Source organism: Symphodus melops (assembly GCF_947650265.1).
Source record: "Symphodus melops genome assembly, chromosome: 3".
In the NCBI taxonomy this organism is placed as follows: Eukaryota; Metazoa; Chordata; class Actinopteri; order Labriformes; family Labridae; genus Symphodus; species Symphodus melops.
In genome coordinates, this window is record NC_136693.1 from 27539782 (window position 1) to 27661677 (window position 121896).

At 42.3% G+C, this 121896-nt stretch overlaps 3 protein-coding genes across 11 annotated transcripts; 1 reads left to right on the forward strand and 2 right to left on the reverse strand.

Moving 5' to 3' along the window:
* Nucleotides 1-26191: 26191 nt before the first annotated feature.
* Nucleotides 26192-40272, reverse strand: immp1l (inner mitochondrial membrane peptidase subunit 1). Of its 2 annotated transcripts, XM_079339318.1 has the most exons (7): nucleotides 40183-40247; nucleotides 34418-34629; nucleotides 32465-32575; nucleotides 32289-32377; nucleotides 31945-32071; nucleotides 26963-27073; nucleotides 26192-26364 (listed from the first exon to the last, which is right to left on the reverse strand). In XM_079339318.1, the coding sequence occupies exons 3-7, from the start codon at nucleotides 32567-32569 to the stop codon at nucleotides 26278-26280; spliced, it is 519 nt and encodes a 172-aa protein (XP_079195444.1). In that variant the 5' UTR covers nucleotides 32570-32575; nucleotides 34418-34629; nucleotides 40183-40247; the 3' UTR covers nucleotides 26192-26277. The 2 variants fall into 2 exon arrangements, with proteins under 2 accessions (XP_079195444.1, XP_079195443.1); XM_079339317.1 differs by lacking the exon at nucleotides 34418-34629 and having other exon boundaries at nucleotides 40183-40272.
* A 41-nt stretch (nucleotides 40273-40313) lies between these two features.
* On the forward strand, nucleotides 40314-98007 carry elp4 (elongator acetyltransferase complex subunit 4). The gene is made up of 10 exons (XM_079339315.1): nucleotides 40314-40498; nucleotides 41534-41569; nucleotides 47709-47830; nucleotides 49161-49295; nucleotides 50669-50805; nucleotides 53750-53834; nucleotides 56041-56229; nucleotides 62951-63059; nucleotides 64977-65083; nucleotides 97268-98007. Exons 1-10 carry the CDS (start codon nucleotides 40342-40344, stop codon nucleotides 97394-97396), a joined length of 1206 nt encoding a protein of 401 aa, XP_079195441.1. The 5' UTR covers nucleotides 40314-40341; the 3' UTR covers nucleotides 97397-98007.
* Nucleotides 98008-101838: 3831 nt separating this feature from the next.
* Nucleotides 101839-121641, reverse strand: pax6b (paired box 6b). Of its 8 annotated transcripts, XM_079339312.1 has the most exons (15): nucleotides 118463-118900; nucleotides 115645-115854; nucleotides 112903-112976; nucleotides 112638-112691; nucleotides 111797-111820; nucleotides 109262-109392; nucleotides 108869-108904; nucleotides 108568-108783; nucleotides 108104-108269; nucleotides 104855-105013; nucleotides 104541-104623; nucleotides 104278-104428; nucleotides 103636-103748; nucleotides 103196-103337; nucleotides 101839-102527 (listed from the first exon to the last, which is right to left on the reverse strand). In XM_079339312.1, the coding sequence occupies exons 4-15, from the start codon at nucleotides 112648-112650 to the stop codon at nucleotides 102442-102444; spliced, it is 1320 nt and encodes a 439-aa protein (XP_079195438.1). In that variant the 5' UTR covers nucleotides 112651-112691; nucleotides 112903-112976; nucleotides 115645-115854; nucleotides 118463-118900; the 3' UTR covers nucleotides 101839-102441. The 8 variants fall into 8 exon arrangements, with proteins under 8 accessions (XP_079195438.1, XP_079195434.1, XP_079195433.1 ...); XM_079339308.1 differs by lacking the exons at nucleotides 112903-112976; nucleotides 118463-118900 and adding an exon at nucleotides 121481-121641; XM_079339307.1 differs by lacking the exon at nucleotides 112903-112976 and having other exon boundaries at nucleotides 118463-118901.
* Between the last annotated feature and the right edge of the window lie 255 nt (nucleotides 121642-121896).

Consider the following 121896-nt stretch of genomic DNA (forward strand, 5'->3'; position numbering starts at 1 on the left):
ATCACACCGCATTTTCTGTGCGACTTCACATCCTTACCCTGTGGATGAGCTCCACTCTGCTCCCCTGTCCATCTGGATATCCCAGCTCACCCCGCAAAGTCCACTACTGCCAAACATGACAAACTCCCTCAACTAGATTGGATTAGAGCACTAGAGAGAGCGTGCAGCGGCGGCCTCCGACTTAAATACTCTCCGGGCTTAAAAGAGAGTGATAGAGTTAGTTCCAAGGAAGCATAATTAATGTTCTTAATTGGGCCTTTGCTTACAGTGGAGACTAATAGTCCACTCATAGCCCGCCGTGGCTCCGGGGCCACTGCCATGCGCTGTTAATGACATGTGTCCTGTGCTTGTCTCATCTCATGCAGTGGCTGTTCTCTTCTTCGCAAAGAAGTGTCTCATACAACACTTAGCTGTGGTCAGAAGAATAAATGGACTCTGAAAGCATGACTGAGCTGCAGAGAAGAAACTCCTTCCACTTCCTTTTTTTGAAACTCCATCATGTTATTGTAGGGTGATCTACTCCTGCTGTTCGAGATAAATTCAGGAAAAAGTGCCCTCTGTTTCTTCTCTGATTGAGCTTTTGTCCACTTCAAGATGGATTTAACCTCCTGAACCTGCTCTCCCCCAGAGGTCTCACTTACAAGCTCTCTCCTCCTGCCTCTGACCCCGGGCTTAGTGACATCAGATGGGCAGCGAGGTGTAAATCCGCTGCTCCCGCAGACCCCTGCCCATGTTAAGTCAGGTGTGACACATACGCATGTCTGGTTGGGAAAATGTACAGTTTGTCCCCTTCTGCTGGAAGAATGCAGGTAACAAGATCTGTTCAGGTGTGACATGTGCTGTAACAGGTTTAAAAGAATACAACGCAAATCTTAGGTCATCTTTGTTAAAGCTTTATTCATTTTATTTGAAGAGCACATTTCATACAAATGTCAACCCAATGTTCTTTACATAAGACAAAGATAAAGAAACACAATAACAACTCATTTAAAATGATAAACAAACCAATTTATAACCTTTACCAATATAATGCCACATAAGCCTACATGCTGGTAACTACTTAAACACGATGTCAAAATGCACTGCATTTTTATATTGTTAAATCAAGAGGAACAAATATGATAAAATATGAAAAAAAAACCTGAAAAAAATTTACAAATAAAACAAAGGACAAGAATACATTCATGTAAAAAAAACTGATTTACATCTCACCAATTAATAAAACATTTTTAGCTTAAAAATGATACATATATAAATAAATACATAACTTAAAACGGCTTTCCCTCCTGTTGTTCTACAATTCACTTAGAAGACGCTTTGATTTAAAGCAACGTACATCAGAGAGGAAACACAGCATGAGCAAGGATCTTGAATAAAAGGAAAAAATGTCAGTCAGTGCAAACGAACACACACAGGTGCTGACAGGAAATGCACAGAGGCGAGGCCCAACATTGACGGCAGCACTTGAGCGCTCTGACCAGTATAGAAACCATCTTAAAGCCATCATCATCATCATCATCATTATTATTAAGGTTACTCTCTCTCTCTTTCAGGTGCTTCACTTTAAATAAGCAAACCTTCCTCATCCAACAACAACAGTCATGTGATAAAGATAGATTATTTAATATTTTATTTTAATTAACAAGTTAAACTTGAAATGCCCGTCTATGTGTAAATCCTTTCAGCACTCTAAGAGTATGGATTTATTAAACTTTAAGATTATTTATGTTGTTGGTGTGGTAATGACTAGAAAGTGGTTTTACTGAGAAGATTTTTGAAGACTTTATAATTTACTGGTCTGGGTTTTTTTTCTGCATCCAACCAGCAGGGGTCAGTAGTGCTCTTCTATCAGAAATCCTCATCACCATCTGAGAGGACTTTCATGAACCAGCTGCTCCGTCCTTTCACATGTGCTACACTGAGTATTTAAAATCTCAAAAAAACATTGTACAACCAATCCTAATTGTCTTTATTATAATAAATTATGTTATATTAAATTATATATAGATGTTGTCAACTGAGCATCCTGTAGATATTCTTTCAATCTGCCTAACAAACGAGCAGTAAATGAAATAGATATGAGGGATGATTATTTTTTCATGCTTAGGCTTCATTTTAAAAATGTGGTTGAGGGTCAGTAACTCATGGACAAACAAGAAGCGGAGAGCGCTCATTTTTAAGTCCTAATGAACTTAGGTTATAGGAATAGGACGCTAGGTAGATACAGATATTACCTTGTAATTGTTCAATTTAATCAGCATTTATAATATTCACCTCAGTGAATTCAGATATATCATGACATTCTGGCCTAAATTCAAATTCACTTTATTTGTATGTCTAATTACAAACCATCAGAGTTCATGTCTAACTATGTCTCTGTGCTGTCTCTGCGTGAGACTGTCACTGTTGATTCTGCAGCATTTGCAATGAGTGACTATTAAAAAATGACGGTGAAGGGATGAGAATGAGGAAAGGAAGGCTGGTTTTAAAACAATCATTATATTAAAAAACAAAAAAAGTAAATACAGCTCCATCTGCACATGAGAAAGGATGCTGATGTGTTGTTCTTGCTCTGTGGTCAGAGGGACGGGGTGGCAACTTCGAGTCCAACGCAGGGAGAGACTGACACACTTTCTTTGTGTTTCCTCCCTCAGGCAAAGAGCTAATTAAGAAAGGACTGTGGTTTTATTTACTGTCAGCTCCTGGCCCTTGGGTGCGTGTGTGTGTGTGTGTGTGTGTGTGTGTGTGTGTGTGTGTGTGTGTGTGTGTGTGTTGGTGTGTGTGTGTGTGTGTGTGTGTGTGTGTGTGTGTGTGTGTGTGTGTGTGTGTGTGAGCAGGACTGATTGTGCTCTGTCTGAGACTGTTGTCAGTCACACCAGTTTCGTCGGGCCTTGCCATTTTGCCCACATTCAGCCAGCGGCGCAGTGATAGAAGGAATGCTGACCATTATCCACGAGCTGCAGCTTCACTGAGGAGGGCTTCTGCTCGGAGATGTAGGGAGGTGCACGGCAGCCAGTGCTGCGGGGAGAAATGTAATTACTATGCCCTCAATAAGATACAGATATCACAGATACATCAAAGATGAGATGTGGACGTTCAGTGAGCGAGGGAATGTGCTGCAAAAGGTTTTCTTATTGGACTCCATATATCATCTTTGTCTCATAATTACAGATCACAACACATTCCTGATAGTTGATCCAAGTTCAGATCTGCCTCATCACTGAACTTCTTCCAGCATGCCCAATATATTTACAGTCACTGCATGGATATTTTCAGATACCGGTGTTTCAGATTCTGATTCAGTTCTGTGATCATTCTGTTTTGATATTTAATGTCTTTATTCAGTTTTTCATTTTCCGTTTATGACGAGACAAAGGGAAGCAACAACTAAAATAAAACATCAAACCGCTCAGCATAGACAATACAGAGAGAAAACAATTAAATAAAAAATAAACTAAGCAGGTGCATTTATTGAACATTTGTCATTCTTTAAACTTACTTAACAGAGTTTTACAACAATAATCACCACCGTTGAGTCCTACCATCTCGCATGCTTTAAATAAGACCTCTATATAAAGGTCGACATGTTCACAATTACTTATTAAGAAGGCCCCACATTTTGATGAAGTCAGCTTTTTTAGAGGTCCAGTGTAACATGCTCCATGGTTTTCTTATTCCAGTCAGAGAGTGTGCACAGCTTGCAGTAGTATATTGTTTGTTGCAATGACAGTCAGCACGTTCATCAGTTCTCTGCGATGCACATCAGAAAGACTGATTACAGTTTAAAATGAGTTCCAAACATTTTCAGCTTTTCATGATATGATGTGATTTTGTTGTCAGGCCTGAAGATGGTGCATTACAGTAGGTTACGTTTTTCTCTGCTCACTTTAAATCTGGGGATATTGGATATGACCAATAGTCTGTCCAAAGATGCAACTCCAATCATGTTGATGTGAAAATGGAACAATCAAGCACACATTATCTGATGATGTACTATATGATGATATTAGGTATTTATAGACTTTACTCGACTTGTGATATTTAAATTTTTTGCGTGAAATGTTGTCGCTTTGTGGTCATCTGTATTCTTTGGTGTTATTTCAATTGCCTTAACAGATTTAAGTTAAAATGGAAAAAAAGTGTAGTTTTTAACTTGAGCTGATTGACAAAGATGGTTATAAAGGAGTCTCTAATGTCTCCATACGGAAACGTTGGGGATAGTTAAGTAAACAAAACATCGTGGAGGTTAAATTTGTCTCAAATTGAGGCCTTGTTTGCCATGCTTTTCTCTTCAAACTGGCTTACCACTTACGCTAAATCCCCACTGTCTGTGTTGACTGTGGATGGTCATTTGTACTTAAGCTGACAGTGGACATCCTCCCAACATCCGCTGATGTTGATCAAACAGAACCTGCAGTCCCCCACTGGCCCCAAGCTGATTCAAACAGTACCTCAGCAGGACGCTCTTTACAGGGTTCCTCCACGGCTCCATTTGTTGGTGACAGCGCTGCGGCAGAGGTGACACACCGCAGTGACAGGGGCAGCCCCCCCTCCTCCACCCTCTCCACCAACATCCACTCACCCAGCAGTGGTGCCCCTGTGAGCCCTGCACCTCAGCCATGTCAGTCAATATACCCCAGGCAGCACACACTCACATAACACACACACACACACACACACACATACACACACACACACGCAACAACAACCTGGACGAAGAGAGGGAGAGTAGGTGAAAGAAAGGAAGTGGTGATGGATGGAAGAGTGTTTCAGACTCTCATTAAATTCTGTTGTGTCTGACAGCGACGGTGCTGTAGCTGTTACGGAGAGTTGATGACCCAAGTGACCCGGAAAGCGAGGCGTGGCCCACACAGCTGTGGTCACCGTGGTGATCTCACACAGTGTAATTATTGCACACAATCAGAGGTGTCTGCTAAGTGTGTGTGTGCGTGTGTGTGTGTGCGCACACAGGATCACGCGTGCAGGGGTTTCGCCTGCTTATTACAACCAAACAGTGAGTTACAATCTGACAACAGAGAGCTCTGGGTAATTTCCCATCATGCCTCATCAGGAACAGCAGGGGGGCCAAGAGCCTCGCCACATCAGCTCACACTCGGACCTGGGTAGAAAATTACCATCATTAAACAGTGATGTGAGAGAGAGAGAGAGAGAGAGAACGAGGGAGCCAAAAAAAGGAGAGCCTGCGACAGACAATGGGAGAGTGGGAGACAGGAGGATGGAGAGAATCAAATGAAAGGAAAGATGGAGTCAGACTACAGCAAAGGCCAAAATCAGGATGTAGTATTGATCAAGGTAAATCGAGTATCTGTGGGCCTCAAAAGACAAAGTCTATGACACTGTCCCACTCTGAAGAAAACACACACAGAGCAGATCTTTCTGTCTTTCCTCTGTGTGCCTGTTTCACACTCTCATTAGTGACTGGCTGTGATTGTATTGGATTGAACGGCTACTCGGTATCGATCTTGTCAGCTCTCTGAGGACTAATGTAATCAGTGCTCTCTTCCTCTGCAGGCTCAGAGCCAGGTGGTGGTGGTGTGTATGTGTGTGGAGGGGGGGGGGAGACAGGTGGTAGAACAAACTGGAGTTAAGTATTGACAACCAGTATTAGACTGAGTTGGTATATTTATTATTTACATGTTCATGTTGTGATTTACGAAGTCTTGCACAGGGAGACACAGACGCATGACAGGTGAGTAAGACCTTTAACCTAGGTCAAAGACGTCAGCGTTATGCCAACAATATTAGCTTTAAATAAAAAAAACAAACAGTGAATAAAATATTAGAAGTAGGAATTGTGCATATTGCTTTTTTCAGAACACGTTTTGTTTTGTTTTTTGGGTTATATTTTTATATTTATAATGCGACTCTGAGAAGTACATTGCAACATAATATTTTTCCAGGGGTGAGGCATAAAATGTAAATACTCAATAAATTACAGTACATATGGGGTATGGGGGGTTTACACAGAGTGAAAGCATCGCTTAAAGCAAACACAGACAGGCTCTTTCTGGTCAAATATTAATCTCCGCTTCATAACAGAAATGCACACATGAAAGTTCTCCAGCCGAGCTCCGAGCTCTCCTGTCTCATCTCAAGCCTGTTCGACTTAAAAAAGACATGTTAATATCTGACTGGACTGTATGAGGAGACGTTGAAAAAAGTGTTCTGTATCTGTAAAATCACAGCGAGAGGAGACGAGTTCTGGTTGTTCTTGGAGGGACGGGATGTTTCCTGACAGTCTGTAGTCCCGCAGCTCCCTGGTTGTCTTGACAGCTCTACGAGGCCCATGGCTCTTCCTAACTCCTTCTGTCTTCATGTCTTTTTCCTCAGCCTAGTGCTGAAAGTGTTTACCCTCCCATCTTCTAACATTAACTTCTGTGTCCCTGCACATATGTCTGCAGATTGCTCACAAACACCTGGACTCCCTCTTGCTTTTACCCTTTTTCCTAATCCCACAACTCGTTCTTTTTCTCCTCTGTCTGTCTGTCTGTCTGTCTGTCTGTCTCCCTTCCTACTGTTCATTGCAAAAACAGCATCGCTTGATCACTTGACTGAGTGTTCACCTGGCTGCGCTTCTGGCTCAGGATGAAAGGGAAAGGAAAGAGATATGGAAAAAAAAAATGAGATGGAAAATAAACACAGAGAAAAGAGAGGGAGAAAGAGAGAGATAGAGTTAGAGACCCAAGAGGAGGGATGGACATGTGCAGGTTTTGTGGAGGAGCAGCATCCCCAAGCCTTTCTATAACACATACTATATATTTACAATAGGCACACACACACACACACACACACACACACACACACACACACACACACACACACACATTTCCCATGTAAAGGCCTACACAGATGCGCTCTTGGTGTGGAGGAGTGATAGAGAGCGAGTCTTTGCATGGATGACCCAGTTGGGCTTGTGCCAGTTCTGGAAGAGCCTGAAGCCAAAGTGCAGACCTGGAGAAACACACACACACACACACACACACACACACACACACACTCACTCACAAGCGCACACACACACACACACACATGCACACACACACACCATCTGGTCCTGTGCCTTTTAATAACTGAAACAAGGCACAAGATGTAGGCAGCATGGTGCATGGTTTCCCATCAGCCTGGCAGCGAGAGAGCGGTAAGTAACAATAGCAACAATCGCCGTGAGAGCAGTAAACACACAAAGCATTACAGGTGTAGATGGTGACACAAGACAGAGCGTGAGGCCTTTGTATGCAGAAAATTTGTTGCAGGGGAGTGTATGATGCTTTTATGGGTTTTCACACATGGTGTGTTCAAAAAGATGCAGCCCCGCTTTCTGGCCATACAGCCCGCATAAATTCCTTCCCTTCCTTTGCTTTCTGCCTCCCTTTTCTTCCTCTCGGTCTTCCTCCCCCGCTGCGTACAGGAGTCAGTCTGACTTTTGATCCTGACATCTGCGTCTTGCAGGAATGTCTGTGTGCTCTCTCTGCCCTCTGATGTAGCTCCAGGAACTAATGGAATGTGAAAGAGACAGACGGGCTTCTCGTCTGAAAAACACTGCCCTCTCTCCGCACACGTGTGTTCATGTGTGTATGCATGTCTCTATGCATGTGTGTGTGTGTGTGTGTGTGTGTGTGTGTTGAGAGGGCATCTCTTGCTCACACACATCTACTGTCTGCTTCCATAGCATGCAGAAAATAAAATGAAAAATGTAGTGAGAGAGGAAGGAGAAATAATAAACATGAACACCTCACTTTTTGATTTTTGCAGATGGCTTTATGCAGTGTGGATTAATGTCGGCTAACCTTTGAGCTGTAGTGTATGGGGTTAATCCCGCTACTCTTTCACTTTCTCTCCCTCTCTCACTCTCCCTCTTTCTGCAGAGAGAGAGTCTGAAGGTCTAAAAGGGTGTTTACAATTCACTAATCTGACTTCAAAACCAGCTTAACTCTGAGAGACATCAAAGGTGCGCGCGTGATGGCCCCACTGATCCCAGTAAGGGGGGGATGTATGATAGACTGGAAACATAGTGAAAGGGGGGCAGAATGAGAGAAAACCAGATATTTCTGAGATCTTGTGATGACTGTCTCACTTGATTAAAAAAAAAAAAAAAAAAAAAAACTGCTCCAGACTTATGATAAGGCTTAAAAATGAAAAGCACTTCATGAGGATGCCAAATACACACAATGTCATATCGATTGGTTCTGGATCAATTATTTCACTGAAACAATCAAAAGATCCGCATTAGCTAAAGACTGCTCTGGTTAGATTGGTGATACACATCTCAAAATCTATCTTTACATAAATTGCTCGTAGCCATATTTTAAATGAGTGCCTCATGTTTTTGGTATCTTTATCAAAACCCTTCCTGATAACAAGCACAGTTGATATATCTGTCTCTCTTTTCCATAAACATATTCATTAAGAATGTATTGCTGGATTTTTCAAACAGTATTCCTAGAGGTGGACAGGGGGGACGTCTTTGTCCTGGCGAGGGCTAACTAATGACAAAGAGCTCATTTAGACGGGACTTGCATGAATATCTGCACAGGAGAAAAATGCATGCAGGCAAGGTAAAATTAGCCAGTAATAAATGAAGACTGTGGAAATACATCGGGCATTAATTGTCATCCAAAAGGTCACGGTTCATTAAATTACCATTAAAGAGTTTGACAAAATATATTTGGTGCTCACTGAGGTATGCCAGCTTTGTGAAGTAAAACATATAAATAACTGTAATAACTGTAGCTGTGTTTCTAAGGCCTATTAATATCACACAGGAGAGGACTATTCTGCAGGGACGTTGTCAAGGGATTTGCACTATTAACGGATGTATTTTTCCTCCTCCTTGAACACATAGAAATAATTCAAATTATAATAGATTGTCGTCTAATGAATAGTCAGGTCACAAAAAAATGAGGACAGTATGATTAGATGGAGATGAAGTGATGGCAGCGGTATTAGTTATTCCATATGTGTGCCGGTTACGTCTCCCTGCAAAGTTCTTTTGTGATTTCAAGTTTGTCCCACATTTCTATTGAGCTATCAGGGACAGACACACGAGACTGCCCCGAGCAAACATCTGCTCACACATGTACACATATGTATAAACAGACACAGGCTGACATACGTGCCCACGCTCGAGCCCAACAATTAGAACAAACAAAAATGAAAAAATGAAAAAAGAGAGTGTACAATAGTGAATATTTGATTAAAGGAAGAAGAAAAAATGAAGAGAGAAAAGAAAGTGTGTGTGTGTGTGTGTGTGTGTGCGTGTGTGTGTGTGTGTGTGTGTGTGTGTGCGTGTGTGTGTGTGTGTGTGTGTGTGTGTGTGTGTGTGCGCGCGTGCGCGTGTGCGTGTGCGTTGGAGAGAAGCAGAGCAACATGAGACAGAGAGACTCGGGTGGACAGACACTGATTCCCCCAGGTGCATGTTGGGTAAGTCTTCAATAATATGGAGTGACAAGGAACAGAAGGAGCCGATTTCTCCTCATGTCATATCCTCTTTCTCTTCTCGCTTCCTGCTTCTTGTCAACAGGACTTTAAACTGGTGTTTGTTAAATTGGATGTCAGGGTCAACAGAGGACTTTGTTCCATCGAATGCTTGTCTGTTTGTGTGCATGTGTGTTAGCCTGCGTGTGCATAAACGTCTGCGTTTGCGCTCGATGTCGTCGTTTAAAAGTGGCAACGTGTTGTCACTTGGTATTAAAGGGTCTGGATAAGAGAATAAAACACGGCAGAATAGCTTAACTTAATGCTCCTGTGAAGAACTTTGTGAATGTATCAATTAAGATGCCTCCTGTGGTTAAGGTGGTACACGTGCTGATTTTGTCCTGTACATCTGTAAATAGTGTTGTTGTTTTTTTTTGATGACAACAAAAACACATCCTTCTGATTTAAAAATCTCTACTATTCAACCTACAGTTTGGCATGGAAAAATTAAAGAAGGCTAACCCTACCCTATGCTGTTTAATCACGTGTCTGACACCTAGCCAGCAGCAGTGTGACGTTGATGGAAATGAACATCATAGAAAGCATCAGTCTTCTCACTGATTGTCCGGCTTGCTTTAGTAGATCGTTAAGTAGCAGCCGTTTGAATTTCATGTGTTTTATAACCAGCTGAAATACTCCTCACAGGAGCTTTAAGTAGAAACAGGACCACTTAAACCCATCTCAATATTAAAACATAACGCAATTTACACACAAAAATCTCCATGACACTGATTCAGAATCCCCACTGCATTGGTTAGCAAAGCCCCTGGAGCCTCCAGTGTTCAGCCGTGCCTCTGCAGCAGGTCTCCTTTGCCTTTCCAGGAAGCATCCGATGAGTACGAAGCCCCTGGACATCTCTGTTAATCACTCATCCCTAAACAAGCACTTCTACATGACCTCGGAGAGAAAGAAACAAGAGACAGGCAAAACCACACAGCCAAACGAGGCCCCCCCAGGCCTTTAACCAATTCAAATCCCAATTAGATATTCAGATGCTCTCCAGAGGTGGAGTGTGTCGTCTGTATATGTCTGTGCTTGTGTATGCGTGGGTACTTGCATGTGGATCTTTAACCAGCTCTTCAGTACGAACAACAAAGGTCATTCCCTGTCTGAGTCGTTGGATGTTATTGTCCCGATTAGTGTGTGTGATTTTGTTTTGACTGTTATTGTTACGATCGTAGAAGCAACTGACCTTTGACTGTAAAATATAGAGAATCACATTATTGTCATTGTCAAAGGATTTTTATTTTATTTTATTTTATTTTTACATGTAATAGCAAGTCAATATTTTAATAAAATGTGTGCTGGAAATAGAAGCAAGAACTTGACTCAAAATGTACAGAAAACAAACGGTCAAGGGCTAAGCTTACACAAACACACACACACACACACACACACACACACACACACATCAAGTTTTTACAGAGTTTATATTGTTAGCCAACATCTGCATTGCCTAAGTGCAGAATAAAAAATACAGAACCAAAAATAAAACAGAGGTAAACAGAGGTTTCCTTTCTGTCTGTGCCTCCTTACTTTTATTCTGCCTGCTGAATAATTTTATGGCCTTCAGATCCCATCACACAAGAAAGATTGAACTGGCTTGAGTTTTCTCTATCTAAATATGCAGAATAAAAGGATAAAAGAGGTATTATGTGTTAAAATAGCTCAGTTTCAAAAGCTCTTAAGTTAGTCTTACAACCTGCATATCCTGTTAATACGGGATTTGCATTTGCAAACATGTTCCAAATGAGGATTACTCTCATAAGCAGAAGGTTGTGTGGTGTTTATTATTATTATCATATTTGATGTTTGTTTTGTTTTTTTGCAAGAGCTGCTGCATAGAATCCATCAACCTATCAATGCCTTTACATGGCTACATAAACAAAGGCTAACAAACTGACAAACACACGACAGATGGCCACTCTCCCCCACCCCCCCACCTCTTACATTAGGGTCCCCGTGGCAACAGGTCAAAACAGGTCCCACCTGAATGGGGCATTTGTGGTTCACAGGTGAGCCCTCTCTCTTCCTCTTTTTCTCCTCTTCTTTACAGCCACATCCACGCGTCCTGCAAATGAGAGCAGGTCAGCATGTGCCGGGTTACTTCTGCAGGCCAGATGGGATTCAACAGAGATGACACTCGGTGGATGACCCACCTGATGTTACCATAATGCAGCAAGAAAGGCCATTTCCTATCCTTTTGATAAGCACAACAGAGAGGTGGAGACATGCATGTGCACATTATTGCACACATGCACAGACATGCTACAGTTTAAAGTGTGATATAGTGTTAATACTGTACAAATGAAAGTCACTTATATGTAATTGTGCACTGGCCTTTTTCATTAACTCTGGGTGAGGTTGTTAGTCAGTTCTCGTTCCTCTCTGTGCCTCTAGGTGGCAGTATTGTCATATCAACCCCCTGCACTGGCTTCCCTGTGCTTCAGCTTGTAAAACTCTACAGAAGATCTCAGTATTCTTCATCAACAGAAGAATTAAGTGGCTGCTTTTAAAAGCTGATTATCTATCTCGCACTCTATTTAGAAGCAAGACAAAATATACAGGGCTTCATAAATGTTCTATGTCCCAGGAATTTGCACAAGACCATTTTTGCGTGACAATGCATAAAAGCATCTATGAGATTTATATTTATACAAAGAAAAAAACAGAAGTTAACATCCATGGGTCTGTATGTTTACCAAAAAATTATTATTCACCATTATCATGAATATGATTTGAGCACAGTTTTCCAACTGAGTGTGGCGTTTTAAAAAGTAAATATTGTACCAAAATGACATTCAGGTGTTCTGGAGGATGTCTCAGTTTCTGTACATGATGCAAAGGTGCTGTCACCCTAATGCTGAGGGCAGTAAAAGCAGCATCATCACAACAACCATGAATCTACCGCCTGAATCCAAGTCTTTTTTGTTCAGCTCTGGCGTGTGTGTGACATACTTATGTTATATGTAGGAGTGTTTTGGGGTTTTTTTCTCGATCAGAGGCTGGTGGAAGCTTTGCGTGCAGAGCAGCTCTTCCAGCGCTAAGAAAGAGGGGCAATAACAGCTCCGCAATGTGTACAAGTGCAAACACACAATTAGACTCATTAGTGTATCCTGTAGGAGAGAGAAGTGCAACGCAGGCACTCCCCTGCTGTGGCTTGGCACCCTTTGGAGACAGTGAATCATGTACACATGTACACGTGTACACAACAATACAGCAGAGGCACTTCAAACAGTCAGCTCCATTCATGGACTGCTCAGCCAGCCAAGCACACAATTTACATTTGTCATATATTGGTGAATGGTATTTAGGTATCCTGCCAACTTACCTCATCACCTTTCTCGACTGCAGGACTGTTTTCCATCCTAGGAACAGTGTGACATAAGCATTGTATCCTTCAAGATCTGTCTCCATATTTACCAGCCTAAACACATGTGCGCTCTACACAGTGAGGTAGATTCGACGACACCTTTAATGCTGTTGTTTTGGTATTTATACACACAGGCTGAGAGATGCCTCCTTGCACACTTGCTTTTCCCTCCTACCTCGACTGCAGGATCGTGGGCTGCACCTGGCCTCTGCAGCAGAACACCGGTCTGACAGCTAACACTACACTGTGTCATGGTGTGCACTGATTGTCTTATCTGCCCATTTATCACAGTTGAATTGGAACCAGCCTTGCCTGAAACCTGCTTTCAGACTTTGTTCGGGTGACTTGGGATGCATGATGCTGCAATTGTTGCGCTTTTGGAAAGAGGGGTTCCATTGCAAATGTATTCAGGGTTATTTTTAACATACAAAGATACTCAACGCACTTCATACTGCATTTCACCAGCCTGAGATAACATCAGCTACATCTAAGGCTGCTGCAAAACCATGCATGTGGAACTGTTAGGTACAAGCATTACATGTCCTGGGCTAATGCTGCTGTTGCAAAAAAAAAAAAAACCAAAAAAACATTAAATGACTTCCTGTTGAGTGGAAGTTTGTCCTGCATCAAACATCCTTAAATGGGATCTTGCATGATTGTATTTTGCTGAAAAATGCATCGGTGTGAGTGGCTCCATGAAGCCGTCCACACAGGCTGTTTGCACACAAACCAGCACTGATGTCTTCTGTCAGCCCTCATTTTGGTAAACACTGATGTGTATGTGAGGAAACGGAGTGACAGGTGCATGATTGAGGTACTTAAAAGCAGACACTCTCAGCGACTCTCCTCCTCTCTGCTGATCTCCCAGGGTCGCTGTGATTCTCCTCGTGCATTCTCATCCTGACATTACATGCATCAGCTCTCTTTCATCTCCTGCAACATTTTATTTTGAGTCTTGTTTAATTGATGTAACGCAAGCTTTAGTGCTAATTGTAAGTTAGTATAATCACCTCATTATCGTTCACATAGGCAGATGCCTGGTTTCTTGATTTAAAAGAATAGTATCACTTCTTTGAGATCCAGGCTGAACTTGTTTGAACGCGTCAGGCGGGCGCCAACTTCACATGGACTTTGCCACCCTTTCAAAGACTTTGCTTTAAGAACAGGTCCGTTTAAAAGAGATCTGTAAAAGATAAACATTAAATATGCATCCAGATCTTCTGCTTGGGCGAGTGGACTGAATCTGTACGAATGGGTAATGTGTTGCTGTGACGGCAAGCAACTAGATTGATCACTCATTACGATATCTGCTCCATTGGCCATTAACACCCGCAAGGAGCCTAACCATGGGCCCCATCACACACACCAGGGTTAAATTGAGAGTGAAGAAGTGAAGTGTGTGTGTTTGTGTGAAGGAGGGGGTGTAAGGTAGAAGTGTTTCTGCACGATCCAAAGCTGGTCGTCTATAGGCTGCTGTAGACTTTGACAGTGGAGGTGAGTGGGTTCAGGTGTCCTGGTGTACATAAAGTGTGCAATGCATCTCTATAGTTTCTCACCAGGGATACTGTCCTCTGTATTTATCACACTCACTAAACACATTAGGCCACAATGCTGCAGATAAAAGCCGAACCCATTTACCCAGATGGCTCTTCAATAGATGAAAATCACATGTGTGATAATATTAGACATGGACTTCAAACTGAAGCTGTCTGCGCTCACGTGTCCTTCCTGAGACTTCCCCTCCTGGTGGCCTATTCATCACTGATCCAAGAAAAGAAAAAAAAGATGTAACTTTTAAGAGTCTCTCCACACCCACCGCTGTAGGGGTGTTTTCAGAAGAACAAAATTTAATAAACCTGGCTGTCCATGACACCTGCACTGCCTTTCTCCCGGTGCCTCTTGTGTTTTTCTCTTTCTCTCAATCACACAAACACACACACACACACACACACACACACACAAACACACCTGCCTAAGTGAGGGATTTACTTGTGTTACACACAGCACATTGAACCTGCCAATCACCGCACAGTGCAGCTGTCTGTGCGTTGTCTGTGAGCTGTCTGCATTCCTTTAGAAATTAACTGCGCACCTCAAATTCTCAGACACGCAGCTTTAAAATGCTAAAGAGGGGACAAATGTCGTGACAAGCTGTTCCTTCACATACATGTCAAAATCATTCAGATAGTTTCTAATTATCATAACTGAATGACTAATGCTGAATACTTTCGAAAAGACATTAAATTAGCGGCTGAAATGATTCACTCAGCACGCAAATGAAGGTGAGATCTGCTCTGCTGCTGTTGGCTTCACAGCAGCTCCCCTGCTTTAATCCAAGATTAATTTCAAGACGACACTCTGTTTAGGACTAGCTGAGCATTACAGTGACAGACAATAGTTATAATTTGTGTGTCTAAACACAAAACTGTCGTTGTGCACAGGTGGGTAAACTTGAAACACTAGTGTGAAGTCAAAAACTACGGAAGCCCTGAGCAGACAGACATCCGTACTGTCTATTTAACTCTGTTTTGACAAGATGATGACTAATTGCCTGTTGTTTTCTCGAGACCATGAAGTTATCTCCAGAAAACAACACCGGTTTTGCCGGTTTCTATAGACCCAGTGAAAACAGAGAGTGACACAGAAACAGAGTTAAATAAAACGTATGAAAGTATGTCCTCTTAGGGCTGCCGTGAATATCTAAAGTCGTAGATTTTTGCATATCTAACATCGCACAAATCAGAATTTCTTTAAAGTAGTTTGTATAAAAGGGAAATAATAATGATGCACTCTTCGTCCAAAGCATCATGACAGAAATCCCAAAAGGATGAGTTTGAAACCCATCTATTGGAGGGTCAGTAGTTGCTATGAGGCGGGGAGATTTCCACAGACATGTTGGAGATGCTGCTGTTGACATAAAGCCTGTTTATTCCACTGTGCTCCCTCTGTAAAGATTCTGTCCACACAGACCTCATACGGGGCAAGGGGACCCCTATTCATCTCCTCCCAAATGGGATAGCATCCTCCAGGGGAGAGGGGTGACATGGTCCCTGCCAAGGCGACGGGGAAGTCCTTCAGCTGATAATAGCAGTCGACGGGGGGAACAACCTCAGCAGGCACCAGGCCAGACAACTGTCAATCAAAGTACCTCTCCTCTTTTTTCCACTTCTGGTTGCTTCTCTCACTCCTCTCTATTCCTCCCGTTGTCTCTCTCTTCCATCTCGGCTCCTCTTCCTCACAGTGTGCGCTCTCCAGAAAAACTCTGGTTCCCATCTCCAGCCTGGACATCCTCATGGTGAACATAATGAACATGGTGATCTGACAAGACTCAGCCCGGGCGCAGATGAAGACAAACATCAATTACAGATGTGTAACTGTGAATTATAAGGCATTTTAATGGGTCATCTAATTGAGCATCAGAAAGCAGCAACACAAAAGTAGAAAATGAACATCAGAGCATTCTGTCAAACTATTTACCTCATCTTCTTTAGCTCATTATAATTACAACAAACAACAATTGAGGTTCCTTTTTATCTAATTAGTAATTACCACAATGATAATTACATGACTGTGCAATGGCATGAAACGAATTGTTATGAGAATAAAGTGCATTCCCCTCTCAATTACTTACTTATAGTCTACAACATCCATTCATCAATGAAAACAAAGCAAAACAAGATGAACAGACAACTCTGACTGAGGTTTTGAGAATTAGAATAACAACCAGCGTTATTGGCCAGGTATGTTTAACACACAAGGAACTAAACTTCGGTAGACTGTGCTCTCTACGTAGACTTTGAATATTAACAATTACCTAAAACATATAAACAAGTTATTAGAGACTAATGTGTGCAAGACTAATAAGATTATAGTGCAGCGGTAGAGTAGTTGATAGTACGAATTTCTGTGAATACGTTCAGTTTGGTTACACTTTGTAGAGATGACTTTACTGTTAGCAGACTATGTTCTATTCTGAGAAGCTATGACCATATTTGAAGATAGATAGATAGATAGATAGATAGATAGATAGATAGATAGATAGATAGATAGATAGATAGATAGATAGATAGATAGATAGATAGATAGATAGATAGATAGATAGATAGATAGATAGATAGATAGATAGATAGATAGATAGATAGATAGATAGATAGATAGATAGATAGATAGATCGATAGATAGATACTTTATTGATCCCGAGGGAAATTCAAGGCATCCAGTAGCAGTATACAGACAGGCAGGACACAAGACATTAGTTACAATACACACCCGCTGTCCCCCCTCCCCTCAGTATACAATAATCCCCAAACAAGATTTAGCAGCCTCTATGTGACTAAGAGTAAACATAATTACAGGTTAAACCTGTGCAGTTAGCATTAGCATTAGACTTAAAACTTATATATGTCTAATGTACATAACCTGTGAAGGAGAGAAAAACATGTGCTGATTAAAAGAGACCTGTAAACAGTTAAAAGACCTGTAAACAGTTAAGAGAAGAGAAGAATGTCATTAGAGGTATTCCAAAAGTATAAATCTCAGTTGACAGTGGAATGAGGAATTGTTCTTCAAATAGAGGTTTGACATTGAAAGAGTAAAGGTGATGTGATTCTCTAGACCATGTATAGAAATATCCAAAGTGGGAAGGAATTTATGACATCTGTTGAACTGTATATAATGGCTCCACACTGAACATTAAATTGTCTATCTTTCAGCCTGCACAGAGTCTCAGTGTTGTCTGTTAGATTAGAACCACGGCCGTGATATGCTGCGTTAATATTATCTAGTCTGTTGATAGATTCAGTTTTAGGGACATTTATATTATTCAACCCATCAGTAGAGCAAAAGAATGATGAAGTAAACATTAAGTAGTTATCTTTACAGTATTTACATTACAGACTAAAATGCAATAAAATGGAGGTAACCAGGTAAAATGATTAATGTAACGTGTGTACGTATGAAATCCTCTTCTTTAGAAAAACAGTCAGCTAACAGATTAAAGGTTTATTAAATGATGTGCGACACGTCCAACTTTACTTTTATTTGCCCTGCAGCGCCTCTGATCTTCTTTGTTGTTGTTAATGTGCTCTGCCAAGTGTCAATGATAAATGATCTTCAATCTTTGTAAACACAGACAGTCTGTATACAAGTTGCTTCAAGGTGATTTTTGGTCATTATGTTAAATATTGAATTCAGTGAAGCACATCATCAGTACGAGTTTGGCAGTGCGTGATTTTTATCGTCAAACCTAAAAAGAATCTTAACATGAAGCGTGTTACAAAAAGAAGCTCTGGAATAAACGTGTGTTTGGTTGAAATGTAACAGATTCTAGGAATGTGTGTGCGCACTGAACCAGTGAAGAGGACACTTGTTCGTAGATAAGAGCAGTTCTGTCACCATGGCCCGGGAAATGTGGGCGAGGTAACGCCGTTCTTTGGCTGCGAGCTGTCCATTAATGAGACATCAGTCTATCAGGGTGGTCCGTTATGACAACCACCAGAGGCATTTTTTTGTGTTTGTGTCCATTTGTATGGAGCATGCTTGCATGTGTGTCAACATTTGGACATTCGTGACCCAAAGCAAACACTGAATAATGCAAATTTCTAGGATTTAAAAAAAGAAAAGAAAAAGCATGTGCATTTGTCATCACGGTGAACACGAAAACAGCTTTGCAAATAGAAAGAGAGGAATAATCATCCCTGTCTTTTTGTGACATTTGGGATAGAATGTTAATTGTGTACAATATTATCATGAAAAGTATTCATTTGAAAATAAAGCTAAGTAGAAACATGACGGTCTTGTTTATTGTGATCCAAAATAAGCTTTGTGATCACTTACAGACAATATCTGATCTTTCAATCGTCTACGTTCAACAACTACTGTACATGCGTCTACTATGGTGTTGCGTGAGTGTCTGTAACCCAGCAGTGCATCATGGGACAAATCAGTCTTATGGAGGTGGACCAGCCACTTCCTTTTTTTAAAACAAGCTTTTTACATTTCCCAGTAACCGTGTGTGCGTGTGTGTGTCCTCACCAGCTGTATGTATAGCAGGTATTTGCGTGTCTAAGAGTGGTATGGTATAAAAAGAAACCCCAAGACTCATCCAATATTAATCACAGCCCATCTTGCAGATTTTCCGATTGGAAACATTGACACACACACATACATCATACACCCACACACCGGTAGGATATCACATGTGTACGCAACCTGGCTCAGTTGACCTGTTATTACCCATTATTTAGACTATGACTTACGTACATGTGATCAAGGACCTCGTAGAGATGAGGGTTGATGCATTTACAAAGCTTCTTTTTTTTTTTACTTCTTTTCGAGCTCAGTGAAATCAGCTCTGTTGTTCATGTTTTTCATTTAAAGGTGAACTTACTTGACTAAGAAAAAATAAGTGGAATAAAATGTGTTTGTTTGTTTTGTGCATGTGTGTAATTTATCCCACAGTTGATGGACGGACTAAATGTGTCAAAATGTATCTTTTGCTTTGTAAAACAGAGACTTGCTCAGTTAATCACAGTGTAAGGACAGACAACGGTAGAAACAGATTTTACAACACTGAATCAAATGTATGAATACAATTCCACATAAATACACATTTTCAACAATCTAATCTTATGACCCTGTTACACACTTTCAGAAATAAAGTGCTAAATGTGAACCTATAGGGGTACAACAGCTCGTCACTGGGGCAGTGCCATGTACCCCTTAACAAGGATATATATTAGTACCCTTACAGTGTTTACCTTATGGGGACCTTTACATACCTCTGGGGGACAATAATGACTTCATGATGGGGACAAAAATGTATCCTTGGAAATGGGGTTAGTAGTTATCATAGTTATCTATGTTTATATCAAAGTCACCAAAGGAAAAATGTAGATCATAGATTACACTACTGAAGCTCCTTTGCTTCATCCTTTTTCTATACATGACCTTTGCAGAATAACTCAGAGACGGACACTCCTTCACTTTTATCTCTTCAGCTCAGGACCTTCTCGGATCCGTGGTCTGTTTGCACTCACACAGAATCTCAGCAGACATTGCCAAGAACTTCTTTAAGTACTCTACCAAAGTGTCTGGCATCAACACACTGTCTTACACAATGGATCCCCCCCCTCCCCCCAAACTCCCCACACAACAACAATGACCAAGTCTCTCCATCCATGGCAGTGGCTGATGTTTGCCTTGCACTTTTGCTGATATTGCCCTCTTCTCCTGCTCTCTCCTTTCAAACCCACCGATTTGACAAAGTGAAAACAGCAAGAAAAACACAAACAAAAACCTCCCCCAAGCTCAAGCACGCACAGCTAAAACCTGACATTCTAATTAGTTTTAAAAGTAATTGCTCGAAATGATTAGTTGAGTTGGGCCACTTTCCCCTGTTACCTCTGAATTAGAAATATAATTGCGGCGGACAGTAATTGGCCAGCCATAGACTGTTGGTTATTGTAGTCTGTGGTGGCCGGCTGCATCATTACCAAGGCTTGGATGCGGTTCAGCTTTTGAACTACAGTGACCGAAGAGGAACACAAACACACACGCACGCAATGCTCTGCTTCCCCATGCCAGCGCTCCATCGCCCCTCAGACCCAGGCCCTGCTCGAAGGATCTAAGTTGTTTTCCATCCTGACCTCCCTTCTTCTTCTCTTTCTGTTCCTCTACCTCAGGGGCAAATGAACTGCTAGTCAAGAGGCAGGGAAAGCTACAAGCTCTAATCTACAGAGGAGGATCTTAAGCTTGTAAAACGAAAACGAGAAAAGGGGGAGAAATAAGCGACCGGACTGGATCGGACAGTGAAGCGTCATCAGGATAGAAGGAGACTAAGATTGCTTCATGCCTGCAGCTTTTTGATAGCAATCAATTTCTGAATCATCATAGAGGTATGTGCTCATCCGTGCTCTTCATGGTCCTTTTTTTATTTATTCTTGTTGCATATCTACACATGTGTCATGGGGTTTGTTTGTTTCTTTGTGTTTTTTTCTTCCTCTGTGTTATTGCCTGCATCAGTCTGTTGTGTCTGTTTATGTTTTGTTGTGCAGAGTTTCCTTTGCTAAATTGTCTGGAAGCCGAACAGCCCCCATCAGTAAACCAGGCAGAAAGGGTCGTGTATCCCTGTACAGGATCCAGGACATGCCAGTGGGACTACAAAGATGCACACGCACACACACACACACACACACACGTACACACACGTACACACACACACACACACACACACACACACACATACACACACGTACACACACACACACACACACACACACACACACACATCAACTGAATGACAATCAGAGAGATGCACAGTTTTTTTAGCGACAAACCGGGACAAATGTGAGAAACATCCAGGCCTTTTAAATATGGTCTTTGTTCTAAAGTTGACTGACAGATTGTCTAGAAGAGTATGAAGTAAGCTCACTGCTTTGTATCAACCGCAGAATCAAGAGAAGCGCTCATATCTACAAATCGGTATCTGCCAATTACTCTTTCTCCCTCTCTCTATTAAGCAAAGGGGAGATATAGGTCAGGCCTGTCAGACTCAGGCTTCTGTCAACCCCCCCTCATCCTCCCCTCTATGCATCACTCCTTGCCTGAGGATAGAGGTCCCATAGCTTTCCATTAGGACCCTGTGAGTGTACTGTACATACAGCAGAGGCCCCCCACGCACATAATCCCACCCACACCCGCACCATTAGAGGGACGATGCATTAATAGTGTTGACTGCCTTTAGGCAGGAAAATCACTGAGGCCAACGGCAGCAAGTTACAACTACTTCTGGTGTTAAAAGTTCACTATCTCTTCGCTGCCTTAATTTAATTAAAGTTAAGTTCGCCTTCTACATTGTCTTTGTGCTTTCTTTTTTTTCACTCTTTGATTTGTGGACTGTGATTATTGACAGCCTGGTGTGTGTGATCATCACAACAAACTGACAGTAGGGAGCTCAATAGCCTCCAATACCATCTGTCTAGTATGGATCTCTGGAGGTTGACGCCTGTTGGCTTTGGGAGACGCACACAGCACAAGCCTCAAGAGCTGGCAGAGTTTGGAGGAGGTGTGTGCGCGCTCAATTGAAGCTGTTCAGTCATCTTCACACGCACAGAATAAAGTCTGGGTAGAGAGCATCTCCCAGTCTTTTCCCTCCTCTCCTTCTTTTCCCCCCGCACACAGAAGAAGAGCAAGAGTGATCAAACGTGCCTGTGATGTCTTTAATTAAGAAGTACTAACAGGCTTGATTAAAAGAGAGAATGAAAGGATCCGCCAATGAAAGGAGCAATTCCCTGATCAGCTAACAGCAACACAAGTGGATGGGAGAGCAGGGAAGAAAACAGGATGCATCAACAGAGGAGAAATATGCAAAGAGAGGAGGAGGGGAACTGATTGAATTTAAGCAGCAGCGTGATTTATACAGCTACAACTTATCCAACTAAAGTTCTCTTTGATATCGGCTACGTAAACCTCTTGCTGCTGCTGTATGTTTGTGTATGTGATGGAGGTATTCTTGTTGACAGCCCTGAGAGAGACTGTCAGAGTAATGCCGCAGCGTTACTTTTGGGTCACGTTCTCCACCATGGATATGAAAACAAACAAACCAGGCCATTACCAGTGGCTGACGGTTCTCTTACTCTCTCTACCCGTACCTCCCGCTCTCCTCTTTCACGTGTCTCTGCACTTTTAAAGGATTCAATTAACCTGAAATGAACCAAAAGGACCGAGCGTACAGATGCTGTCTGTCTTCCCGTCTCTGCCCCAAATTCATCCATCCTCCACTCCAGAGCGCTCGTGTCTATTCTGCCCTCCGCAGTTATCTTCCTCCTGCTTAACTCCTTTATTCTGTGTTGTGCTGCAGCTCTGGGCAATACAACAGCAAGTAAGAGTTTCCTGTGAGGAGTTAAATGATATAAAAGAATGATTGTCATCCTTTAGAAGCAATACGATGAAGATGTTTTGTTTTTTTAAACTAGAGAGGACCGTGTGGACCGAGTGTTGTAGTTGAAAACTTAGAGGGAAAAAAAAACGTTTTAAGATCTTTAATGAATATTCAATTTAGTTAGAAAATATTTGATCATGTATTTAAAAAAACAACAACAACATGATCACATCGCTCTCTCGACTTACTGCTCTGGCTCAAAGCAAAGTATTATGAGATTAAATTTAGATTAAATAAACTTTCAGGAAATATAAACCCTAAGGTTTAAAGGAGTGTCTGACAAAAAATAAGTGACAAAAAGCTGTAGGCCTATGTGGCTGTTGGGGTAGCTGTCTGACATCTGATAAACTTCCTGAATTGACGTATTGATCATGAGGGCACAAGTTTGAAAAGTAAAATAAAAAAAGCTTTCTGACTTTAAAAGACGTGCACACTTCATCTCTTCCTGACTGGATGCTACATTAACCACTGTAACACCTCCAACCTTGAACTCTGATTAGCTGCAGCTGGATTGAATTGTGGGTAATCTCGGACCCTGGTTTCAATCAAGTGGCAACATCTGGTGTTTAAAAATGAAGCTAATGTTGAAATGTGCAAAATAGTGCCCACTTGAGCCTGGCTGCAAAAGCCACATACGCAAAATGACTTTCACAGCAGAAATAAATGTTTACAGCCTAGTTGAGAAAATAAAATTCCTCTGAAAAGTTAATTTCTTTAGCAACACATACTCTTCTGTTTTGATGATATAAATACGAAGAATTATTCATATCAGGCCTGACTGAACTGTGTAGCTGTTTGCTAACCCTGCCTACTTCAACTCTTTGCCTCTTACTAAACTGACTGGATGTTGTAGTTTGAGAAAGAAATTCCAATATACAGTAGCTGTGTAGTCCACTATGCAGAGTCTATGAATACCAAAAGGTAGAAATAGCTAACAACAATATCAATATCTCTGGTTCTGCTGCAACAAGTTGGTGAAAATGTTCAAAGAGTTTCCTTACATCAAATGAACTGAACTGAGTAATCTTAACATCAGATACAGAACTACATCCTGCACTTCAGCTCCGTCCCACTCTTCTAGCAGACACACCTCAGGCTCTCTGACAGCCCACAGCCTGACTGTGCTGCTGCAGAGCTCAGCACAGCTGTCCGTTGTCCGTTTCCTCTGATCTCCATCTCTCCCTGCTTTGTGCCCACTCAGCATGACAATGATCTACACCTCTGCCCCGTCATCTCTTTAAAACTCCTGACACAACTCAAAGGATGACAGCAAAAGCAGCACAAAGAATATATCTCTATATGTCATGCATGGAGCTCAAATGACTTGGCAACATGAGGAGAGTGCTGCCCAGTATAATTGTCATAAATGTTAATAATTATACAGCACCTTAGGTCGTTTGAACCCAAAATCTGCAGCTTTAACCTTGTTAAAATGACATAAATCATGGACTGTTTCCACCCACCAGGGCTTGAGCATCATTAGTAAACAGTCAGAGCTCCCTCTATGGGGCAGTGTCTTGAAAGAAACATGCTAAGATTACTTGTGTCAGCATTTCAGCTGAACACAGACACCGTGTTGACACGCAGCAGATGAATATTAAACCTTGAGAAACAAAGATGTGCTGGAAGCAAAAGCCTGCATAAATATTTTTCATATGCACACGTACACACGCTCACACACACACAATCTTGAGCGTCCCTCCCAGCAGGCACAATCACACTCAGGCAGATAATTCAGTGTCACAGGGAGCCTTGTCTCTGACCCTCTGGCCCCCTCCAGACAGGGAAGCAGCTGGACAGGGACCCACGGCTGCCTCGAACTCACTTCCCCTGGGGAGCTCCAAGGAGAAGAGTCCCTCTCTGCCTCGGAGAACGACCAGCTGAGCTTCCTCGGCTCAGTCTGTGAATGTGCTGTTATGTCTCTGAGTCCAGGAAGGTCTGAGCAAGAGGAAAACGCCCTCAGAAATGTGCAAACAGCAATGTTAGGCTTTTTCTGGGCGTCAGCAGGCTGATGAAAAATATAGCATCAGGGTTGCTTTGGTTTGTTCCTTCTTGTACAGTTTCTGTGAAGGTGCTGCTGTCAGTGTCACTCAATCTGCTTTACCTTCTGAAGTGACAGAAGTGTGTGTGTGTGTGTGTGTGTGTGTGTGTGTGTGTGTGTGTGTGTGTGTGTCGTTGCTTGTGCTTAAATTTCACCTGAGGTTGACGATGTACTCATTTGAAGTGTTATTTAGCTTTGGTTTGTTTTTGTTTTGTTTTTTTTACAATTTTGGATTTCATGTTTTTGGATGCAAATCAAAAATGTGTGGGTAATTTCATGGGACTTCTTGTTGTTGCACAAACATTAGGAAAATGCAAAAAAAATAAAACCTGCTTTGAGTAATTATGATGAATATTCAATTTAAAATTAAAACAAAGAGCTTTATTGAGTTGTATTTATTGTGGGTCAAATATTTCTATCGTGTAATTTTCTTGCTGCCTTTTGTCTCAAATTTGAGTTTGTGTCTTCTTTTGAGTGAACTATTCATCGTTTATATAAATTGATGAAATTAAAATGTTCAAAAGAGTTTAATGATATTAAAAAAAACAGTCACATAAAGTAGGACTTAAAAAGACAGCTGACAATAAAGCTGTGGCCTGTGTGCATGTAACACACACACACACACACACACACACACACACACACACACACACACACACACACACACACACACACACACACACACACACACACACACACACACACACACACACACACACACACACACACACACACACACACGTTCAGTGGTGAGGCAGGCCCTTACTAAGTGCTTATTAATATTGTATGGTTAAATGGGAAATGTTAACATTGTTTCAATTGGCCTGGCAGCCTAATGAAATATTCAACAATAAGAGAGCTTTTGTTTTACCATAATACTAAGAAGGGTAAACATGAAACTAATAAAATCATTTTTAAGGGAATGAGACATTGCCGAGGTAAGTTTGCATATTTAAATATTCCAGTTTTAACCAGTTACATAACAAAGTTCATTTAAACACGTGTAATGTGCGGTATGATTTTGTCTTCAATATTTGTGACTTTTGTTATTGGCTATTTTTCATCAGTAATGAGCAAGATCCAGATGTAAACCTTGAGCCTCTACTCTATGCCTCTGCCTTTCCATTAGCAGCTCCACAGAGACGCAGCTTTTCTGTGCTGCTCACGCAACGCTGCTCCTCCAGCACAGCCACAGCCAACACAACACACGAGCACATGACGAAGCCTCGTCAGTCATTAGAAGGAGGCAACATTTCACCTTAAGACAAATTATTTGGTGGGTTTTGAACAAAAAATACCTTCAATAATAACTTGTTAAATGACATGATTGAATCAAAGACACTTAAAGGGATAAATAAAAATCTGATTTATTCAAAAGAAAAAAAAAAAGAAAAAAGATTGTCACATTGTATAAACAAAGTAAACGGATCAATCTGAGTCTGAGTCACTCTGAGCTTTAATGATCTGTCTGCTTGGGCTTTCACTGAGGGTCCCAAAACTATGAGGTGGCCAGAGCTGTGTGGGAGACAAAGGACAGAGACAGAAACAATGGGTTAAAACAGAGAGAAGACTTAATTACTAATACAAATGAACGACCTGAAACTATGATGCAGGACTCTCTATCACACTTCTTGGACACATTTGCTAACGTGTCTTTTAAGCATGTGTCTGAGGATCTTGTTATTTCATCAGCTGTGGTTCTAGGGCCTCCAGTGGAGTGCCGCTGTCCAATCAGATGGACAGAAGGTTGCCTGACCTGTTTTCCAGGGTCATGGTTGCTATGACATCCAGTGACGTGACAACACGGCAGAATGGAAAGCTACACAATATGTTGTCCAGGCTTTGGTCAATCAGACACACTCGCTTTGAACTTCCAACTGACTCACGTCTCTGAATTGTGCTTCAAATGGCCATAAGGGACGAATCAAAAACCAAATGGAAAAAAACAAAACAAAAAAAAAACACAAATCAGCACAGACTGATGGTGCTGAAGCTGCACATTTAACACGATTAGAATCCACAAATGAGGGATTTAATCAGAAAATCGCTTCTTGATTTTGCAAATAAATACTTTTATAATACTAAAAAGAATACAGTGTGCCTCCTCTTTTACCTTAAAGCAAACCCGCCCTCGGATGAGGGCATAAGGAATTGGGCCGAAGCTTCTTGAGTCAGTGGAATTCCTAAGGTTATCCCCTTCTAGCCATACATAGCCTTTTGGAACCTGAAAATATCAGCACACACACACAGACACACACACACACACACACACACACACACACACACACACACACACACACACACACACACACACACACAAACACACACAAAGAGAGAGGGCAGAAAATGATTACAATGCATCAATTTTATCCCACAACAAGCAATTTAAGAGAGAGGGAATCAAGAAGCACGGCCTGACTTTAGCATGTAAAATGTATTTGACCTATTATGTTGTCCCAATCTACCTTAACCCCACCCCCTACCCTCAATGAGTGGCTTAAGCCAGTCCTCCCTCCTCACTCTGTCTTAACGTCAACCTGCCTGTCCCTCTTTAACCCCGAACCGTCTTAGGAGAGGGGTCATGGGTAACGGGCAGGGTCGGGGGGGATTTAGAGGAACTTCAAACGGGGTCATTAGGCTGTTGGCTGAGATCTGCGCCCCTTTTACCCAGGGAGGGCAAAGCAAGAGAGGGGCCTGAGATAGCAGGGCAGAGAGAGAGAGGGAGAGAGAGGGGAAAAGAGGGAGCTGGAGAGGGCTAAGCTGCGGCTAGCAGCAGTGTCCAAGGGTCTCCACCGCGGTCCGACCTGCCAGTGGGGCGGTCATCCGAGCGGGCTCTAATTCACAGTGACACCAATTATGATTAATCTCATCACTTTAGGAGAGTAGGCTTGTCAAGGCCCTAATTAAGTGCGCTGTCCCCCTATATGTGCAGACAGGATCAACAACACATTATATTGTCATAATGGGCATCACAATCCACGAGTCTATTTTTGTGTTGCCTAACTTTTTAACGGCAAAAGTCCTGTGGAAGAAAGAGAATAACATGAATAAAGAAGCCGAGTCCTGACGTCACGTCTTCGCCTCGGCTCGTTCTCCTTATTCCCGTCACCCTGCTCTCTGATTGGACTCTTCGGTCCAACTGTGAGATGCTGCGTTTTGTTTTATAGCGGATAATTGAGACAGATGATGTGACATAATCACGAGCCAGTGACATGTTGACCTAACACGAGGTAAACAACTCGGTGAATAACGACGACACAAATGAATATCATTAAAGGAGTCATCTGAGAACCATATGTCAGCATGCTGGATTCCCACCATTACACCTCATTAACATGGTAACATATGCTGGCTCCCAAGCACAGGAAGAAGAAACACCATCGTTTGTCATCTGCCAAGCCACAACCCCATGTTTCTCCTCATCCACTGTTAAAAACACATCATCTTGTTGTGCTCATCCTGCACACACAAAGATGTGCTCACAACACTTCAAGCACCTGTCCAGAGTTTGGTGACTGCACTGCACTGACACGCTTTATCGCAGAGGAAGAAGCTTTACATCGCTGCTCTTGACATCACTTCAGCTCCATTTATAATCCAGAATGGAAACATCAATCCCTAATAATTCTGATTTACAGCAGCAAAAAGAATGAGATGTTTTTCTTTCCTCAAATATATGGGGGAAAAAAACAAAACAGATTTTCTGAGCTTGTTGAAACGAGTGGCCTCACACCAAAACCCGAGCAAAGACAAAACGTTATTTGAGGGTCTAACAGGCAGTTTTTGTGAAAGTGAAAGAGGAAAGCTAATTAAAAACTTGACCTGGTGTACGGTGGCCAGACAGAGGATAAAAGCTTTCGCCTATCAGCTTGCAAGTTGCAGGTGCATGTGTGAATAACTCAGAAAACCCATCAAAGGCGAACCTGGGAATCACAACTCTGTTGATGCAAAGCAGAGGTGTGGCCAGGCGATGCAGCATCCTTCGCTCTGCGTTTGAAAGACAACTGCAGATTCAAGCACCCCAAGAAAGCCATAAAAATGGGAGGAAGTCACTAACTCGATTTGTTGAATGCACATAAATGTTGTTGTTTTAGAAGTCTCTTCAGACAAACACTGAAGAAACTATTTGTCATTTTACCACCTCAACAGCACAAGCATGTGATTTGGACATGACTGTCACCAACAGATGTTTTTTTTTTATATAACCGCACGGATTTCCAAGGATCTATGAAGGCCCAACACTGAGCTGTAGTCTTTCAATGTGGAGTCACTTTGATGGATGGCAGCGATTGTTCCAGGCCTGTGCTGCGAGGCTGTGTAGACATCAGGCCTTGTGTACCTGTCAGAGACGTCTCGAGTAGCACTGACACTCCAGCTCTCCTCACCGTGGAGGTGTGCTGTTTAACAGCCGTGCCATTACAGTGCTCATTAAGTTAACATGATTATGGTGGAGAATTAAATTCAGCTTGAAATACATACAGGAGAGTTCACCTTTCACCGCAGAGCTCTTTGTGTGTTACTGCAAAGAACAGAACGCATGAGGACATTTCATCTCTCTCTCTCTGCCTGTCTGTCTGTCTGTCACCCTCTCCCGCTCTCTTTGCGATAATATTAGGGATCAAGTGTCATTGTTTTGACACAATAGCTCAGACACAGAAATGATTCCTAAAAGGTGACAGGGCAATTAGGCTGCTGTTAGAGCTCGGAGGGTGGAGAGAACCTGCCTGTCTGTCAGAGCAAAAAAAACCACAGAGGCGATGACAGGGTCTAACACCACCTTCTAAAATTCGTCTTTACAGGTCCACCCATAATGCCTCACACCGTTCTAACAGTCCCACACAAACACATACAGCCTGTGGGGAAAGAAAACTCCCAGAGGGAGGCCAAACAGTTAAGTGAACAGCGGGTATTTTATCAGCTAGTCAGTCATTTTGCTCCTGGGAGTTAAAAACATTACCATGGGAAAGCAATTATTAGAATTGGACATTAACATGAATCCGCATTGAACCAGCTTTGCACAGTTGTTATTAAAAGGTTCTTACCAGTCTGAAGCTGTAAATAATAACAAATAAACCTGCTTAATTTCTTTCTTTTTTTTAACGATGTAGCAGGCCCGGTTTAACAACGGTGCAAAAGCATGCACGGCACCCACATTTTACATTTCTGCACCCTCAATCAAACGGATGCAAAACATCTTTTTTTAAATACGTATCTGACAACAGTGACTCACATCATGTTTATGTCATCCATGATCTGATGGTCATGACAGGTGCACGTGACACACCAGGGAACACGTTCAGGACACATAACACCCCATGTTTCATTGCTGTTGCCGGTCAGTGCAGCTTTTATTTTGTTTTTTTAAATGAGTATCTTTTTCAAGATGTCAGCATCTCAAACAAAAGGAAACAGGTTCCTTTGCAAATAAAAGTGCAGTCAGAAATAATCTCTTCTGTCTCCTCCTCGGAGTCTGAAACCTGTCTGCTACAGGACACAAAATAAAAACAGCAAAACCTCTGATCAAGTGATTAAAGAGTTTCAACTCTTCATAATGACAAAGTACCTTTGTCATTATGTAAGTAATGACATATATATGTAGTATAGTAAAAAAAGTATATATTTTCTGTTTTTTTAACCCTGTTGAATATTTGATGACTGGATCAGATGAAATGAGTGAACTTGACAGCTCAGTAAAATAAAACAGTAATAAATATGATTGAGCAGACTTTATAAGACTAAACTAAAGCAGTGGATCAATAAGAACACACTGGGAAGTCATTTTCAGCTTTTACAACCAAAGAAATCCCTTAAACAACTGGACATGTTGATATAAAACCTGCTATGACGGGGTACCGGTTGTACGGCAGTGAGTGAGAACGCTTCGTTCCCCGCTGCCTCTCTGCCGGATTTCCAACTCGAGCCACTTTTCTATCTCTACTATAAAGGCACAAAAGTATTAGCTTGTATCAACTTGTGTCAAACAATGACTGATGTGATGTCTTACATCTGTGAATTGCATTGGTGTGTGTGTGTGTGTGTGTGTGTGTGTGTGTGTGTGTGGGGGGGGGGGCTATGGTTTTAGTCAGAAATCAGAGAGTCGGCAAAGGAGCCACAGGTCGGACAGGAACACTGGCTGCTCGCCTCGAGGACTACAGCTGCTGAACATGTTGAAAAGGAGATCCTTCTCTTCTGTGAGAGAAACATTCTAACATCCAAAAAAGGGAGTCAATAAACTTATGAGGATCAACTTTCACAAGCCAATGATGTCATCCATCACAAAGTCGTTCCTGTGTATGTCGAGGTGAAGCTAGCCGAAGAGGAACCCTTTTTATTTCCCATTTGATTTGTTGAATGACACTTAGAGGCTCGGCCTTATGCTATGTTTGGCTGAACTCATTCAACAGTCTGCCCGTAGTCTACAGAAAACAGCAAAAATTCAAAAACATGCAACATAAATACAACCTTTGGTTTGCAGACATACACACACGCACACACACACACACACACACACACACACACACACACACACACACACACACACACACACACACACACACCTCCGCCCACCCATCAGTGTGTCCACTCGGCTGGCACTAACTCTAACAGGCTTCAGAGAGATTGCAGGCCTGAGCTGTGGGCGTTGGGGAGAGTAGTAATAGAAAAGCAATGACAGTGGTTTCAGCAGCAGAACCCCTGCTCACTCTCTGGTTTTATCACTGTTCTGAGGAAATATAGGTGTTGTCAAAGCTGATATTTTGACCAATGACACAAAATGGATGTGTGCGGTCTAAAATGTAAACAACTATAATAGTGTATGGACAGCGGCACAAACACAAAGTAAAACAAAAAGAAACCCAGAGACAGTTTTGCATTATGCACAGAATCACTCAACTATCAAGTGTTTTGTAGGAAATGCATTTCTCATTTATTCTCCATTTCAAACCTCTTTTTTCCTCCAGATGGACTCGGAGTTGTGTTTTTTGCGAGCGAAACAGGAAAACTGGCACCTGGATCTTTTTAGTTTAGCTGAAAATCACAAGATGTGTAAGAGAAACCTTTGAGCTCTATTTGCATGAGAAAAGAAAACATACTCACATATCGGTGGGTCCTGAATACATCTAAAGGAGCACTTGTGCAGACCTTGTCGCCTTCCAGCGCCATCACTCTTTTACATATGTTCATCTTTGGGTTAGATGGACTCTTTGCAATGATTATATCACCCCTGTACCAGAACATAAACACAGTGACAATTATTCACATGAAAAATATCACATTCATTTATGTCGTATCTTTGGAGGAAATTGCTGCCCTTTTTAAAATTAACTTCTTTAAAAAATATATCTGATGTAAAATTGCAATCAGTTTTCAAGAGTAAAAAAGTTTTTCAATACATGTCAGATTTTTTTTTCCTTTAAATGACTCCGACATCTCGAACCTACTTTTCTATTTTGCAAAGATGACGACTTATCCGCTCCGAGAAGACAATATCATGGTTGACGATGGTCGGCTCCATGGATGGACCTGAACACTGAACAGAACGACAACGAGAAGATGAATCTCTTAAAAACAAGATGCAGAGAGTGGTTCAGTCTGTGATAATCATAAGAATACAGACCACAACAACTTCTCCGATGTATTCGAAGGCACAGTGTGCAATGCAGCCACACTGGACGGTGAAGCCCACAAAGCCCAGCGTGTTCCCCAGCGCACGGCGGAACATCTCCACCTGCAACAACAATACAGAAATATGACCTATGATTGATCCAGTGCTCTCTGCATACAGCACAGTGCTGGTGCATGACTAAGTGTGTGATCCGTTTATGGTAGGCTTAAGTCCCTCAGAGGATTTCTAAAAACAAAAGCTGCTTGGGGTTTAATTTTTAGAGGTGTTGACAAGATTGTCACAGTTGGCCTACTGCTAAGATGGCACTTTTCCTGGTGTTTCATTCTCAGGGGCTGAGCGGCCAGTTCACAGCTGAAAACTGCCCTGACCTTTGACCTCACGTAGGATGGACCAATCAACACCTCGCGCTCAGGTGATGGACAAACACAGAAACTGTGACACGTCCAGCCGAGCATCTCTGCACTTTCTGCGGCGTGTCCCTGACACGGCTCTGCCTCCACCACCACCACCACCACAATCATTAGAGCGCTTATCAACTTCTGTCAGCACCATAGAAACACAAAGACACCCCCAGCTACCCACCCACCTGCCCTGCAAACACACAAGGACTACGTGTTTGTCCTCTGAGCAAACATCCCAGCCACACTCAGGTTATTGACTTTTACTCAAGCTGCAACCTGTTGGATGGACAGAAGAAAGTGAGTCAATCTTTACCAAGTGTTCTGCGCTGTGTGCGCGTGCTCACCTACACAAACACACACACACACACACACACACACACGTAACAGATAAAAACTGTGAGATAAAGAGAAGAAAAGATACAACTTGAGTTGTGCTGTCACCTGGACCATTGTTAAAAAATGCTTCTAACGCTGCTCATTATTAGCCCCTCCCCCAAATGCCCCCTTGTTAAAACCATCAATCGATTCTCCTCCTCTTCTGAAAAAAAAAAACATATCACACTAAATGAATGAAATATGGCTGCGATCGGCGACTCCAGTGATAGAGCAGTGAAAGATAAGTGATGATATCAAACAGCAGTGTTGTGCTGGTGGAGTGTCGGCTGATATCGGCCCTGATGACAGACATCTGTGGCCTCTGCATGTCTGTTGTTCACATGAATTTGCGACACAAAGCTGCTGATTCTGAGAAGAGACCTTGAAGGGGCAGAAGAAATCACCTGGTGTAAAACATCTGATTTGTTTTCATGGTGAAGCGTAATAGAATAATTGGCAGTGTGAGAGTCTTTTTTTTAAAGACCAGTGATATGTCTTTTGTACAATCTGGTCTCGTGACATTAGGAGAGGAAGGACGACTAAAACAATCTAAATACATCAAATCTTATGGCTGGTTTGAAATAAACAGGAAGAAAACATTAGTATGAGAACCTGTCTGGATACAGCTTATGTTAGAGGTTAGTCTGCAGTTGAAACATTTTTTTATCTCAGGCTGCTGTCCTGCCAGTCCACCACAGGCTAAAGAAATCTTTTCCTCCGTCCCCCCTGGTTCCTTCTGTCTTTTCCCCTCTCTCTCTCTCCATGTCTCCTCTCCCTCCCAGGGTATTATTAACCAAAGCAAGCAGAGCGGAAACCAAAGCCCCAAATCCTCAGAGCTCTGGGAATGACTTCCCAAAGATGGACACGGATTAGACCCCCAATTTCTCCCTTTGCCCCGACACCACCACTGCTCCCCCTCATCTCCCCAGGTCCCCAACAGACCGGGTGTCAGGTGGCTCTCCCAGCTCTGCCAAAGGTGTTACCCCTAATCCCATTACCCCCCTCCGACGTTCTCACAGACACATACAAACACACACTCAATACTCTCTCCTCCAAGCCAACCATATTCCACTATTAAAGCCTCTACATCTTCTTTCATCCTTAGTTTGCCTCTTTGGCCCATTCGCCATCATCTCTGATCCAAATAAGTCAGACTCCATCCTTTTACCTCCTCATGTGCCGCTACTCCGCTCCTTCCTCTGTTTTCTGGTCACCCCTGGCAACCCTGTGCTTTCTGCTGCCTCTGTGAGCAGGTGAGGGTGGATGGATGGGAGCTCAGCACAGGGCCCAGTCGCACTCCGCTCTGTTTCTCATGTTCAGGAACTATAAACTCAGTCCTCCCACAGCTGCTGCAACAACACCTCTGGCCCTATAATTCCTCTGTTGGGAAGCAAAGGGTATGAAGGTTAATGTGACTCTCAGGTCTGCACTAAGGTGACATGTTCGGCTCTATTTGTCTTCCACCAGAGTCTGTGTTTATCCTTGCTCTACTGTAATTCACTCTCAGAAGTGGTCTCACATTTTCTCTTCCTTCAGCCAGGCTGGGGGGAATCAAGAATCTTTTCTAGCACTTATTCACAGAGCACAGTGGACAGCCTCCCTTACAGCTGCCCTCATATCTCTGTTTCAGCCCCCCCCCCCTCCATTCCAGTGCGCATTCATCATAGGTAGGGATTAAGGGACTTTGCATAACAAGATCACACAGCCAGTGACTGATATCAAGAGAGTCCATATGCAGCCGCCTGGTTTTCTAAGGCACCCTCTGTCATTGATAGTGTGTGTGCACATGTGGTGTGAATGTGCACACACAATAGCATCACCTATGTGTTTCATATAAAGTGTATATATAAGCTGCAGTGACTCCTCTGGGATTCAGAAGGAGGTGGACATCCACAGAGACCTCTGATTGGATCTCTATTACCTCCAATTCCCCTGAGCAAGAGTCAAGCAACACACACACACACACACACACACACACACACACGCTATCTCATTCCCTCTAATACCCAGGGCATGTGTGTATCAACATTAATTGAATGCTTTATTACAGCTGTAAATTAACACAAAGTCTCTCTGTTAATCCAGGATTACACGCCAAACATGTTCATGGGAAAACAAAGAAAGTCAGCGCAGGCCTCTCTGCAGAACCATCTGTGGTCACCGGCCTCCCGCGGTCACAGCTCAGCGCTACAGTGAGGAAAAGAGGGGGATCACAAATGAATAGCAGCCGACGGTAACGCAGCATTGTGTGTTTAACTTTGTGATCCTCTTACTGAAGGGAGCGTCATTCACGTGAAGCAGCGCGATCTCAAGAGAAAGAGAAAAAAAGGGAACTTGTTTTTTGTATTTTTTTCCCCCCAATGCATGACAATAAAAAGCAGCAGTATAGTGAGGAGCCTTTCACTCTGTTCTCCAAGCTGACAAAAGCACTTTTGTGTGTTCACTTTAAGACACAGGTGCAATAAAAATGTGATGATGTGTATTTCACCAGCGAATAAAGCGGCTTCATGAAGGATGTTTTGACAGGCAGATTGCCTTCAAACTGAGGAGGTTGTTGTTGCTCTTTCAGATCATCAAATGGGAAGCTTTATCTGGATGAAAACAATATCATCACCTCGGAAACAAATCACATCTGAGGAAATTCAAATGATTTAAACTCTTGGCCAACACATGCGATTCTTTTTGATTTAAAGGAAACTTGTATGGATGCAGTTTCTTTATTTATAAGAGTCACTCAATCGTTTTTAACTTGTATATGCATCACATTGTTATAGTAACAACTTATTGGAGTTATCCCACTACTTCTTTTGATTATCACAAAAAAAAAAAGAATAATGATGATGGATACTGAGCTTATGTAGAAACAGCAAGTGGAAATGAAAAGCCGCTCAAACATAGAGAAGTCTGTACAACTATATCGGCGCTGACACTGAATTAAAGGCGTATTATTGGAGCCATAAGGAAGTGTTCAAAAAGGAGTTACCGCAGTGCGTCTCAAGAGACTTGAGTCTGCCATTGGCTGAGTCGTGTTAATTGATATACATGTCCAGCCTATTAGAAGTACAAAGAGAGTCTCAATCCAAACGGCGCATAAGGGCCTTGCAGTGGATTCCTTACACAACTAAATTAGGAAAACATGGGCTGAGAGAGAGCTGGGCAACAGGGGGGCTAAGAGGCTTACAAGCCCCTTGTCAGATATTCGTCTTCTCCCTGAGGATCCCAGATGGAAGGGAGTCTGGAGGAGCGGGGACCAATCCCACCTCTGATGTCTTCCTCTGGGCAGCAGAAGGCAGAGGAAGGTGGGGCATTAGTCCTGTTGCGAAGAGTTTGATTTGATCTTAATGTGAGCCATAAAAGAGGAGGAGGTTCAGCTAGCAGGGGGGTCTGCTTCAACTATCAGTCCAATCGGAGATAATCCTGCTGATTTAGACACAGACACCTGGCCGGATGGAGAGTGACAGATGTACAAGTCCTGCTCATAGAGTATATGTCTCGCCCCCATCTTTTCCAGGTCTGCCTTCTATCACAGGCTTAATTGAGGCGACCCGATCTCCATATTGCTCTTTTCATTGTTGCTAACGGCAACACAGCCGTGAAACAGCTGAGCGAGGTTACTATTTGAGGAGCTGAGGGTTTAAACCTGCAATCAATGGGTCAGCCAGAGCAAATAATAGCCAAGTGATATGAATACAACTGCTATGAATTGAAAGGAAGTGTGGGCTGACAGAGTCCCCAGCCAATTATATAGAATGGAAAAATCAGCCGCTAAGCCTTATTGTATTGACCACAAGCGAATGCCTGGTGCGGGGCTGGTGCTGAGAGAATAGAGAGATCTTATCTGGTGTTGTATCAGATTCACAAAGGAGGTTGTGTTCTGCAGTGACCCGCTCATGACAAAGCATGTTACACTTTAACACTATAGCCAATGACAGACTCAACCTAAGCAGAACGTGTCTGTGTCTATCGTTTCTTACCCTGAAGGTCAAGCTTAATATGGCTCGCTATATTTCACAACTCCTAGCTATTCCATGTACAGATGCTCAATGAATGGAAAAGTCCGTTAACAAACATTTTTTTTGTGTACAAACCCATCCTTTGCTTGTACTCCTGCCCTTACACTATCACTCTATACTTTCAACGCTGACAAAACAAATACAGTGCATGTTGATGATAATCTTGCGACACCCAGACGCAAAACGTCTACCGCTTCCCGCAGCTTTACAGCAACTGCAGAATTCGACTAAAGAAACCAAAACAGTCTGACCAGGAAAGGTCTGACATGTTATGACTGCTGCCATTATATAGCTCAATCAGATAGAGAGGCTGATACAACTGACAAAACAACTACACAAACACATGCATATATGGCACATAAAAAAAGGTGGCAAACGGTGTTATTTTTGCAGAATCAGGCTGCGATGTTTACACTTCTACATACTGAATTGTGCTCAGAGCCCAGGGGTTAAGTCAGGATTTAAAAAAGAATGGAAACAAGGTGACGGGCACTGTGCAGAGCATGTGGAGAAAGTTTCCACAGCTCCTTCAGCGTGCACATGCACTGCTGAAGCAAAGATGCAGGTCAGTCAGCGCATCGTATTTGTCTGGTATAGGCTTTCCACAATGCCCAGTGTTGTCAGTCATGATATATTTCCTTTGGTCTCCTGTCAGCACGTATAAATCTCAACAGTGCTGTCAAAACAGCAGGACTGCCTCTGCTGAGAGCATTTGTAAAGTGAGCAGTTGGGCTGTTGCTTCCTCTGGAGCCTTACAGTATCCTGTGATCTTGTGCTGCCTCTGGCCTCCCTCTGTCTCGCAAAGCTTTTTACAGCTGTCTTAAGGATTACACCGACCACTCATCAGTCAGCTGCTATTAAGAGTGGACATTACACAGTCCAAAAGAAAGCAACCTATCCCCTGTGAGCAGATTACCATTCTTCTCACTGCAGATTTCTTCATACTCCAGAGTCAGACAAGGCAGAATCATTATAAATTGGCTTGACTCTATACAAGTGTCCCATAGTGTGATAGCAAATCACGCTAATTGCCATATTATCAAAATGTCTCCAGTGAAGAAGGTATACTGAATGTTGCATTACATCGAGCATTTCATAACTTCTAAAAATCTTTTTTTTGTGGCTAATCAGTCACTCCATGCTAAGCGCTAAGGCTAACTCTTTAACTGAACGCCAAATGGGGAAGCAAGACATTCAGCCAGTCTCAGATGACTGGAAAAGATCCTTAAATATGAACTAATTCACAAATAATCTTTGAATCATGAATCCAGAATCGTTTTGACAAAAAAATCTAAATCAAATTGTGAGACACTCAAAGATTCTCAGTTGAACCTTCAAGGTTGTCATAACTTCTGTGAGTTCTTAACAGCACAAAGAATTATATATGCATGATCGAGGTCATCTATTTAGAATTCAGGGTCTGATGTTGGGAGTTTCCCTCGCAGGTCACTTTAACAGTTCTACCAGACACTCAATATTTCTGTCTGACACTTCTTCAATCTTGGTTCAACAATGTTAAAGTGTAACTGAGTAATGGGGTAGCTGTCTGTTAGAAAAATAATTTGAAGTCATTAAGCGATTAAAAAAACAAAACAAACAAAACAAACAAACATCACTTTGGTGGAAGATATCCGATAACCTTATGAAGATTTTTATTGATTGTGTTGATTCAGCTTATTTCCATCCCTGGTTTAAATTCTTCATTTCATGATGTAAAAAAATGTTTAAATGCCAATTTGTTTTGGCGTTATCAATGTAAAGCCATTGGTCTATGGTAGATTTGAAGCTGTGAAAGAGGCTCAGGAGATGCTGGAGAGAGCTCTGTAAACTCACAGTTGGCTTCTTTCACCTGATGAGCCCGCTGACCTGAATGTAACCGCTGAAGTGACTCACACAAACACACATCAAGAAATGTGCACAGTGATGCTGCACATGAACATGTGACGCTACTCTGTGTTATGATGCTCTTGTACATCTACAATCAATTACCCATTTATTTTTTATTTTTTACATTAAATCAAATTACATATGAGTCACCAGAACCTAAGTTTGCAGTTTATCAGATTGTCAGATGTACCTATTCTGTTTGACAGACTCCACGCTTTTAAAAGTAAAATATTTGACCGAATAGAAAACAATAGAAGAAGGATACATGAAGAGAAGCTACTGTTATGTTACGTCTCACAGCTAAATATTTATGCATTGATAAACTGCAGCCAACAACACATTTTACTGTTTTGCCTTTTTTATGGATGCACTTTAAAATAAAATAAACTTTCTTAACATCTAGGAATTTAAAAGTAAAATGTACTTGATGTAATTGATGGTTTAGCCTATTATAGTATTTATTAAATATCCTAAAAGTTACAAGTTAAATACGTAAAACTATTGCAAATGTTTTATTCATATACTACTAATAAGTAGTAATATTTGTGAGTCTTTTAAACTAGTCTGTTGCCTATATAAACGCTCAGTTTGTCAAACTGATGATTTATCTTCCAAAATGCAGTTACTCTTTCAGAGGTGCATCTATTAAATCATTTTGTTATAAATCCTCCGGCTGAACATGATGCATCCATTCAGGTGTTTATCTCATAACATCAAGGATCATTTCGTGGGCTCCTTTTATTCTCACCTCCTAGATTAGAATTACATACATCCTAATTATGTGTGCAGCTGATTTGCCCGTAATAAGACATAAACATATCAAACTGAGCTGAGTCTGTTTAATGATATCCTGGCTCTGCAGCCTGAATGTTATGGACCAACAAGGTCATAAGCGGCACGATGAAAGGATTTATGTGACAGTTTGTGCATTTAAATGACAGCTGTAAGCCTTTAAGAAGTACCCACAAACTGTGAAGTCAACAGAATAAAGATATCAATAGCGATCTTTACTAATCAACAGAGCTTCACTTACCCAACTAGAAAAGATTCAGTGCTTCCTTTTTGACATACACAGTCGACAATCGAGACCGTAACAAACGCGGCTCTCATTGGTCGAGCACCAGTGATGTCTCATTTGATTGGACAACTCCTCATGAAAACATTAAAAGGCGTCACTGCATCCACAAACAATATGGCGGCTCCCATGAGCGGTGTGGGGAAACCCTCAGTGACAAGTTTCCAGAAGAAAACGAGGAGCAAATTAATCTCCATACCTGGAACCAGACCGTCGGTTCAAAATGGACAACTGTTAGTCTCGACTGGTGTCACGTCTCTGGACTATCTGCTCGGTCAGTCTGTAGTAACGCTGAGTTAGCTAGCGACTGTGCAGGCTAGCTGTGTCTCGATGCACAGTTAGAAAAGTTAGACACAAAAACATGGGGATTTTAAGTTGTTATAGAGTATTTTTTTCAAATAACGCATAATGAGGGGTTCCATCAGCTACATAAAGTTTACAAGGAGGGTAAATGGACGTAACGCAAGCGTGTTAAGAGCTGTAGCCAGCAGGTTTTGAGGCATGTTTTATTTTACGTGAAATGTTTATTTTAAATTTACACAGGTAAAGGACAGGTACACTTTGCATTTCCCCATGAGTCATTTTGTGTTTTTCATTTAACAATTGAAAAACCAAATGTCTGAGTAGATGCAACCCTACAGTAATTGTAGCTTATTTAAGTTGTGTAACTTCAGAATGATGATTCAAACTTTAGTCGACACACGTAAATCACAATATAACAAACTTATTTAACTTAAATTAATTAATTTATATGTTAATCCCAAAGATGGCAATACTTAGTTAATATTTGTAGACCTATCTTCTAGTTAAGTATATTTTATTTGAGTGTACCTGTGCTGGGTAAGAGCCAGTAGTTCCTGGTAAACTCAGACTTTTGGGTTGTGATCAAAAGTGCTTTTGTCATGTGAACAATGACGTTGCAAATTATTTATTCTGCCCTTGTATCAGCACCTTGGATGTCATATTGCTGTAGCTACAAAGACCTTAAATAGGCACTCAGGAAAACTATTTTATTTATTTATTTTTGTTATTGATGGTAAATTGAAATATGGAAAGAGATCATGACTTAGTTCATTTTAGCTCCTTCTATCATGTTCAATATAATGTCATCATGTCTTAGTGGGACACTTGAAGATAAGAAATGGACCATTACTGTTATTGGTTAACAGCAGTGTCAGCTGTGGAGCCTAAAAGAGAAAGTATTTGAGATGAAAGTCATCCAGAGTTGGCTCACATTGATCCAGATAAATACATTATCAAATTTTACTGATATTTTGAAAAACCTAACATCTTTGATTTTTACTAACAGGAGGTGGTCTGGCTGTTGGAACAGTACTTCTCATAGGTGAGTTTGTCATTTGTTAAATTGAAAACTGACTAATTTATTGCAAAGATAATCTCCTTTAAGTTGTGTTATGTCTATCTGTTTAGGTTGGAGACGGATAATGATTGGACAGAGCTGCTTTAAAAACAGAATTAAAAAAAATCCATAAATGAAGATTTTATAGTTAAGAGATTGTTGTTGCCCTTTTCATTGCAGCATTGTCTCAGATTATGACCGGTGTTTTTGTTCCATAAGTTCATCCCACACTATAGAGCAGTGGTTCAGAACCTTTTTTGGGCCGCGACCCCACTTTGACTTCACTGAACTCTGACGACCACAGAAATCCCAAACTTTGCATAAAATGATTTTGTTTTCAATCATGTCATCGTGTTTCTACTGTGCAGCAAGTAAGCATTCATTTTATAGCACATTTAGGCTTTTTCATGTCAGCCTGTGGACAGAGGAAGAAAGGCTGGGAGGATGTTTCTGCACAATGATTGACATACAAACACATGACAAAGTAGTCTGTGTTCAGTATATTTCAATAATTAATATATTTTTTTTATGCTCAATCAATAAAAGTTTCAGGCGACCATATTTCAATTTCCTGGTGAGTCAGTGAGTGTAAATGTTCTTATTATTACTCAAGTTAATATCGCACCAGAGTCTTGAGATCAAACTCTTTATTAATGAGACTAGGTTTGAGCAGACAGACAGGAAACAGCCCTTGGTGAATTTTGTTTATGTGACTCCATGTTGCACAGTACAGCAACAGTCAGGTAATACAGTGATTCCTAAAGTGGGTTGTCGCCAGACTCTGAAAGGGGGGTCCTGAGGTTCCTTCAATAAAACATAAAAAATGTAACGTAGCATATCTTATCCATTCTTCTGAAAATTCATCAAAAACATTGTAGAACACAGACGTGTGCATTTTTGTTGGTGCTGTTCTATTTGGATAGCCTACTTTATTTCTTGTTAATTGCTCCCTATATTTTATTTTATTGAAGTACTTTTTATTTCAGCCTTGTTTTTTCTTTTGCACCAATACAAAGAGACAAATTCCTTCTATATGTAAATGTACTTAAATAAATACCGATTCTGATTCCAGTGTGCCCGGCTGTCCTCAACATTTAATCTATTAACCAGCTCCAGGGACAATGAGGGTCCCATGTTAATAGCACCTTTATTTTGGGGGTAGCGGGCTCAGAAGTTTGGGAACCCCTGTGGTAATAGACAGTTGTGCTTCAGGCTTCATGATGACTTTCTGTTTTCCTCGAGCAGTCTTTAAATACCTGAATCCTTGTTGCTTCATTTCGTCTAACTGAAGTTCCGACCTTTAAGCTGAGGTTGATCCTCATGTCTTCAGAAACACGTCGTGTCATTAAAGATGCTCGTTTTCCTCTCTCTCCTGTAACGTTTTAGCCTGAAGCTTCTCGGCAACTTTTTGCAACTCTTCCTAACAAGACATTTCTTTAGTGATGAAACAAAACGGCCTCAATGCACTGCTGAAATGTTGCTTCAGCATTTCAAATGTATTCACAGAACTGGATTCAGCGGCTCTTTGCAGGATGCCACAGATAATGATGCTGTCGGTCTGTTCCCAGGCTCTTTGTGGTTAGCTTGTCTCCGTCTAGCAAATAGCGAATACACTGATGACCTGGAGGTCTCTGGTTACATTCCCAGGTGTTCACACTTCTACTTTGATGCTTAATTAATACGCTCGTCTGCAGATGTGTTATAGAAGTTTTTCTTTTTTTTCCGAGTGTACATTCAAAGCGAGTGGATTTTGTCGGGACATAAATGTCTTTCACTGTATTATTATTGTTATTATCATTCATCATAGGCCTGGCTATATGCACTGCTAGACAGTAAGGTTAAGGTAGTCTTGTTTCCCCTTGAAGCTGTAATTTGTGTGTAGCAAAGGCCTATACCAACTGATGATATTGCTTTGCCCTTTAATTCACCCCCCCAATCGATGCAGGAGTCAGTGATTATACACTAATGCGTTCTTCCCTTCCATTTTGTGAATCAATGTACGGTTGGTTTCATCTGGTAATGAGAGACACAGTAAAGGTGAAATGCGTGTGTGAGCTCTCTTGTGTTTGTCTCTGAAAAGAGAGATGTTCGTGTGTGTGTGCGTGCGCGTGCGTGCGTGTGCGCGCTGTCTGGTTTGTTGTGTGGGTGGGTGAGTGCGATGGAGGGGGAGTTTCGGAGCGTGTGTTTGTTTGTGTTGGTTTCAGGCAGTCGTCTCCTACAGTCGGCCCCTTTAGCCGTGATGGCCTGTTTGTGAGTCTCAGACATAAAATTATCAGACTGGTCGTCGTCTGCCTTTGAAGTGTCTTGAGCTGTCCATCCGTATTTGTCAACCAGAGGGGGATCAGGCCAGTATGGCTGCTGTCTGAAGATCTCTCATCTCTTGTGTTTTTTGTAAGAGGAGGAACAAAGCGTTCCAGCTCTTGTTATGTTGTCCATGTATGGTTTCATTCCGTAAGTTCAAGTAAATGTGTTTTTCCTTCATCCATCACTTAATAATCACTATTATCTTTAGTTAACCATTGAAAACAATAATCAAAGCCTGAGCCTTTTTTTAGTGTGAATGTAGATGACAAAAACAAAATCTGTCCAAAGTAGCTGTACTGTGTTAATGAGCTCACATTGTGCCTCATTCACAAACAGAACGCACAGATCTGTGCCTGAAGTGTGTGAACCGACGCTTTGCTGCACAAATCTGAGACTCATCCATTTATTCTTACTTTAATTTATTCTTACTCTACGAACAAAGTTAACTTAGCTCTCTTAACTAAATGCACGGCAGACACCTAGTAAAAAAATATACTGAAAAAATGTTTCATAGATAAGAATTGAAAACGTGAATCTACTCATTTGGTTTGTTACCTTTTTATGAATAAAAAATAAAAGAAAAAGAGAGAAGAGAAGAAATATATATTTTAAAAAAGTATTATGGATTAACAATGAATGACGTCATGCAAAACAAGCTCTCAAATATGTTGTAAATATACATGTCGGAAAAGGATTGTATTGACTAAATGTTTTACATAAAATGTTTGCCGTTACATTATTCTTCTTCTTTAATCTAAAATTGTAAATATTTAATCTTAAATAAAAGAGTCTAGAATATGTACATCTTGAAATCTAAGTGTTTTGACTTTCTTTAACCGTCGACCACCGATACTGACATGAAATATCTCATCTGTCACCAAACCAGCTGATTACTTGGAGCCTGTTTTAGGGCATGCAGGAAACACACAGTACATGATTGTGATTTATGTCGAAGAAAGTGTGAAGATCTCTCCTATCTGAAAGAAGAGAGCGCTTCAGACAAACATGTTTGAAGAGAGACTGATCAGCTGATCTGATTCTGCGTCTAAGCTCAGACACAACACTCCTGTTGCCTTTTGATCCATCTAAAGATTTAATTCAGTTCTTGAGGAAAGTTTTGGATTTAAGCCGCTCCCTGGTTTAAAATACATTATGAAATGTACTCAAGATAATAAAGCATCTTGCATTTAAAAAATAATAATCAGCTGATTGTACTTATGTAAATGACTTACATAAATGATTGATGCTAAGTGTGTGTTTAACAGAACATGTGAGGAGATGATCATCAATATAAAGTCTTTATTGTTAATGATGCTGTAGGGCTGGAGGTCTTCTGTAAGGAATCAGATCAGGGATCTTTTTTTCCTGGACTGTTCAGATTGGCTGTCAGCTCAGTAAAGTGCACTGATGAGGTGTTGTTGGTCATTGTTCCACTTTTTTTTTTTTTTTTTTAATCTGGGTATAGATGTATAACGTGAGCGCTGTCTTTTGACTCGTTCCTGAACTTCTTAAGTTTAATTTTGCAGATATTTCGTACTGACTTTGTCTGGTCGAGCTCCTTGAATGTCTTGCTGCTTTATAGACATTAAGAAGTATGTTAGACAAAGCTATACATTACTGACACTGAGAGCAAGCTAATAACAGCTGCAGGCCAGGAATAGACACCACCCTGTGCTGCATCAGTGTAAGGAAGGTGGGTAGGGGTGCATGGAAGAATATGCCAGCAGAGGGTCTGCACTACATGAACCGACTACTTGTGCAAATGTTCATAGAAAGAAAGATAGTGTGATTTTAAAATGAATAATAAGTTACAGTGAAAAAAGTATTATTGAAGAGAAAGAGTACAAGGAGACAAGTTTATCATCAGCTCACAGAATGATAAACGCCACCAGAGAGGAGTGTCTCTGTGCACCAGGCACAGCAAACTAATGTTGTAGAGGTTAAGAGTTTTTACCATTATCCTGACACCAACACATTGACTTCTACCTAAACTTATAGCGATGATCAGGGATCAACATTTGAAACGTAACAATCGACATATTTCAGCAGTATTAGCGGCTTGACTGATGCTGCTAAATGCCACTTGACCTCATATTACTCACTATTAGAATTGCAGCTGCACATCAACGTTTTAAAAAAGCTTGTTTATTTGTCAATTTATTTAATTTACCTGCTGTATGTCCTAAATTTATTTAAGCTGCTCTGTCGGAAATACAGCAGCAACATAGGGCACGATTCATACATGGGGGAATCACTCTGACCTAGATATTTAGTCTCCTCCCCCTGCAGCATTAGCAGATATGATTCAGGGCTCCTGGTCTCCCACTTCCTGTTTAAATCCCTTCTCTTTCACCAAACCTTAGTCAGAATAAGCAAGACAAAAAAAATCATCCCGTGACTGTCCAGAATGACGGATCCACCTCAAAGATATGACCGTCCCCCACCCCCTGTTGCTCGTATATCCCCCCCACCCACCTCCTGCCCCCTCCCTTACCCCCCGCCTCACCAGCCTAATGACTCCTGGAGGTTCCATTTGTAAGGCTCCCATAGAAACACCGCCACAATAGGCCCCATCTTGAGAGGGCCCATCTGGGAGTCTTTGTGGGGCCTGCTGAAAGCCACAAAGGCCTGCTGACCTAGAAACCCATCAATAAGAGAACAGGGAGCCCCACCGACAACAAATTGAAGAGCCATGGAATTTCCTGGGCCATCCTGAGTCCGTAGGTGAGGACATAGACCGGGAACGTGGGAGGGAGGGAATTCTCCGGATGCTTCAGGATGACACGTCAGGATGTCATTCCCAAGCTGTCAGCTGTATGCCCGTTACCTTTAACTGTCAGTGCTGCCTTTGTCCTTGTGCCCACTGTTTGTCATTGTGTGGAGAGGCCTATGAAATCTTTACAAAATGATGATTGTGACGGGAAGCAGCAGTGGCATGCTGGGTAGAGTTATGTGCCTTGTTAGGGGTTGTTCATGGTGATGATGCAGGCTTTTATTGTAGTTCTGGGGTGTGAAATGACCGGGTGGCCGCTTTGTGTGTTAGGAAAACTGTACTAAGTGTTTTGAGTCACATGTCAGTCCTGATGATGCCTGAAACACTCTGTAATGTCTCTCCTCCAAGCCCAGATCTACCATCTCCACGTGTGTTTTAAAGTCACGTAAAACTTTAACCTGTCTTTTAACATACTTTGAGGAAAAATAAAACAGCAACATAATAGAGAAAGGATGTCATCAGAATTCACACATGAAGCAGTAAGAATCAAGGGAACCAGATGTCAGGAAGCATTTTAAAGACATCCACTACCTTATCCTACTTCTGTCTCCTCCAGTCATATTTCTTGACAGCTTGTTTACCTTTGCAGTGGGGGGGGGGGGAGGGGGGGGGTCAGGTGCAGGCTGAAGACAGGTGCCTCCCTCTCACCTCTGCAGCTGGTTAGGGATATGATAGGTGAAAGTGGACAGGAATTTGTTCAGGCCATAACAAGAGAGCTGGATGTGTCATTTCTGCTTTGATGGTCAGCTCACACTGGAACAGCGACGATTCTGTCTGTGCCATGTCAGTACATACTTCAGCTGTTCCCCACAAAAAGCTCCTTACATCAATTACAGGCAGTGAGTCTGAAGGGCTCATAAACAGCCAGATCTCAGTTGAGTAAAAGAACATCCAATCATAGACTTCTGACAGACATCTTTTTCATGTTATCACCAAATCTTAGTTTGTAGTGTGGCATTGAATGACAGCTTTTTTGGGTTGATGTCCATTAGACTTTTCCACTCACACTCTGATCCATTTAGTTTTTTTCTTTCCTCTTTTTTTCAGAGGAGGACCGATATGATAGCTACTCCCGTATGATCTTAAAGTACTTCTTGGCAGAAGGTGTGGTGTGTCGACAGGAACTTTTTCTGGCGGCTGCTCAAGATAACCCAGACGACATCTTACAGGTATGAAAGGAGGTGCCATCTGTGTTCTAAGTGAAATGTTTTGTTCTTCAAATTATATAATGTTTTTCTAACTTACAAGTCTTGACAACCCGACCACAAAGATGGCCTCATAATGTCTACTTTCCTCCACCTTAAAAAATGTGTTTTTAAAAAACTTTTGTTCAAGTTTTAGAAATCAAAAGATGTATGAAAGATGTATGCCCATCTTAAGAAAGACTTTAGTTTGCCTCAACATATCAGCCTGCACTGTACAGTGTCCTCTCCGGGTGGGGCCATGACTTAGCAGTTATTGTGGGTGCACAGCTTTCCTCAAGATGTGTCAGGGTCACCGGGGGAGTCTGAGAGGTCGACAGTGGCATGGTTGTGGCATTGTTGAAATGTTTCCCGATGCATCACTCTGTGAAGAGGACCATAGTCCCAGAAGCTGACTGCCACCCATCATACAGGAGGAGGGCCTCTCTCCCACTGATTGATAGTGGGAGGGGTCACAGCCTCACCCTCTCTTTACATATCAAAGACTTATTAAAAGAAGGGGACTCCCAATGGGGATATATCACATCATTTAGTGTTTCCACAGCTACATTCACAGTATGCTAATCTTCACATGCTATGGTTGCACTTTACTCATCATGTTAACACACAAGCCACCGGCTCTTTGGAAGACACCAGGTCAAAGCAAAACATTGTGCATGTTCACATGGACTGCAGAAGTTTGGCCACCTTCACTTGCATTAAGTCGATTAATCATCAGGCGAGCGAGATTTTCCCATTTTGGAAAATCATTTATTTGTCGTGGACTGAAAGAAAAGGGTTGCAATTGAGAGAAGCCACATTTTTTTTTTTATTTTGCACGTTGGTTTACAAACACTGTGCTGTTCAGCTCTGGAAAATGATTCATCTAGACTTATTTCAGTTCCAGCTTTAGTCAGATTCTGGACCATGTTGTGTTTGACGCACAGCAAGGACACAGCGCTGTAAGGATCATTCGTCCCTCTGCACTGGTGCCAAAGCAATATTTCCCCTCTCTGAAGGCTTTGTGATGAAGGTGTGCAGTTGTCGAAAACCCACTTTAGTTTTCACAAGGCCAAAAATCTGAATTCTCCAGGATTTCTTGATATTTAAAATTCTAATCCTTTTGTTACTTTTACATATAACGATGTCAATTAGGTTTCTGCCAAAAGCTGAACCATGGGGGGGCGTGTTTATTATCCACTGATGAAGACTCACTTTGAAATAACACAATGTTATATAACATTATCGATCAATGAATGTCTGTTTGGCCATTCTTCCTCAGGATGTTTCATCTTTTTATGTCTTTCATTTTGTGTAGGAACTCCCGGCTCCCATCTTGGACGATGTTGCCATTCACAAACCAGCGGAGCAGCCCAGACTGTCTTCTGAACCTCAGGAGAGTTTGGATGCCATGAAGATTGCCTGGCGCTATCAGAATCTTCCAAAAGTTCAGGTAATCTAGGTGATTTAGTGGCAGCTTAATTTTCCTGACATTCAAATAAAATCAGCATATATGAGGCTTACTGGAGTTTACTTATTTTTAATAAAAGTCCAACTTGCGTCCCTGTCAAGGAAGGTATGAGAAAGAACAGCGTTGGCTCTATGGCTCTTGTGGTTTGGCAATTGTCTCCACCACTAAATCCATGAGCTTCTAAACTCCTTTGTGGAGTGAATGAGGCCTCAGCCTCTCCTTTCAGAGCTGGACCAGATTACTCACACTTAGCTGGCAATAGGTAGGCTTTTCACTGGTCCCCAACTCGCATATACACAAATACACACACGCCTGCACCCCTGCTTAGCCTGGGAAACAAGAGTACTCTGCAGTCTGTGCATTGACATGTCTGCTCGCTCAACCCTATGACCCAGCCCTGCGCCTCTGTCTTCCCCAAATCCCTGCCTTTCCCCCTGCTAGGGTCGGCAGCCCTACACTCTTTCTTCCGCTTTGAGAGCTGACCCTCCCCTTCAACTTCTCTGCAGTCTCCCCCCTTCTGTCTATAATCCATATCGCTATGTGGATTAACAGCACACAGTGTATCCCTGGGGATCCTCTCCTTCTTTCTCTCTCCTTGGAAACTTCTTTATATCTGTGTCCTTTCCTCACCTCTCCCCCTTCCTCTGTAAAATCGTCTTTACAAACCACTAGTAAGCCCCAACCAGAGGATTTGCATCCCAAATTCACCCCCAGAGTCAACGCTTACTTTCCCCTTACACACACCTCTCCTGGCAATGCCCACTGTGTCGCTCTCCCAATGAAGACATCAGATCAAAGGTGAGACCATCAGGGCGGGGATGGAACGCTAAGCGGGTTGCCAGGCTCACAAAGAGAAGATGAGCCCCTGACCCCCCTGCCCTGCTGACCCCTTCGTCCCGCCAGGAGAGGGACACACCGGGGGCCCTAATCCAGATTAGGAGTAGATTAAGGGCCCCTCTAACAATGGAATCCCCGGTTTTACTGAGAGAGAAGAGCTAAAACTCTCTCTTTCAGCTGCAGGAAAACATCCGCCTTCCCCTGCGTCCCCGACACGTTTGCTTTCACAGCCAGAAGTGGACGTTTATGTGGAGAAATGATTAAGACTGCGGCCGTAGTGGTTATTTAACTTCTCAACTGTAGGAATGTCGAGGAATGACCCATAAACAATGCAATTGCATTTCCATAGTATTGTGAAGAACACTCATTTAAGGACAAATTACAGTATTCTCCCCCAGGACTTACTTAATCCTTCGATGAAATTAGTTAAATGTGCATCAAGCGCTGGCTGTGTTAGTAGACTGGGATGTTAAAAATGCACGTTTTTTAAAATGACTTTGACTTTTTGACCTCCACAGACTGCCCTGGCATCGTCATGCCGGTTCGGGCACTACTACGACGTCTCCAAGACGATGGAGCCAGAAATTCGCCAGGCAGCCAAATTCCACCGCTTCTATGTTCCCGAGCATCCCGCCCAGTCATCACGCACACACAGGTAAAACGACGAGACATCGTCCTCAGACTGAACGGAAACCAATGAGACACCATCTGCACAACACAGGCACATAAACTCGACATCATCCACAAACCACAGTTACGCAAATAAGACATCATCCACAGAACACAAGTAAGCAAACATGGCATTGTTCACAGGATACAGGTAAAAGAACAACACAGACAGTCCCATGTGATTTCAAGAGTGCATACGGTTTAAACAATGCAAGCAGAGGGTGCGTGAGAAAAAAAGTGAACCCGAGAGGAAGAAACTCGATTGAGCTTTCTGAAGAACTTTTTTACATCATATTTAGTCTTTCTAGCCATTTATGCCAGTGTTCATGAATGATCAGTAAATAGTAAAAATGTTTAATGACAGAGGAAATAAGAAGCCAGATGTCTTGTGTAAGACGGTCTGGTAACAGATCTATTTACTGCAACGTGAATCAGAAATAAAAAAGAATGCAGGAGTTTGACCGGTTCATTTTCACATTGTTGCCTAAAAATGTCTAAAACTTAGAATTATATGTTTTTTAGCAAAAAGATTAACACGTAATGAAAAGTTTCAGCTCCTATAAATTACAATTTATTCCATTTTTAAAACCCTGAGCTGAAGAGAAAATGACATGATGTTAGTTTTGCATAAATATCTGATGTGATGAATTTCTTATAAATCTGAAAAGAACATTTTTTAATTAAGTGTGAATTTGGAGTTGGTTGTCATATTTGATACTTTAATATTGATGGATACTGGATTTCTAATGATTAAAAGTATTTTAATAAATACAAGAAGCTCAAAAAACTACCTGTTTAGTCATGTTTTTATCATACTGACAAGAGAGAGAGAGTGCACTGTCTAAACTGCACAAATGATATAGATATTATTTATATATGTATCCCGGTAAGTTGCAGGCAAACCCATGCACACTGTTTAAATTGCAAAAAAAAAAATAAAAATGTTGGTGCCAAAACGTTACCACAATCCCTAAATCAGCTGACACGTTGTCTGTGCTGAGCTTCCCAGTGGCCTGAGACATTCAGCCTTTTGGAAAGGTTGTGTATGTCTATTCAAATGAGGGTCTTGTTTGCTCAGCGTCTGTTTGATTTCTCCTGCGTTGAGTGTACTTAGGGTTCAGAGGTCATACAGGCTCTTTACTCAGAGAGTGCTGCTGAACACACAAGGGCACACGAAGGCACACTCACACACGCTGGGTAAACACAGCAATCTGGAGCACAGAGGATGTGGAGGAGGCTTTATAGAATCCCTCGTCCTTTATTTAAGCAGATAGAGACTGTATAACAGAGTACCTGTGCAAACACATTAAAGCTATGGATTTGTTCTGTTCAAAATAGGTCTTTTTTTTTTCTTTTTTTTTGTAAGAGCGTGGACTTGAAGTTGAGAGAATTTGCAGTAGTCCTAAATAGTTGTTAAAAATCTCTATAGGAAGGAACGGAGTCCAACATCTTACAGTGTTTTTAAGTCTGTGTTAGCAGAAAGAGTGACCGGGTGATACTGCATGTGAACAGCTTATACATCTATCAGACATTTTGACAGCAGGAAGCTACACCTGCACTGCACCATTGTGCCCCCAGCCCCGCCCCAATTCTAACACACATACACACACACTCAGCACATTACACACGCACATGTAGAACACAAACTCCTAAGCAGGCTACTCCCCCTTGCACGTGTCCACAGCCCCATGTTGATACCCTAGCTGTTAAATTGCTCCGTTTCACTTGAAGGCATAATTGGCACAAATTGCTCTCTAGGTGATACAGATCCTGTTGTTTAAGACCAAGCATCCCCCCTTCTCCCCTCCTTTCTTCCCTCGCTGAATGAGGAACACGCAGATAAAGAAGCTTCCTTGTGTATGATCCTAATTAGCCGACGTGCTAGCCCCTGTAGCTAAGCACCTATACCCTTTTTTGGTACCTGAATGAGGGGTGCTCAGTGGGGGCAGCTAAAACACAATGCCGTCCCACACAATGGCTGCCAACCAGAGGCTACCTCCTGCTCGACTGCATGTCAAACCATCCCAGCCCCCTACCTCAAGAGCAGGGGCATGGGCAGAGAGGCCGAGGAGGGTAGGTGTCCCTCTTTCACCAAACCAGCTCTATCATTAGGCCCAGCGGGGTCAGGAGGCACCATTGTTGGGTTGAATAACTGAAATAGAGTACATGGATATACTTGGCGCAAGTGTAATCAACACAAGTGTGTATTACTGTTCTTTATGCAGGCCTATTGGCGTGTGACCAATCCACGTGTATCAGCTTCTCTCGCCGGCAGGTCCAATTGACAAGTGACACAGCAGCCCACTGTGACTTACTACAGAGTGGTCATTACAATGCCGTGGCTTTCTTAAGTGGAGGGACCTGTGTAAAAAGATGGGGTTAACATTCCTGTTGGTCATGCTGGAGGCACATTGAGGCCTCAGCAGCACTGCGTCCCTTAAATGTTGCTTTGATTGTGCTCTGTGCCCTTTGTCAGTGGTGCACATCTTACCCCTGATTAAACACCGAAATGCTGCTCCCTCTTAATTTTCAATATCAGCCCATTAATTCCCTCCTCCTTCTCATTTGTCTTTGTTGTGTGCATGTTTGTGAGATACATCTGTCGATCTGTCTGTCTGTCTATCCCTGCACAATCAGATCCTCGGGGAGCTGACGGAGAACCAGTCATGTTGTAATTTAATCAACCAAATAAATTAATTGGATCTCTTGATATGGATCATCTGTCTGCTTCAGTGGCTCCAGAAAAGCACAGTCAGGAAGAACAGGCTGCAGTCATGGAGGATTAAGTGACTGCGATGATAGGCTTGGCCCAGTTTTATCAAAATGGTTTCATTCACAGTTAACATGTCTCAAATAAACCATTTATTTAATCTTTCTCATTTCTCTCCTCGCAGACAGTAAGTCCACTCTCTCCTCTCTGCTCTTTTCAGCACCATGCTTGAGTCCTACTCTGCCTTGTTGAAGTCACTCCAAGAGGTCATACACAGGGAGGGATTTGATCTCACAGCCCCCATGGTAAGAACATGAAGTGTATTTGTTTCTTTCAACCTGAAGAAAGGTGTGCCTTTGTCTTCTTCATTTTTAAATTAAAACCTTCTTTTGGTTTGAGTCTACTAATTTTCTTCAAACATTTTACAATTTAAAGTGATCAGGTTTGATCTGTTTTTTTTTTTAAAGAGATGCATGATGTCTGCGTCTGTGACCCCTCGCTCTTCTGTCACATTCCAACCGCCACTTCTTTCAAGTCTGTTTACCTCTCTCTCACCTGCTCAGCTTGGCCTCACCTGTGCGTCCCAGCTGCGTGTCTTACCTTTGACACACATCTTTTTAATCATCAATCCTGTATAGAATGCCAGAAACAGCCATGTCGGCTTTCCTCAGGGCCAAGTGTAATCCTGTCATCCCTGCGATGCGCCTGTATGTATGTATGTGTGTGTGTGTGTGTGTGTGTGTGTGTGTGTGTATAGATTATTTGTGTGTGTGTGTCTGTGCTTGTGCGCCTTATTCACCTACATTCAGTGACCCTTCTGCTCGTCACCTGGAGCCACCTCTCCCCCTGTCACTCACACACAGGATTTACCTCCAGAGCCCCCCACCCTCCCTCCCTGAGCGCTGTCACTCACACGCCAGATTAACTGCTGACATCATTAAAGCAGTGTGGCCGACTGACATTCTGTTGGCACAGTCCAGGAATGCAGACCGGCACAGAGCGACATGGGCTCTGGCACAAGAATGCCCAGTGTGGTTGATAATCAGTGTGTGTGCCTTCAGGTTATTCTTTGTGAATCATCTAACGTGAACTGTTAAGATGCATATTTCGTATGAACCTCATTGTTTAAAGAACAGATCAGACGAAGGATTTCTCTCCTGAAGCATAGTTTTTGCACTCTTCTGAGACAAAGTGTGGCAGTGGTGGCAGCAGGACAGCGAGTCTCCATCGAGACTGGCTGGTGATTAGGTTGTGGTCCCAGGCTGGCTGTAGCCTATGTGGCTGGCCTCTGCTCCTTGGCTGGACTCTACTGGCACTGTTCCCTGGCTCTTCTATAGGATAAACTATAGGAGTTAAGTTTGGCCTCTCCTCCTGATGCCACAGCAACAGTCTTGTTACCACAGTCTCCCCCCTGCTGGGAAAGCAACATAGACAAAGATTTCTTATTATGTGGCCCCTGAGAACTATGTATGCAAAGGAACATACAAAGGAATGGCATATCTAATAATGACAAAGGCAGAAGTGTACACACAACACTAAAACATACAAGAAACATATGTATATGAAACGTTTACGATGAATGGTAAAGAGGACGATGTAGACTTTAAGCTTAAGAGTCCTCCTTTGGGAAACTCTGAGCCAAAGGTGAAAAACTCCCAGAAACAATGGGGTTTATTTTTCTAAGATGCCTGTGATTCTGATCCAGATCCAAACACAGCTTAGGTCATACTTTTGGGAGAGGAAGCAATGGGGAGTGGGGCGTAGGAGATTGAGAGGAGAGGAGAGGCTGAGATAATGGAGGGGGAGGGATGAAGGAGAGGAGGGGGGGGGAGTGTGCAGATTTTAGGCCACAGCTTTGTTAATCACTCTTGGCTCTCATCTCAGTATTTAGGAGCCATCGTGAAGAAATCTCAAATAAAAGGTTGATTGTTTTAAAGGTTAAAAACCTCTCACAGTTTAGACAGGCTCCTCCTTTCAGTCTGTTTCAGTGATATATATCCCACCACTGTTTGCCACTTTTTCAGCGTCTTCATGAGAGTCGGTTACTGTTGATCTCTCGTGGTCAGTCGGGGGGGGGGGGGGTTAAGGGAAGGCACTCCACCCTTACCCAGGCCCCCTTGGCTGCAGAGCATCGCTGTTGTGCCAAGAATGTGCTGGGGTTTCTGGGTGGCGGCCATATTGGAAGCCTGTCTGACAGGTCCATTGTGCGTGTGTCAGATGGCCTCTGTGATTGGGCAGTTGTGTCCAGTCACGTTTGGGCACCGTGTTCAGATCGTCTGTGCTGGTGAGCAGACTGTCCAGTGGCTCTCTCCCACAGTTTGAGAGTACGACCCAAAACAGCACCTTTCCAAAGTAAACCAGAGCTGCAATCTGTGCAGTCCTCGGCTGCGAGCTTCAATCAAACTGTATAACTGCGTTAATATGCTTCTGCAGAAAATTACAAGTTTGCATTTTTCAACTTCTGTGTAGTTTTTCCAAACCCCCTTTTGTCTTGCTTGTTCTTTGTTATAGTCAAACTCCCGCAACATCCTGCGAATCGGGCTTCACTCTCTTGGCTCAGCACTGTGGGGCGATGACCTGTGTTGCCATGACAACCCTCAAAATGGCCACTCCCTCACTACATTTCTCTACGGACTGCGTGCTTTGCTGAGGTCATCTCTCTCAGTTGCGGTTGTCACTGTGCCTTCACATCTCATCCAGGTAAGATAAGGTTTGTAACATATGACTCATCACAGTCTGTGTTCACCACTGAACACCTTCCACACTGAACCATTTAAACTGGTGCTCAGGTGTACTTTTAAGTCTGTTTTCATTTTCCACCGTGACGTCACTCCTAACTCTGACACTTCCCAGTAAATGTAGAAACTTCTTGGTCATCTTCCAGGCAGCAGATTTGTGCAAAGATTGATTTAAAGATTTAAATAAAATGATTTGTATGGATGAAGAGTCTCTGTATGAAATTGACCAATTTATGAACTTCATTATTTCTAGCTTCACTTCATTTTTTTTTTTTTTTTTTCAAATACACTCAGTCTGTAGGTGGGATGAGGATTATTATTATTTTTTTACACCATATTTAGTATATGCTGCTCATGTGTCTTGTTATATGTTAACCATTTTTCCCAGCCTTTTGCGATATGATCTTCCTTCATGTTCAACCTTTAGGTTATATTCTCCATCACAGAGTTATTGTCTGTGATTGACAGCCATTCTATGTGGTTTGTGTGTAATCCTTTAACGGTTCTTTGTGATGGTTTTCTGTGCTGCTGAGAGGAGAATCTCAAGTATCGGTCTCTTGCATGCAAAGATCCTTCAAAGTGTCCCAGGTATAAAATGAAACACGGTCGAGGGATTTCATGACCCAGGACTTTACAGAGAGCTGAATGTAAATCCTCCCTGAAAAGGTTTTATCTTAGTGCAACACCAGAACATGTGTGTGTGTGGTTTGGTTCTCTGTAGTATAGGCTTCAGCATTGCTGTTGAATGTTCATTCGTCGACTTTGGTTGGATAAAGTAACAAATTAGATATTTTCTCCATGTCTGTGATTTCAGTTGTTGTCAACTTACCAGACCACATCTTTTCTGGGATCTCCTCATTTAGCTTTCTAACAGTGCTGGATCATTCATACATTTCATTAAGCAACATTACAGGTTTCACAGCTTTTTTTACTGCATTACTTTATGCTTGTGTACGTAACTTGATGATGGGATGTATTTTGACCTCATATTTCTTCATGTTTTAAATGTCACCTATCAAAAGGAAAAAAATGAAACCCTTATCCCATCCAAAAATCACTTCAGTAAAATGTTCTATTTTAATTGAATGAAGTTAAGTTAGCCTAACGAATGAGGTGATGCTGAGTGGTCACCTGTAGAATGAATGAAGTCAACGCAGAGTTTCTACGAGTGCACGAGGGGCGATCTTCTCAGTGCATGACCAATTCCAAACATGAAGAAGTCAGCCCGCAGCAGATAGTCATGTTTTATAACCTTACAGAAAATTATGATATTAGAAAAATATGAAGAAGATACACTCCCAAGACTATAAGGAACACAGTTGCACAGACAAAATCAGGAAGATCAAATGGAAGGACAATATACTCAGATACTCAATCAACTTCTTGTGTTTCCTGGATTTAACCAAACAAGCTTTTTAAAATGAATTTGAAAAAAGTAATTTAAATTCTGAGAACACTAAATATTTGTCATTGCCAATGTCATACCTGCAGTAAATCCCTAATAAATATTAATAAATGGCTAATATATAAAAGAGGAGATCAACACCTTCTTTTTAACTACAGCTGATCATGTCTTGTTAATGATGAGGAGTAGCTCTCACCTGACAATAGATATCAATATGTTGAAATCAGTTCGGTTAAATCTGAAATGCAGAAGTGTGTGGCCTACCACAAGGTTCAGTGATGGGGCCATTATAATTTATATTATTTATTGTCAAGTGTCTGATTGGTTAGTAGGCAGCGTTGTACAGCGTAACCTGCTCCAGGGCTCGTTTGGGCCGTTTCATAAAGTTCTATGGTGATCCAACCCAGAAAGAAGTGAGACACCTCCTTTGTACTGGAAACAAGCCTGAGGTTAACCTCCGAACTGTAAATCGTATCCCAGGCCTCTGGACTGCTGGATGGAAACACAGTTTAAGAAGTTAACTTATCTGATGAAGCCTGATATAAGTTGAGAAAAGTTTATTAGTTTCTGAAATATTTATCTGACCTGATACATTGATATTAAACATTGAAAATATAAATGTATAAAATACCTGTAGAGGCTCGATTCTCTTCTTCTCCCTCTGGTCTTTGCATACCTGTTGGATCCTAAACTACTTACCTTTTTTTTTTCTTGATGGGATAAATTATCTGCTAAACTTGAATTGACTTCAGTTAACACGTTATGGACAGTTAGGATTTTTTGTGCTTGTGTTGATGTTTGGCCCATGCACTCCTGCTTTGTCTTGTTCAATAATAGGGGACAAAGTTTGAACCCTTTTGTAGTGGGGCCTCCTCTTGACCCCGTGGTTCACCCTGGTATGACTCAGGCCTGTGAGGGGCCTCTTCCTCCACGCATCACTCCCCAAACAGACCCAGTTGAGTGCACACTTCATTCAGAGGCCTTTAAATCTATTTGTTTGTTTGGGCTTTTAATTACTTGAAGCTGTACACAAAGAGAGTGTGCGTGTGTTTGCATTTTATTCTCTTACAAATATCCCTCTTTGTAGTTTTGTGTGTGTGTGTGTGTGTGTGTGTGTGTGTGTGTGTGTGTGTGTGTGTGTGTGTGTGTGTGTGTGTGTGTGTGTGTGTGTGTGTGTGTGTGTGTGTGTGTGTGTGTGTGTGTGTGTGTGTGTGTGTGTGTGTGTGTGTGTGTGTGTGTGTGTGTGTGTGTGTGTGTGTGTGTGTGTGTGTGTGTGTGTGTGTGTGTGTGTGTGTGTGTGTGTGTGTGTGTGTGTGTGTGTGTGTGTGTGTGTGTGTGTGTGTGTGTGTGTGTGTGTGTGTGTGTGTGTGTGTGTGTGTGTGTGTGTGTGTGTGTGTGTGTGTGTGTGTGTGTGTGTGTGTGTGTGTGTGTGTGTGTGTGTGTGTGACTAGCTGTTTTTGTGGGTGAGCCTAAGTGTGTGTTTGGGGGCTTTGAGTCCGCGTACGTGCGTCTGTGTACAGTCTGGCTTCTCAGTGTGAAGGTAGAGTCATCTGCTGAGGCATATGGCAAACCACAACCCCCCCCCCCCCCCACACACACACACACACACACACACACACACTCACACACACACACACACACACACTCCCCCAGACAGACGACTATATAGGCACACTGACCAGAAAGCCATTTGAGACCTTCTTCTAAAATGTTCACTACACTTGAATCACCCTGCCTTCTTATGGTCTTCGATTTCAAGTGCATGTAAGCTGCATTATCCATGAACCCTTACACAAAGCTGTAGGTCAATGCTTAACTTTCAGAACAGCTGTGTTGTCACAACATGCTCTGGCTTCAAGCCTATGTGCTCAGTGCACAGCGGCATTGGCGTTGTCAAAAAAGGTAGAATGGCTAACTAGCAGATGTCAGCTGTGGTGGGAGCGGTCCCCATGTCCCTCTCTGGCCTGGCCCCCAAACCCTTAATCTGTCCCCTCCCCCTTCTCCACCCCGGGGAGAGAAGTGAATGAGCAGGGGGAAGAAGAGGAGAGGGGGGGAAATTTGGGACTGAGTCAGGTGTTTGGTGACTAAGCCAACATTGAGGTAATGAGAGGCGGTTAAGGCCATCCCCGAAATGACCTCGTCATTACTTTAAAATCAGTGGATGTTGTAGTGAGAAAATACATAAAATAAATCAGCCATGGACATCTTGGCATGGATGCTCATTTTAAGTTAATGATCACAGTGTTTCATTTTAAGAATTTAACTTTCCATTTCCACTGCCCTTGCATTTGCTTTGCTAATTAGTTTAGTTAATGTTCGTGAATGTAGCCTTCAGAAGATCGTCTAGACGAGCAGCTAGCTAGCTGTCCGAGAAAGCATCGGACTCCCCATCCATAATTGAGCAGCTTGGGAAGTTGAGCAACTCACTGAAAGCCTCCTTACAGCAGCCCAGAGCAACATACCATCTGAAACATTAATTAGGCTTGTCCTGGCTCGGCCCTCCTCCATCATAATACCTCCTGCATCCTCATAAGTAAACACACACAAATACAAAATAGACTGCTCCCAGAAATACATCAAAATACAGCTCACCTGCTGCTCAGACTAAGTGGTTTCCTGTCTAATGTAAATATTTAGACTCAAGGTTTGGACTGGTCAGAAAGATTTCAGATTGCTGTGTGGCTAAAAAAAACTTCCTAAAGCAGGTTCAAGATGATGAGCCATAAAGCCTGCAGCCTTAAGAACACCAGGAGAAAATTACAATCAATGTTTCGCTAAATGTTGGAAAACTTCAATCATTAAGTTTTTAGACTGCCACTAAAACGGTTTAGGTTTCATCAAATCTTTTTTTTAATATATTTTGAGAAAAGCTTTGAAGAAATTGTTGGTGCAAACATGACCTTCAAATATGAATAGGCCAAGGATCTTTACTGGGGGGGATTGATACAGTATAGTATCGAGATGTTTTGTTTGACGATATTATATCATCTTGTTGCTGCCATTTGTCACATTTTTTTCTTCTTTATATTAACAGCAAATTTTTCATGTATCATTTTGAACAAGTTGCGTTGTTAAAAATGATTGCACAGTCTCCATCCATGTTTGTGATCACTTTGATTAGACTGAAATACCAAGAGTTCAGATTGTTAGGTGCATAAGACTGAACAGTTCTTGATTTTAGTTTCATTTTGTGGACACGATGCTGTTCAAAAAGTGAAATCGCAGTTCTCAGCTTAACATGTTTGATATCACAACAATATCAAATCCTGACTTAAGTATTGTAATAATATGGTATCATTGGGCCTCTGGTGATTCCACTTTGATATATACTATCACAGTCGACAAATAGAATCAGCAAATATTCTTATTTTTAAATCTTGGGAGAAAAAAAAATTCTGATTTTGCCCTAAAATTTCTGCTATAAAGATTCAGTCAAACAACAGATGTCTTTATTTGTTAAATAACTGACCGTTTGCTTGACTCTTGTTTTGTTTTATATCCTGATAACTAGTCTAAATGTTTGTCCTGCTCAGCTGTTCATTTTCAGTGGTGATTGATTTTCATCAGTAGTTTAAGATTTGTCTATCTTTAAGTCATTTAAATTGTTTTCAACCATGTAACAGTAAAATCATCATAGTGACTGTGACTGTCACTTCCAATAGATTTTTCTTTAACATTGAAACTTTGCTTGTGTTTTTTTGGGACATATTTATGGGAAAATATTTGTTTTTTCCAGCCTTAGAGGAGATGCGCTTTTATTTTTGTCTCATATAGACTCTACTTTCTACTCTTCCAGGACCTTAGACGGACGTACAAATCCTCACCGCCCCTCTGAGTTATGATTTGAATTTGGGCAGATTTTGCTCTGACAGTAATGTGTAAGTTCAAACAACACTTAGCCATGCAGCCCCCCCAAAAAAACATTGAGCCAAACAGCTGTGCCAAATAAAGGCTCGTGAGTAACAGCTAGTTTTAAGAGGCTGTGGGTCAGATACTTAGCTCTCACTGTGACCTCACATTTGGTGATAGTCAGCCGAGGATTCAACATGATGGAATCTGAGCTAATTGAGGCCGCATGGAGTTTGTTGGCAAACTAAAGTGACTCTTTGTTTGAGCTCTGTATCAATTATTCATCTGATTTCTTCATAAGATATATAGTTGAGGTGAGCGTTTCCCCGATCACCTCATTTAAAGTGGGAGCTGTGCAGCAACGTGCATGTCATTTTGCCCCTCTGCCCCCAACACTGAGCAACTCTGTGTGGAAACCTTGAATTCCTCCCACTCATGAACTTTTTGCAAGAAGCCTCGTCTTTGTATTTAAACAAGCACGGAAAGTGATGAGGGCCTACGAAGGCTCTCACAGATAAAGTTTGAGCTGACCCTCTCACTGGCACGGACGCTATTGGCCATATCGTGCCATCAGTGTTTTGAATAATTTGTTGTATCCAAACTCTTATCCTGCTTTAATTGCGGCATTAGCGTGACCTCAGATACCCTGAAAGTGCCGGTGGCCCTGACTGGTGGGATATGCATACTTTAAAAGTAGGACAAAAATGAAAAGGAAGAAGAAAGAGTGGGGAAAAGACATGAAGGCATGAAAACTGCATTAGGCGGTGGCAGCCAACACAGAGAGGAGGATGTGAATGATTCAGGAGGCAAAGGGATTAATAATGCAGAACTCCCTCTTTCCCTCCATCCCAGTGTCCCTCTCTCTCTCTTTCTCCCACCCTCTTTTCTATCCCTTTACCCTCTGTATCCACGCTTTTTGTTTCTCCTCCATTCTTTCAATCCACTGTGTTCACCCCTGATTCATCCTCCCTTCTGTCAACTCACCGGCCTAGCCAGTAGGGGGAGCTCTCTTCATCAAGCCGTTGCTTTTATCTCCTGCTTCCTATCTGTCCTCCCCTGCTGTGTGCAGGTTTGAGTGAACACCAACTTTGAGCTTGTTGTTTTCTTTCAGAAATAAATAGTTGTTTGAAAGCGTCCAATAATTGTGTGCTACTGACTGTTCTCTTGTAAATTGTGTGAGTTGTACCTCCATTTTCCTGCCCCGGACATCACCTGTGTGTAACCTCCTACAGCCGTCTTTCCCCTCTACACCTCATCACCCTCACCTGAGCCAGGGGCACAAATGACCTGGCCACAGGAAATGATGACCTAAATTAATTGCAACACTGATGGCCCGTCAGGAGGCTTTTAATTACCTGCTCATGTTTCTCTCCCTCTCTCTCCCCTCTCTCTCTCTCTCTCTCTCTCCCTCGCTCGCTCGGTCGTACAGGACAGAGCTCTAATGGGCAGCATAACCAGGCTATGTGACAATGCCATCGCCCTGGAATCATTCAAAGGCTCTGAGAGAGAGACCAACCCACTCTACAAAGATTACCATGGTAAGAACGCACACACTCGCTTATCTCTCTGTCTCTTTTCCAACAAATACACACACACACACACACACACACACACACACACACACACACACACACTCTCACACTAGTGCATTAAGGCTGGGGCTGGGCTGTGGATGGAGGCAGGGCAGCCCCCTTGCAGGCCAGGCTGTCAGTGCGTGTTAGTGTGCTGCTGCTCAATCAGACGTGCTCCTCAGTAGACAGGCCGGGGGGGATTCAGCTGCCACGCTGTACCCCCTCTCCCTCGCAACCTCACCCGCCTCCATCCCTGCCTCCCCCCCTCCAGCAGAGCCTCTCTTCTCTCTCCCTCTCGCCTCGCCCCCTCTCCATCCCAAGTCCCATACCCCTGAGGCTCTGGAGCAGAGCAGACCAACACAGGGGAATCGATATTCTCACCATCACTCTCTCTTCCCCTCTGCCTCCATCTCTCTATCCCTCGCTCAATGTCTCCATGGCCAGCATGCTCTGCTAATAAATGGAGGGCAAGGCTTTCAGTAGTGGAAGAGGACACCGGTAAGAGACGATCGCAGAGACTGAAACGAAGAAAGAGGAGGGGGAGAGAGTGGGCTTCATAGTTTGTCCCCTGCCCCCCCCCCCCCCCCCCATCACTTTTCTGTTGCCATTCCCTCGTTCTCTTGTTTGCTTCTTTCTTTTCTATCACTCTATCACACTCTTTGTGCATAAAGGTCAGTTTAAGCGAGTGGTGTATTTTTAGCCGTTCCTCTCGAACACTCCCTCTCACTCTTGTGCTTTTCCTCTCATTTCCCCCCTTTTCGAGTTCGACAGTCCTCGTTGTGACAGATGATGGCATAAGGAGTAAATACATTTAATGGCAGATTTTGGTTTCATCCAACACCATGTTTTATTTAGATTACACATCCCATACATGTCACACATTTCAGCAATGTAATACCAGGAGGACGTTGGCCCAGTAAACATGACTGTTGAATTGCATCTTTTTTTTTTTTTGTCTTTCAAAAATGTTTGTTGTAATTTGCAATTAATATTATTTGAATGTTTTGTTGAAGAATATATTTGCCTTCTGTTGAACCAGCCAGAGAAATTCTGGCCAGATTATGAAATACATTTATGTGCATGATTGTTTTGATGTGTGTTCATGAGTGCAAACGCATCTGGTACAAGTGTGAGAGTGCGTGCGGATGCGCGTGCGTGCGTGTTTGCGGCAGCAGTTCAGGGCTGCTCAAAGCATGCTGGGAAGCCTGTCACTGCAAATCAGGCGAGGGGAAATCACCCAAGTGCACAGAGGATAGAACCCACCATCCCCCACTTTCTCTGTCTGTCTCCCTTTCTCCAGTACTCCCTCGATCTCTTCTTTTCTCTCTCACGCTCATTTATACCAGCCCACTTCCACCGTACTTTTCTAGTTTTATGAAAATATAAGTTTGTGTGAGAGTAACCACTGAACACTCATCCTCACATCTCCTACAGGCATCCTTTTGTTTGTATGTTTTCTCATACTCTGATGTGTCCTTTAATTAAAGTACACACATGCTCCAGCCTGTTGGGGGAAAAAGCTGAAAGTCAGAAAGCAGATACAGAAATGTTAATGGATTCCTGCTTGCTTCTCATTTCTTTTTAATACACTTTATTGATGCATTGAAGTTTCTAGTTTGTCACCTGAGTTTCTTTACTTCTCTTTGTTTGAATAAAACGGTTTAATACCTGTAACTTTATTCCTTTCACTCAAATTAGTTTGCAAAGTCTACTTCAAATGTATAAACAATCAACACATGATACGTTTAAAAGCAACATTTGTAGATTTTCATCAGAAAACTTTGGCCTCCTTCATCACAGAGATTCTTTAAATGTCTTTTTTTCGGGGCATTTGTCTTCACTGTACAGCCCATTCATTTGATCTGCTTCTTTTTTTTTTCTCAGGCCTTCTACATGTACGACAAATACCTCACCTGAACTGTCTGGCTAGTCAACTCCCGGACCATAAGGACCTGGCCTTTAAGCTCAAGAGAAAGCAGTTTACTATTGAGGTATGTTGTCTAGCTTACTCAGGATAAACAACACTTAGTGTTCAGTGGTTTAAGCCTTTTGTTTTATTATTAATGCTCTCTTTCACTTTGACTTCTTCAGTGTATCTTGGTTGGCCCAGTTCTGTTCCTGTAATGAGGTTAATCTGGCAGTCTGGCATAACACTGAACCTGGAGAGGAAACAATTCAAGATAATTACTTCATTTAATGTTTATATTAATGGATGGATGGATAGATAGATAGTCTTTCATGTCAGTCAAGCGCTGTTAGCCTGTGTTTCCTTTTCTACTTTTGTCCATTATCGGGTGTTAAAATCAAAGATGAAATCATTGATTATACACTGCTGCTGTCACACTTAGTCAAGTGCAATGTTGAGAGGCGTCAGAGGTAGAAAATGACTAATGGCAATATAAGATGAAGTTATAGGTTGTGTTTTTCCCCATCCATCATTTCAAAAGCTAGTATGGTATGTAGAGGTCATTTAACTGTTTAAAAGCCTGTATGCCTCTCTGTGGCTGCATCCCATTTAGCTCGCTGTGTATTTCCTCCTTTGACTAAAGCAGTCCTGTGCAGTTCTTATGAACTGTGTGAACAGCCCTACTCTTAAACTGAATGAGCCAAGTGATGGCTTTAGCATATGTCCTTGTGCTGCCCTCTGCCAGGCCTACAGCTGATTATTTCCTAGACCCAGAGAAGAAAGTGATCAAGTCACGTAGGTCTGCGAGAGACCCCTCAAAATGTCCAAATATGCACCCAAATGTTTTGAGGTTCACTCAGTTTGCAGACTTGTCTGGGCAGTGACGCACACACTGTTTCCTGACTAAATTCAAGTTATAATCCACTGCATCACACGTGTGTTCAAATCAAATATGTGGGTTGTCTGGTTGTCTTGCAATATCAGCAACTGAAGATGCTTGGAAAGATGTGTGAAATGATTCTTCATGACTTCGTTCTTTCCTCTCTGTCACAACCTCAATCAGCAACAAAGCACCTTCTAGCACGAGCTCGTACTTCCACCCTTTTCCCTTGAACAACAGGAAACATCACGTATCACAAATGATGGGCACCGAGGTGTTAAATCTTTTGTTTTTCTTCACAAGGCAGTGCCTCAGAATAATTCTTTGTTTTAAATATAAAGTTCTGCCAACTACTAACAAATGACGACAACAGCATTTGGCAAATAACCAATCAAATAACCAATCAAAGAACAGTGGGGCAACAGGCAATCAGTGCCACTTGGCATGATATTTGTGCCAGGTGCTTTCAGTGCCAAAGGCTTTGGGCATGCGTATTCTTGTTTCCCCTCATTCTGGGCACTTGACATTGCAAGTAATATGCTATACCAACAAAGCAGCTTCTCAAAACACAACATTTTGGAACCCTTCTTACGGTCCTTTACTATTTTTCTACTTAAATAACTAATACCAGATTGAAGCACTAATGGACTTTTGTCACGCCTTGATGCAAACACGTGTTTGTTATAGGTTAAAGTTCAGTGAGCCTGGGACTCTGAGGGGAGTTGGTGGAAATGTGGGGGAATGTTTTCACCTTCGAGGGATAATCAAGACTTCATTTCATTTTGCATCATAGTTTAATTTTATTATTACCAGCTTAACGATGTCAAGATTGTATTGTGTGTATTAAGTACAAACAGCACAGGACTCAAATGAGCCTTTCCGTTGCTTCCTTCACGCTGATGTATGGTTTCTCTCTCTCACTCTCTTTCTCTTCCTGTCACAGACAAATCCATTTTGCATGTGTCACATTATGACTCTCACTCAGAGCAATCAATCTGTCACTGAACTAGCACTCTAGAGACAAATTAAGGGGCCCTCCTCTTAGCTCAGGCTCATGATTGGTCCTCATTACATTATCATTACCTTATCACACCCTCTGGTCCCTGGCTCTTAGTGAGACCTATTGTTTCAGGCAGGAGGCGAGGGGGAGGAGAGGAATGCCCCCATTCCCTCAAACCCTCTCCCTGCATCCTACGGTCAACCTTTTCTTATTTTCTGCCAGCATACACCATCCTTCGAACCCTTTCTTCTGTCTGCATTCACCCACTGCCCCTCCTTCTTCTGACCCCCTGAGTGGGCTACTCTAGTATAGATTTATTAGGTCCATAAAAGTCAAGGTGGTTATCCTCAGTGGTCTTTTAATTAGGCCTCTGTGTTGGTCAGGCCAGGGGGCCGAGGCCTACAGCATCTCTGTGTCTCTGTGAACCCTGAATACTGTGTCATATATCCCAGCAGCACATTGTAAAGACCACGCTTTGTCTGCTTTCCTAACTTAAGGAGATGTATCCGTGTGTTTTTTGTTGTCGTATGGCAACCATACCCTTGCATTGCCCTCACACACATACCATTAAACCAACGATTGCGTCAAAATGGCTCGATCGCTCAGATAAGAGAGTACATAATATGAAATGTCAATCACAGCTCTTTGTCATGACACATTTTTATGCGTCAGGGAATTTCCCGGAGAACATTGTATCATATCACCAGTCATGCATCAAATCAATCAAAACACGGATTAGTCATGTAATACTGATTTACGTTCCCATGTTGTGTTCTCGAGCACTTTGATTGGCTGTTATTAATTTGCACACCACCTTAGATGTCACTGGGGTGTGAGTGCAGGTAGGCTCTGAATCCCTGGATGCAGAGGCATTCGTGTACGTGTATATAAATGTACCAGAATATTTGCATGACTACCGTTGTGCTCTTACTACATGGCTCATTTCATACTGTGTTTGACCTGTTGGCCGACTGCCTCGGTGGGCCGCTGATTGACACATGAGATGGTGATTGGATTCTAAGAGCTGTGTCTGAAGTGTGACAGCTCACACCATCCCTGCTAATCACCTCATTTACTCAAGCTACAGGACTCCTCTGCCCCAGGCCACATATTACAGCGTGCCCTTACTGAGTAGTTGTGCTCAGTATCATGGTAGTAATAGAACATTTGCCGTCAAGCACTTATTTAAACTTTTGACTCCTTTCCTGTATATAAAACACAGCGTATCTTGCCACGCACTGCGTATCATCTACCTGGATTAGTTTGTGATGCGGCGGTGGTGAGTGACAGGTGATTGACGGCACTGACTCCTCGCCTGTTGGGTCAGGCTGCTACACGTCATCCCAACTGTGCACAGAGTCATGCTGGGGATATTTCCTAACTATGGTTTGACTCACGCGAGCACCACCAGGCACCTCAGGAACGCGGAGACGCATTTGTTTGTCAGCACACAGAGTTCAGTTGTTTATGATGATTAGATTTTTCTTAATTGGAGATTGTAGTACATTAATTCTCAACGCCTCCCTCAGCACCATCATCAAGGTTCTGTTGGTTCCTTGATAAGGTTGCCACGGTAACCGTTGACATCTCAGAGAGTTCAAGCTACGGTTGATGAGCAGTTATTAGCCATTACGCCTGAAGCCAGAATTAACCCATGGCCCTGTCTGAGCAGGTAGGGTAGTGTTAGGTGTTTAGTCAAGATTAACACATACTCATAGAGACACACACACACACACACACACACACAAAACATTGTGCGCTCCCACGCAAAGACATTCATGCAGCAGAGTGAGAGCATTCTTATCCAGAAAGTCATGCATGCACATATGTTACATGCTGTGTGTGTGTGTGTGTGTGTGTGTGTGTGTGTGTGTGTGTGTGTGTGTATTTCTCACTCACTTTGGCGACACAGGCTTCTGTCACCAGTTTCACAAAGGAAAATGCTTTGAGGTTGAAGCTCTGAAGAATGCAGATGGTACGCAATTACATTCTGCTTACCTTTGTTTGACCCTTTAAACTGACACGCGATGTGCCTGTGGGGTACAGGGGTGCCAGAGGCGGGTCAGCGGGTCAACTACAGTATAAGACGGGGATTTGTGTCAAATTAGTCTTCTCTTCGAGGGGTTGTTTGGAGGTGTCTGTTGCACTGATGGGCCGCTGTTACCAGGATAGCTTTGTAGTCTATATTAAAATGTTGGCTGTAAGGGAAACTCTAGTTTGAGAACTTTAAGTTTTATGTTAATGTTTTTTTTATTGGAGAAAACAGCATGACAAATGTTTGAACTCCTCAGGCCATAGTCAATGTAACAAATGCCAACTTAGATTACATCAGAGTTATTGCAATTCAAAGTAGGGCTGTGCTCAAAAAATCAACATGGCAATATATTGTCATGTGCTCCTTGCAAATACAGTGCAGATGTTACAGAATCGATGTGGTTGCAAAGCTTCAAAGACAGTTAATAACAATAACACCTTCGCCGTAGCTCGAGGATCTCTGAAGACCTGAAACAATGTGTTTGAAGTTGTAGGATCCTTACGCCTTGTTGTGGGAAATAACCAGCTTCAATTGATCGTTTGTGATTTATAGTTGAGGTCTGGCATCTTCCAAGTCAGAACTACACATTGAGAATAACTGTTACTTATTTCAAGGAAATCAGGATGATTTTAGTGTAGAGCTTAAACCAACCCAAAACAAAACAACTCTGCTCATCATTTAAGATCACAAAATTAGTTTATTATTTCGTGAAGAATCCACTTTTACATTAAAAGGAGCAGCTTTAGCCTTTGCAGCTAATTTCCAGCTGTAGTCCCCGGCCAGAAGTGAATAATTAAAGATTAAAATACAATAAATGACATGACATTTGTGATGACAGGCGGCCGAGGCAAAAGGGAGAGAGGCATACAGACATATAACACGTCAAACACAACTGAAGCAAGCACAGTTTGAACAGAGATATCAAAGCAGTGCATGCAACGAAGACAGCACAGAGGAAACATGAGAACGACCACATTTAAAATACATACAAGACAGAACAAGGAGGCAGGCAGCAGAGACGGAGCAGCAACGACCATGTCCATGACAATCAACCAATAAAAGAAAGCACATTTCTGGCTCTTCTGCTTGAACATTTACTGGTAAATAATGATCAAAAAGTTTGTAATTCATCTTTTTTCTATCAATAATTTACTAATTGAATCATTGCAGACCAGTTCAATTATACTTTAGCACTAGTTTTATTTACCTTGAAGATGTTTTTAACAGGTGCTGGGATGTCTCTGAAAAAAGAAAAACTTTTGTTAAAACTCAGCATTTATCATCCAGTCAGGCACAGGGGAGATGAGCTCAGATCAGAGTTTTATTATTTTTGTTATTGTAATAAAAGAGTTCTCACTGTGATGTGCAAACAATGTTCAAACAGACTCCCTAACTTTGTTGCCAGCGACTTTATGGAGTTTTGGAGTGTGATATGCCTTAAAGGAAGGATTTTCAGGACTTCCTTGGTAATATTTGACCATCCCCCCGTTACCTGACACAGCCCACCCCGACCCCACCCTGACAAAACCAAATCTGTAGTCATGTATGTAAAGTTATCCAGTGAACAGCCCTCCCAATGTGCCTGAATTTGGAATCAGATTGCTGAGTGTGTTTTTAAGCTGGGAAGGAAAGCGGGGGCTGAAAAGGGGTTGAAGAATGATAATGGTACTGAAGAGGTGACGACTTAAAGAGAAAAGGGAGCCGAACTGAAAGAGTCCGAGGGAGGTGTGTGGAGTAGGTTAATGTTTCTTGGCATGTCCTCAAAACGTCTTTAAGACATCGCCAGTGTTTGCCCCCTGTTGAAGCCCGTGGGTGCCGAGGGAAGGGTGTTAATGGACCTATGTGAGGAACAGAGCGAGGCCTTGAAGAGGAGGGGGGGAGGCATGAGCGGAGAGGAGCAGTTAAGTGATTCTCAGGTCAGGTCTAATTAAAATGAGGACTTTTCCTCAGAGGCACCAAACCGTCTTATTGAGAGGGAAATAAAAAGAGAGGGGAAGAAAGAATTGAAGAAAGCAGAATGGGTTAGACACAGAACGAGTCCTCGGGGCTTGTTTGTGTATTTGTTTATCTGTTTTTGTATTGCATGCCTGGTCGTATATCTGCTTCCCCATGTCTCAGATAATGCTTGGTACTAAAGATCAGAGGACGGCCAATGTTGAAGAGAACTTACATGGAGAGAGAACTGAACTGGGTCATTTAATATGTACTTCCATTAGAGGATCCCAATGACTGTGCACCGAATGAGAGTAAACTAAATGGAAACACAAGGCTTACCAAGTGTCCTGAACCTATTAGTAACTTAAATAAAATTCTAAGGTTCCTCATACATCTGCCTGTGATTCCTGCATCTGCATTGGGAATCACAATCAGATGGGAATGGACCTTTACAATAATATTCCAATTGAATAATTTATACTTCCTCCCTCGGTGCACACCAGCCTCTGTCGCATTTTGGAATGAGGTGTGCTTATGGTTTGTGCGTGTATGAAGAGAGAGAGAGAGAGAGGGAGGGAGAGAGAGAGAGAGAGAGAGCCCGGTGCAGGCCAGCCGGTGGCACGCGATCGAACCCCTCAGCAGAACAATATTCACAACATACATCAGATTTGCATCAATTATTTATCTGGGATTTTATCTATTCTGCAAATGTGCATGAGTGTTTGAAAAGGCCCAGCTTGTAAGGTCCCTGTGCTTAGTATTGGGGGGGGGGGTGCAAATGTATTTTGTGGTGGGGGTTGGGCTGGGTTGTTGTTTCTTTTTTTGGTACCTTTATGATGGAGACACAAGTGATTCAGGTTTATATGGACTTCCTGAATGCTGATCTTTGTCAAATTGAATCATTTAGGATATCAAACCCACTCTAATTAATACTGTACTGTATGTGCTACAGGAACTACTTAGTTGTTTTTTGGCCCTCTTCAGTGGATTTGGGATCTGACCTGAAGCCTATACATAGAGGATGAGCTTGTCCTGACAAGGTCAGGTTCAGGAATCATTAAGGACACTGGCTAAAATAATTTCCCACGAGTTTTGTTTTCGTCAAATGCCTTAGGACAAAAGTATACTCGCTGAAGTTGGGTCAAAGCTCGGCAAGAGAATATCTGGGACTTTGCCAAATGTGCTGCCCTCTATACCATATCAACACAATGCCGAAACGTTTCCTCCAAACAGGCAGCATTAAAGGCAAACAAAACAGGGCATATGTGCTCCTCCTGCCACACTGAGTAAGAGTGTGGTCTGCCTGAACTCGCCCTGGAAGTGAAGCTGTTTCATCAGTGAGCAGTGAACCCTTAACATGGTCCATGCACCACTCAGCCCCCATCAGACGAGACGGGCCACATTGGACTCAGACCTGATTAAAGTAGCCCTATTTGTCTTCAGCTCCCATTAGAGTGAGAGGAGAGGCTGTAACTTGGATTCCACCCTACATCCATGGGGTCTTGTGCTACTATAGGGTACGTGTAAGTGTGTTCAGAGAGGGTTCGCTATTAGCATAATGGTAGTGACTGGGGAACCATAGGCCCCCTGGTGCTTATAAACTGGGTCTTCACTGTATCCCTGTCCTCTGTCTTGTTTTATTGTTAACTTCAACACTTTAGAAAGAGGTGCCTAATTTTGCCGTAGGTCCATGCACTTTGGTACAAGTCTAAACTATTCTAAAGAATGCTAACTGTGCATACTGTGATGATTCCAAGTTCACCATTAACTCTTTATTCTTTGTTGTGTGAATATAATACTTGGACTTGGTTTTAAATAGAAACAATTAGAAAAAGAGGTCGTCAGTGTACCGTTTTTCTCCATGCCTGTCATCAGGATAGATTTGGATGAAGCAATTTACAGCAAACAGACAGGAGACCCATTTTAAATGAGTTCTTCTTCAAAAAGACTAAAAGAAAAAAACATTCAAGGCTGCATCAGCAAAGAAGAAAAGAGAAATAGACGTTCTGGCAATAACAGGAGTCAAACCTGGTTAGAACCTTATCCTGAATTGTCCCAGCTCTTCCTCTTAGAAACAAATGTTTCCTGTACATTTCAAATAAATCGATTGAGCACATGGCTGTGTCTCGTCTGTGGAAGTCTGACTGCCAAAGAACTGGCTTAAACGTTACATTTATTGTTGAGAAATGATGTCAAACTTGACAACCCACAAGAATGATTCAGGAGACTCAGAGGACTTAAGTTCAAGAAGTTTATTAAAAGGCTCATGAGGAGAATGATCTAACAAAACGGAGTGGAGCACTTTGTCTTTCTAAGTCCTCTCTGCCAGACTCCTTTAAAGGCTTTGCATGCATCAATACTAATGTCATATTAACGTAGCTAAACCAGGATGCCATGTTTACAATTTGGAGCAGATATTAAGTCTATCAAACACTCTTGTCACTGTAAGCTGTCCTTACTGGTCTAATCCCAGCTGAACTCTTTCAGGTCTGACTGACATCAGAAACAGTGACAACTCACCAAAATAACATCTGTACATTTAAATCTAAATATGTATAGAAAATCCATCACATTTATCTCACAGTGGTCTTGCTGTTGAGCTGTCTCTTGATGTATTATTGCCTGTACATAACTGAATCACTATGTGTTATCATCACATTAAAGTTATCCTGCATAGCCAGGAATAGAAACCTCACCTCTTCACTGTACAAGCTTCCTTTTTTCACTTCACGTCTGACTGCTTGCCAGAGCTAAATCTTGATATGCTGCTTTTATCCACAGGGGCCGCCAAATTCATCCAAAGTTAAAGTTCATTATAGCTGCCTTTAAAAACATTCAAATAAAACCGTGTCAGTAAGACTTTACAGAAATGTTTTTTTTAATTGTTGTTCCAAGCTTGACAATCCAGATGTTTACTGCTCCAAACAATGTCCCATCTAAAAAGTTGTTGTCAACATGATCACACAGATTAGAATGAGCCTCATAGTTTGGGCGGATGCTGTGACTCTTAATCTAAAGAACTCTGAATGAAAAAGCCCCCTCCCTGCTGTTGGTCCACAGAGAAAGTTAAAATTGCCATCATTGGCACAAACAGCTTCATGGTCGGATCGGTTCAAAGGTGGAATGTTGATCCGGAGCAGGAGCATCAAACTCAGGAAGGCTCTCTGCTTGGGTCCTAAAAATAACTTTCCCACACTATCACCGCTCAGTGTCCTGGGGAGGTGTGTGTGTGTGTGTGGGGGGGGGGGGGGGGGGGGGGGGTCAGGATGAGGAGTGTGTGTATGTGTGTGTGTGCGTTTCTCTGTGCATCTGCTTGGTCTTTATTTATGTTGTGTTTCTAACAAACAATCAGTGTGAAACAGAGATAACAGGCTGGTGTCCACACTAGTTATATTTTCTTTTCCTTTATTTAACTTGATTGGTTTGTTTTAGATGATCTTTGTCCGTGCTATAGTCAATAATTGATGGGTTTTTGTTTTTTGAGAAATTTGATAAGGACGAGTTGAATCAGTGCTTACTATTCCAAAAAAGAAATTAAAAAAAAAAGATTTTCGTATTCCACCACAAATCACCACATTATTGGCAAATTGTTTTCCGTCATGTAGCTCATAATACGGGCTGCTACATGAAGAGCCTTAAAGAATTACAGGTGTACATTTTATTAAGCTTTGCTACTTTTTGGGGGGATTTCCTAAATTAGCATATAGCTGAGGGGATTTGGACTCATCCGACAACACAGTCAGATGAGGAGACGTCCTGATTGTGAGGAGTCCATCATCTCTAAACCCAACACAACAGAATGTGTTCTTACTTTGTGCATTTGTTAGCATCGTAAAAAAGTAGGTTTGGCGATGCCTGATCATAAGAACGCTGATCCTTTTTCTAAAAGCTTTCTCTGTCTCCAATCCCCCAAAAGGAGTCCTGGATGACAAAACAAATTGGTTGTCTTGATCCTCTTTTCTTTCTCTTTATCTCCAAGCACACTGTAAAGGCATTTGTTTCAGCTAATCATGGGAGCTACTTAACCCCTGCTACTGTGAATATGGTCGTATTTAAAAAGGATTCACCCAACAGTCTACACAGAGTTGTTTAAAGTGGTGTTGGCCATTGAGAGAAGTTGGCCGGCTTGTGAATGTAGCAGGGCTCATGAATATTATGAGGGCAAGTGTCCCCGTCCTTCAGAGTTCACAGGTGGCTATTGAAAGGACCCGGCCAGATGATGGAGGATAGTTAGGACACATATAGAGCCCTGAATAGACTTTAATTACACTCAGCAGATCAGTCAAAGGGCCACTGGAAGGACAAGCCTGCACTTCAAAAGGCAAGTTAGAGGACAAGGTGGTGGTGCCTTATCGCGAGGTTTGCGACCCCATCAATGAATTAGGGTGCGTGTGTGAGTCATTGGTCTTGTGTTGATGTAGGAAAAATACAACAATTTTCTTTCTGCACTTGTCCATGTGTGCATGTGCTACCTCGCACACATACGTTAATGTGTGAAGGTGGGGGCAGGCCGTGTGTGGGAGAATACTCCAGTGTGTGGCTTAACCAAACTTTCCTTTTGTCCCCAACAATGATGAGTGATGATGAGTGACAGGGGTGTTAGGAGTGGGATCTGGGGAACAGAATGCGCCTAAGCAGTGCTCGCCCAGACTCACACAAAAGGCAGCAAAAGGTCAAATCTGAGGCAAGCTTCTTCTCCACCGGCATATAATAATAATGCTCCATGTTATGTGTCACCTAATTAGCTAAAACATGTCATGTCTCTTTTGTTGTGCTCAGGCTGACAGGCCAGAATTTCCTTCAGCTTCAGAGCCATTGCAGTGATCTTTGAAGTATACAAAACTTGACAGTTATTGATTATCTTAAGCATTACTTTTTTTGGAGCGTCGTCACATTCAGCCCTAAAATGCCCTTTGCCTTTCATTTGCCCTCAATTTGACTTTGAGAGACTCTTTTTCTCTCAGCATCACTTCCTTTCATTAATCCTACCAAAGTGCATTTCAGTTTATCCCCTTACTCAGAGGCGAGTAAGAAAACATGCACAGTTGTCCTTTTGTTACGCAAAAAAAATCCATACATTCTGCTTACACAGCCCAACTTCACCCACAGAAGCCCCTCCCTTCACCCCGCGTCTCTACCACACACACATTATGCTCTACCACTGGCTAGGGATGAGGCGAAGTTGCGTGCAAGTGTTTCCCAGGAGGCAGTTGTAGACTGAGGGTTCTGGGCCTGCGGATGGCTCTAGATGGCGGTTAGCAAAGAACCAGTATTTCTTTTTTCTTTTTTTTTTCTTTTTCTTTTTCTTTTTTCGCCCGCTCTCCTCCTACCCCTCCCCCTTCCTGAGCGCATGCAGTGATTGTAATGGGGGGTGACAGCTCACCTCTCCCTAGCGTGCCTACGGTCCTCGGAGCGTTAGACCCCCCCGCGTAACCCCACCGCCACCCCCTCAAGTCCCGGAAGGACACAAAGGTTACTCCATATGTTGGTCTGAGGATTCTTATGAATCTTCCTCAGACAAGTTTTTTTTTTTTTTTTTTTTTTCCTGTCAGTCTCGAAAGATGTTTGAATCAAGTCAAGCTTCATAAATATATTACCCTTGCATTGGTTCTGTGTCAGTGTTTTCGCTTTGTCATCCTCTGCCTCCTGTTCGTCTGTATGAGTCGAGACTCAGTGGTGTGAAAAGATCCAGGGCCTGCAGTTTCACATCTATTAAAGGCTGTATGTTTGGAGAAGGAAGTGATCTGATCGCCTGATGTTGTACGCTCACTTACACACACTGTTTGTATGGGTACGTCATGTATTCTTGCTTCATCACACACTGTGAATGTTGGCGTGTGCATGCATGTGTGTGTATTTGCTTGCCTTTGTTTAGCATGCGTTTAATTTTGACGGAGTATCCGAGCGTGCATTTGCAATTTCACAACATAACTTTTGTTTTAAGTTTCCTGAATATTGGTTCATGGCTTTATTTTAACTCATCAAAATATACTCAACAAAAATATAAACGCAACACTTTTGTTTTTGCTCCCATTTGTCATGAGATGGACTCAAAGATCTAAAATTCATTCCAGATACACAATATTACCATTTCTCTCAAACATTGTTCACAAATCTGTCTAAATGTGTGATAGTGAGCACTTTTGCTTTGCTGAGATAATCCATCCCACCTCACAGGTGTGCCACATCAAGATGCTCATCAGACACCATGATTAGTGCACAGGTGTACCTTATACTGCCCACAATAAAAGGCCACTCTGAAATGTGCAGTTTTGTCTCACAGCAAAATGCCACAGATGGCGCAAGCATTGAGGGAGCGTGCAATTGGCATGCTGACAGCAGGAATGTCAACCAGATCTGTTGCTCGGGCATTGAATGTTCATTTCTCCACCATAAGCCGTCTCCAAAGGCGTTTCAGAGAATATGGCAGTACATCCAACCGGCCTCACAACCGCAGACCACGTGTAACCACACCAGCCCAGGACCTCCACATCCAGCAGGTTCACCTCCAAGATCGTCTGAGACCAGCTACTCAGACAGCTGCTGAAACAATTGGTTTGCATAACCAAAGAATTTCTGCACAAACTGTCAGAAACCGTCTCAGGGAAGCTCAACTGCATGCTCGTCGTCCTCATCGGGGTCTTAACCTGACTCCAGATCGTCGCCGTAACAGACTTGAGTGGGCAAATGCTCACATTCGATGGCGTCTGGCACGTTGGAGAGGTGTTCTCTTCACGGATGAATCTCGGTTTACATTGTTCAGGGCAGATGGCAGACAGCGTGTGTGGCGTCGTGTGGGTGAGCGCTTTGCTGATGTCAATGTTGTGGATCGAGTGGCCCATGGTGGTGGTGGGGTTATGGTATGGGCAGGCATCTGTTATGGACGAAGAACACAGGTGCATTTTATTGATGGCATTTTGAATGCACAGAGATACCGTGATGAGATCCTGAGGCCCATTGTTGTGCCATACATCCATGAACATCACCTCATGTTTCAGCAAGATAATGCACGGCCCCATGTTGCAAGGATCTGTACACAATTCTTGGAAGCTGAAAATGTCCCAGTTCTTGCATGGCCAGCATACTCACCGGACATGTCACCCATTGAGCATGTTTGGGATGTGCTTGACCGGCGTATACGACAGCGCGTACCAGTTCCCACTAATATCCAGCAACTTCGCACAGCCATTGAAGAGGAGTGGACCAACATTCCACAGGCCACAATTGACAATCTGATAAACTCTATGCGAAGAAGATGTGTTGCACTGCATGAGGCAAATGGTGGTCACACCAGATACTGACTGGTTCTGAGTCCCCAGACCCTCAATAAAGCAAAAACTGCACATTTCAGGGTGGCCTTTTATTGTGGACAGTCTAAGGTACACCTATGCACTAATCATGGTGTCTGATGAGCATCTTGATGTGGCACACCTGTGAGGTGGGATGGATTATCTCAGCAAAGCAAAAGTGCTCACTATCACACATTTAGACAGATTTGTGAACAATGTTTGAGAGAAATGGTAATATTGTGTATCTGGAATGAATTTTAGATCTTTGAGTCCATCTCATGACAAATGGGAGCAAAAACAAAAGTGTTGCGTTTATATTTTTGTTGAGTGTAGTTTGGGTTTTCAGGTTTGTTTGTTTAGTCAAAGCAGTGTCAGGAATATTTGATGTCTCTGAAATATCAAAGTTTTTACTTATTGAGTAAGTTCATTTACTCATACGGGGGGAAAAAAATTACCTGCTTACCTCGACAAGAAGAAAGATCCCGCGAGTGTCGCTCTCTGGCTGAATCCCGTAGGACATGAAAGTGAACAAGCTCCTTTGATGCACATCCGCAAAAACACTCAGCAGCCATCGTTTGAGCTTTCTGCATCAACAGAAGTCTTCTAAGGAGACAACGATGTAATGCACAATATTATAATTAAATCAGCACAGTGAATTTCTTCGTCTCACATCTTTGGCGTTAATGCCTCTGCAAGTCTTGGATAACCATTTAGTGAAATTGTATAATGAGTAAGGTGTGTATTGAGCGCAGGGTTTGCGTGCTTCGACGGGCGAAGAAGATTGCAATAAAGCATGTGTAGTGGTGAATATTTAAGCAGGCGGAGTGTTAGCAGGGTCACTCTGCGTACAGAAAGAAGTGCTTTCCTTTTTCAAACTCACTTGCTCTTTCTCGTCAAGTCTCTCTCTCTCTCTCTCTTTTGTCCCCCGCCCACTTCTCTTCTTTTTTATCACATATAAGCTTTTTTAGAGAGTCGCTCCCACTACAAGCCGAGCTCTTATCCCAACTTAGCAGCCTTCACATTCACCCTTTCACCTCATTTGCGAGGAGACACAAAGTCAGCTCTGCGTCTTATAAGCTGGTGCCTGTTTAGGGTGTTGTAATCATGGTGAACATTCAAGCTAAACTCATTTGCCCCACACCTACAGAAGAAGAAAAGATAAGCAATCTCATGTGGATGGCTGTACAGACACGGCAGCACTGCTGTGGGAATCACTCTGCTATGTTTGAATGTGGAAGATAAGTGCTGGAGGGTTTGTGTGCCACTTCCCTGCATCCTTTCAAACATCTTACCACACCCCACATATCACCCCATGTGACTTTAAGGGATGCACCCAGCACATACTTAGGACACTTAACATTTTTCTAAGTCTTTTTTATTTATCCACATGAGCCCATTTTACATTTCTCAATGCTGTATACAAGTGAGTCTCCGCTTCTGGCCTTAATGGCAGGCAGCCTACATATCAGAGAGGAGGCATTGGCCTGGTGTAATCTGACTTGTCTTAATTACAGGCAGTATCCAGTAATAGGCTGCTTCCATAGATATCAGCCATTAGAACAGTGTCTCTGACGGTGGAGGCCTGATTGGCTACGAGGCAGGTGATAAAGAAGCCATGCCTCATTTACCTCCAATTTTTTGTTCACACATCCCTGTATTAAAGTCAAGCGTGAAGATGGCAAAAAGACTGTGTTAAACTGATTTATTACGCGCCCTCCTATGTGCTGCCAGATAATCTGCTCCCCCTGATTGCATTGTCAGCAATCAGTTTGGCTTTTCAAGTCAATGATTTCATCGGATGGAAGTTGTTTCAGCAAAGTTTTAGTGCTGAAGTTTTCTTTAAATGCCCTCTTTTCTGGATTCATTCAATTTGATATTAGTAGGTCGTTGGGACTTGTATTCTTTTTTTTCTGCTTTTAGCTCATAAAAGGAATCATCTCTGACTTGTCTTGCATAGTTCCAGCAAAACCTAACCAACATCATCTCCTGTTTGCTAATGAAGTAAACCTGAACACGTGTCCTCATCGCTCTTCAAACTTTTGTCGAGATTTCTTTCTTCAGACCTTTTCCATTCACCCTCAGTGTCATCGTCTGCCTTCTGTCTCTCCCCGCAAGTACACACATGCCATCCGATCACATTGCTGTGAATGATGAAGAGTATTGATGATACTCTCACTGTCTCTCCATCTAACCCATTCACTTTGCCTTTGTTAGCACCAGAGGCGGCATGAGATCTGATGACATGATATGTTTGAGTAATTCGACAGACGACTTCACCATCTATTTCATATGCCATAAAACAAAGTCAGCCCATTAAAGGTAATATACCCATTATTAGTATGGAAATTAGAGACGGCATGTCGTGGAGTACTGAAAGCTTGCCACATGAGTGACAGGCAAAGACACTCCTGGTTCAGTGCACTGTATTTAAGAAATGCTTGATGTTTTTCAAACTCCATATTTGGCTTATTATGCTCGGGTGGCAGCCCACACCTTGTTGGTATTTAAGACAGATTTCATCGGATATTACAGGATTGGTGTGGCGGTTGCATTTAGGAGTGCAGCTCCCTCATAACAGGGAGGTGTCGTCTGCTGACAGATCAGTGTCTGGATGAGAGAGCACAGCAGCATCCCACCTCATTACCGTAGCAACACACTAACCGAGGGACCGACACACTGCTCTCTGTGATTAAGATGTAAATTTCCTCTAATTGGAATGTAAATTCATACATTTATATGAAGACGTCAGCTGTCAGATTGCAATATTGTGTCCTTTTTTCTCTGTCTCCCCTGTTCCCTGAGCAGGGACTAGGTGACTATAATCTGTATCATACTCCCGCAGCCCATCCTGGGATTTGCCGTTTGTTTAATGTCGGGTCCATTGTCCTGCATCCAGCCCGTCATTGTAATGCTTCCCATTCATGTTTCTGTGTTTTGTTGCATTCTGATTTTCTCTCGCTACCTGTGTTTGTTCCTCCATGCATGGCTGAGCCGTCAGGGCTTTGGGGACGGGGTGGCACTTTGAGACGGGGCTGGGGTCATTGGGTGGCCGTATTTTGTGTGTGCATTGATTACTTCTGCTGAATGTTCCTCAATGCAAATAAGTCTGCCACTTTGAGAGGAAGCACATGTATCTGAAGTAATTAATTTTACCCTTGAATAACAGCTGCGGTGTTGGTGTGACGTGTTCCAAATTGAGCTTTCTCACCAAAAAGGTGTTAATTTAGGGGTTTGGCTCATGAAGTTCGTGTGTTTGCCAATGCATACGGCCCATAAAACTCAGATGTATCATCTTTGTCCTGCTATTTCTGATACTGTGGCATCATGTGGTACTATGAGGTATTATTACATGTTGTTATGGCACATTGAGACCCAATTACTTTTCAATTACATATATGCGTCTCCCCTCTTAGCTTGAGTGGGAACTCTGAGTTGTCATTGAGAGCCTATTGCAGCCTTGTTCTTGATTGCCTTTGTAATTATTCCATTTGTCTTTCACAGTGGCCCGATGACGGGTTCTTACAGTACATATAAATAAGGATAAAGTTATTATGTAGTTAGTCCAACAGATACTTTGAAATAACATTTAATGTTCAGCTGTTCTGAACATTTCAGCTAAAAGTCAGAATAGGAAAAATGAAGATGCTGATATTAATATTGTGCGTACTCATGTTCATGAGGTCTTAATGATGTGCTTTCTGACAGTTTGAATACTTAAGACTTCAGCAGGATACTTCATCTATCTTCACAAAACAAGACTAAGCAATGCTTGTCTCGACATGCCATGCTCCTGAAGTGATCACAATGTGCAAACAGAAAAATGTCACAACTGATTCATGCAGAAATGTTTATATGCACGAGATCATTAAAAGCTGTGAAGACTTTATTGATGCATTTCAGACATCTTTTATTCTTTTTTTAGATAAATTTAGCCTTCACCACCAATCAAGAATTCTCATTAATCTTGTGCTGGTTGGATGTAAAGCAGCGTGTGCAGTATCACATGTTTGGCTTGTGTTGTGAACAATAAGGCCGAGCTCACGTTGACCATAAAACAACATTTACCAGGTTCAGATGTGCCGACTGCAAAGGGCCGCCTCTTGTGACCTGAAGAAAGTGTTCTCAGTGGTAGCCATTACTCTGTCTCAGTTATTGTTGATGAGAAAAACACCATTCACACCTAAAATGTTTTGTTTGCAGCAGGAAATACTGGTGCATCAATGTATATGGTGCAATACTTTGGACGTCCTCTGCAATGGCACAGAAAGTGTCCTATCGATGAAGATTGATCAAAATGCATGATGTGCATTATTTAAAGTCAGGGGCTTAACAATGCAGAAGAGCTGTTAACTTTGCAACTTTAACATTTTGCAAATATCAAAAATATGGCACAGTCGTGTCATATGTGTTATCCATATAATCAATGGTCTCAACACCGGCAAAACATGAATAAAAAATCACAGTTTATGTGTGAGTTCATCATGAGCATCTGAACTCATTAGAGCTGTTACGTAAAAGACAGCACTGGATGGCGTGCAAAATTCTGTCTACTGGACAGGTTTTTTTTATGAACACAAACAAAAGAAGGATCATTTCTCTCTTGCATGTTTGTGTATCGTGCAGATCATCGAGCATCTTTGGGTGTGTACTGGCGGTGCAGGAAGCGTGTGAATCCTCACAGAACATGCACACGTTCTACGAAAGAAGTAAAGTTACTTGAATAGAAGGGAATCCCCCCCCCCCTTTTTTTTATTGTTCACTTACATCTTGGAAACTGTTGAGCTGATAAGCTAAAAACCCTCTGCACAGCTGTGTGCTAAATATTGAAAAGAAAAATGCAAGACAGGGTGATGCGTTCGCAGTATATCAGTGTGTGAGATGTGCTGCGGGGTTTGACATCAGCATGTGTAGGTGTTGTAGGATGCAGGAAATTAAAAACAGTAGAGCCCCCAGGACGCATCAGACACAGAGTAAATAGGGAGAAAGGGTGAAAGGACCCTTCTATTTTTGTGTCCAGCCGTAGGTCACTCGAGCAGAACCTGTGTGAGAGACAGTGGTTTGTTAAAGGCCAGTCAGTGTTCACAGGCTCTGCGTGTTGTGTTGCATGTGACAGAGCCTTATTCTCATGCTCGCTGATTCCAGCTGAGGGTTGAGTCGTACAACAAGAATCCTGACTATGCTGCCACAGCTTGTCAGAGACTACTCCACCCACCTGTGGCACCAGACCTACACTGTGTGTGACATGCCCTCCCTCAATTAGCCTCCATCAGGAAGGAATCCTAATAAACCTGAATCCTTTCACTTCCAGTCCATCCATCAGAATCTGTTTATTACATCAAATCAACGGCGTGGAAAGCTGACACGTTCCCAACTGTTGTTTCTGGTAAGCAGGAATCTGCCTCTGGTCAGGTGAACCTGTCGACCGTTTGTACATCCTGGTGACATGACTAACAGTTCCTCCCATCACCTGACTGTTAAGCAGTCGAATAAGGAAGTGAATCATCTATTTGCCTTTGGGTGGTGAGATACCAGTGGTTCAATAAATGTTGGACTTGCTCCAATTTAGATTCTAAATGTTGTGTTTGAAGGCAATAGTTTGTGAGATTTTCTTTTTGCTACTGACGATGCTGGCTCCATGCTCCTATTTTGGAAGAGCTAGCAGGAGGATCACACGTGAACTAAGCTGTGCACTGCTGTGGAGGAGGTGACAGCAAAGAAATGTCTAATGGTGTTTTCACACAACAAAAGTTTCTGGGGTGAGCTGATGTGTGAACAGAGAAGGTTTAAGTCGGGGAAATTCATTATGGGCTTGCAGACCGATGCGATGACGACATCCTGCAACCTCTGCATGACCTGCTCAGTCTCTGCACATAATGAAGCCGCTTCATCCTCTCTTCTGCTCATCATTCATCAGGTTGTTTCTTTTCTACTTGTTTTTACTACTGCTGGTACATCCACTTGCAGCACGAACATAAAGGCAGGAAATAAGACAGACATATATAAATAAGCAACTTAGGAAGATTTCGGGTGCTGGCTGTCGAGAAATCTTCTGAGATGCAAGTGTGAAAACAGCTCGAGCCACTTTAAAAAAGCCCCACCTACAAAAATCAATATCAGTTCAAGTGTAAGCTTTATCTTCAATATTTTCACGGCTTCACCTTGCCATCAGACAGCCGATTCTTTGGCACCGCTACAAAGTCCATATTTCTACACGTGCTGCGTACCTACAAGAGCAGAGGTAGAAAGGAACTGGGTGAGAGAGAGACAGACAGGGAAAAGCTCGAGAGAGACCGTTCTGTCCCCCAGGTATGACAGAAGCACTCATGCAGAAAGATCCCACATGGAGGGAGTTGTGTGTGTGGGTGCATGAAGGAACTCTTGGCTTCCTCTCCTTGTTTGTTCCCCCCCCTTCCCCTGAAAACACATCTGTCTTCTTTTCTCTGCCACACACCTTTCCTGCATCCTTCGCTCACCTTCTCACTCCAGGAGCAGAGACTTTTCACAGCTTCAAATGTTTTTCTCGTATTTTTAGCCTCAGAGTGTCTGTTTCCTCTGAGTGTTTCTTGTCGCGTTTAATGCACACCTGCCATATTTTATCGAATTTTAAGATATCTTTGGCTGCTAGTCGATTCTCTTTTGCACAGTTTTTTTTTTCACCTCCACACACGCTGCGACTAACATCACCCTGAGCGGTCCATCTTGCATGCAAATATGTGTCGCCTCAACAGCGATCCCCATTTAAGTCCACGGTGTAGCTATCTCATGGCTCCATGAATTAAAACAATTAAACTTTGCCCCTCCCCCACCACAACAATCATTTGCAGGATGTGTTGGGTGAAATTTAGCAAGAAATTATCATTTTCTGAATCACTTCACTCGGCTTGCTCAGTGTTTGTTTCATTCTTTCTCTTTTCTCCATCTCCTCTTTGAGCTCTTTAAAAGACTTGGAGCCCCCTGCATGTTCTTCCTTTTGCTTCCTTTCTCTGTACTTTTTTTTTCATCATTATCCAACAGCACTTTTCTGTGCGTGCAAATGCTTTCTGAACGGCGTCCTTTCTTCCCTTTCAGGCTGGATGTCATTGTTGCTGCCTGTGGGCTGGGTGTATTTATTTAGGGGTAATTGGTGTGTGGATGAGTGAGGTAATGAGGTGCATCCACACTTGGCTGCTCCCCTCCCTGAGAGCCGGAGACAGACGTGGCCACGCTGGGCTCCGGCTTGAGCTGTACCACTCTGCTGTCTCCTGCACACAGGCCAGAATGGCTCTTTCATACCCAGGTGGACAAACACAATCACAGGGCCTGATACCTCAATGAAGCGTCTGCAGCTTGAAGTGCTGCGTATGTGCGTGCACGTGCAAATATCCCTGTGTTTGTGTGCATGTGTTTATGGGTGAAAGGGGGAAAAACAGTGCTTGTCGTTGCCTCTGTCTCGAGTCGTTTGTCTCGCGGCCTCTGTTTGTATAAGTGATTTTCCCTCTGTGTTTGTAAGTGCATGTATATCAGGCTGAGTGCGTGTTCAATGGAGCTCGAGGAGGACCTCTGGCTCTCATAGACCCCTGCCAACCTTAAACTGCTCCTGATGTCCTGCAGAGTTACCTAATGATTTCACTTACACCTCCCTTATCTGTCTGGCCCGTGTGGCAGCTCCTGTCTGACGCTTCAGCCTTTACATGCCATTTGCTGCCTCATATCCTGTGAAATTCAATTGCACAGCTCAGACTGTAGCCAGAGTACAGGGATATCCCTCTCTCTCCTCCTCTCTCTCTCTCTCCTCCTCTCTCTCTCTCTCCTCCTCTCTCTTTCTCCTCCTCTCTCTCTCTCTCCTCCTCTCTCTCTCTCTCCTCCTCTCTCTATCTCTCACTCGTTTTCTCTCTCTCTCTCTCTCTCTCTCTCTCTCTCTCTCTCTCCTCCTCTCTCTCTCTCTCCTCCTCTCTCTCTCTCTCTCTCTCTCTCTCTCCTCCCCCTCTCTCTCTCTCTCTCTCTCTCTCTCTCAAACATAAACAGTTCTTCCATTTCAGTGTTTTCCATATTATCTCACAGCACTATTCAGATGTGACCACTCTAAAGTTGACACTTTGTTTCAGTGCAGACTTTGAATGAGGTGTAGAAGTTTTAAACCCGAACGCGTGAATGTCTGTGGCTGCCCACAGGTGTTCAGCAGATAATATTATGCATCAATTGTTTTGTTGTTATCAGGGTAATTGGTGTAGACCTGCCAGCCTTTGATAGACACACAATTACTGTATGTGATGCATAAGTGGACTCATTTTAGGGCAGGATTTTGAGTTGCTAATGGTGCATTATTCAGCTTTTGGTCTGTCCCCAAAAGTGCCGGGCCAAATCAAACACGCCGCTCCAGGGTAATTGAGGCCCACTCCGCACCCCCTGCGGTGAGCAAGGCAGAACTGTAATCCCCTGACAACTCTGACTTGGCCCCAATCTGGCAGGCCGCCCATTTCCCAGCAAAACGCCTAACTCGACATCGAGAAGAATGAAGAAGCTGATAGTCACAGGAGCGCTTTCCAATTTTGTGATTCTTTTCAACTCAGCAGCCCCTTATTTTAGCCGTCTCTGTACTTGCCCTTAATTTTTTACATTTTAAACTGTACTTCATAGAACATGCTTGCACACCAATTACACACCATCAAACTAATATTCGTACTCATTAGTCTCCTGAATCTTTTGTGGTTTTATGATCAAAGGTCTTTGACAAATAAACTGAACCACCCTCACCGCAGAGGAGCTTTAACTTTCCTTTCAAAACTGCTTCGTCTGATACGTTTCCAGGAAGTCTCTGTGATTACAGAACAGTTGAAGTGGAAGTCAAGTGTAACTTTAAGATGATATTGTTAGTGACATTTTTGTTCAATTTAGGAATTGATGAAAAGCTTCATTCTGAATGATGAGCATCTGTCTATGTAACGTGTAACTGCAGCGGGCTTCTTGCGGACACATCTTCCTCAGGCAGCTGGAGGAAAAGATCACTGAATTCAGCACTTTTCAACTCCACAAGCTTTTTTTTTTTTTTTATTACCTTTTTTAAACCGTTGGGTGCAAATACAATACTAAAATGCTGTTATTTGCTGTGGGGGAAAAAATAGCAGGACCTTGTTTTGTTTTAATTTGTTTGAAATTACCCAAGAAATCACATCAAAACATGGAAATAAAAAGATTTCTTTCTGAGAGGAGTTTTTATTGAAAAACTCCTGAGCAGCTCAAATGTGCACACACTATATTATATAAACATATAATATTGAATATGTTTTACTACTGCAGTCTATGTGCACCTTTTGCATGTTATAGCCTTTTGGAACAAGTCCTGGAAGGATTGAGTCTCTCCTCACAAACCTCCATATTGCAGTAAGAAATACATTGCATTGATAGTTTGACAATTTATCTGTAAATTTGCATAACACATGTTTTATTTTTCCTCGCATGAAGTCACTTTTTATCATTTTCAACATGTTGTCTCTCTTGTTATTGCCTTTAAATCCAGACATATAGTGCCACTGCTTTGAGGGGTCATGTGCAGAGAGGGTATCACATGCATTTAACACCGTCTCTCTGATTTTTAACTTTAGCATGCTTTCTCCTCCGGCCTTGGCTCACTCTTTTAATGGCTGTAGTAATGCTTCACAATTAACACTAAGCCAGCGCTCTAGGTTAGGCAAAGGCTGGTGTGTTTCAGGCAAAATTAGAAAACACAAAACAAGCATTACCCCGTCACCCACAGTGCTTCTATGACCTAGAGGTTATGGGGGAAATGGAAGGTGGTGAATTTTCTGACAGGGCAGTCGAGGTGATGTTTCATTCCCTCTGACATCTCAAACACCCTAAAGGTGGCTTTGCCAACAGTCTACCCAGGAAGCACTTCACCTAGCTGTGGCTAAATTTACACAACCACCTGCCCACAGGGAGCGTACTACAGAGGTGGAGGTGGAGGGCAAATGGGGGAAGAGGGGTGTAGGAGACGAAAGTGTGTCAAAGGATGCAAGGCATTATAAACTATGGAGCTAAAGCAAATGCAGTTTGCTTTTTCTCAACTCAGATTTAGATTTCTAAACTTAGAAAAAAAAATGTAGACTCAGTCTTTCCTTTCTAAATGTTTTCTCTTTTGTCTCTTAGAGAGAGAATACCTGAATACAAATAGAACCAAGGTGTTTGTAAGATGAGAAAGTCGGGCGATGCTTTTCAGCTTTGGTTTTAACTCTGTTTTTCCAGAAAGCTTCTTTTCTCTGTTGCTTGGACATTTTGCCCTCCAAGATATTATTTAGTTTACGACACTACCAAAGCTGTTTGTAGGAAATGATTTCATATCCAGGGACTGCATTATCTCTAATACATAGCCTTGTGCAAGTAAACAGTATGTTGTGCTTTAAATGCAAATCTAAATGGATTTAATGGGGGAAGGGGTTATATAAAAAGCTTTGAATGTTTGCCGTTACACCCACCAGCTGAGATAAGACTGAAACCATTGCTTTTGTAAAGCCAACAGATGTGTTCTTCTGGATTCCTCTTGTTAATCAAATGGTACGGCTCAAAAACGTCGATTAGAATTCCAGGTTGTAGACCTGTAAAATGTTGAAAAGTTTAAAAGAATAAATATGTACTTATTAAAGACACCAAAGTGTCAACCAAGTGAAAATAAACTGTTATCCTGTAGCACCAGAAGTTCTGACGTTTCTCGTGGTATTTAATTTTTATTACTTTTGTTTCATAATGCTACATAATTTCCACATTTTGATGCACAGGCAAAGAGTCCAGTCATGCACTTTAAAACTGTACATTCATGCTTTTTATGAATTACCTCAAAGGCTGCTCATATAGAAGCTCTTAAGACGGACAGTCCAATAGAATAGTAACAATTCTTGATGCTCCCCAGTGGCAGAGTTCAGGCTGTTTGCCTGTGGACTGATGTGGAGTGAATGGCCTTAGAGGCTCTAGGCTGGTCTATGTGTGGCCCGGCTGGTCCAAGTCAGCAGTAATGACTGGCTTTGGCCAGCATGCCTGTTAATGTGAATGGGGTTACTCTGGGCAACACCTTTTCAGCTGGGTCCTATGAAGTCCCCAGTATGGTGGTCTTTGTCCACACAAGGGCTGTCCTCTCAGCAAAAAGGGCTCCTTTTTGTGGGGACTATCAACTGGTGATGGATTATACCCACCCCCCTTAACTCATCCGGGCAGACTAACAGACATACACACATCTTACACATATAAGCACCAAGATATCTAGAGTATCACCAGCACATCCGCACATGATCTTAAACTACTGATCAATGGATGAATAAAAGCATGAACCTTCTTAGGTAGTGTCAACAGGTAGACATCAAACTTTGCCAGCCTTTATGTATGGCCACTTTCACTTTCATTCAGATACTTTGTACTTGTTTTGTTCTAAAACTATTTACTTTGAAGCTGAGCATCCACAGAACTCGAGTTTTCAAGCCTCTAAAACTTAAACTATACTGGTTTTGAAATGTTCGAAGGCAGCAACAAAACCTTTTTGGAAACGATGACAGAGAGACGCGTGTTTACTTCTTAAGAACTTTCAGTAACATTCACTTCTCAATTTTAATTTTGATTTAAAACAAAAGTGTGGAAGCTGTTATGGAAGAATTTTGCCTCCAATATATCTTTTCGTGCCTCGAGCTACAGAAGAAAATAGCATTATTTTTCTCCTACGTATCTCTACAAAGATTTGTTTACTTTCACATCCTCTCTTTTGCTATGAGATGTAACAACTCTGGAGAGACAATAGCGTCATGCGAGCCGGTTCATCTCCTCCCCCATGAGGGTCTATTTTCTTTAGAGAAAGTAACGAGGTATATGCCATGTTGCACTACTCATTGTAGTACAGAGCTGGTAGAAAGGGCCTTGCAGTGAGTTCAGGCGCAGGTTATATATCGCAGGTGAATTGAAAAGGCCTGTGCCATGCCAATTCATCCCGGGTGATCAAGTGTCGCTCTCCTGCCAGTTGTTGAGTCTCCCTTTCAGACAAAGTTCACAGGCCTCCACACAGTGTTGAGGCAGACTGGGAAAAACATGTCGTCATATGTCCTCTTGTATGCAGATCCAATGTGTCCTATTCCAACCTGATCTTTTGCTAGCTCAACAGCAGGCTATGCCTCTGCGAGTGTGGTCTCCCCCACCCCTCCCCAGGGGTCAGCTACTTACCCAGGCTGACACACTAAACTCCAGGCGACCTTTCGCTTTGCCAAATGTTATGCCTGTAAACTGCATGAAATGCAAAGGACGAGGAATAAAAAGGGTTTTCTCTTCTAGGGTAGGCTGGGCTCAAGAAACCTTAGTTGTGCTAACCTGCTTTGTGTTCCTTTTGTTGTGAATACCTCTGTGTGACACATGCAAAGGCAAGTGGCAGTGTGTCTGTCTGTCTGTCTGTTTTTGTACATGGCTGTGTGCACTTGCAGACTGAGTGCTACATGGGGAAAAAGAGTGAATAATACATGACCAAATATCCTTGGTAATGTCCTTGCTTTTGCTTTTTGGTGTCTGAAGCACTGACAGAATATTTGTAAAGAGATCATAAAGGACTGTTGTTGTTTTTAGATTTTAATTGTGTTGAGTTCAGTTTTAGGACATTTTTAGTTTAATTATAAGAAGAGACAATAAAACGTATCAAATGAGCTTTAGAGGTAAATAGGGACATTTTTAAAGATGATCTTAGGTCTTAGATTTTTTGGCCTTTATTATGTTCGAGTAAGACTGAACATACTGGGAGGAGAAGGAGGAGAAAGAGGAGATGACATTCAGCAAAAGGCTGAAGGTTTTAGAGTCCACTCAAAGTTACGACCTGTTTAACTTCCTTTCCCTGTCCGTAGTTAAAGGATATGATGAAGGCGTCCCGTCACATCAGCTGTGCTTACTGAAGGCTACAAATCTCAGTCACTTGGTCACAAGGAACATGATCTTGTTATCTTTCAATACTAAGATCATTAATGGGTCTATTGATACCAATGAAAACGAGCGATCTCTACCACTATTCAAAAGGTATAAAGTCTGGACTCCAAATAAAAAGCCCTGAAGCATTTATACGCAGATATTTGATTATAGAGAATTGTTTACATCTAATTGTCTTTAAGTTAGGCTATAAGAACTATTCCTTCAAGCCTTTAATGACTTAAATAAATCTAAATGGGGTACTTACCGATAAACGGCTTAATGGAGGATTATGTTATAGCCATGTGCTGGATGTGAAAGTTTGGAAATGTTTTCATATGTGTGATTATACCAGCAGGCCATCTGGACAGCACAACGAAACCTGCTTTCACCAAACGTGTCAGTGGTGTTTTAACCTGAGGACGTCAGATCAGAGTCATGGTTCCAGGGGTAAAATGTGTGTTTGAGGGGTGGAGGGCACCAAAGGTCCCCCAGATATGCTGTCATAACCCATGCAGCCGCGCTCTTTGCTATGGACCTATCGGTAGTGAAGGCAGCACTTAGACATGTTTGTACTCTACGCCCTATATTCCTCTCCCTTTCTCCCCAGGCACCATGTCACTCCAGGGTCTAACCAGCACTGTGCCCAAGTCCATAACACCAACTAACCCCCCCCCCCTCTATACCAACCACCACTGGGGTCAATGTGCCCTCGCCCCCTCACCCTACAATGCCCACGGTCCATACAGACACTGCCCTCCAAAGAGAAACAAAACCAAACTGAAAAGAGACAAAATGGCCCCACGCTGCTTCCCCTGTCAAAGCTCTTGACAGGCCCGAGCGGAGGCCCCCAGAGGAGGGTTCAGTTGAAGATGATGACGACTGAGATAACAAGTCAAGTTGTTGTGTTACAGCACAGTTACACTTTGGCCCTTGTTTGTCCATTTGGTTATTCAGATGCATGGCGGAGCTAACTGATTCCCATGCATGTCATGTTTAGTAACATGACAGATACTATCATCGGCTGTTTTACATCAGTCTGTGGAGCGTGAAGGGTAAGTGAGGAGCCGGCTATTCAACAGAACAGCAATAAACATTCCATTAGGTATTAAAAAACCTTGAAATATTGTCAGCTAATCAATTTCCTGTTTGGACTTGCCGACTTTTAATGGAAATTCGCTCAGTTATTAGTCTCTTCCCATTCTCCCAGTGTTTGGGAATATAATTACACTCAAAATGCTTACTCATCCTTCTGCCTGCCTGCTGCCTACTCTGTCAGATACATTAGCCATGAAGCAGAAGAGATGAGGAGCAGTGTCTGTATCTGTCTTTCTGTCATTTTGCCTGAATGTCTGTATGGCTGCCGCTCAGATTATCCTGGATCAGGCAGCAGGTGACATGGTGAGCAGGTGACCATCACTCAATTACTGAAACGAAATTTAAGACCACCTCCAGTTTGTTTCTTTCTAATCCTGCCTGTCTCATCTCCTCTTTTGCAATAATAACAACTTGATTGAAGTTTGCTCTATTTGCAGAAACTATGTATTACAAGAGTTTCAAGAACGTATTTTCTTCTATAGCCGTTCATCTGATGCTGAATTAGTGTAAATAACTACCAACAGGACAAGCTACTAATCATGAAGGCTGCATGGAGACGTTTTAACATACCCTCAAAAAGGTCCATTTATTGACAATCATATGACCACAGATAATAAAATGTTAAGTAAGATACAGTGAGGTAGATAAATGAAATGACAAGGAATTTCTGGAGAAAGTCTTGTAGTATAAAACCTTCCAGTAAACGGGTTATTCTTAGGTCAGGGATCGGGTGGCACTCTTTGTTACGAGTAAAGAAGAGGAAGGAAGAGCTTCTTCTCAGCCTTTGTTAGGCGCAGGTGGGCTTGAATTACTTAAGTGATGGGATTTCTGCCCGGCATTTTCTGCACCTTTTTTTTTTTTTCCATTTGCAAGGTAGAGGAAGTATTTCCTAAAATTCGCTAAAATTCAATCATAGTTTGCTTCCTTAACAGGAAAACACATGACCTTATTATGTGGGTTTTGGTGTGCTAAAGTTAAAACGCGTTCATATCGGTCCAGCCAACAATTTCTCACACAATGCAGTGTAACTTTAGAGGTGTGAGGGATTACAGCACTGGGAGGTGATTGAGTTTGGTTTGGTGACTTTATAGACTCACAAGACTGGGACATTTCTGGCAATGTTGTTTTTCTACCATTTTGACCCTTGACTGGTTGTAGAAATGGGGCTGGAAATGGAGGATGTTGACCTGCTGTCAGAGACAGACATACACATTAGTTTACAGTGGCTGCACTGCAGCTGTGCTGCTCAGGGAAATGGAATTGGCTAAAAGGCATCACCTCTAATGCGACCGCTGTCCATGAATACTGGACCCGAGGCAATACCAATTTTTGTGTCTTATGTCTTGGAGCAATCAATACAATAACAGCCTTGTTTTACTCTTGCATTATAGCACATTGCAATGTTGCATGGTCAACATTTGTTTCTTTATTATTACAACACAAACTTAGTGATATAATGTTCCGGTTCTCTCATTTCAGTGAATCAAAAGAGCTTACGATGTGCTGACCAAATCACAACAACAAGTGTGTTAAGTAGGTGTTTATGGTAAACATCCTGTCACTTCCATGAGCATGTTCCAGCACTGGCTAATCTGATTGAAACAGCCAGAGCGGGCATCATGTGTTCCAACAAGGTGTTGGGTTTCCCATAGTTCTAAGCTGTACAGTGACACGGGCCATTTGAAAGTGTGGCTAAAACCCTATGGAATAAATGACTCGTTAAATTAGCACTTAATACTCTGGTCATTAGCAGGCCGTTACCAGCACTGGAATGCCTTTGATGGTGCTGCCTTGTGTGAGTGGGCTGCGTTTAAGCTGTGTTTGGAACATTGAATACTATCAGCTTACTGAGCAATTTAATACTCACAACAACAAAAAAAATGAAAAACCCTAAAGACTGAGATTTGTTGCCTTTTCTGACCCTTAAAAAAGCTATTTGATATCCACCACCAATATAAACTTTGTATGGGGTTTGTTACCAGCCAGTTACAAGCAGCATGAAACACCATATTCCTTAAGAACCTGGTCTTTGGGGTGTTTAGTAAGCTGAGGGGAATTGTCCATTGTCGGGTGATATTAGTAACCCTCTTAGGCAAAGCTAGTCCGTGGGCCGCCCTGAGGACTCATTTCAAGTGCTTAGCGCTCGTTTGGAGCTTTGTCACTCCTCGCCCTGTTGCCAGCATGGCCCAAGCCCCTCTGGCTGTGGAGTGGAGCTGAACTACAGACCTTTACCCCTGCCCGCCACCAGGGAGGGAACACTGACATCATAACTTTAACACACGCACACACACACACACGGCCATTCTTGCACTAACATTGTGGCACACATCCATTCTCACAATACGCCCTCCCCTCTCTGCCAATGCACAACAGCCAATGGTGTATTTTCCCGCCGTCCACTCCCATACAACTACCCCCCTCTCTTATTTTTTCTTCCTCTCTCCCCACCCTCATGAAGGTTGCCAGGCAGCAGAGCAAGACTTCACATACACATACACCCCACTATGCCTCTGAGGGTTTTCCGGATGTCCTTGTTTACATCATGGAGTGTGCAGGTCGTAGGGAAGCAGACTCAGAGCCTCCCTGGTTATGTCTTTCTGAGTACTACATTGACCTCTGTTCATTTGGTGTCATTGCAAATGCTCATGGTAGGCCTGCAGTTGGCCTATCACGACACTTGGACCATATTTTGGTCTGAATTAAAAAATCAGGATGAAAATCTTTTTTTCGTTTTTCTATGAATTTCTTCAGCCGTCCAAATTTCATTGACACTGATTGGAAAATGTGTTTTTTTGGAGTGGGAATGAAAATGAAGCCCATTTGTATGTCTCTGATAGCCAATAAGTTCTCAGCTTAGTTATTGGCTGTCAGTGATGTGCGGGAAGGTTGTTGACAGTAACCAGGCTCTGTATTCCCTGTGTGTGTCAAACCGATCGATTGGTTTTGTCTGCTCCTCCCTCCAACTTTGATGTTACCATTGATTGTTCTCATCTGCCCCTGAACTCAAAGGTTAGAGGAGCTGAGCTACACTTCTGGATTGCTTTGACCTTCGCTCTGCACATGCTCAGTGGGTTCACAGAGCCCAGAGCCAAACAGACACGGTGTAGCCAGGCCTGTGGGTGCGTGACAGCCAGACAACGGTGTGATGTCTTTTTTCTTTTTTTTACTCACCCACTGAGGATGATGTATATGTGATTGATTTTTCTCCAACCCCTCTCTCTACCGTGTTTCCGCTGCAGTGCACTAAGCAGGACTGAGTCCAGGCTTGATCAATGCATTGTTTTTCTTTTTCAATCACACTCGAGTGAGCTGAAGACACGAAAGGTTACACAGGTGAGGTTTGGCAGGGGTGGAAGCAGGGCAGAGCTTCTGGAGGCCCCCTCAAGGCCAATATGTGAGTTTGCATGGATGTGTGTGTGTGTGTGTGTGAGTGAGTGAGTGAGAGACGGAGAGAGAGAGGGAGGGAGTTGGTGAAAAAGAGAGAACTTTACCAAATTCATCATGTATCTAACAAGTTCTCCATCTTTCTTGTTGTGTCACAAGAGTCTAAGACCCTAATACATCCCACGTCTCTTCTCGCAGTGGGAATCTTCCGCCCATGCCTCCATAAGTCCTCTGTAACCTTACCTTTACCATCCTACATTAAATTATAGGTCTCTCACAATGTCTCAGCGTTCACCTGGCCCAGATAATCTGCAGGGCTGCATCAAGACTGCTCCTCTTGTTTCCTCTATTTGCCTGCTCCTCTGACACACACACACACACACACACACACACACACACACACACACACACACACACACACAAAGCCAATATGTCCAACAGAAAGGCGACCACTTAAGCATGACTCGCCTTCAACCTAGTAGCCACAAGCAAGCAAGGCTTCATATCAGTCATGAGCATCAGTGGTGTACAAAGTTTTTCAGACTTAGGTGTTTTAATGCTGTCAAAGAAACAGTATTAGGCAAAGGAAGGAAGTAGATTCCCCTAGAGGGGCAGAGAGTGTCACATTGTAAAGAGTTATCTCTTAGTAATAACGCTGCTTAACCCTGTACCAAAACACCTACTCATTAAGAATAAGATAAGTATCAGTGGGAGTGGAAGGGCTCTCCTAAAGCTGCATGTCTGGAGGGGCTGAGGATTCAGCGGGCAGGGAGGCTTTAGAGGACCGGGTGGGGTGGGGTGGGGTGTGAGCGCAGGCTTTGACCAGTGGGTTTCAGATGTCATGGCAGATTCTTTTAGGGGCAAATTACAGGCTTTAACTCCTCTTGTACCCGGGATGCTTGTATTCGGTTTTAACTTCCTCGATAGGCACTCGGGCAACACGCTACTCAACACTATTGTCAGACGCACACTTGACTCTGGCGATGCTTCGCCTCCTCTCACGCTCTCAGAAACTCTTCAAGACTTTGATCATTCAGTGTAAGTGGCGGCCCTTGTTGCAGCTTCTGCAGAGAGCAGAGAAGTGTAGCCCCTCATGAGCTTTCCATTAGTTAGCGTGTTGGTGTTAAAGGGCTTTACATGAGTGGCCCTCATTAACCTCTTAGCGTCTTTGTGCTTTGAGTTGGCACAGGGCTGCTCCATAGATAAGCTTTTCTATGAAACAGCTAAAAGGCTTGACTCTGGTATTAGCCTAACATAATCTTCTGCGTTTCAAACACAGTAAACAAAGAATCAAATCCAGCTGGAGCACATGCGTTTGTGTCAGAACACACTTTCTCTTGCCTAACCACATAAATACATGCTGGTCTGTCCCGTACGCAACTTCTCAATACACCACTGCATCAAACTCACACACACATGCACACACACACTCCCAGTGAGCTGTAACAGACCTAAATCTCTCTGAAGCATTTAGCAGCACGCTAGCAGGTTTGCTCAATGCTGCCAGTGCTGGGAGGAGTGCTGAAGCATCTAATGCAATTTCAACCCAACATGGCTCTGTGAATAAACGTCACTGAAATGTACCGTCTACTGTATGCTGATCTACTGTAGTGCTTTCTGTTTTTCTCCATACAAGCTTATCTAATGCCCCTTCTTCTCTCTCTCTCTCTCTCTCTCTCTCTCTCTCTCTCTCTCTCTCTCTCTCTCTCTCTCTCTCGCTCTCGCTCTCGCTCTCTCTCTGATTTCTGTAGAGACTACATTTGCCTCCAGACTTGTCTGAGACGGTGAGTCGTGTCAGCAGGGGGGAGCTTTCAGGAGCAGCCACCGTGGCCTCAGCCTGTGGCTCCGTTTCTTCTGGCAACAAACACCTGGACTTCTAGAACTCCCACACAGTCGCCACGGGCAACTAACACCTGGAACACTGCAGCGTTGTCCTCTTAACCACAGTGACCGGGTTGTTCCCTCGCCCACACAGTGTCAGAAGTGATAACCCTGGCAGCCTTTACCACCTGCCAACGGTGCCAGCCAGGGGTGACGACCTAAACATCCACAGTAGCTCTTCTCATAATGGACACGTCTTAAACCTGATAGCTTACGTTTGCACATTCCAAGCCGTCATGAAAACGTCCTCTAACTTACGTTATCGAGCAAGTTTTTTAATACCCACAGCCCACAACATAACATGTTTGAAGCTTTATGATTGGCAAGCAATCTTTTCACTCAAACGAGAACATCAGAGGAAGCATTCAACCGTTGTTTTTGTTTTTCTTCTTTTGGAGAATTTAAATGTAAGTAAGATGTCATCCTGGAATATTTGTCAGTCTTCATAGAGCCTTAGGATTGGAAAACATTAAATAATGGAACTACATGCTCTACTTTACAAAAAAAATGTCCACCCCTGTCTAGCTTCATCATGTACTATACTAGGATGCAATACAACATGCTTTTGTTTTGTTAAATAAAATAAAATTAATACAAGATGTGCAACATATGAGCTTTATTGACTACGCCCCGGCAGCAGCTCTAAAGAGAAAGTTGTCTGTATGAAGTGAGTGAGTTCTGAATGACTGATCTGTGGTCTGCCTGGCTGGTTTCAGGTTCGAACAGCGATGCCTCCGTCTGACCCTGAGACTGTGCTGGTGAGTGATGTCTACCTCCAGTTAGCTGGAGAGCAGAGCGGGGAATGTGGGCAGAGGGTAGGAGAGCTAGATTTGGATGCAGGCTTCACACCTCATCAGGCATGTTTGCTGGATGAGCTGCTTTGCCATGACAAGCCCAAAAGAACAAATTAGGTCAAATGGTGACATGGAGAAACGTAGAGAAAAAAAAACAACAACATGAAAAATTAAATGTTTCATTTCTGTTTTCCTCTGTCTGCTGCTGATGCCACTTTGAATATTTTTGGCTGTGAAAAGTGGCAGTATTGGTAAGCATCTGCAACACGTGTTGGGAGAGTGTAGTGTTACCTGACAGTTTCATGCATGGACGGAGAGCTCTAATATCGGGTGTACGAGAGAGCGAGATGACGTACACAGGTCAAAGACACGTGTGAAAGAAAGATAAGAACTGTTTTCCAAGTTAATATTTTTGAACAGCTGACATATTCAGGGTGCACTTTTAAAACAGATAAAAAGAGACAGAATTCATTTCACCGTTCATATTGCCATGCTGCAGGTATTTTTGTTTGGTGTTTGGTGCTGATTCAGTTCAGTTGGGTAAGTTTAGAAAGTTTTTTAGTGCCGCTGCTTGTAAAAAACATCTACATTTAGAAGTAACGGGTGTTCCCAAGTATTGATGAACGTAAAGGTAAGTTTAGTTTGAGTGAGCTGAAGCTAGTCTGAGTATATTTGTTCAGCCTATTTACATACATTTCCCATGCAGCTCTGCATATTTGTAAAGTAAAAAAAAAAAAAAAAGCAGCATTTCCAATATTACTTCTCACGCCTGATTGTCCCTTCATATAAAGTCTCCTGCACACATTTCAAACATGCAGTGGGTAACGATGAGCCAGCTGGCTTCTGCAATGACGATGAACCAGGAAATGTGATTTAAACCTCTGAACACAGTCAGGGAAACATAACAATCAGGTTTAACGTCAGATAAACTGCTGATCCCTCAGACCTCCACCATGATAAGACTCAAGCCACACATCACAGATTTGATTCTACATGAGGATATTTCTAATCAGCTTTTCTCACTGCTCACTTAAAATTCAGTTTTGTTACAATTTTGATCAAGCTCTAGAGAAAATATAAAACATCTCTTTCTTAATTTTTTTAATTTACTTTCATAATAGATTTTCAACAGTTGACATAAAGAAACACTGAATGTCATTGACACATTTTAAAAGACCTACTTCTTCAGTGACTCAGCCTTATGTATAATACAGAGTTTTATTACTGTGTTGCCTTTGTTCTGTTGATCCCATTAAAGGTCATTGTGCTTTTCATACTCGAGCTTGTGTGCTCTACTTTTTAACTCGGCTCTATGAGTGACATAGAGTAGGATCTCATAGCTCTCTGTGCCGTCTTTCCCCTCTGAGTAAATGATCTATAGTTATCAGAGTTTGAATGAAGGCAACCAGTCTGTAAAGATGTTGTGTGACCCCTTAGATAAAAATATTACAAAATGTATTCAATGTAAAAAACACAAACTTGCACCATCATTTGTTCTATTAATTAATTAATGAGAGAAGCTACAGGAAATACACACTGAGACTCTCAGTCAAACTTAACAGATCACAGAGCTCAAAGTTTCTCAAGGACTTTTCGCAGACACTTAAATTGCCTAACTTAGTTCTGAGTGAGATTTAAATTCAATCTTTTTTTTCATCCTGACGTTGTCTATTATTTAGACTGCCACTAATTGCGAGTCTTCCTTGCATTTTGAATCCTTCCTTTTCATCCTGCCTGTGTAATTATTCATGTTCCTCCTCTGCCTCTGCACAGTCGCCTAACCTGTTCTCCGTTTTCTTCTCTGTGGAATCAGTATTTCTCTGTCCTGTGATAAAACTGGATGAAATGACTATAATGAAGAGATTGAATTATCGCCCAGAAGAAATTTAAATGATCAGAAATGTGATTAAGCTGAAATCCTTCAAGTTGTGATTGGACCATTAAATATCGAGTGAGATAGGTCAATTTAATAAATCAATCTAAACATGATATTTGGTGCTGTTACATGCAGACCTGACTCTCTCTTGGATGCTCTCTCTCTCTCTTCTAACACATCCCTTCAAACACACACACACACACACACACACACACACACACACACACACACACACACACACGACCCCCCTGCTGTGGCAGCAAGTGAAGCAAAATAACTCACTCTGCCACACAATCGCTCCTTTGCCTCACTCTAGGCACTGACTGCTTTATTCCATGACTTTTTTTTCTCTCTCTCTCTCTCTTTTCTGCTCCCTCCTCTTCCTCATTGGTTCTGTATTTTTTTTTTTTTCATACCGTAACTCTGCTTCAACAAGAGCCAGTGATGGTGAATTGCTTGACCTTTCTCATTGTGTGGTGGCGGTGTGCTGTGTGGTCTGTGTCGACTTGGTTCAGCCCATACATCAGGAGACGGTTTGTTATTGTGGACACCTTTGTTTTTGTGGGAATTGGAGGTGTTGTGTGTGAAATAGGAGCCCTTGTACTGGCATTTGTCAGCACTGGATTTGTTTAAAGTTGCAGCCATGATGCATTTCCAGATCCTTGACACCGACACTGTATATGAATGGAACAGGCAAAAAGGCTTTCTTTAAGACACAATTTTACTGTACAAAATGTTTTATAGTTTTCACAAAATACATTTAGAAAGCTCCATTTTAAATAAAATTAAATTGAAATATTTAAGAGACAGCGTGTAGACGTTTTTTACCTCAGAAGCATTGCTCAGACGTAAACCCAGTGTGTGTCCATGTTCTACGCACACTGAAATAAAAATGCAACAACTCAAAAGAGCATGACAGATGATGCTAGAAAAACCCTCCCATGGTCTTCAATTATAAATAAGGACTGCGGGGTTCGACTGCAGTCGCACAAACTCGAAGCCAATGTAATCGAACAGAACGTGTTTACAAAAGTTTTGCAACACAAGACTAATATCTTTAAAAAAACACTGTGTACTAGATGAAATACAAAGGCTTTGGTCTGTTTTACAATCAACAATGATTAAATCTGATATGTACTTGTAAACAACTGCCAAACACTTAAGTTTAAAACTCTGTCAAGCAATGTTTAATCATAATTATAGGAATTAAATATTTCTAGTTGCACATTTTTTTGACCATAGGACACTATAATACAACTATAGCTAAGAGACAAATTGTACCTGACCCTAAAGAAATGTATTTTTATGATGCGTGGAACATTTATAGAATATTCTCGGGGATATAAATGAAATCAACTTTTATTGGAGAAATCTTTCTGGAAGATTTCTGGGGAAGACAAGTACTTTACATTTTGACATAAACAAACTGGATTATATCGAAGACGCAGTCTACCATTTACAGACTACAGGTTTGCTTTGACACCTGTTTTTCCACATTTAATGTTCTTCATGGTAATCTAGAGTCAATCCAACCACCAAAGCAGGAGGTCCACCTTGTGTTGCATGTCGCACCGTCTTTGCACACATCGAGCTGTCGATCCGTGTTTAATAAGTCAGAGAGGAGACCACGGCCTCAGTGGGTGGATCGAGTTGTTTTTTTTGTTTTTTTTCTTTGTTTTTTTTTTTTTGAGAATCCTCTGCTAAATATCCATCCGTACAGAATAAGACCAATAAATAGTTTATTTTTTTCTGACACAGTAAGAGTCTTCCCTCCAGCTTTTTCCGTCTTTAATGATATGCAACAGCGTCCAGAGACCATGCAAAGGCTGGTAGAAAGTCTCGATATAAGCAGATTAAAAAGATAGTCATGGCAGAATCTCTCCTCTCGCAAACAAACGCAAGACCAACATGGTTTTCTAGCAGTCCATCTATCAGTACTTGATCTTGGTTTTTCATATTAACATACAAATGGCCATTTACTAACACACCAGAGAAAAAAAGGAAACAATGACTGAAGTTGGAAATAGAAAAAAAACAGATAAGTTTTTGTTCCATAAAAATGTTAACACCGGGCACTTTACAGAGGTCCATTTTTTTTTCCCGTCTTTCCATCCTTGTTCTCTCTTCCAAGTCCTCGTTTGTTTGAATGTGCCTAGAGCTACAGAACAGCACACAGTCCCACCGGAAAAAACAAAGCCCAGACGTCCCAAAGCTCTCCCAGAGTCTCTCTCTCTGTCCTCCTTTCCTCTTATGTCCTTTGCCTCCATTCAACCCTCCCTCGCCTTCTCTACTCTCCTGTGCCGTGTATGTGTGAGGAGCACTGCCGGAGGGCGATGGTGGAGTGGGTGGTTACAGGGTGAAGTAGCTCTTCTCTCTACTGTAGTCTTGACCAGTACTGAGACATGTCAGGCTCGCTGCCTGGGACTTGGACAGGGACAGACACTCCAGGAGAGATGAGTCCTGCAGAGAGAGGAAAAGAAAAAAAAAGACTTCAGTTAAAAAATACAACAAAACACAGGCCCCTTAAAATCGACATGCTAAATTAGATGAGTGGATGCACCATGCACAGTTAGCCTTGTATCACAGAGCATTGTGCTTTAAACATTTGCAAATAGGTAGACGAGCAGTGGAGCTGCAATGAGTCACAATGCTCTGCACATGGTTGCACAGTAAAAGGCTTGCAAGCTCGATAAATTGAGGCTTTGGCAATGGCATTTAAACAGAGAGAGTACAACAGCAAATGAATCAAATTAATTAGCAATTTAGCACAGAGGAAATGTGGTTATGCATGATTAACTCTTCATGACTATAACCGGTATATATGGCTCCCAGTAACAGCATCCTAATGGGGTGGAACTAAACTATGGGCTGGAGTAGTGGGAGTGACATGATGGTGTAGAGCTGGCGATGAAATGAGCTTCGTTCATGCAGCCGCAGGAGGAAAATGATGTGGGATGTAGAGCTATCGATACGTTTGAAGCATGAGGAGGACAGTAGCAGCACAGAGCATGAATCAGAGACGGCTATGTAAGGCCGAGTACCCCCCTTAGAGGAAAGGTGGCAGATATGTTTCAGAAAGAGTGCACTAATTCCCAAGCATGTTGGTAAACAATGAGCTTTCTGCCTACCTGTTGAGGTGGTACCAGAAGTGGTCATTGATTGGCTGTTCATATGTGCCTGCATATGAGGGGGCGTGTATGTGTCGTAGCTCCGCCCATTCACAGGCGGACTGGTAGGCAGCATGCAGGAATAAGAGGAGGTCTGGCTGGGCTATAGATGGGGAGAGAATGTTACATTAGCTTAGCCAACCATATTTGAAGTCTTTGATACTGTCAGCTGTCAAATTTCTTTCATTTTATTTAGATTGGTATATTTTTTTTTATTATCCTTTAATTTAAAAAATAGACGGTTTTAAGGAAGATTTTATTTTGGCCAGGAAACAGTTTAAATTAATCATGTTTTTTTTTTCATTCCACTCTTAAAAATCCTATAAATCACCAAAAAATAGAAACAATAAAACCATTTTGTCTAACACTTGACTATAAAGTAAAATGGCTTTTTTACTTACTTGCATAGGTAGATTGTTTGCCATGGTGAAGCTGGGCATTGGGGGCAGTGCACTGTAGGTGTTTGTGAGTGCAGAGTCAGGTCTACCCAGCATTGACCCCGAGGTGAAGGACACTGTGAATCATTAAAAAAAAAAAAAAAAACATTAAAATTACACATGAACAGAGTCTTGTGTAGTGCAAGATGCCGTCTCATTAGCGTTAAGTAGTGCGTGTGTAAGCTGACACCTCATGTGACAGGCTGATGGGCCCGGACAGATACTGTACACTGTGAGTCTCAGGTGATTGACTTGTGAGCACGAGCTGCAGCTCTGCCGGTTTGCCCTCCTGCCTGATGCGGTAATTACGCAGAAAGTCAGCTGAGAAGTTTTGCTCAATCATCCATCAAAGGGAAACCACCGCTGCTTCTTCATGTGAACTAGAGCGCACTGACACACAGGCCTCTTTGCTCTTTTTTATATTCCTCTGCAGGCTTTTTCATAATAGTATTTACTCATTTTCATCTGCTGACTTGAAGTCATGAACGCTTAATTGTCTTATTACTTATTTTTATATAAATACAATTGATGAAAATTTATTTTTCTTAATACAATTTTACTAATTTTCTTTTGGACAGTTGGACGATGTGGCTGTGATGGACCTACCCGGCGTGGTGGGCTGTGGGATGGCCTGGTACACACTGGTGCTAAAGCTGCTGCTGATGGGAATGTGACTGGAGGAATTGTTGGCCTGCCGGCGCTGGTTCCGCAGCTTCTCCTCTCGCCTCCACTTTGCTCTTCTGTTTGAGAACCAAACCTGTGATGCAAAGCAATATTCTTGTTAGTTTACACACAGGCCTTATTTTGAGAGAAAAAAAACACTTCTGCTTTACTTAAGCTGTAAAAAAAAAAAAGCTCTCATCACTCACTTGTATTCTTGCTTCGGGCAGGTCGATTTTCGCTGCTAGTCTCTCTCGTGCGAACACATCTGGATAGTGAGTTCTTTCAAATTCTGTGACGCAAGAATATGCACAAGACATGTGTAAGCAAATAAGTTTTCAAATAAATCCAGGACGTTTGTTTTTTGTGTGTATAGGTGAATACTGTCAAAGGCATATTATTCAAACGTCATAAGTAGGCCTATCTAAAATTATCAATAACGTGTTTTTTTTTTAAATGAAAAGAAAAATATACAACAACAAAACATGGCGAACATTCATATAGACAGGATTCATTGCTGCACCTTTTTCCAGCGCTTCAATTTGCTCCTGTGTGAAAGAAGTTCGGTTTCTCTGTAGTTTCCTCTTGAGCTGCAGACGCATCTGTGTCTCCTCTGAGTCCTCTCCGTTCGAGCTGATGGAGTTTGTGTTTTCTCCTGCACCGTCTTGTTGCTGGCAACCGTCTGCAAAAAAAAGGGGGGGGGGGGTTGGGGTTATAATGGAAATATACATTCAATTAAGCTAATTGAATAATTAATTCTCGGGCCCCGTGTTGTATCAGTCTGCGGCTAATTGTACAGAGCGCGGTGCAACATCATTAATTAAAGGCCCGGTCATGCTTGATTGGACTCAAAATCAGAGGAATGATTGCCATCCCTTCTTAATGCAGCTAGATTACAGCCTGCGTGAAAAGACACAATCTGAAGAAGGCTCCGCGGTCAAACTGTTTATAAAATATTGTGGGAACAAACGTGTTGGCGAGGGAAAGGCTGCGTGTACTTCTCGCTCCAAAACAATGCCGTGTGTTCTCAAAAGGTTAAGAGAAATGTGACAAGATGTGGCGAGCTTTCTTTTCACAGCCTATGAAATGTATTAAAACCGCAAACTCTCTAGCCCCCTTTTTTTTAAGGGGGCAGAGCAATGCCTCAATGGTCGTTCCCATATGGGCGTTGGTATAGCCATTGAGGTGACCACCAACTTTTGAATAGGAGAAGACGCTTTTCAGAATGATACAATGCCTTCAGGAGTAAGGGAAACCATTAAACTATGGACACAGCCCGGGACGAGCAGTGAGCCCTCGGTGGGTGTAATATATGGGAGGGGGAGCCATTGGAGGAGATGACAAAAGGATCCTCTCTCTCTGGAGGCGCACAGGCCATAGTGCTTTGGCATTGTGCGCACGAGGATCCCAGTCAACAGAGCTTTGAGTCCAGTGTGTTAACCCTTATCCACTACCATCATTAATCACGTCCCCCGGCCAGCTCCACGCCAGTCAGGATTTTTGTCTTCAATTGGAAACAAATGAGTGAGGAGAGAGCATGCAACCCCCTGAACAACCCAAATCAGGCCAATCTATTCACTGGCCCTTCAGTTTGCAGGGCGAGGCTTATCGACTAATGTCTGTCTTGTTGTTGGACATCATTATCACACCGAGGAGTTAATGCGAAATTAAGCAGGACTGTGCTGATGGAAGGCTGCTTTATGTAATATCTCACTTGTATCTTCCTGCAGCCATGAGGAAGACTGTTTCATGCTACTTTTTTTATTAATTGATTTTTATAACTGAATATGAAAATAGTTTCACTGGGCAGTGCCTCGGTTATGGACATGGGAATTTAGTGAAGATGGAACAGGTGCGAGAAGGCCACGAAAGCTGATTGTGATTCTGAAGCGGCCTACACAGACGCAGGGAAAAATAATTTGAGCCATTGATTCTTGATTCTCTCTTGCTTTAATTTCCTTTTGTGGAAAATGTAGCAGTTAGAATTTGCCTCGCATTATAGGCCCTTTTACGCGCCCATGGAAACATATTTAGTGTTTCTAAATGTAAAAGCTTTTGGTTCACTGGAGACAACCAGATACGCAACATTTCTCGACAATTTCCTTCGCTGCAAAAACAGACGAAAGTGCTTTTCTATAGGCCAATAGTTTGTATCCACGCTATTTGTTTCTTCACTCCGGATAATCCATAAAAAGGAGTGAATGTGCTGCTATTATCCGTCTGCCAGACCCACTGACGCTGGGATGGGATTTGTTTTCTTTATAAAAGCGCTGGGAAATAAACTCATTCTTTAGTATCACGATGTCTCAGCCAGTGAGGCGGAAAAGCAGCAAAAAAGAGAGAGTGAGGGGGAGAGAGAGAGAGATACCGAACCAATTGCGGCACCTTTCAGCTGCTGAGACCGGATCAAAACACTCTTGAGAACCCGCTTTAGAAGTGAAAGAGAAAGTGAGAGACTAAATCCTATAGACGGGATTTAGAGCCATATATCCAGTGAGTGAGAATGAGAAAGAGATGAAAGACGAAAAATCGGTGCGGAGTTTTTATTCGTTGCTCTTTGGATAGAGTTGTCTTCTTTTGGGGCCCTGTCACTCTCCACGAAGCCTTTCTATCTGCGCACTGGGCTGTCGGCTGGAAAACATATTTTTATTCCCCTGGGACGATTGATTTAACACAGTACTTAGGGAATGCATCAGCACAACAACCAGGGCAGTTGTTTTATTTTCACTACATAATAAATAGGTTGACTTGCCTACTTAAAATAGTAATTGTGATTCAGTATCAGGTATGCTAAATTAACAATCAATAATAATCAGTCTTACAGGCTGTAAACGACTTTAAATACGCTAAGATGATGATAATAATAAGCTCCAAATATATGTTAATTTGATTTTTTCCGCACAACTGCTTTCTTAAAACAGACACCACGTGTCCAAATCAAGCCATTGCTAATGATTTCCTCTGAATTCCAGCACGCGCAATCCAGCCTTTCTGACGCGTAAAAACAAGAGGACACTTCTACGTTAAACACTGGATTTATACATTTATGAGTAAAGCAGCCGAGTGTCTGATAATAAAAACACACTTTGTGCTCGGTCTGCAGGAGGAAACCCTGTGAGGTGGAATATTTCCACAGCAGCCCGACCGTCTCCACACTCCTGCATGTTGCCATAATGAGAGACAAAGCCCTCTCTAATGAGCAATTACACGTAGTGCGGAGCGTTCCCATAACCAATCATTGCGTGTGAAGGAAAACATTCCTTTGTACTAAATATCCACACACACACACACACACACACACACACACACACACACACACACAGCTCGGCCTCCCCATCAGGAGGGGAGGAAAACTCCGGCTGTTGGATGGACACCTCTGCTGAAAGGACAAGCCGCTGTCACGCACATCCATGTCTGGGACAGTGGAGGCATTGAGACTGCATGCACGGCCTGTAGCTTCCTCTAATCGACTAGTCTTAATTGGGGGTCTTGTTCAGGGCATCAAAGCATGCCAATACAATACCTTCCCTGCAAACAGAGCCGTGGACCGGAACCACTGGAAGAGTGAGCTGTAAAACTATTCAGATTCAAACATGACGGGTTGTGATGACCTCTGTGGAGTTCAACTCGAGACAGTTGAAAGATTTTTTTTTTTTGGGGGGGGTTACTGACCAAAAATTAAACATATATATGGCTGGTTTGGATCCTTCTGTGATACAACCGCGTGTGCGTCAAGGTGTCTTTATCGCCACAGTGTGATAATGAGGCTCACCTTGGTTGGGCTGCCCTGGCACTGATGTTCCGGGGTACCAGCCGGGCCGGGTCCCCCAAGTTCCTGTCTGACCGTTGAGCATTCTCAGCTTGTCATACATGCCATCTGCGCCCATCTGTTGCTTTTCACTAGCCAGGTTGCGGAGGACTCTGTTTATCGATGACACCTGAATGGCAAATTGCATACGATTAGATTGAGCATTGGGATTAGGTGGAGCACCATATTCGTTTGTAATTCCTCATAATGATAACGAGTGGGCAGAGGAGGAAGTTCCTGAAAAGTGCACAAATGGACAACGCATTGCTGCTTCGGTATGTTTGGGTGCATACGCTGCAATGCGCGCAGTGTGTGTAATAAGAGTGAACGGATGGTTGCCCATCTCCTCTTCCTCCACTGCATGAGAAAAAAAGTCATTTCATGTGGCAAATTAAATCATGCACATAAGTTACAGTCAATGCACTTACGCTGGGTATGTTGTCGTTTGTGCAGATCCCCTCCGACAGAAGTCTGTCACGGATCTCCCACGCGAAGATTGAAGGACACTCCCGCTTGTACTGTGCGATTTTTGCGACCACCTCCGGAGTGGCAACCCTGGGCTTGCTGCCGCCTATTGCTCTCGGTCTTATGGAGCCAGTTTCGTAGTATCTGCCCAGGATCTTGCTCACGCAGCCGTTGGATACCTGGATGGGAAACAAAAGACACAATTCACATACATTATTTACGACAATTAACGGAATTTCTAAGATGACGTCAATTAATGATCACCTTTTCACTGTCCAGCACTTGGACTTCATCATGGGTCTATAAACACAAAAAAATATGCCTTGAATGGTATATTAGGCGTTTTTTTGTTTGTTTGTTTTTTTGTTGTTTTTTTTTACAATAGATGTAATCTTTCTCAGAGCAGGCACAATACTTTACTGTGTGTGTGCTTTATTGGACATTTCCAGTAAATTGAAACATGTAACTAATAAATAATAATTTTACTTACTTCAAATAATACAAACATTTAGGTCACAGAAAGCAGTGATTTAATATGAAAATCATACCATTAGTATGTCTTCCATATTATCCTTAGAGAATTTTGTATCGATTGAAAGCAATGTTAGTATCAATCAGTTTTCTGTTGTCAAAAAAAAAAGGAATTCAAATATTCACCTGCAGTATCCTGGAGATGTCGCAGGGCCGAGCACCACTGTGGGCAAGTTCAACTATTTTCTGCCTGGTGGAATCCGGCAGCGGTCTACCATTAACAAACACACCACCAAGCTGGTTTACGCCACTGTGACCTACATGGAGACAAAAGCATCGCAGTCATCACACCGCATCATCCCCCACATTTAAAACACTGGCTGGCAAAGCAAATAATTTGTATTGAATGATGTAAGGAGAATGGTAGAAGCGTTCAGGAAAAACCGAGTTGAAGATGGAACATGGAGACAGGAGGACAGAGGGCTGTATGAGCTCCGAAATTAAATTAGTTTTATTTGTTTCTTTGTTTAAAAAGAAAAAAAAAAGCGTTTAAAAAAATCTCACGTTTTCTGTTAAAAGTATTGTTTAAGAAACTGATGCTCGGTACATTCTCCTCTGAAGACAAACACTGCACAGCTATTCAGTAATATGCACATGACCTTATTTTGACGACAAAATAAATACAGCGGAACATCTCAACTTGTTTTTCTTTTTTTTAAATAAAAATAAACACATCGATCGGTATTGTGCCCTGATAAAAACACAACCAACATTCCATCAAACCAGCAAACTTTGGTATTAAAACATCCGCACCGGTATAAATCCTATCTTGAACAGGTGCGCATCACCAAAACCAGCTTCCCACATAAACTTTCCTAAAATAATAACCAGAAGCACAGACAGCAACAGACAACACTACACCTGGGATACTGTGTTAAATTAGCGTTCATCCAGATGCCTCGCATCCAAGAAAGTAGCTTTAAATCGACATTCTTTCCTCCAAAAGACCAAATAATTACGCACCAATGAAGCAGTCAGCATACGATATACTAGCTCATAAATTTCTCTCATACATTTCTGACAACTGGTTATTGTATAAAAATGATATTTTTGCAAAATTATTCCTAAATTGTTTTCTATTATCACTCTAAAGCAAATAATAAGCCCGCAAACCTGAAGCCAAATGGGAGAGCTGACTCCCCGGAGTGCCTGAGCTGCTCTCTGTTTCTCCGCTGCCTTCCCCTGCGCTGCCGCCCGGTACATTGACTCCGGGAGCAGAGGCTCCTTAGCAATAAATAAGCTCCAAATATAGAAGAGGGGGAAAATATGATGAGCCTGCCTGACATTTGTCTTTAAAATAAAGCTAGCTGCACGTCAAGTTTGAGCTTAATTTCTGGAAATAGGCGGAAGTCGCCTCGGATCATGCATGGGAGGCTAATTGAAAAGATCAGTTGGAGCACTTGTGGCAGGCATGTCACTTTATGACACCGCTCTGCTTTTGAAAATCGCATCGTCACGACAAATAGTAGCATGATAAAACGACCCTTTCTGTCTGCATTTGGATATCACTCAGACAAAATTGGACGCTACTCGTTTACCCTCCGAGGGAGACTTCGTTTTAAGGTGGCCAGGGGCTACGCGCGGTCACACAAACGAGGGCGCGCCTGGATTCTTAACATATTAAAAGTGACATGCAGTTTTTTTCTCCCCCCTTGTTTGTATTTGACAACAAATGCTCACAGCCACTGCAGCCCTGTTGTGTGCAATCAGTGGGCGTCTTAACTCTGAAACATGTCATAGTGCTGTGATTTAAACTGAACACTTTATTTAACCGATTTTTTTTTAAAAGGCCTCTGTGAGAATTAACCTGTTTAACTGGGTAACATATCCCTTTTGGCCTCTATGCGTAATAATCTTCCAGTGTGGATCTGATTGATAGTAAATCCATTATCATCCCTCCTGCTCTTTGGTAATTCCAGGATTAAGTGGAATTAATAGACTTCTTACGATGAAATTGGCCTATGCGCATTAAGCTTTCTCTGCGGGCTTTCCGCGGCTTCTCCACGTATGCACTTCTGATTTATAACAATCGTATAAATCCTCCGGATCGATAAAACCGTCAGATAAGGACATCACATAAAAATCAAACTCTCCCAAAAGGTTAAGTCTTAATCATGGCGACAATTCCCTCAAGTGCCCGGAGTCGATCTCGCCCGCTGGCGCTGATTATGCGCCTTGTATTCTATTGCGAGTGGACTAATAGGAAAACATATGGTGTCAATTTGGACGCTCCCCACCATATACACCCAGGAGTTATTAACACAAAAGCCACCGAGGCTGCCGCGACCTTTAGACAACCCAAAGGGCCGGGCCCAATGATATCTGCTCGGCAATTCGCAGCAGACATCACACGCCAAAGCCAGGGGAGCATCCCATTATCATCAATCCGCAGCAAAGCAGGAGTGCTGGGTGTTGTACACAGCTTTGATAAAGGCCCCATCATCCCGATAATGGACAACTGGCAAGCGTTGCGGCCTTCCAAATAAAACTCTCCTGCCTCCAGTTTGTACAAGAATTTTTCTTTTGAAACAAACCTCTGCACATGAAAAAAAATCCACCTGTCAGCATTTGCACATATTAAGACCATAATGCGCACAGATTACAGCACAGACACGTCATCGAGGTATATGGAGAATAATATAATGAAATTATTCCACACACCTTCATCACAGATGTCATACACCTCTTGTCCAGCAGCAAGAGAGAAAATGTTTCATGTTTAACCTTTTTTGTTTTACACACACTAAAACACACACACACACACACACACACACACACTAGGCATTTAAGACAGAAATCATGGGCCACTTTTTAATAAGCAGCTTCATCTAGCATGTTTTTTTATGATTGGCACCCACGACAGTATGGTTGTTAATATTTATCTGCCACGCTGAAACTAGTGAGGCCTGCGGTTATAATACAAGCATTTTCTTTCTGCTTCCTGCTGTCTGTCCGTGAAGAATATGGACTAATCTACATAAGACATTATTCCTATTCCTCATGTTTCATGCAGGGCTCTTCTCCACGCAGCTAATCTTGTATGCAGCCTGGCAGCCAGCTCTAACGCTAATGCAGAAGGCTGTGCAATTATTTAATACCAACTCAAGCAGAAACAAAAAATCTCCCTCTCAACCCAGCCCCCCCTTTATTCTGCCTCCCCCTCTCTTCTCTCTCTCTCTCTCTCTCTCTCTCTCTCTCTGGAGCAGGACGACATGTGATTAACTTGTTCTATAATAACTTTGCCTATACATATCATTGCAACAAAAAAAAAGATAAATAAATAAATTAAAAGGCCATCAAATAACTGAGAACACTACGCTGCAGCCTCAAAGTCATGCAAATTTATGCTTGAATATATTTCCTTTAAAGTCTAGTGGAAGAAGAAAAAGTTATTGCGCTATAATAACAACCAGTGCATGTCAGTGGGTGTCGCTCCCATGCAACCACATTAAAACTTGCGGTTGTAATTAAAAGTTTGAAATGAAATAAATAAACAACTTACTGTTTTGCATCATTGAGGCTACTCCAGACTCCCACGTGGCTTGGTTGTGGTATTCTGAACGTCACAGGGGAAAAACAGAAGTGGTCAGCATCCAATCAAACTGTATACACATCTGTATTATTTACATGTTTAATTAATTAATTAATTATCTCATCTCATCGTTCGATTTGAATGATTGCGGTTCTTATTTTGAGTGCTTAAACATTACTGATGCATAATGAATGTTTTACATCCTCAGTGTATAATATATTTTAATTAAACTTGCCTGGAAACAGAGTTGACTGTCCACTCTATAACAATTTAGTCAATCATCTGCCGTTTTCACTACTTAATGTCTCCCTATAGGACAAAGCAAAACAACACATTAGCACAGCCACCACAGCTATACTGATGTACTAGTGTATCTTTTTTAATAGTGCCCTACATTTTACAGTTTACCTCAACGCTGCTGCCAAACTAATAACGCAAAGCAAGCGCGGGAGATGATTATTTTAACATCTATGTTAAGCACTTGTCAACAAACATTTAAACCAACAGCAGAGACGGGATATGAGGCCTTGATTATCTCTTTTACATCTGATTGTTTCCTTTCTATGGGCTTTATTTTTTATATATTAAACAATCAGCCCTCAGCATCACAGTTAGACGCCTTTATTTAAAGACTTGATATCCCTCCGCCGAAGGGCTCTATAGCGTGTAAACTTTACACTGACACACGTTGTCTACCTCGCCTCACTGCTCTGCAAAAGTCCAGACCAGGAGGGGGTACAAAGCTGGTGTACAAAGCCTGCCGGACTCCCGACAATGCTAAACCCCCCTCCCTTCTTTTTTTTTTTTCTGCCTCCGTGTAGCACAAACCCCGGGCGAAAACTCGGCCTCCTCGACTAGAAACACACAGCTTCCCTACTAAACACACCAACAAGTTCAGATTAATACAAAGGGCCGGAGGCATGCATCCACCCCCTCCGGGACCATTCACACACCCTCTCTCTCTCTCTCTCTCTCTCGCTCTCTCTCTCTCTCTCTCTCTCTCTCTCTCTCTCTCTCTCTCTCTCTCTCTCTCTCTCTCTCTCTCTCTCTCTCTCTAACACACACACACACACGACCGTGACCCCGGTGCCGCAAGTGCGTGAATGTGGGTTTTGTTTTGCCCTGTGTTTAGAAAGAAAAATGTAAAAAGGGGTAATTTCTTGTTATAAATATTTGGTGGTTATGTTGTGCTGCTGGTGCGGGTTGTAAAGCGGGCTGAAAGACACAACAGCACAGTAGGGCGCTCAATTGGAAAAGACAAATGCATTAAAGAAGCTATTGACTGGAGGGACAGATAAAAAGGGGGCCAGGCAGGGAGAAGTCTGAAGTTTCCTCGTTTTCTCCCTCCATGCTAACTTGTGTTGTGTGCAGAGCAAAATGGCCTAATAACGCCGACTAACAGGCTGTGTGCAGAGCAGGGCTGGTTTGTGACGAGCACTTACTGAGAGAGCCGCCATTAGGTAGGCTGCAGCTTCTTTTATGTTTAACAAACAGGCTGAATTCATCAAATGCAGATTCCATCACATGGCCAACATAGCATGACTTCAAATGACAGGAACAGCCACAGTTTATGACTGTTTTTGTTATTGATTTTATGTCATGATTTTATAATTTATTGTCACAGAAAAGGGTCTAATTAATCCTGGAAACGCAGTTCATTCCGAATGTGAATGTGGTTAATCATTTGTCGAGGGTCGAAAGCTCAAACGTTGTTGTTCCCGAGGTTAACTACGACCTAATCTGCATTTCTTTTCCTTTCGTAATCCGGAACAACAATGTCGTAATTCAACATGCTTATTCTGACGGTTTACAACATTCAAATGCAGAAGTGGTTTATGTAGGCTCTCTGATTACAATAACCCCGGTGCAGGTTGAAGGCTAATATAGTTATATCTATGTATTTATTTATTTATATGCCTTTTTAATGCACGACATTTGGGGGGTTTTTTTATTACATTTTAAGGGACATATTTAGAGGCTATCCATTTAAAAATGCATGTAGCCAAAATAATGAATTTCCCCTGAACAGCTGAAATATTTCAATGTTTTTCTTTGTATTGTTTTTGTATTTTTCCATTTTAAAACATAAGCTTGGTTTTTTTGCTATTATGGCTGGCCTATTTTTGTTGCATATATTAAATGCTGAACAATTCAGATTTTATCGAATAAAATAACAAAATATTTTTATTTAATTATTTTTAAAAAACAATGCATGTTGAAGGTTATTTTTATTTTGCTTATCTACATTTTTTAAAGCATAGTTTAAAAAGCAGCAGCATAGTTGAACATATGTGGTGTTTAATTAAAACTAATATAGTTTGAAAAATAATCATCCGCTGGTAAGCCTGTCAGGATGAGTCTCAATGTTTTTTTTAACATTGACTTCTATACAGCAAAACTACTCATATGAAATACGCTTCAACTTTTTTTAGCCGAATTACTTATTTTATAAACTGGGCTAAAGTTTTTTTTTTGTTGGTAAAACGCAAATAAAATAAAACGGCACTCCTCCTCAACAGTGTTTTTTTTTTTTGCACAAGGCGCTCGGTTGACTCGCCTGCATGAATCAATCTGACACCTTTCCTCAACGGGTCATTGCGCCCCATTCTCCACGATGATCACTGTCCTGGCCCAACGTGACTTTTTACTCTTTACTGTCATAAATAAGCGGCAAGCTATCCGTGCAGGGCCTAAGCACACACACACACACACACATACACACAGCAAAATCGAGCAGATAAAACAGACAGAGACGATAAAGGCTGTTCAAGTCCATTTAGAGGAAAACAGTCTTCACAGTCAAAAACATTCACAACCTCTACACTGAACCTGATCCAAAAGACGATAATCAGTCACCTAAAATTCTCAACTACAACATATATCAGGCTAGTCATATAAACACACTTAATAAATAAAATGTAAAAACAACATTTTTTTAAGTGAATATTTCTACAAAAACTTTTTGTCATGTTCTCACCTTTTTGGGGCATCCTGTCTCGTTGTCAAAGTCCTTTTCAAACTACAGGCTTCAGCCTAGTTCTCCACACCACAGAAAGTGAAAAAAAACCCGACCAGGATCAGTCTCTCTCTCTCTCCCTCTCTCTCTCTCTCGCTCCTCTCTCGGGGAAGTTTAGAGGAGGGAAAAATTAGTTTCCAGTGGTCTTCGGCGGAGACGGAGGGGATATCCCTGCGAAGTGGACAGAGATTGACAGTGAACTCAGATGTCAGGACGCACGGAGTTTGGCGAGGATGTGCGCTGGCGTGTGAGAGAGCGAATGAGAGAGTCGGAAAGAGAGAGAGTGGGGAAGAGAGAAAAGAGAGCGAGAGAGGGTAGGGAGGGAGGGAAGGAGGGAGGGAGGGGGAGAATGGTGATGGTAGTGGTAGAAGGAGGAGGTGGGGGTGAAAAGAGAATGAACACACCTATGCTGATTGGTGATGGAACAAGTGTATTAATGTATGTGTTCGTGGTCTGCTGTGCGCGCCTCGCCTCGCCTCTCCTCGCCTCGCCTCCCTCCGCCGCTCTTCACTGGCCCATTAGCGCGACCCGACCTCTGTCATCATCCCCCATATAAACACTTCCCCCTGCACCACAGCCAAAGCGGGAAACAGGACCGAGTTACAGCGCGAGAGAGAGAGAGAAAAGAAGAAAGAGAGAGTCTCGTCTTCCCAACCCACTAATCAGCCCACGCATGCAAATACCCTGCGCTCACTTGCTGAGTATTGCCCTATTGCAGAGCAACTGCCTCGGAAATGCCCATTGGACGGGGAGCTCTATTCTTCCAGGCTGAATTGGGTCCGCGCAGGGAATCTCAGGCATGTTCAGCTCCAACCTGAGGCTAACTAGAGCTGCAAGGAAAGGAGGACGGAAAATACCAGTGGAGCAGCGTGCTCGTCAATGTTGGAGTTCATAACAGCAAATAAAAATTCTTGCGAGCTGCAGTTTGCAGCGTTTTATGATGTTACAAACAGGCATTTAATTGTGCATGAAGTCTGGAAAGTTTTTTCACATGTTGCCGAATGTGACATTTTAGCTTTAGAAGTAGAGAAAGGAGATGTTTTCATATAAAACTATTAAAAGCTGAGATTTAAAACAGTTTGACTCAGATCTATATATATATATACAGCCCAGCTGTATATATATAACATTTAGTTGTCAGAACTTCCTCAGAGGAGAGTTTCCACAAACAGTTTTTGAAACTTGAAGCTCTAAATCAGAAGCCCCTATAACTTGTACACATTTCTATGTTTACATTGCGAGTCCCTTCTCTCACCATAAACTATCCAAAATAATCCCAACCACGTGCTTTTGTTGATTCTTTTGGGTATCACCTTCCCCTGAATAGCCTTACCCCTCTTGTCAACAAGAAGGCCATGCGTAAAGAGCAGAGCCTTTAGGCCAAGCTCCACTGCTCTTTATGGACACATTTGCGAGGCGAAGCGGCCGGCGACGTCACTCCTGCGACCTGACAGCAAATAGCACGCGTAAATAAAGTAAAGCAAATGACTGTGTAGCCATGGCCACACGCTTCTCCAAGCTGCGCTTGGTTTGAATGACTGGCTATTAACGCACACCTCAACGCACCCAAAAGCAACCCCTCTGCGCCCGTGTTTGAGCGTCCACACGGAGCTCTGTTGCAGCACCAGTCTGAGCACCGAGGAGCCCCGCAGTTCTCTCCAAAAGGAGAAGAAACCGAAGGGGAGAGAATGAGGGTTGTATGGATGTGGAAGCAGAAAAGGGGGTGCATGAAAGGGCATGAAAGTGAGAGAGAGAGAGAGCCAGGCAGAAACAGGGGGAGGGGAGAGAAATTGCTTCTTCTTTTTTTTTTGGATGGGAGGCCATGAAATGAAGTCATGGAGGCCTACACTTGACTTTCTTTGACATGTGAAAAAGTAGGAGAAGTCAGAGCTCATCAATAAAACACTTTGGAGGTGAAAGAGGGCTCCCTAACAACCATCGCATTCCTGACTATGGGTTCAATGAGTAGACAAACGACGCTGCCACAGAGGGAGAGAGAGGCAGAGAGGGAGGGAGGAAGAAGAGGAAAGAGTGAGAGAGGGGGACTGCCCGGCCTGAATGGGGCCCTCAGTGGGCCGGCGAGATAATGAGCTGAGAGGAGCGGCTCAAACTGTCACCGAGGGTCCTGCGGTGAGGAACAACACTTTGGCCAATACTCCTTCATCAAACAAGCCGTAAACTAAACGAGCACATTCATCTGTTTCTCCTTGCTGTATTGTTTCTACTCACTCTGACTGGTGGCTCAGCGTATAGGCCTGCTTATATCAGCTAAGAGAGGCAGGGGGGTTCCCAAACATTTTCACGTCAAGGACCCCCCTATTAGACACATTAGACCACAAACACACCCCCTCCACCTCTCCGCAGACCGAAAGGACTTAGTGCAGGAAAAAAAAAACTCTTAATGATTTACTGTAAAAGTAGAGCTGTGCTTTATTATTCAGACTAATCAGAGATAGTTAAAAATATCAACAACACAGAGGGTACTTTGGCTTTGAGGTCAAAGCAGTTTGTAGCTCCAGAAAAGTGCAAATAAAGTTTTAAGATTAGGCTGAAGCACTATAATGTTTACTAAACTGTGCGTCGTCAGCCATGTGGCACAGCTGCAGCCACTGCTTCAAGTCTTGAGTTTAGCACAAAGATGCTCATAAACACCTGACATCTACAACAACAAAACTCTAAAGTGGGAATTTTACTTGGAAAAGTCTTCATTTTCTCTGAGTAAAATGTTTTGTAGTGCAAATGTTATTGGCCCAGCTGTCAAAAAATTCACACCACTAACCTGCACTCAGCTGAAAGACAGATTCCCCGATGAGTGTGTCAAGTAGTTTTTTCAGGAAACAATACCTCCACGAGGTTATTGATTTCTTTGCTTAAGCTGTAAATCCGCTCCAGGAGCTAATTCGGTGTCTTCAAGCTCCAATGTTATTAATATTATTTCCAATATTTCCCTTCTCTTCACAGTACTGTTCTGTTCGACTTTATTAGTCAGAATCTTGGAAGAAAATATGTTTCCTTGTTTTTTTTGTGTGTTTTTTTAAATTTGTTTTTATTTCTGTTTTGGTCTGGATAGCCATGGAAGCTAAACCCGGGATAGGCTGATGTTGGGAAAGCAATTAGCCCAATTCGGATTAGCAGCAACTAATGCCACAGGCCTTGAAAAGAAAGCCTAATCTGGTCGCTATTTTCCCCTGGGGCAATGTGGTATTTGTGCCCATCTCAAACTTTTAAATACAAAAAAAAAGAAAGAAAGAAAGAACGAAAGAGAGTAAGAAAGGAAAACAGACGGGGAGGGAGTTGCAGTGGAAAACTGTTACATTGTTTGTAGACAGGAGAAAGGGATGTAATGCAGCTCATTCAGAGAGCTCTTGTTTGGGATTACAGTTGACCCTTTACAGGCTGATGCGACTTCATATCAGGGGCATGCATCGTATGTCCAACTGCTGCACATACAGACTCTCATTTCCTTTCTGTGTTGGTTTTCTGTTTTGTAAATTGTTTGCTTTTGTGACGCTCCCCCGCTTGAGGTCACAGTTGGCTCTCCTCTTAATCAGGACATCTGGTGAGCTCTATTAGAAACTGTGACAAGGTTGTAACAAGATTGTTTGCAGTGAATCAAAGATGTCTGCGCTAAATCCGTCGTTCATTCCCTCCATTTAAAATTAAAGCTTTAATCTGTATCTCTTACAGAATATTTTATTCTATTCATCCAGGGAATAATTCCCAAATTATTTCTCAGTTAAAAGAGAAAAAACACATTTTCTGCTCCACAAAACTGTTCATGCACCTAATGATCAGTTTATACAATGCAACAAATACATTATTATTGTATGACGATGATAATTATTATTGATTTCTAAAACAAATTATTATAATTTTATGTACATTTTTACGTTATTTTTTTTATTATTATAAATTAACTTTTTGGTAGTTCAGTCATTATTTTTTTCTTTTTTTAGTATTAAAATAAAAATATCTAAACTAAAAATATTTATAATAATTTTGATATGGACGAGTGAATAATAATAAAACAATAATTTGTCAATCAATATATTAATTATTAGAATATTAATCCGTTATCAATTTAATCATTTTTTTAAATAATAACAATTATTAATATTCATTGTTATTTGTATTGTTATTTACATTGTTGTTGTTGTTGCTGCTGCTGCTGTGGTTTCTTTGACTATCAGACTGCTGAGTAGGAAAGTGAAGCTGACCTGTCATTCATCACGCAGCCTCGGTCTGTCACATTTATTCTTTCTGAACACATTCATGAGCGCGTCGTCGCTTCATTTGCATAAATGATTTGCACTTGTACAATGTGTGATTCTGTTTTTGTGTTTTTTTCAATCAACAACAATCAAATTCTTGTTTGACTTTTTGCGTAGAGATTTCCTCAAACTGAAGCGTGTTGCTGGAACAGCTAATCTTTCTGTCTCCTTATTTGACAGAAGACTTTGTAAATATCAATAAAGAAAACACATCTCTGACGCCTCTTTTTAAAAAATATATATTTCCGGAAGACCAAACAAGTCTAAGTCCGCTGCTTTTTAGGCGTGTTTAAAGACATCAAATGGGCCTGTAAATGCTCTTTATTCTAAATTAAGTGCACCGTCCTCTCTTTTAAGAGATTTTTTTTTTCTGAGATAAAACATTTGACTTTTTTTATCACTACTTTTTCTCTGTTTCAGCCTTCATAGTGCAAGATCCAGATCTTTAAAGTATTTTTGGAGACTTTGGGGGTATTTCTTGTGCGCCCCACAGAAGGTGTACAGTCCACAGCAGCCCTCTCCTGGCAAAAGGCTGAAGGCTTGGATAAACACCGGGGCTAATGGTGTCACAGCACTGCTCGGCAAGCGTGACAGAAAGAAACACTGGACCACAACACACCAGAGCCGGGACCTAAGGCGTCCACAGTCCTCCAGCCTTCTGAGGAGATCACAGTGTATCTAAATCTTGCATGGGGTAAATACAAAAAGAATCTTAGTTTGGCCAAGAAAAAAAATACAAATGGGGCCTTTATAGAGGCTACACATGTAAAACTGAGATCAGATCAGAGGCCTGTTCTAAAGACCACAATCCAAGTGAAAACCCTGCGGGCGCACATGTCATTTAACTGCACGCTAAATTGGACCTGAAATCTGACACACTTTTTTTCTTTTTTTTTAAATGCATTTCACAGCAGTCACAACATAGTATGTTAATGCATTTTTGCAGCTTCCCAACTTTTTAGTTGATATATAACATCATCTCTCCAAACACAAAGGTGGATTTCAGCGCTTGGAAGCAGGAGAAAAAGTAAAATATTACGTTGATGGACAGAGTCACCTCTACCGTGCTGATGGATCGGGCATACGGGAAAAAAAGATCCCTCACACATTCCGTTTACAGTGCAGGTCAGAGCCTTTAATTTCCCCCAGCGTAAACCTCACAATAATGGACGCTTTTTAAAGGATTGACGTGCGCTTAATTCCTCGGTGAAGATCGCTAATTACACGCTGTATGTATGTGTGATAAATTACAGCAGTAACAGAGTCAGATCGCTGTGTGTGGGTGCTCACACCTCCCGTAGAAAACACTGCAACGTGCGTGCGCTTAACCAATGATTTTGCCTAACTTTGCCAATGCACGAGGCTTGCAATCTATCTGCACGCACGCTCAAGTTCGTGTTTGACTTTTTCTCTGCACATTTAAAGTTTGGGAGTCAAGGAAGAGTGGTTTGCAGTAGTTAAATATAAAAGAATAATGTAATAGTTAATGAAGATGGAAGAGTGTTTTATAATGTGTCTAAACTCACCGGTTACGAGGCAGTAGGCGTGTCTGTCCGGTATCCTGTGCACATAAAGTTGTTTCTTTCCTCCGTGGATCTCTCCTCCGTGTCACAGCGACAGAAACGTATAGGTCCCGAATCAAAATCTATCTACCTTTGGATCCGTCGTGGAGTTGAAATGTCAATGAGAGTGGGAAAAAAAATCTGCGGCTCTTACCAGCAACTTTCCCTTCAGCATCAGCCCTCAAGTTGGCAGTGATTGGCTGGAGCGATGGGTCGACGTCATACCTTGGACAGGACGCGGAGCAGAGAATGGGGAAGTGCACAAGGTAGTGGGCTACATGTGGAGTACACCGGCCTATTTACTGTCCCACTGAGTGTGAGTGTGGTGCATGCGCTGACAGACAGGCAACAACAACAACAACAACAACAACAACAAAAAC

Coding starts and splice junctions, on each gene's coding strand:
- immp1l (XM_079339317.1), bottom strand. CDS start 32,569: ATGTTCCGCCGTGCGCTGGGGAACACGCTGGGCTTTGTGGGCTTCACC. Junction 32,378..32,464: donor ACATCGGAGAAGTTGTTGTG/GTCTGTATTCTT, acceptor CGTTCTGTTCAG/TGTTCAGGTCCATCCATGGA. Junction 27,074..31,944: donor TATTCAGGACCCACCGATAT/GTGAGTATGTTT, acceptor TGATATTTTCAG/GTTCCAAAAGGCTATGTATG.
- pax6b (XM_079339308.1), bottom strand. Junction 108,270..108,567: donor CAAACGACAACATACCCAGC/GTAAGTGCATTG, acceptor TTTGCCATTCAG/GTGTCATCGATAAACAGAGT. Junction 104,624..104,854: donor AATTGAAGCGCTGGAAAAAG/GTGCAGCAATGA, acceptor CTTGCGTCACAG/AATTTGAAAGAACTCACTAT.
- elp4 (XM_079339315.1), top strand. CDS start 40,342: ATGGCGGCTCCCATGAGCGGTGTGGGGAAACCCTCAGTGACAAGTTTC. Junction 41,570..47,708: donor TGGAACAGTACTTCTCATAG/GTGAGTTTGTCA, acceptor TCTTTTTTTCAG/AGGAGGACCGATATGATAGC. Junction 50,806..53,749: donor CAGTCATCACGCACACACAG/GTAAAACGACGA, acceptor TGCTCTTTTCAG/CACCATGCTTGAGTCCTACT.